The 144,179-nt window shown below is 34.8% G+C and overlaps 1 protein-coding gene across 1 annotated transcript; it reads left to right on the forward strand.

Moving 5' to 3' along the window:
* Window positions 1-2,316: 2,316 nt before the first annotated feature.
* SI (sucrase-isomaltase) lies at window positions 2,317-116,355 on the forward strand. Its single transcript, XM_019967875.2, has 47 exons — window positions 2,317-2,434; window positions 3,652-3,746; window positions 5,577-5,694; window positions 5,990-6,099; window positions 7,030-7,181; window positions 8,677-8,848; window positions 10,467-10,566; window positions 11,644-11,756; window positions 13,886-14,011; window positions 16,202-16,333; window positions 16,420-16,539; window positions 18,371-18,484; window positions 25,197-25,281; window positions 28,779-28,896; window positions 30,888-31,059; window positions 34,593-34,709; window positions 36,618-36,772; window positions 37,731-37,815; window positions 38,708-38,764; window positions 39,464-39,588; window positions 41,432-41,520; window positions 44,704-44,753; window positions 46,048-46,218; window positions 54,185-54,340; window positions 64,546-64,749; window positions 66,348-66,502; window positions 67,933-68,101; window positions 69,685-69,781; window positions 69,889-70,001; window positions 70,091-70,216; window positions 71,685-71,813; window positions 73,506-73,616; window positions 76,053-76,115; window positions 78,060-78,176; window positions 79,583-79,670; window positions 80,601-80,739; window positions 85,441-85,574; window positions 86,491-86,525; window positions 86,613-86,729; window positions 89,898-90,046; window positions 93,001-93,085; window positions 93,168-93,224; window positions 93,825-93,949; window positions 97,099-97,187; window positions 112,611-112,660; window positions 113,119-113,286; window positions 116,105-116,355. The coding sequence occupies exons 1-47, from the start codon at window positions 2,317-2,319 to the stop codon at window positions 116,171-116,173; spliced, it is 5,439 nt and encodes a 1,812-aa protein (XP_019823434.2). The 3' UTR covers window positions 116,174-116,355.
* Window positions 116,356-144,179: the final 27,824 nt, after the last annotated feature.

Consider the following 144,179-nt stretch of genomic DNA (forward strand, 5'->3'; position numbering starts at 1 on the left):
CCCACCCTCTCCCTCTCCCACAGAGTCCATAAGACTGTTCTATACATCAGTGTTTCTTTTGCTGTCTCGTACACAGGGTTATTGTTACCATCTTTCTAAATTCCATATATATGCGTTAGTATACTGTATTGGTGTTTTTCCTTCTGGCTTACTTCACTCTGTATAATAGGCTCCAGTTTCATCCACCTCATTAGAACTGATTCAAATATATTCTTTTTAATGGCTGAGTAATATTCCATTGTGTATATGTACCACATCTTTCTTATCCATTCATCTGCTGATGGACATCTAGGTTGCTTCCATGTCCTGGCTATTATAAACAGTGCTGCGATGAACATTGGGGTACACGTGTCTCTTTCCCTTCTGGTTTCCTCAGTGTGTATGCCCAGCAATGGGATTGACCTGACTTCAGGCTCTACTACAAAGCCACAGTTATCAAGACAGTATGGTACTGGCACAAAGACAGAAAAACTGATTTTAAAACCAGCAATTTATAAGAGCACTTACTCCAAAATAACTGCAGATGGTGACTGCAGCCATGAAATTAAAAGACACTTACTCCTTGGAAGGAAAGTTATGACCAACCTAGATAGCATATTCAAAAGCAGAAACATTACTTTGCCAATAAAGGTTCATCTAGTCAAGGCTATGGTTTTTCCTGTGGTCATGTATGGATGTGAGAGTTGGACTGTGAAGAAAGCTGAGCGCTGAAAAATTGATGCTTTTGAACTGTGGTGTTGGAGAAGACTCTTGAGAGTCCCTTGGACTGCAAGGAGATCCAATCAGTCCATTCTGAAGGAGATCAGCCCTGGTATTTCTTTGGAAGGAATGATGCTAAAGCTGAAACTCCAGTACTTTGGCCACCTCATGCGAAGAGTAGACTCATTGGAAAAGACTCTGATGCTGGGGGGGATTGGGGGCAGGAAGAGAAGGGGACGACAGAGGATGAGATGGCTGGATGGCATCACTGACTCAATGGATGTGAGTCTGGGTGAACTCTGGGAGTTGGTGATGGACAGGGAGGCCTGGTGTGCTGCAATTCATGGGGTCGCAATGAGTCAGACACGACTGAGCGACTGAACTGAACTGTGAAAATTCTCAATTTCTACCTAGGTATATTCCATTGAATTAAACCATATAGCAACATAAAATATAGAAAAATCATAAAAGCTTAAAGACAAGGAGAGATAGATTATGATCAAAACTAAGTTAAACAAATAGGCTTTAAGATAATTACTAGAGAAGAGCTCTTCCCTCGTAGAAGGCAATGGCACCCCACTCTAGTACTCTTGCCTGGAAAATCCCATGGACGGAGGAGCCTGGTAGGCTGCAGTCCATGGGGTCGCTAAGAGTCAGGCACGACTGAGCGACTTCACTTTCACTTTTCACTTTCATACATTGGAGAAGGAAATGGCAACCCACTCCAGTGTTCTTGCCTGGAGAATCCCAGGGAGGGGGGAGCCTGATGGGCTGCCGTCTTTGGGGTCGCACAGAGTCGGACACTACTGAAGCGACTTAGCAGCAACAGCAGCACAGCTCTTCCCTACCTACATTTAGGCAACTCTGGACAATAACTCAAATACATAATATTATCTGAAATAAATACATTTTTGATTTGAGTGTCTGGTATATTTTGCTATTTGAGAGCAGAATTTGGCGATCATGTAGTTTAAATGCTTTTCTAAAGCAACAACTCCTAAATGTATAGCATATATATGTATCTGTGTGTGTATGTGTCCTGTATATATGTATTTTCTACAACATTTTATATTTGTATTCTTTTATATGTTTATATTTAGTTTATTTGCCCCATATTTATATTTATATACTTTTCCATAATATCCTTATAAGAAAGCAGTGCTGGAATTGCAGAGCAATAGTTATAGTAGGAAGAACTGGTTTTTTTTTACTTTGAAAAAATAATATTTTCTCTAAGCCTGAAGTTCATAAAATAACAGTGTCTTCTTCATACAGTTGTTGTGGAATTAAGGATCACAATACAAATATAAGCTTTCCTTGACTTAAAAATTGCTCTAAAATGAGAAAGCAACTAATCACTCTCAGAAATTTTTTTCCTTTTATATTTTCATTTCAGTGTACTACTATAATGTTCATCACTAAGTCTGTCTTTTACTTGAAATTGCATGTGTTGTTAACCCTTTTGCAAATGTGCATTATTTTAGATTATAAACTGTTAGAGCTGTCTGCAGCTCTGCTTGCATTATGCTTAGTAGAAAAAATATATAATTTTATGATAATTATGGTCATTTATTATATATTCTACATTTCAAATGTATATTCTTTTTCTTTCTTTAGATGGCAAAGCAGAAATTTTCTGGATTAGAAATTACTCTGATTGTCCTCTTTGCTATAGTTACAATAATAGCTATTGCCCTAATTGTTGTTTTAGCAACTAAGACACCTGCTGTTGAAGGTAAATAATATTGAAAATACTTATACATTATAGTGAGGTTGAGATAAAGTTTACTCTATAATAATTATGGATCTTGAAAAGTAGTTTATAATCTGTATGAGATCTATATGAGATGAAATACTTAAAGAAAGATCTCAGGTAAGTTACAGTTACTCCAACTTTTTCTAGCCATTATATTACAGATATTTCAATGAAGTGTCATTGCAATTAAGAAATTCATATGCTTTGATATTAATGGCCTTGCTTTAGAACTAGAAAATAGGCAAAAGAAACAAAATATTAATAAACAGCACAGTAATCTTCTGTAGTTACCAGTGAGGTTCTTCTAACTAGTGGGAAATCTCATTAGTCGGGTTTTACTCTAGCTTTCAGCACTTGCAAGCGGGGTTAGGAAATTTAAGGGGATAACATCTTTGTCATAGACTTTTTTTTTTTTAAGGAGTGAGGTCATATGAGAGAAACAGAGAGTAGGTGAAACAGGCTTGAAGTGTTTACCATTTTTTCCTGAATATTTATATCCTAATTTAGAGTTAACACATGCTACTTTCATCCACCTGATCTACTTGTTCTTTCTTCGTCATTCTCGCCTAATTAAATCAGAAGTGGAAAATGTACTGCAAATTATTTTCTAGTCTAACAGTAGTTAGTGTTTTCTGCTGCCTCTTGTTTCATATTCTTCTAGTAAACTGAAAGCTTGCTCTATTATGAAGCAATCAAATTTATCTTCCTCATCTCTGGTTGTTAGAAAGTCCCTCTTTATTATATAGAGTTGAGGTTTTGCTTTTCTTTGCTATTCTCTTCTTTCTCTTCTGTTTAAGTATCTTCTTCCTCCTAAACTTTTTTTCTTCTCTAATTCTTGTCTCCTTCTCTGCATCCTCTCTCCATATATATTTCCCATACATATTTCTCCATCTTCTTTCTTCATCTCTAAAACACAGTTTATGAGTATGGTGCAGAAAACATTTTGTTTCCTTTTGAGTCTGTCTTTTAAGACCTTCTGTGAATATACTTTGATTCTCTTAAGGAACAGTCAAAGGGCTTTTGGATCATTTCCTTTCGGTAATTAGGAATTCAATTTGTAGGTTTTTTTTTAAGTTAAGTTTAATTTTCATTATATATATATATATTTGTATTTACTTTAAATGTATTTGTTACTTGAAAATTTGAAAAGTAAATTTAAAACCATGTTTTGTTTTATTGACCTGTTTCTGTCTCAGAAATCAGTGATTCAACCCGAGGCACATGCCCAAGTGTACTGAACGATCCTATCAACCACAGAATAAACTGCATTCCAGAACGATCTCCCACACAGGTCTGCAGCCAAAGTATTTTATATATCTATGAATAGATATATAGTATGATAATTATATTAAGACAATTATTCAATATTGGATATATTCATATTTTAAAAGTATAGCCATTTATTAGGCCACATTTATTTTTATTTATGTATGCACAGATGAGAGATAATGGAAATTACTGAGCCTGCTTTTCTGTACTTCAATTCAAAATAGCCAGTTAATATTTTACATACTTAAAAATCTATTGTTAAATTTATAATTCTTTATGAAATTCTGTCCTCTCAAACTACTGCTTAAAAGTGTGACCTTTGATAAATATATAACTTTTAAGAAAGAATATCTACACTCTATTAAATTGTTTGTGATAATGACATTAACAAGAAGAATCTGTGGAAAATAAAGTAATATTGATTCTTGTAACTATTTTTCTTAATTTTAAAAACCATTTATTTTTTTATTATTTGGGGAGAAGGAATTCAACTGGAGCAAATTAAGTGTAAATAAATGGATTCACTTAACCCTAAATGACTCTTCCTTAGTCATTATAACTTGTATGGGATTAAAAGGTCAATGAGTGAAGGTGTATATGTGTGTATTCCCATTTTGTGATGTTTATATCAAAAGTCACACATACTTCAGATTCTGTTAGGTAATGACACTCCAAAATGCTCAGTTCCTGTTGAACTATCATTTTTATAACATATATGCATGTGTATGGGTGTGTACACGTATGTATGTGTGTATGTATGTGTGCTCTGTAGCTCAGTCATGTCTGAGTCTTTGCGACTCCATGGACTGTAGCCTGCTAGGCTCCTCTACCCATGGGATTCTCCAGGCAAGAATATGGAGTGGGCTGCCATTTCCTCCTCTAGGGGATCTTCCCAACCCAAGATTGAACCTGCATCACCTGTGGTTCCTGCATTTACAGGCAGATTCTTTACCATTGAGCCACCTGGGAAGCCCCTGTGTATATGTGTACCTGATGCCACTTTGATGTTAAAAATGGGAGAGAATTTAACATGTGTACCGTTAACTGGTAAACATGGAGATTTTAAAAAATTTTTTTCAAGGCAAATAGCCAAGAAAAATGTCTCACAAGTATTCAAATTACGAAAATATGTTACACTATTAAACTTAAATATTAAATAGATTTTTTATTATACCAATGTTAACACACATCATCACCATGTAACTCAAATTTTACTATAAACATATATAATTTTTCTTTCCCTTCATGTAATCTTTCCATATAGATCATAATATTAAGGAGAATTTATTATTTTACTTTATACATTAGATGTAATGGCAGCTACTAGTTGCAACAGCTGGCATATGAACTAGTTTAAATAGTATAAATCATATCAAACTAATAATTATCTGGAAATAAAGACCTTAAACATTTTGCCTAGGCTTAAATTTGGGACCATCTCTTCTTTATAGCCTCACTTGCAACTTGATACGTAATTGGTGCACAATAAATATTTTAGTTCTTCTGCACTGGCTACGTGGCAACATAACAGACTATAATTAATTATCTGGAGGGCAGGAATCTTGAAAATAACATGACCTTATGATAATGTGTATTCATATGGAAAATTGATAAATCACAACTCAGAGCATCGATCACTGATGTAATTCAATTTATCAAATATTTACATTTCTTCAAAGTGAAAAGAACAAAAGAATAAATGATATTTTAGTACATTACATATTTGAAGAAATAAGCGTTTTTAAATATTCATTCAAACAATTATTGTAATGAGTGAATGTTTAAAAAATAGAGACCAACATATATAATAACAGTACTAATCCTATGATTCCTTTAATAAATGTTTTATCAGACACTTTGTGCAGCTCGAGGTTGCTGCTGGAGGCCATGGAATGATTCTGTTATTCCTTGGTGCTTCTTCGTAAATAACCACGGCTATAATGCTGAGAAAGTAACATCAACAAATGCTGGTGAGAAGTGTTCTACCATGGTGATCCAACATATTTTAAGTTGAATAAAAAAAGTATATTTAAATTTTTTCTTTGGAAAAATATCTTAAATAAAATCAAATAGGAACATATACACAAGAATGTTCAAATTTGGTATGTTAAGAACTTTTTTTTTTCATGATTCTATCTTTCAAATTAAAAAAAGAAAAGGTTATTTGTGAGACCTACAATAAAATTGGAAACAATATGAAAATATTTAGTGATTACTAATCATTATAAATAAAACCATAATTCATACAACTTTTTTTTCTTCAAGGAGTTGAAGCCAAATTAAAAAGGAAAGCTTCACCTACACTCTTTGGAAATGACATTAACAGCGTTCTCCTCACAACTCAAAGTCAGACACGCAATCGTGTGCGGTTCAAGGTTTGGTTTTTGAGTTTCCTAAAGAAAAGTTAATACTAAATAGCATGTTATGAGTATACCCTCTAACCCACCAAGACATTTTCCCTCTTAATAAATGTCTATTCCAAAGAAAAGAACTTATTGGACTAGTTACTCCACTTCTCTGAGCCTTCTCCTCAGATAGAACATACGAACTAGCTCCTCTGGCAGTAGTTTTTAAAGAATTTAATAATATAGTCAGCGTAAAATATTTGATACAGTGTCCTGAGAAGAACTAACACTCAAAAAACTGTAGTAATTTTTTTTTTATTGAACTACAGACTGTGATAAAAGATTAGTTTAGAATTTAATTTAAGGAAGCTGTTAATTGTTCCATGTAAGTGTGACACACTCACTAGTTCTTTTTACTGGTATCACTTCTAGTCATGATTTTAAAGAAACTAATTTCTGCTTTCTTTACCAAATTGTTTGCCAGTATGGTCTTTTGGATTGGCAGAAAAAACAATATATCCTTTGTACAATAACTTGTAGCAACAATTTCACAAAAATTGTTTTTTTAAAACAAAATTCAAATTACTTTCAGGACTTGTTAGTGAGTGATCATCAAAATACTGCATGGATAATTAATAATTAAATTCACAAAAATCTACTATTTAAGAATCAATATTTAATAATAGTCTCATGATTTTTTATATTGGTCAATAAAAATTATATTTGATATAGTACCTTTATAATTAACTGATTCTATTAATTCCTTAACAGTATTACAATTTATTCTTTGCATAGCCATTCAACAATGTAAGTTGTTTATGACTAGATTAATAACTCTTCTATAAAATCATTAGATTTATTGTTTTGTATTTGGAACTTGCATTTAATACCTAATTCAGAACTGAAAAATTCAGTAACAGTTTTGAATCAAATAATGCTAATTTTAAAATATCTTTGCAGATCACTGATCCAAATAATAGAAGATATGAAGTTCCTCATCAGTTTGTAAAAGAATTTAGTGGAACTGCAGCTTCTGATCCACTGTATAATGTGGAGGTTATACATGATCCATTTAGCATTAAAATTTCTAGAAGAAGCAATAGTAAAATTTTGTAAGTAATTATATTTATGTAAGTTTAAATAATTGGTCAGTTTTATTGTATTATCATAGAACCACAAAAGTCTCATTTTTAGGGCATTTTCAGAAAGAATAAATTTCCTTCCAAAAGAGGGTGGGTGTACATGTTTTTAAATATTATAATATCAAAGAAGCTTTAATTTCTTATGGATGAAATGTACCAGAATATGAAGTATAGAATGGGCCAACCAAAGTTGAAATGAAGAGAGCCACTGATACAATTTTAGCCTTGCATATAGTTTGCATATCTAAAAAACCTTATATGTCTTTTCCTTGTTATCTATCATATTCTCTTTCAACTGGTAGGATCAAATAGTTACTATTCAGAGAGGGACAAATTTCCATAGTATTGGAGGATTTTTCATTATGTGTATGAAATTAATTGAATAAATTTACACATAATAAATTTAAATAGCCATATATAATAATTTAAATATTATCTGAATGCCTTCATTATAAATTTATTTTGAGGGACATTTCTGGCAAAAAAGTTAGTAATTTTCAATATTGCTGCTCTTGAGTTTCCAAGAAAGGTTAATTGGATGATTATCAGGACTTAATCTCAGCAATTAATTTTCATAAATGTATTTTGATAACTTGAAGTTGATTTTATGTTAAATCACAAAAGAAATGTTATTCGACACTTTGCATAGTTTATATCTGATATATATAAAACATGAAACCTTTCTTTTTCAGGAAAAATGATTTTCAACTTAATTTTAATACATGTATAGAGGTATAGAAACCAGTATAGTACTACATTTTAAAACTCTGTCTCTCACTGATGTATGGAACAGTCTTATGGACTCTGTGGGAGAGGAGAGGGTGGGAAGATTTGGGAGAATGGCATTGAAACGTGTAAAATATCATGTATGAAATGAGATGCCAGTCCAGGTTCGATGCACGTACTGGATGCTTGGGGCTAGTGCACTGGGACGACCCAGAGGGATGGTATGGGGAGGGAGGAGGGAGGAGGGTTCAGGATGGGGAGCACATGTATACCTGTGGCGGATTCATTTTGATATTTGGCAAAGCTAATACAATAATGTAAAGTTTAAAAATAAAATAAAATAAATAATAAAAAAAATAAAACTCTGTCTCTGTAGAAAGTCAAAACTGGGTTTGAAATTTGGTTGTGCTTCCTACCAGTTTGTCACCTTGAAAACATGAGTAAATTTGTCCAAATTGTAACATTTGTGAAATGAATTTATAATAGTGGTTGTGCTTCAGTATTGTAGTAAAGATAAAAGGAGAGAGATGCACGTGAAGAATCATATTGTTGATGATGAGGCAAACTGTGTTAATAAAATTAACAAGTTCTGGTTATGGTACAATTCATGTGTTCATAAGAAGTAATCACAGCTAAAGACTGACCTATTTAAAATGAAATATTCTGGATGATAACATAGATCCATATTTAGTAGAGCATTTTATATATTTTTAGCTCTTTTATTTATTTCATGCTCTAGGTTTGACACCAGCATTGGTCCCCTGGTATACTCTGACCAGTATTTACAGATCTCAGCCAGACTTCCCAATGAATACATTTATGGTCTCGGGGAACATATTCATAAGAGATTTCGCCATGATTTATATTGGAAAACATGGCCAATTTTTACTCGGGATCAACTTCCTGGTGATGTAAGGAACTATATTTCTTGTTATAAATAAAATAATTATATTTGAAAGGAGATAATTCTAGCCTTTTTGTAACCATCATTTTTTGTTGTCAGTGATATATATTCCAGGAGCTTCTTTACTTTAGAGGTGAAGATTCATATCAAAGTCCTAAATTAACTAAATAAGTGAACAGATTTTATGAATATTTTAAAAGGTATTTCCAATTTATGAATGTTTTCCTTTGACTTTTCACTTTTATATTTTATCAACCACTTTTCAGTTACTCTTGTACTTACACTATCTAGGACTAGTCATTACATAAGAACACTTCCAAACACTTACCATGTTCGACATGGCTTTGTATATGTGCTGTCTGTCTATCTAGTGGACATCATGTCCTGCATCTATATCTACTTTTCCCTCATCTATAACATAATAATCTTTCTTAGGTTCACATATTTTCATAAGAAGTTAGTTTTTTATTATTTATACACACCATTGATAGCTCATTTGATCTCACCTCATAAGAAAATTTCCCAAACTCCTCCATGCAGAATTAATCTTTATTTTCTAATAGTTTATTTATATTTTGTTATGATGTCATCAGTTATTATTTGTGTACATATATTTCTGAATTTCAAAAGTATGCAGTTTTTTATGAGAAATACAATAGCATTAAAAAGCTTTTAAAAATTGACTGGAGCCTATTATACAGAGTGAAGTAAGCCAGAAGGAAAAACACCAATACAGTATACTAATGCATATATATGGAATTTAGAAAGATGGTAACGATAACCCTGTATACGAGACAGCAAAAGAGACACTGATGTATAGAACAGTCTTATGGACTCTGTGGGAGAGGGAGAGGGTGGGAAGATTTGGGAGAATGGCATTGAAACATGTGAAACGTCATGTATGAAACGAGATGCCAGTCCAGGTTCGATGCACGATGCTGGATGCTTGGGGCTGGTGCACTGGGACGACCCAGAGGGATGGTGTGGGGAGGGAGGAGGGAGGAGGGTTCAGGATGGGGAACACATGTATACTAATTAAATAATTAAAAAAAAAAATTGACTCATGATTGCTTTGAGTCAAATGTTACTAATTTTTAAATTTCCAGTGCTACTGAAATGAGTAAGTCAGTTGTTTTAAAGATCCTCATTTGGTACAAAAATATTAATAAATTTTGCTACTCATCAGCTCTCAACAACTATACTGAAAAAGTTATATGAAGTGGAATTCATCTTAGAATTCCTGGCAATACCTTGGGGCGAACATGAGACATGATATATAAACATTCCATTACCCTATCACAGATAGTTTATTTTTTCATTGAAATATACTTGATGAATGGCTTATTAAAACTCATTTAATCATCATAAAACATAAAAGAAAGTTAAATAATCTATTAATAGCATAATATATAGTTATATACCTGTATCTTAATGTATTAATAAGTAAAATGACTTATCAATGACTTTTGTGCTACAATGTTTCATATGGTATATAGTAGAAAAAATTATTATAGAATATGAGGAGTAAATTACAGAAAAATATAGAAATACATAAAAGCCATTCAAGTATACTTTTTAATTTTAAACGTATTTTAAGTTTTAATTTTCAAATTTATGCCTTATAGAATAATAATAATTTATATGGCCATCAAACATTCTTCATGTGCATTGAGGATACTTCTGGAAAGTCATTTGGTGTTTTCTTAATGAACAGCAATGCAATGGGTAAGAGTAATTTATCTGATAATATGTTCAAATGAGACTTGAAATGTTTTAACTGCTTTATTTATTCCAATCATAGATATATTATAACAGAGTAAACTTTGTTGTTAGTGATTTAGAATGTGAAAGTATTATAAGCAGGTTTTATAGTTAGCGAGGGTTTCCTTTGTGTCTCAGGTAAAGAATCTGCCTGCAATGCAAGAGACCTGAGTGATCCCTGGGTTGGGAAGATACCCTGGAGAAGGGAATGGCTACCCACTCCAGTATCCTTTCCTGAAGAATTCCATGGACAGAGGAGCCTGAGATATGGATATTTGTGTGTCTGTTTTGGGGGAAGTATGCTATATCATGATATATAGACACTTCCTTTTCCCTCCAGAGCAACATCGAATATATCCATGTAAATGACTATTCCCATTCCCATAGCCTTGATTGTTAAGTTCATATGCCCAGCAGATTAAAAAAACAAAGGTCTCTATGGGGATAAAAAGAGAGAAGAATCACATTTCAGTTTACCATAACTCAAATAATGTAGAACCTTTTATTTTCTAGTGTTGTGAATAATGTGATACCTATATTTGATAGATGAATTAGTGATAATTAAAAAAAACTACAAAAATAATAATATTCCAGCAAGAGCAGTGCATATGGTTATCCAGACAATTACTATGTTTAACATATAGAAAAATTAAAACTTTCATAGTTTTATTTTATAGAAATCAACATGTGATATGATCTTTCACTGAATCTTCAAATAAAATAACTAATTGGGATGCAACTTCAAAAAGAAATATTTTTTATTGTAAAAGGACTGATCCTCTATTCTCTGCTAAGCAGTTTCGAGGGGAGCTTTTGCCAACATCTGTAAAAGGAATATCTGGAATAACATACCATAAACTTCATATATGGTGGCATTCCACTTTTCTCCTGTATTCTTATCTTAAATATCATATTTTATCTTAATAAAAAACTCTAAAATTATGTGATTAATGTGAAGTACTTTAAGTAGGCATTGCAATTATTTTCTCATTATGTACATTTTTACTATATACATATGCTTTTCCAATTTTTGTTTTGTAGAGATTTTCATCCAACCTACTCCAATAGTAACTTACCGAGTTATAGGTGGAATTCTGGACTTTTATATCTTTCTGGGAGACACACCAGAACAAGTAGTTCAACAGTATCAAGAGGTGTGTTGCAGGTCTATTTTAAAAATTTTTTCTACCATACTTTTCTTTCATCTAACGTATTGAAATGATTTTAGCTAAGCTACTGGAGGCCTCTTAGCTGAATATATTTTTATACCTTACCATTTTTCAGATATGAGAAGATACTTTTTATTTTTGTTTTTCTTGTACAATGACACCTAGGTATATTTAGAAGTTTATATTTCTGATAACAAATCAGTTCTTGCTTCCAGGCAGCTGAGTTCAGTATTTGGATTTCTTTGAGATGTTACATATTAAACTACGACCTTATTTGATGGGATAAAACAAAATGGGGTATCTTGTCTTCATTTGATAAGAATTCTGGAGGCAACTAAGTTTTAAAAAAGGGTTACTGACACTTGGTGTTAATCTACAGTAGGTAAATCCCAGTAAAATTGGCTCTGACAATCAGATTTAGAAAGGCAGATTTTGAAAACATAGTCTGAAGTCTTACACCTTAAACATACTATCTAACAACTTTCATTTACCTATTAAATAACATGCTATTGTACATGAGCCCAAGAAGGACTTTAGAAAGGTGAAGAACTCAGGACTTATTTTGAGCCTGATTCTGAATGTTTCTCCCATGTAAATTGTTATTCTGTGACTATTAGCATATATGAATCTTGGTGTTATCATGAAAAATAAATCATTTTTATAGACATACAATTTAAGAATTATGCCTATTTTTTAAATCTTGTTTTACTGATAAATCTTTGACATATAACTCCCATTTCCTAGAATAATATCAAAAGAGAAGTAATTACTATCAAAAAGTTTAGTTATGATCTAAAAACCTGAACTAACAGTAGCTAGAGTTTTACCCAATTGAATAATTTACAAAGTCTTGCAATTCCTAAATTGCTGTTCATAAATGTGAATTTCAGAAATGTACACAAAATTTACAGTCTCTCTAATATGAAATCATAGTTATTGTGTATGGTTGTCACACCATCAAAACAGGGGACAGCACATTTTTGAAAGAGTTTAAGATTTGATTTGTGAAATATTAGTTGGGATAGTTGTCTATTACATGCTGAGTAAAGTCTGTGGTCAGCACTACCTGAACATGAGTCATGTTTGACATGCCAATGCAGCATTCATGCATTAATAATACAGTTATCCACTTGCATACATCATTTTATAGGTAAGCTTGCAAAATCTTGAATTTAAATTAAAAAAGACGTGTGGAATATAGCACTATTAATTTCAATGGGGGAACAAATTAGATAGAGAATAGACAAAAGTAACTATTTCTTATCTGAAGAAGAACAAGCTATCCTTTCTGTACAAATTAACTCATTAGTGGTGCCAGGATGTCAAAATTGAAAACTTTAATGCGTTTGAATGACCAGACCATTTTATACGTTTTAAAGATGATATATACATATAAAGTATAAGATGAAAAGTACATAAATTAACATAATACATAGCAACACCTATTTTATATACTTTTATGAAAATAAATTATGTGATATGTATAACATACACACACAGAAATTTCAATCACATGTCTAAATCTTTAAAATTTTATGGAACATAATATGTTTATGAATAGTGTAAACATATTGAGTTTTGGCAGAGTTTTATTTGATACCAAGTTTTAAAAGATAAATTTAGTGCTTAAATTGAAGAAAATACAATGACTTAACATTGTCACTCATTTTTGTCATACATTTTATCAACATTGTCATACATTTACATCAATTGTAAATTCCTTTTCTTACATGTTATCATTCATTCATTTTGTTGCTACAGGAAGTGGGAATGCAGTGGGACAGTTTTCTTGTTCTCTAATATCTTTAGTGCTATCGTTTTATTCTTTTCTTTAATTTTCCATGCACAGCAAAATACACTTTTATAAATGCTACCTTTAAAGTGCTACCTTTCTGATGTTTTAACACAAAATAAAAGATGAGTGACTGAACATAAACTTGCTAAGTGTTTCATAACACAATTCTAAGAGAATATCCATTTTAGAATGTAGATACCACAAAATCATTTAATATATGTAGTTAAATTCAAATCAATACTAGAGATACAGCAATTAATATTAATATTAGTTTCTAATGTTCGTCATTGAAAGTAATTAAATATCCATTTACTTCAAGCTCATTGGACGACCAGCAATGCCAGCTTATTGGAATCTTGGATTTCAGCTGAGTCGCTGGAATTACAAGACACTTGATGTAGTGAAAGCAGTGGTACAAAGAAATCGAGATGCTGGCATACCATTTGTAAGTAGGATGAAGGGTTTGTGGGAATATATATAAAGTTAAATATTTTCACATAAAAATAAATGCAGGGCATTTTCAGGATTACCATGTTTGCCAAATATAAGTTCAGTTCAGTTCAGTCACTCAGTCGTGACCAACTCCTTGTGACCCCATGGACAGCAGCACGCCAAGCCTCCCTGTCCATCACCAACACCTGGGGTTTATTTAAATTCATGTCCATTGAGTCGGTTATACCATCCAACCATGTCATCCTCTATTGTCTCCTCCTGCCTTCCATCTTTCGTAGCATCAGGGTCTTTTCAAATGAGTCAGTTCTTTGCATCAGGTGGCCAAAGTATTGGGGTTTCAGCATCAGGCTTTCCAGTGAATATTCAGGACTGATTTCATTTAGGATGGACTGGTTGGATCTCCTTGCAGTACAAGGGACTTTCAAGAGTCTTCTCCAATACCACAGTTCAAAAGCATCTATTCTTTGGCACTCAGATTTCTTTACAGTCCAACTTTCACATCTGCACATACTACTGGAAAAACCATAGCCTTGACTAGACAGACCTTTGTTGGCAAAGTAATGTCTCTGCTTTTTAATAAGCTGTCTCAGTTGGTCATAACTTTTCTTCCAAGGAGCATGTATCTTTTAATTTCATGGCTGCAGTCACCATCTGCAGTGATTTTGGAGCCCCCCCAAAAATAATGTCTGTCACTGTTTCAACTGTTTCCCCATCTATTTGTCATTAAGTAATGGGACCAGACGCTATGATCTTAGTTTTTTGAATACTGAGTTTTAAGCCAACTTGTTCACTCTCCTCTTTCACTTTCATCAAGAGGTCTTTAGTTCTTCTTTGCTTTTATGACATAAGGGTGATATCATTTGCATATGTGAAGTTATTGATATTTCTCCCAGCAATCTTGATTCCAGCTTGTGCTTCAGCCAGTCCAGCATTTCTCATGATGTACTCTGCATATAAGTTAAATAAGTAGGGTGACAATATATAGCCTTGACGTACTCCTTTTCCTATTTGGAACCAGTCTATTGTTCCATGTCCAGTTCTAACTGTTGCTTCCTGACCTGCATACACATTTCTTAAAAGGCAGATCAGGTGGTCTGGTATTCCCATCTCTTTCAGAATTTTCCACAGTTTATTGTGATCCACACAGTTAAAGGCTTTGGCATAGTCAATAAAGCAGAAATAGATGTTTTTCTGGAACTTTCTTGCCTTTTCCATGATCCAGTGGATGTTGGCAATTTGATCTCTGGTTCCTCTGCCTTTTCTAAAACCAGCTTGAACAGATATAGGTTATTAAGCTGCTTATTAATGATGAAGTACACTTTATGTCGATACACAATGCCCAGGTGTACCTGAATTTTGAGACTGATTATGAGTTATACCAGAATAGAGCACATGTTGAAGTATGAACAAAATTATGTTGTTTTTTATATATACTTTTAAAGTTTGTATACTTTTAATGTAATATAATTTTATGTATTTTATTTAATGTGAAGATTTTTGTTTTTTATACGAGCCCATATATGTACACATGCATGTGTTTATAACATAATACATACTGAGTGATCATCACTTAAACAAATGTGAATAATGATTAGAAAAACTAGCTTTATAAGCCATATCATTGTGTCTTTAGTGAAATAAAAGAGATCTAAGTTCAGTTCAGTTCAGTTCAGTTCAGTCACTCAGTCATGTCCAACTCTTTGTGACCCCATGAATCGTAGCACGCCAGGCCTCCTTGTCCATCACCATCTCCCAGAGTTCACTCAAACTCACGTCCATCTAGGTGGTGATGCCATCCAGCCATCTCATCCTCTGTCATCCCCTTTTCCTCCTGCCCCCTTTTCCTCCTGCCCCCAATCCCTCCCAGCATGAGTCTTTTCCAATGAGTCAACTCTTTGCGTGAGGTGGCCAAAGTACTGGAGTTTCAGCTTTAGCATCATTCCTTCCAAAGAACACCCAGGGCTGATCTCTTTTAGAATGGACTGGTTGGATCTTCTTGCAGTCCAAGGGACTCTCAAGAGTCTTCTCCAACACCACAGTTCAAAAGCATCAATTCTTCAGTACTCAGCTTTCTTCCTTTTAATCATTAAATTTATAATAGAAATTCTTTGGACTTTAGGGTTGATGTGATTAAAGGATTCTTTCAGTACTGTTTATTGAAATATACTCTGATAATTTTTAGGATACACAAATCACTGATATTGACTATATGGAAGACAAGAAAATCTTTACTTATGATCAAGTTACCTTTAACGGCCTCCCAGAATTTGTTCAAGATTTGCATGCTCATGGGCAGAAATACGTCATCATCTTGGTAATAACTGAACATATATATTAATTTTTAGTATTTACACATTTGAAAATTAATTGATTTTCTAGTTTCTTCTCTCTATTAATTAGGATCCTGCAGTTTCCATAGAGAAACGTGCGAATGGGGCAGCATATGAATCCTATGATAGGGGAACTGCCCAAAAGGTGTGGGTAAATGAGTCAGATGGGACTACAGCAATTATTGGAGAGGTAAATTATGATATTCATTAAATTTGTGTTGCTTGGATTTTCTATTGTACAACAAGTGTTTCTGAGTGTGTGTTGTGTATGTATGTGCATGTCTCAGAGAATTTGCTTGCTTTCAAATCTGGATTTGCTATTTTAATTGCATAGAGAAGTTTTAGGGTAAATATTCCAATTATCTCTAAAACAGTTCTTGTAAGAAGGCAGATAATGTTTAATGATAAGCAATGAAATTATTTATACAAATATGATAAATACCTTGATTACAGCAATTCTCATATTTGATGTAAAATAATTGCATGTATAAATTTAGTACTTACATGTTGGATAATAAGATTTATGGTGTACATTTATGGTATAATGATTTTACAATAAAATCATTAGATATCTATAATTAAAGTTATTTTTAATACTTTACATTTGAAAAAAAGCCAATATGAGATGGCTTTAATGTTTAAATTTCCTTTTCCAATTTTAACTTTCCTCATATCATGGAACTAATAAAGAGCAGTGTGAAGAAAATGCCCAATTCCCAAAGGCATAATTTTTAATCAAGATAAATATTCTTCTAGAGACAGCTTTATAAGACATATCAAAACCCATAATGTGTAGATTGTTGACCTGATAATTCCAATGCTGTAATTTAGTCAAGGGAAATGAAACAGCAGAAAATATCAACTTATAGAAACATATTTATTATAGCTTTATTTACAACAATAAAGACTATACTAACCATCACTTTTTATTTAATCACATTCACCAAAGTTAAAATTTCTGATAAAAATGTTCTTAATTATGAGCTCCATCAGGGAAAAAAAAAAACCAATATTCCTCTCCTAATATCATTAATATCTTAAAAAATACATTTTGTTAAGACCTATACCAGGGCTTCCCTGGTAGCTAAGTTGGTAAAGAATCTGCCTGCAAAACAGGAGTCCCAGGTTCAATCCCTGGGTCAGGAAGATCCTCTGGAGAAGGAAATGGTAACCCACTCCAGTATTCTTGCCTGGAGCATCCCATGGACAGAGGAACCTGGTAGGCTACAGTCCATGGGGTTACAAGAGTCAGACACAACTTAGCATCTAAACCACTACCAAGACCTGTTCTATTGAATATGGACAGATCTGATCGCTAATATGCATAATTTGAATATAAAACAATATTATTTGTCTCAATACATCTGAAATTGAATTTATCTTACTAAATGTCGTTATTTTACATGGTAAGTAAAATAATATGAAGGAGCATAAATCATAAAGAGGCATCTAGTGTTTAACAGCATGGAATTGGATATGAGACTGCTTGGATATGTGATTGGATATAAGGTTCCTTCTGTACTACTTATTAGCAAGTGATTTTGAAAAGCTCCTCTGTTTATCACTTCTTTCATCAGCAAAATGGGTTTAATTATACTACTTACCTCATCTGTAAAGTGATGATAAAAATAGTACCTAGTTCCTAAAGTTCTAGTGAAGATTTAATGAAGTAATAATTAAAAGCAGTTGGAGTAGTCCTAAGAACATCATAATTGAGTGACTAAGCACACACACACAAAAATAAATAAACACACAAAGAACCTTTTAGCTTAAATTTCTTGGGAACATATGCCTTTGGAAATGCACTAATATAATTCCTCTTATCACACAGTGAATATGTCTGTGCTTTCAAGCAGACCTAAGATTATTGTAAATGTAGGTGGTCCAGGGATCACATATACCTAAAGAAGTACAATGTCATAACTTTAAGAATTTTTACTCTTCCTCTTCACTCAGTCTGAATTTCCATTATTTATGTTTTCTTTTACATTTGTATATATGGGAATAATCTGTTTTTCTAGGTATGGCCAGGATTAACAGTATACCCTGATTTCACAAATCCAAGCTGCATAGAATGGTGGACAAATGAATGCTACCTTTTTCATCAACAAGTAAATTATGATGGACTTTGGATTGTAAGTAGTTATTTTAGACTTGTGATTTTGGACAATGAACATAGGATTATTTTTCCATAAATTAAATATAAGTTCAATGAGATGTACTTTATAATGTATTAAGCATAAAATAATGTTATATTTTTTATAAAATATATAAATATCATACCTGACATGTTCATGGGTCAGAACTAAAACTAAGAACTATTAATTGAGATTTTTATCATCTAATAATATTCTTTATAGAATAAAGTTTATTTCTGTAACTAATGGGGTTATATTTTTATGACTAATAATTTAAGTTGAAAACATTTAACAAAATTTGTAGTGCAACTTCAAAAACTTTTACTAATAGCTACAGTAGTTAAGCAATTGCAGCAACATGGGCTTGAACAAGCTCTTATCCTTTAGAAACTTTCTTTTAATAAGTTATGAGTAGAACAAATCAATGTTGGCAATAAGTTAAGTGTTTTATCTCAAGACAGAGGACAACAATAAATAGACAAAATTGTATGTTTACTGGTAAAGTTATTAAAGGGAAACAGTAATGTTTAAAAGTTTCTTTGGATAAAATTTTTATATCTGTAGCTATTGATGCCTACTGGTAGGTTTATGATTTAAAATAATAGTGATTATAGTCAATGATTTAGTGTCTTTTGTTTAAGATACTTGGCTTCCATGTTGGCTCAGTGGTAAAGAAACTGCCTGTAATGCAGGAGACACAGGTCTGATTCCTGGGTTGGGAAAATTACCTGGAGAAGGAAATGGCAACCCACTCCAGTATTCTTGCCTGAATGGACAGAGGAGCCTGTCCATTTGGGGAATTAAATTACTTGGTGATCTCAGAACTCTGTATTTCAGGAAAAAAAAATCTAATAGTTTGGTACAGAACATCAGCCATGTTTTACAAAGTTATTACAGCTGTACAAAATTTTGGAAGGAAAAATAATAGATATCTGGGTATAGCTAAATTTTTTGACCTTTGAGGTCACAGCATCTCCACTTTCCTGAAATTTTCACTATTAATTCAGTCATTATTAAATTATTCATCTAATCATTTATTTATCCAATCAGTTACAAGTGTTTATTTTTCACCATCATGAAAACATGGAGTTGATAAAAGATTAGCATAACCTTCAGAATCCTTATGATGATAACAGAATGAAGATGGAGAGGCATTTAGTTATTTGACAGAAAATTAGTGAGATTGCAATGATAATATCTAGCTGCTGGCATTTTATTTTCATGATTTACTTTCTATCTTTTTAATAACATTGCAAATTATCAGATGCTCCACACAACACAGTTATTGGTGAGATAACTACAATTTCACCCCAAAACTCATAAGACATACTGTCATCAAGCAATCCTCTCTTTTGTCTTTTTACCAGTTAAATTTCCATTTATCCTCAGTGAATACTCCATTTTACTAACAGCTCTTATCTACAGAGAGGACCTCTCTTTCTCCTTTATCGAGATAATGGAAGACTATGACATGAACTGTCTCCACTTCCCACCCCAACCCATAAAAGCCAGAATCCCTCCTCTTTTTCTTCATCTTCAATTGATGAAGTGGCTCTTACTCCAGTCAGAATCAGTCCTCCCATGTGGATTTTTCTTTCTCTTCTGTGCAGTTTGCCTTCTATATTTTTAAATCTCTTTTGCTAATGATTTATTTCACTTAATTCTATTTAAGTTTTCCTTAAGGTGAAGAAAAAAGCCGGGTAGGGAATCCTTGACCATACTTGTCACCATCAATCCTACCTTATTTCTTTATTTCCTTTTTTAGCCACAATTCTTGATAGAATCCACAACACTCAGTGCTGGTAGAAATGACAAAATAATAATAATAATAAAATTAAGCAAACTTCTCTTGAGTTTTGTTTTCAATTCTAGCTCCAATTTCAATTGCTTTATTTAAATTAGAAGTGCCTTTTTGCCTTCTTTCCTTTCTTTGTTTCCTTTTTCCCTCCTTCTTTCCCTTCCTTCTTTTCTTCCTTCCTTTCTTTCTTTTTATTGCATAGGAAACAATTTGAGTCCATTGCATCAGAGTTACAAGTATAAATGGCATTTAGCCATAGTGCAAGAGAATTTGACTGAGCTATGAAGAGAAAATACTCCATTTTCCAAGTCTATTGAAGAATGAAACACTTGATTCATATCCAAAGAGAGGGAGGGATGGGAAGAAGAGCATCTGAGCAAGTCAGAGTAATTATGACACTAACACAGAAGCATTTTGACTAATTCAAAAAGGAAAAAAAAAAAAACAAAAAACACAGAATGATGACCAGTATGATTTCAAAGCTCATTCAGTTCAGTCTCTCAGTCGTGTCCAACTCTTTGCAACCCCATCAATCGCAGCACTCCAGGCCTCCCTGTCCATCACCAACTCCCGGAGTTCACTCAAACTCAACTTCCATTGAGTCGGTGATGCCATCCAGCCATCTCATCCTCTGTCATCCCCTTCTCCTCCTGCCCCCAATCCCTCCCAGCATCAGTGTTTTCGAATGAGTCAGTTCTTCTCATGAGGTGGGCAAGATACTGGAGTTTCAGCTTTAGCATCATTCCTTCCAAAGATCACCATATTCATATATACTCTGTTCTTGTGTATGTTGAGTTGCTTCAGTCTTGTACAACTCTTTGCAACCCTGTGGACTGTACTCTTCCAAGCTCCTCCATCCATGGACTTCTCCAGGCAAGACTAATGGAGTGGGTTGCCAAACCCTCCTCCAGGGCATCCTCCCAACCCAGAGATCAAACCCAGATTTCTTAAGTCTCCTGCATTGACAGGCAGGTTCTTTACTCTTAGCGCCACCATACATTTGGTTTATGTAGTAGATATTCTGTTTCCAGCTCTTTCCTAAATAACTGCCAAATTCTAGTGCTAGTTGTTTCTCTACTTTTTTCATTTTATTCAAATTATTTTTTCTGACAATGAATATACAGTAAAGGAGTATTATTTAACTCATGAAAAATTATTTTCATGTCAAATTTTAAAATATTTGTATAATTTTATAATTTGGTAGATTTTTAATTTAGATTCAATGCTAATGCTTTTTAATTTTAAGTGTTAAAATCACTTCAGAAAATATCATGAGCTTAATTGAAACAGAAAAATAGATTTTTTGCGTATAAGCATATATTACAGTTGAATTATCTTTTTTGTGTCATTCCTAAGGTAATCTAATATTTTAGAAATAAGAGCCAACTGCATTTGGTACAATTAAGACTAAAAATGTGATTTTAAAATAAAAGTATCAGTCAATATTTTTAAAATTCAAAGAACATTTCCATTTTTTTCTGAAAAAATAGGCATATTTTTGTAATCACATTGTTATTATGGTTTTATTCTTTAAAATCTGAACATTTGAGTTTTCCCATTAAGAAGTCTAATAATTTAATATATAGTGTTGGGAAACTTAAAATTCATCAAGAAAATATATACAAACATGCTCAAAGTATCCCAAATAACTGAAGGCTTAATTGAATATGTTCTCTTGACATTTCATAAGATTCTTAGAAAAAGTTTATTATTTGAATTTCTTTGAAAATAAGGGCATTTTCATTTAGACTTCTGGAGAAGGAAATGGCAACCACTCCCATACTCTTGCCTGGAAAATCCCATGGACAGGGAAGCCTCATAGGCTAAAGTCCATAGGGTCGCAAAAAGTCAGACACGTCTGAGCAATTTTACTTCACTTCACTTAGATTTAGTTTAAATGTGAAGTTATGTAATATCACCAGATTATTATACAATTTTCAATGGACTTTATAAAGTACCCCTAAAAACGCCATTGCCAATTTCTACAAATAGTCATTACTAGACTTGAGATGATTTTAATAATACCTGAAAATCTGTAGGAATACATCCTACTATCAATTCACTGAGTTCTTTGCCTCAAAACTTACAAAACTTTCAATCTGATTCTAATGTTGAAATGCTAATCAAAATCACTTCTTACATGACATTATATAAATGTAACATCACTTAAATGATTTGAATATGTTAGAGAAAAGTATTTTCAGAATTCTGAAAGAACAAAAATACAAAACACATTAAAAGAAATACAAATCAATTCCTTCAAATTATGAGTAGTAAGTTTAGCTTATTAATAATATAATCTTTCCAAATAGATAAGACATTTTAATTAAAAATAATAAAATATTAAATGCTATCCATTTGCTATAGAATATAGTTAAAATCACACAAATGATCAAATTTCATTTTAAGTTATTTTATTATAATACTATATTAAATTATTTTATTTACTCTTAAATTGAATAAGATAAAGTATATTTTGAGTGAATGCTGCAATTTTATTGCAAGTTACAAATACACAGTTCAAGTAGAATAACATTAATATCAGAGTTAAATGTTTGCTCTTGCATTTCTTCAGTGATATTATATACAAGAGTTAATAAAATATTTTAGAAAAAGACAAAATTTAAAATAATACAACTCAGTTCCATTTATGAATTTCAGTACTTGATGCTATGTTTAAATTTAATTCAATTTGTGCAATCAAGAAGAAAAAAATATTTATGTTTATCTAAAATTATTGCTTGTTCAACTATAGTATCTCCTTGTATTAATTCTACTGGACATATGACAGCAAAATTGAATATATTAGGTAATTTTAGTAAAATAACCCCAATGTATACTTTAGAATAACTACTTAATTGTTTTTCTTTGTGGCTCTTAAGAAAACAAAAATGTGTATCAAGATGAGAAATTATATCTTCTTCCTGAATGGCCTTAATTTCTTACATTAATTCCATCTGAGCATCATGTGGATTGAAGAAGGGAAGAGTAATGAAGAGAATATGCGTCCTCTGAGGAAAACCAAATTAACAAAGGAATTGATTGAGTTTGATACCTTTGTGAGAGCAGAAACAACATACTGTAGAGATGTGGGAAATAAGACTCAAAAATATGTAGAAGTCTGGTATATTAACAGAGAAGGAGAAAGACACACATTTCTTGAGCATGTTATAAATGATTTTATATGAATTATCTTTTTTAGTTCAAAGATTTTACTCAACTGTTTGTGGACATAGAACTAGTAAGCAGGAAGATAATATTGAGGCCTCAGTTTACAAAGAACTGGTTCTTATAATGTGGTCCAGCAGCCCTAGGGTTCCCTGAAACTCTTCCAGGGATTCAATAAGGTCATAGCCATTTTTATTAGATTACTAAAATGCTATTCACCTTTTTTATATTCTCACTGTCTCATGAAAGTGTAGGAGTTGTGTTAGTCACTCAGTTGTGTCTGACTCTTTGCAACCCCATAGACTGTAGCCCCGGAGAAGGCAATGGCACCCCACTCCAGTACTCTTGCTTGGAAAATCCCATGGACGGAGGAGCCTGGTAGGCTGCAGTCCATGGGGTGGTGAAGAGTCGGACACGACTGAGCAACTTCACTTTCACTTTTCACTTTCATGCATTGGAGAAGGAAATGGCAACCCACTCCAGTGTTCTTGCCTGGAGAATTCCAGGGACGGGGGAGCCTGGTGGGCTTCCATCTATGGGGTCGCACAGAGTCGGATACCACTGAAGTGACTTAGCAGCAGCAGCAGCAGGACTGTAGCCCACCAGGCTTCTCTGTCCATGGGATTTTCCAGGCAAGAATACAGAAGTGGGTTGCCATTCCCTTCTCCAGGGGATTTTCCCAACCCAGGGATTGAACCAAGGTCTCCTGAAATGTAGGTAGATTGTTTACCGTCTGAGCCACCAGGGAAGCCCAGGCAAAAAGTGCTGTGTCTAGCTGCTAGCAAGGCACACAATAGAAACTAGATAAATGCCAGCTGAAATTAATAAACTATGCTAAATAAATGAATGTGCTGGAAATATGTACAATGATAAGTTCAGTGAGTAGATCAATACAGTTATTTTAAAAGACCATTGCTTAATACATTTAATCTAATATGATTAATGCTTTATATATATTTTAAACAAGGTAAATCAAGTATATTTTTGTTGTATATAATCCTTTGCTGCTGCTGCTGCTAAGTCGCTTCAGTCGTGTCCGACTCTGTGCAACCCCATAGAAGGCAGCCCACCAGGCTCCCCCGTCCCTGAGATTCTCCAGGCAAGTACACTGGAGTGGGTTGCCATTTCCTTCTCCAATGCATGAAAGTGAAAAGTGAAAGTGAAGTCATTCAGTCATGTCCGACTCTCAGCAACCCCATGGACTGCAGCCCACCAGGCTCCTCGGTCCATGGGATTTTCCAGGCAAGAGTAGTGGAGTCGGGTGCCATTGCCTTCTCCGTATAATCTTTTAAACCCATCCAGATACCTCTGTTATCTGGTATATATATTTATGCAAACATAAGTAATATTTTTTCTCACTATGATAATTTGTTCATACTAGAAGTAGAATCAAGTAGTGAGAATAGTTAAACAAGTTGTTTGTAGGTTGGTAGGACACAACTGAGCGACTTCACTTTCAGTTTTCACTTTCATGCATTGGAGAGGGAAATGACAACCCACTCCAGTGTTCTTGCCTGGAGAATTCCAGGGACGGGGGAGCCTGGTGGCCTGCCATCCATGGGGTCGCACAGAGTTGGACACGACTGAAGCGGCTTAGCAGCAGCAGCAGCAGGTTATATTTGCCTTCTGGAGAAGAATGTCATGGTTGTGCTTGATAAAATATTTACAAATAAATAGAGACCTTCTACAGATATGATTTACAACTATATAAAATATGTTGTTTTTTATTTTATATCCATTCAGGACATGAATGAAGTTTCCAGCTTTGTTCAAGGTTCAAAGAAAGGATGCAGTGCAAACAACCTGAATTACCCACCTTTTACTCCTGGTAAATTTCATTTATCTTCTACAGTTAATTGAGAAAAACTATATTTATTTACTGGTATATTCAAGCATATCTTTCTAAATTACAGATGTTGATATAATTTTGAGACCCTGAAATAACTGTGGTGTTTATTTTTGTTCAAAATATTTATGCTTAAGGAAAGGAGCACATTTTTAAATTTTGGTGTAGAATATTTGTCTTTACCACTGATGAATTGCCCATGATTAAATGATAAATGAAAGAAACAAAATTTGTTTGAAATCATAATGTAAATGATAATTTTTTTTTTCCTTGAGCACTATGCTGTAATTCTGTGTCATTATGCAGTTAAGTTCAGTCACTCAGTCACGTCCTACTCCTTGCGATTGCTTGGATTACAGCACACCAGGCCTCCCTGTCCATCACCAACTCCTGGAGTTTACTCAAACTCGTATCCACTGAATCAGTGATTCCATCCAACCATCTCATCCTCTGTTGTCCCCTTCTCCTCCTGCATTCAATCTTTCCCACTGAAGCATATGGGTTTTTTCAAATGAGTCAGTTCTTTGCATCAGGTGGCCAAAATATTGGAGTTTCAGCTTCAGCATCAGTCCTTCCAATGAATATTCAGGACTGATTTCATTTAGGATGGACAGGTTGGATCTCCTTGTAGTCCAAGGGACTCTCAAGAGTCTTCTCCAACACCACAGTTCAAAAGCATCAATTTTTTGGTGTTCAGCTTTCTTTATAGTCCAACTCTCACACCCATGCATGACTACTGGAAAAACCATAACTTTGACTAGACAGACCTTTGTTGGCAAAGTAATGTCTCTGCTTTTTAATAAGCTGTCTCGGTTGGTCATAACTTTTCTTCCAAGGAGCATGCATCTTTTAATTTCATGGCTGCAGTCACCATCTGCAGTGATTGTGGAACCCCCCAGAAATAATGTCTGTGACTGTTTCAACTGTTTCCCCATCTATTTGTCATTAAGTAATGGGACCAGATGCCATGATCTTCCCTGGTGGCTCAGAAGTTAAAGTGTCTGCCTGCAATGCGGGAGACCTGGGTTTGATCCCTGGGCCAGGAAGATCCCCTGGTGAAGGAAAAGGAAACCCACTCCAGTATTCTTGCCTGAAGAATCACATGGATGGAGGAGCCTGGTGGGCTAAGTCCATGGGGCCACGAAGAGTTGGACATGACAGAGCGAGTTCACTTTCAAATTTCACTTTAATGGGACCCGATGCCATGATCTTTGTTTTTTGAATATTGAGTTTTAAGTCAACTTTTTCACTCTCTTCTTTCACTTTCATCAAAAGTTCTTTCATCTTTAGTTCACTTTCATCTTATTTCTTCCTTGCTTTCTGCCATAAGTGTGATGTCATCTGCATATGTGAATTTATTGATATTTCTCCCAGCAATCTTGATTCCAGCTTGTGCTTCATCCAGTCCAGCATTTCTCATGATGTACTCTGCATATAAGTTAAATAAGCAGAGTGACAATATACAGCCTTGATGTACTCTTTTTCCTATTTGGAACCAATCTGTTGTTCCATGTCTAGTTCTAACTGTTGCTTCTTGACCTGCATACAGATTTCTCAGGAGGCAGGACAGGTGGTCTGGTATTCCCATCTCTTGAAGAATTTTCCACAGTATGTTGTAATCCACACAGTCAAAGGCTTTGTCATAGTCAATAAAGCAGAAGTAGATATTTTTCTGGAACCATCTTGCTTTTTCAATGATCCAACGGATGTTGGCAATCTGATCTCTGGTTCCTCTGCCTTTTCTAAAACCAGCTTGAACATCTGGAAGTTCATAGTTAAGGTACTGTTGAAGCCTGGCTTGGAGAATTTTGAGCATTACTTTACCACTGTGTGAGATAAATGCAATTGTGTGGTAGTTTGAGCATTCTTTGGCATTATCTTTCTTTGAGATTGGAATGAAAACTGACCTTTTCCAGTCCTGTAGCCACTGCTGAGTTTTCCAAATTTGTTGGCATATTGAATGTAGCACTTTCACAGCATCATCTTTTAAGATTTGAAATAGCTTAACTGGAATTCTATCACTTCCAATAGCTTTGTTTGTAGCGATGCTTCCTAAGGCCCACTTGACTTCGCATTCCTGGATGTCTGGCTCTAGATGAGTGATCACATCATCATGATTATCTGGGCCATGAAGATCTTTTTTGTATAGTTCTTCTGTGTATTCTTGCCAACTCTTCCTAATATCTTCTGCTTCTGTTGCTGCTGCTGCTAAGTCGCTTCAGTCGTGTCCGACTCTGTGCGACCCCATAGACGGCAGCCCACCAGGCCCCGCCGTCCCTGGGATTCTCCAGGCAAGAACACTGGAGTGGGTTGCCATTTCCTCCTCCAATGCATGAAAGTGAAAAGTGAAAGTGAAGTCGCTCAGTCGTGTCTGACTCTTAGCGACCCCATGGACTGCAGCCTAACAGGCTTCTCCGTCCATGGGATTTTCCAGGCAAGAGTACTGGAGAGGGGTGCCATCGCCTTCTCTTCTGTTAGGTCCATACAATTTCTGTCCCATCTTTGCATGAAATATTCCTTTGGTATCTCTGATTTTCTTAAAGAGATCTCTAGTTTCTACCATTCTAATGCTTTCCTCTATTTCTTTGCGCTGATCACTGAGGAAGGCTTTCTTATCTCTCCTTGCTATTCTTTGGAACACTGCATTCAAAGGGGAATATCTTTCCTTTCCTCCTTTGCCATTATTAGATGTAGCTAATATGAATAGTTGGGCTTCCCTTGGGAATTGGTGGTAAATCATCCGCCTGTAAATACTGGAGGCAGAGATTCAGTTCCTGCATTGGAAAGATCCCCTGGAGAAGGAAATAGCAATTCCAGTGAACAGAGAATCCTTGTAGGCTACACTCCATGGAGTCTCAAAAGAGTTGGACATGACTTAATGACTAAACAACAGCAATAACAAATGTGAATAACTTCTCACCTATTTTAAAAAGCATGTTTTCATCATTAAAACTGGTAAAAATTTAACGTAAAGGCAAATAAGTGATCTTAGGGAAATACATTGTAATAAGGACATCTGAAGAAAGCAATAATTATTACAATGCTACATAAGCCTGCAAATTAAAACACAATAAAAACTGAAAAGCAGAGATTTAAATGATTTTCTGTTGTGTAACAAGTCTACATGTGTGGAATTAGGTTATATTTTTAAAAAGTTACACAATTTTCAAATAGGACTATAATTATATGATTTACAATACAGATGTATATATTTCTATATACATGTTAAAGTCTAATATTTCCACGAATTTATTCATTACTGAAGCTAAGAAACATAGTATGTATTACTTTAAGTGCAAATGTAATGGTCAGTTAATGAGAATAAAGGGTAGAGACCCAACTGGAACTTAGCATAAAGTGATGTCTCTCATTATATTTTCATTACATATAGTATTACATAGCACATCACTTAAGAATTATGAAGCTTAAAATGGCAAAATATTTCTTACCTAATTATTTCTTTCTTTTTTTTTTCTAAGATATTCTTGACAAACTCATGTATTCCAAAACAATTTGCATGGATGCTATGCAATACTGGGGAAAACAGTATGATGTACATAGCCTCTATGGATATAGTATGTCTATAGCTACAGAGAAGTAAGTGCAGTTTCATTCAGAATACTCTCTAATATTTATTGTCTAGAAATGTAATTGGTAATTTACATAGAGTGGATAATAACAACTGTAGGAAAGGAAAGAAAGATACTATTTTCATTGTGAAAAATTAGGACATAAAAGCATCACCTCTTTTATTAAATATTCACATATTTAAAACTTAATTATTAAGAATTACATGATATATGTACTTAACTGTGATCCTTTTTTAATTCATGAACTGAAATTATCCTTCTAAATTTTGATTCAGCTTGGTGTGTCTGAACATGTATTCTAAACATGAATCTCATAACTGGCTTAAGACAATGGTGCTATTTGGACAAGTCACTATTTTTTTTTAAAGAGTATTTCATTTAAAATGTGGTTTTCTATGTAGTATTTCACAAGTAATTCTCTATAAAATGTGTTTGCTTGTGTGTAAAAAAGTAGCATGATACAAAGCAGAGAAAGGAGATAATCATATATGGATTGCTTACTTTTTCAAGCATTGTATAAGGACCTATAATTCAATAGTAAGTCAAAAAAAATTCTGGATCAATAAATTTTAAATTTTATCATAATTAAACAACTGTGATCAAGTTTTAATTCTACAGCATATTTGGTCCCAAAGCATACCAGGATATCAAAATTGTATATGCTATCTTCATAGTGTTCACTTCTCTCTATATATAATAGAGTATATGTAAATAAATTCTAGAAAGAACATTATAGTTCATATAAAGGTAATTTTAAAAAAGCACCTCAGTATACTACTATATTTTTATTAATGTAATCTACCAAATTAAAATTTTATTACCTTTTTTCTGATTATTTTCCAATTATGGAAAAATTTGTCAACAATATTCAAGTACTAATAGAGGTGAGATGAATAATGCTAGTATTGTGGACGATGAAATTCTAAAACAAAATAAAATGCTTTGCAAGCATATAAGTTTTACATCAACATTGCTAGATAATATTTGAAAATATAGACATTAATGTATGATCAGCCAAAATCACTGCAGATGGTGATTGCAGCCATGAAATTAAAACACTTACTCCTTGGAAGGAAAGTTATGACCAACCTAGAAAGCATATTCAAAAGCAGAGACATTACTTTGCCAACAAAGGTCTGTCTAGTCAAGGCTATGGTTTTTCCAGTAGTCATGCATGGATGTGACAGTTGGACTGTGAAGAAAGCTGAGTGCTGAAAAATTGATGCTTTTGAACTGTGGTGTTGAAGAAGACTCTTGAGAGTCCCTTGGACTGCAAAGAGATCCAACCAGTCCATCCTAAAGGAGATCAGTCCTGGGTGTTCTTTGGAAAGAATGATGCTAAAGCTGAAACTCCAGTACTTTGGCCACCTCATGCCAAGAGGTGACTAATTGGAAAAGACTCTGATGCTGGGAGGGATTGGGGGCAGGAGGAGAAGGGGACGACAGAGGATGAGATGGCTGGATGGCATCACTGACTTGTTGGACATGAATTTGAGTGAATTCCAGGAGTTGGTGAGGGACAGGGAGGCCTGGCGTGCTGCAATTCATGGGGTCATGAAGAGTCGGACACAACTGAGCAACTGAATGAACTAAACTGAACTGAGCATCACTGAATCACAAAAAATGTGTTTTGGGTTCAAGTTTGGACTACTGTACTTTATATTATAAAGAGATTTTTCAATGGATTTAAATCATATATTTCAAAAACAAATATTGATTTGTTTTCTGGGTACAGAAAATCCATGTTTAATTTGGTAAAGAAAATTATTCAAAGTCTAAATCATTTCTAGAATATTTCTTTTCCATGTTTGATCTGAATGTATTTTACTAAGTAAATATTAATATGTAAATGCAAAATTAATATAAAATACTAATAGTTGTAACTATTATAGCTTGGTTCTAAAAACTAATATATGCCTTGAATTTAATATTTTAGAATTTATCATATCAATATTATTTTAAAATAGATGTTATTTATTAATTTGATTTTGTTTTTAGAGCTATAGAAAAAGTTCTTCCTAATAAAAGAAGCTTTATTCTTACCCGATCAACTTTTGCTGGATCTGGAAGCCATTCTGCACATTGGTTAGGAGACAATACTGCTTCTTGGGAACAAATGGAATGGTCTATTACAGGAATGCTGGAGTTTGGTTTGTTTGGAATACCTTTGGTAAGTAGTTTTTACAATATTATTTATAAACACTGTAATTACAAATTTTGTAATATTGTCATCTTAATGATTTTCAGTTAAATGATTAAAGGCATATGACAGAAAATTTCAATTTCTATTCCTAGAGACTTTATGAGAAAAATAAGATTGTGAATGGTGTCTATAACATTAGAGTGTAAAGCGAGAATGAACAAACTTTGGTCAAATCATACTAATTCCTAAAACAAGAGTCAATATAAACAAAGCACAGAAAAATCTTACATAATAAATACAAAAGCACCAGAGAAAACCGTAAGGAAAAATCCAAATTGGCATTGTAAAGAAAGTAAATATCAATTGTCTAGATATATTCAAAATTCTCTAGATTATCAATTTATGTTAAAAAGATAATAAAGTTGTTTCTTCTATTTAAAAGAGAAAAGATGACAGAAATGTTTCAAATTTTTAAAGCAGAGAAAATTATATAAGCTATTCCAAATGTAAGAAATCAGGTAAGTCTCTATATCAAGCAAATAAAGAACTATACATGTTGATTTTCAACAGTAAGGAGTATCATTACATAACAAAATAAATATGAAATATTTATAAGATTATAGTGATTTATTCTTTCATATGTATCAAACAAAATGAAAACCAGAAACAAACCAAAACAAAACAAAAAAGCTACCACATACACACGTACACACACACACACACCCCATCTTGAATTTGGAAAATAAAGTAAACACATTACCAATTGATTCACCAAAATAAACTGAATGGAAATGAGGGAGAGAAACCATAGAATTGAATGCAAACAATTGTACTTCATATCAGAAATTTGGGACATCAGACAAATTGGTATTTAGAAGAAAATTTTTAGCCTTAAATGCTTAGATTATAAACAAAGAAGTTTTGAACATTAATTAGTGAAGTATGTGAATTAAGAAAAAGAAAACAATGAAATGTAATGAAAATAAGAGATGAATGCCATGAAAGCAATGTCTCTAGAGAAACAAATGTCAAAATAAAAAGGTGACTCTGAAATTTTGAATAAAATAGATCAATATATGGCAAGTTTTGTACAAAAAAAAAGAAAAAATAAGCAATGTTACAACGTATTCCAAGATAGGATGTTATGTATGGTATAGCAACTAACTAATAAGCAATAACCAGGAGTAAGTATTCAAGCTAAGTGTGGGACTTTTTGAGAGAAATTGTAGTAACTTAGTAAGTTAAAGATACACCATATTCATAGATAAGGAGTCTCATAGAAATAGGCTTTCTCCCAAAACTGTTATCTAATTCAGTGACATTCTATTTTAAACTATAAAGAGAATTTGAAGAACATGTAAAGTTACTCTAAACTTCATGTGGAAGACAATACACTTCAAAGACATAGAAAAGAGCACATGGATTTTGCCCTATCAGCTAAAATAATAATATAATGCAATGATACTTAACTGTGAATGATCAGATAAATTAATATTTCAAAATAGGATAGGGTCCATACATTAATAGAAATTTGTTTAATGGTAGTACTATCACTGCAGCTCAGTAAATAAAGTATCAACCATTCATATGGACAATTGATCATCCATTTAAAATATAAAATAAAATTACTCTCTGTCTCAAATAATACACAACCTATGTGTGAAAAGTAAACTTTAAGCATCATAGAAGAAAATATAAGTGAGTAACTTTATGATGTAAGGTTAGGAGTTGAATTTCTTAAACAGAGCACAGAGGCACAACTAATAAAGAAACAAATTTGGTTACAAAATGAAAATTTCTGTTCATCTAATGTCTATTTTAAAAATTAAAATAAAATGTTTCCTACTACTGGAAAATTATATATTCAATTCATATAAGTAATAAATGAGTAATATTTAATTTAAATAACCTACTATAAATCTGTAAAAGGTAAGAGAGTAGAAAAATCAGCAAAGGACATGTCAAGCAATTCTATAGAAAGAGAAATACATATGGACTAAAAAAAACGTGAAAAAATTCTCAACTTTCCTAGTAATAAGAGCCATGCAAGTAAAAACTTTGATGAAATGCATTAATATATAAGGTGATAAAAATTAAAAACCTGAAAATATCAGAAATCAGCAAGAAAATGAAGCAAGTGGGAACATTCCTGTATTGTGACTGTACTCACTATAAGTAGTTATTGTTGGGGTCCTTTAATGGACTCAGAACCTGGTGGTCCAGAGTCGACGATAAAGTGAAAGAGAGAAAGAGAGAGGAAGAAAGAAAGAAAGAAAGAAAGAAAGACAGGGACCTGAGCTCTGATGGAGCAAGAGTGCTTTATTAGCAGAAATGCAAGCTTATGTGATTACTCAGCTATTACACAAGATGAAATTTTATCAATAGCCCCGGTATGGATAGTCTAATACATACAAGGTTGCTGACACTGAAACGAGTCACTGTATGTCTCATCCTATGACCTCAGTCCTGAGAATGGTGTGCAGCTCTACTCATTCTTGGAATAGGAACTGATAAGGAACAAAGAATCCTCGAGAAATAGAAAACAGCATGCAGAAATCCTCCTGTTAAATGTTACCTGACAAGTTACAACTAGTTTTGATTTAAAAAATATACTTTTCCAATAAGTCAGGAACGTAGTCTTATATACATATATATTCACAAAGATGCTTATATACACACTTCATACAATCATATTTTGTAGTGATGGGATCCCATACAATAGAGAACTGCAGCCATATTAACCTAATTGCATCTCACAAAAATAATTCTTTGAGAAGTGAGATGCCGTATAACACATACATGGCATTTATGTAAAGCTAATAAGAATGCAAAATAGTATTATATATTATTTATAGATACATATTGGAGAAGGCGATGGCACCCCACTCCAGTACTCTTGCCTGGAAAATCCCATGGACGGAGGAGGCTGGTGGGCTGCAGTCCATGGGGTCGCTAGGAGTCGGACAGACTGAGCGACTTCACTTTTACTTTTCACTTTCTCACATTGGAGAAGGAAATGGCAACCCACTCCAGTGTTCTTGCCTGGAGAATCCCAGGGACGGGGGAGCCTGGTGGGCTGCCGTCTATGGGGTCGCACAGAGTCGGACATGACTGAAGTGACTTAACAGCAGCAGCATAGATACATATATATCACTTACAAAAACAGAGAAATGCCTGTAAACATTAAATACTGAATAGTTAAGTAGTCATTTTTTCTGAAGAGTTCTTGAGGGACAAAAAGTGCAATTATATGTGATCATACATCTGGCAATATTTTTACTCTTTTACTCCTACAGCAATATAAATAGGGAAAGTCAAATCACAGATGGTGAGTTTTGGATTAAGAAGCCACACATTTTAATAACTAAGTTTCAGCTTTATACATTGAATTAGAGGCAAGTGTGTGGCAAAAATCCAAAATCAATTAGACCAAGGAGGAGTAGTAAGACAGTAAAACAAAGACTATAAATTGGTACAGATTAATCAGTTGTATAAATGTGATGCCCTGGGAAAATTTGAGAATTTTTACAATATAAATAATAGATATATATGTTATTTAGGTTGGAGCAGATATCTGTGGGTTTGTGGCTGAGACCACAGAAGAGCTTTGCAGAAGGTGGATGCAACTTGGAGCTTTTTATCCGTATGCCAGAAACCATAACGCTGATGGATATGAGGTAAATGCCTCTTGTTCTCCATGTTTCGAAATAAAACATAATCCTATTTTTAGCAATGTACTTAAATGTATATGTATAGAGATCTGGTCTGAAAGTTTGTGGTATAATTCACAAAGACGAGTTGGAACTCCTCATCTCAAGGTCTGTATTTTATATATAAAACTATGATCAAATAAGGAAATCATGACAGTATTGCAGAAATATTTTAAGCCTAACACATGTACACATGTGTGAAATTATAATATTTTAAGTTAATGACAAAGCTTTTTGAGTCTGAATTCTTACATTCTAATAATAAGTTCCAGGTAACTTTTCTTTCATAAATAGAATATATTCTTAAGGATTTATCATTTTTCTTTTATTAAAGATACCCAAGAAATTAAAGACACTTGCAAAGTAGTTTGGGTCCATAATTTTTCTTTAATAAGTAAAACTGTAATGACAGGTGGGGAAAAAAATAAAACTAACACTTTGTAAACATGCATCTGAACTGGTGGGAGGTTAATCTACCAACCCTGAGCTATGGGCTCTCATAGGCATATTTCTTAGAGGGAATGAGAAAATTAGGTGAAAGCATTAAGTCAATTAAGTGCATACTGGTTAAGAAATTATTCACCGTACACACAATGGGGCTTAATTCTCTTTGAGAAGAAGGACAGCCACTCAGAGCTCCGCCTGGAAGGAAGCATGACAATACAGAAGTAAAAGGTATAAACTGGATAGTCGTTATTTCCTAATCCACCTAAGTGATGCTTCAAGAAATTTGTGTTCTTGGGAGATCCTCATGTGAATTAAATTATACTTGTGTTCATTTATGTCCTCCAAAAAACAGACACCAAGACAGAGTTAGAAACGTTAGCAATTTATTGCTGAAATACTTGTGGTGGATAAAGAAGAGGAAGAAGGAGAAAGTGGAGAGAGCTTCAGATCACAATTCAGGCCTAAATCTGAAAGCAGATGAAGGCAAAGAAGGAGGTTTGATAAAGAGTTATATCCTACAGCCCAGTTCAACGGAAATTTTGACTCATCCGATAGGGAGTCCGCAAGGCAAAGTTGACCACTGGGAAAGACCTGTATCTCCTTGGCATGGGTCTTATATATCCCACCAAGCTCATTGATTTCCAGGAAGCAGCCAAAGGAAACTGTGGCTTTGGCGTAAACATTATGGTGTATCCAGGCAGGCAGTAGCTGGTTTGAGGAAACCTAAGCAGGTTTGCTTACATCATTACAGCTTGGCTGAAAGAGTCAACTGAGCTAGCTTAGGCTCAGCAAGAAGGCTGTCCTTCTTGCTGGTTGCAAGCCTACAAGGCTGACCAGATGGCTCTGTTCGTTGTGTCCCTTGGTTTGCAGACTGTTTGAGCTTATTGTTCTAATAGCAGTGACAAGGTGCAAGGCAGCAAATTCTTTGGCAATCCAAGCACGTTTCAAGCCCTTACTTGACGGTGTCCCGTGTCCTAACACTACATTGGTCAGAGTATATCATGTAGCTGAGCACAAAGTCAAATAGTGGGGAAATGCATTCCACTGTTAGAGGTAGATACTAATAAGAGTTATATAACAGAAATTGTGGGTACAAGGAGGCATGAAAATTGGGACCAATAGTCCAATCTACCACAAATAATAGAAATGAAGAATACTTTGTTAAAATATGTTTTATCTTCTCCAAGAATGTGTATTCAAAAGGGAAATGTCCACTTTAAAATAAAGTTTAATTAGTATATATATCAAAATGAAAACATAAAAACTAGAAATTCATATACTTCAGTAATGAAATAGGGGTCATCTCAACTTTTTATAAGCATGCCACAAAGTACACATTTTGGTTTTCAAAAATAGATTAAACGCTTATGTTTCAATTTGTATTCATATTCTAACTTTCTTATTTCAATTTCTCTGTTTATCCCACAGCATCAGGATCCAGCATTTTTTGGAAAGGATTCTCTTTTGGTTAAATCATCAAAACACTATTTGAATATTCGCTATGCCTTGTTACCTTTCCTTTATACTCTATTTTATAAAGCCCATATGTTTGGAGAAACAGTAGCAAGGCCTTTTCTTCATGAGTGAGTACTATGTTCAAGAATTTCAGTCTTTCAAATTATATTCAGACAAATAATAAAAAATTAAGAGTAGATCAAGATGTAATGTGGCTTTCTGATGCTTTTCTTGACATTTATGTAAATTATTTGGTGAAATGTGAAATGATAGTAAATATAATTAATTTGGTGAAATGGATAAGTTCAATCTATAAATGTGATATTGTATAGAACTTAAAAGGAAAGAAATATGTAGAATATATTAAAGTATACCAGTAAGTAATATTAAATATATAATATTAAACATATATTAAATATCATTTAATATTATTTACCAAATAAAACATTAAATATCAGTAAATAAACAAGAAAATATTAAAAATATAATCACGCATATTGTGAAAATTATCTAAATAGAAATCACATATAGTATAGTTATAAAGCAATGAATTGTGCCTGTCTTTGTATCTCTTGATGAAAACAAGGTCGTTCCTCAAGAAATGACTAAAGATCCCTTCAAGTCCAAGTCAAATTGAAGTTTATAAGGAAAAAGTATAAAAAGGAGGAAAGTAGAATATGAAGGATTTCTGATAGTTCATGAACCTATTTTATGGGAAAAAATGAAGTAAACAGAAGAGTAGTTTATTATACTTTTTATTTTTATAGTTGTTTATTTATCATATATGATAGACTATTTTTTTGAGTCCCAAATGAAGTAATTTCCTCTTTCCCACCTTTTTTCACTTTCTACTTTCCTTTCTATGTTCCTTTTTCTTGAGTGTCAGGTGTACCATAAGGATGCATTAATAATTATAGATTCAAAATTACATATTAAGTCAGTTTTGACGTTATAAAGTCAATTTTACATATCAAGCAAAATTAAAGACAATGATTATTCCCAGGGAATAACTTAAAAGATAATAAATTGACATGTTTGGATTAACATTTTTTATCTTTATGTTGTAAACACTGTCATTGTTCTTAGGTTTTATGAGGATACTAATAGCTGGATTGAAGATACTCAGTTCTTATGGGGCCCCTCATTACTTATAACCCCTGTATTGAGACAGGTAGGATACAATTTTAATAAATTTTAAAGGGAATTTTGTGTAATCAAATCCACACTAAATTACAAAACATCTGGGTAACAAATGTTACTCAGTAGAATGCTTCAAACTGATAAGTGTTTAATTAAATTCTAAAACATAGAAGAAATTTTGAAAAGTTATAAGTATATTAAGTAGATTTATGCTTTTCAAGTATATAATATGTACTGGGGAGAAGAAATTGTATAAAATTAGTATTCTTCCACAAAAGAAAGCTTTATTTATGAAACATATCAAATCTTATAATAGTAACAAATAACTGTCATTCATGTAGTCATAGACATTGAAATTGTGCTATACTGTAAATAAAGGAGAACTTGAAAGCCAATAGATCATATGAAAATGTTGAAAAAATAGTGGAATGAAATATTTGGATTTTGCCTGTTACTTAAAAGTTGGTATGTCATAGAAATATATAGAAATGAATGTGTTCACACTCACGCTTACCATGCAGATGATAATGATACAAATATATGCATCCATTTTTTTAGTTGCCACTAAAATTTATTTCATCTTTGCTTTTGGAATATTGTATATTATGAAAGTATCTAAAACTATTAAAATAGCCTTTTGTTATATATAGAAAATATTGTAGTGTAACATACAAAGGAAGCTTTTCACTTCACTATGAAAATCTGACATTTGATGTGACTCTTTTCTGTTACATATAGAAGTAAAATATATATATCTACATATAAATTGTTGTTGTTTAATTGCTAAGTTGTGCCTGACTCTTTGCAACCCCATGGAATCTATAGCCCACCAGGTTTCTCTGTCCATGGGATTTTCCAGGCAAGAATATTGGAATGGGTTGCCATCTCCTTCTCCACATATACATTATTTTGCTTTATTTTAGGGTGCAGAAACAGTGAGTGCATACATCCCTGATGCCACTTGGTATGACTTTGAAACTGTAAGTAAACCTAATATAATAATAGTTCAAAAGTATATATTGTCCAACATTTATACATGGGAAATTAACAATATTTCTGTTATTATTCTAAAAAATAACAACTTCAGATTTTAATAATGCATAAAAGTCTGCACAGGTATATATTTTTTTACATGTGAGCAGGTATATGTTCCATTGCACATGATTAATATGAAGTATATTCTTCAGTGTAGTTATCCATCTTAAACTGTGGAAGTAAAAGGTCAAGAGTAACTTTAAGAAGAATTGGTAACTTATTTTAATACTTTTCCTATTTTACATATTCTTCCAGAAAAATTGTGTATTTTAAAGGGAAGTATTTTGCAGTGCACTTATATTTGCTAAGCAGAACCTTTATTTTTTATAAGAAAGATTTTTTTTAATCCTTTCAAGAGACCTGGTTAACTTTAACCGAAAACAAAGAATAAAAATAGGACTAATTAAGAATATTATTAATTATTGTGGAAAGGAAATGGATTTCTCTATGGTGATTCTTTTTGTTAAACTGAATTTATTTTTAGCCAAATTTATTCAGTAAACTGAAGAAGTTTCTTTAAAAGTTAGGAAACAACATGTTACTATTCACTAAAATGACATGAATGGCTCATAATAAGAATTATTTCTCTGTGTAAATTTTATGTGTAATTCTTGTGAAATTACTTTTTATTTTCCAAATATTAGGGTGTAAAAAAGCCATGGAGAAAACAACGTGTTGATATGCAGCTTCCAGCAGACAAAATAGGATTACATCTTAGAGGCGGTTACATTATCCCCTTTCAACAACCTGCTGTAACTACAACAGCAAGGTAAAATTCAGTTCAGTTCGGTTCAGTTCAGTTGCTCAGTCCTGTCCAACTCTGCAAAAGGCATTAATTGAAATCTGAACTATAATTTAATATTTAATGTTTCACATATTTATTAAAAAATCAATGATTGATATTTAGCTTTTTAACCAGAAGATATTTAATGCAAGGGATTCTTACATATAACTTTCATAGTTATAAAAAGAATAAAGAATCAAATTATGTATTAATATATTACAACAACCTTTTAATTAAAAAAATGAGCATAATTAGATTAGAACTTTATCTCCTGTGTCAAAACTGTACTGACTTATTTCTGTAAAGAATATATATAATTAAAATTAGTTGCTGATTATTACTAAATAGTGAAATATTAAATGTTATATAATTGATTAAAGTGTCAGTTGTTACCTGTTTGTATCATCAATATATAAATGTCAAAATGATTGTTTTCCAGGTAAAATGTTTAAAGTCAATAAACAAGGTAGATATTTCTGTATAGGTAAAGAATGATATAGAAATTAAGTTGTTCAGTAAGAATACATTTTAGAACTACTTAGAAAAAAGGAGAAACTTGAAAATTCTGGTACTTCATCTTGCAAAATTCATTCTGGGTATATGGACAGAATGTGTCATATTGCATCTACACATTTCCCCATGTTCTACAACACCTCAACAGATAGTCACTCTATGTTCCTTACCCTGCTGTATTTTATTCATAGCATTAAGAATATATGTAATTATATTTTTACTTGTTCTTATATGTAGTATGTCTGTTCTCCTCAACTATATACTCCATGAAGGCAGGGACGCAACTTTTCACACTTCAGTTCACATACCAATAGTGTCACCCTATTATGGAATGAAAGTGAAAGAAAGTGAAAGTGAAAGTCCCTCAGTCGTGTCCGACTCTTTGTGACCCCATGGACTATACAGTCCATGGAATTTTCTAGGCCAGAATACTGGAGTGGGTAGCCTTGGGGGATCTTCCCGACCCAGGAATCGAACCGGGGTCTCCTGCAATGCAAGCAGATTCTTTACCAACTGAGCTATCAGGGAAGCCCTACTATGGGATAAGCTCCTGGTTTTCCCTAGATATTTGTTGAAGGAACAAATTTATGAGTGAATGAATTAAACTAGTTAGTCATGTAATTAGGTTTGTTTCCTAGAATTATTTTCATATTCTCAATGTTTCATGATTATGTTCTCAAAATCATTAGTTATACTCTAGAGATGTATCAAATGAGAGAAACATACGCTCTGATAAGTGTATGCTAGAAAGAATATATTCTGTATAGAGCAGTTACCTGGACTATACAGCCTCATTTTAAGTTTAGAAACCAATAGTAATATACAACTAAAAAAATATTAACCACATTTCATTTCACATGGTATAATTACCTTCATTTTTATGATTATTAGAGATTCTACTTGGCATTTAAAAGTTTATTTTATAGTTTTTTTCATTGTTTTGTAACCTTGATGCATTGCAATTCAGGGTTAATATATTTGTGACAAATACATATGGTACTTCATAAGATATATTTAATTTTGTTGTTTGAATTGAAATATTATTTTACTGTTTCAATTTTGATGGTGGTGTCTTAGCCTCCAAGAAGTTCCATACTATATTTATTGTATTTATTTCTTTCATTTATTTTCCAAATATATAAATTACTTTTCTCATTGATAAATTATTAATAAAAATAGACATGAATTTTACTGATATCAATGTTTTTTGTGCAGAAATCCTACAAATCCTCATGTTGAAATGGATTTATTTATAGGATATTTTACTATTATAAATTTATATTTACTCATAAATACACCCAAACTTACTTAACAGCCGAAAGAACCCTCTAGGACTTATAATTGCATTAAATGATAATAACACAGCAAAAGGAGACTTTTTCTGGGATGATGGAGAAACTAAAGGTAAGTTTCAAAGTGATATGCTTAAAAATGTTTATTTTGATGATGGGAAGTTTTGCTTTTATTATGAAATTACATTCATTTAAAAATGTCACAAGTTTTAATTTTTTTTTAAATTTCTAATTTCTGTTTTATTATCTATCTTAAGAGTTTAGGTAACTTTATATAATTTAGCATTGCTATTTAAATTATGTATATTTAATTACAACATTTAGTTTTCTCTCTTGGTTTATTGTAAACATCTTTGACAAGTGTAGATACTTTTATTTATTAGATTATTGAATAAAAATTAAAGTAGTTAATAAGTTCACAGATGTGTAAATTGCATCCTATTTTCAACTATCTTAGATGATTATAGTGGTTAAAACTAAAATTTTATTACTGTAAAAGAAAACCAACATTAAAGTTTACTCAATGTAGAAAGGAGGAATAAATTGGTAATTTGAGATTAACAAATACACAATACCATATATAAAATATATAAACAACCAGGACCTAGTATATAGCACAGCAAACTATATTCAGTATCTTTTAATGAACTGTAATGGAAAAGAATCCAAAAAAGAAATATACATATGTGTATATATATAAATATGTTTAACTGAATAACTTTACCTGAAGTGTTGTAAATCAACTATACTTCAATAAAAATATTTAATGTCAAATTATTTGAGATAAGGATTTTACCATATAAATGTCATTATTTATTTGAATTATTAAATGTCTTCTAATTAATTAGCCCAAAAGTTGAGAATTCAGTACATCAAGGGAATAAAAATAGAATCATTCTTTCTAATATTAAATTATGCTATAGAAAATTAATCTGTTTGGATTTACTTAGTCAATTATAAACACTCATAAATTTAAGGTTTTTTAATCTCATTTTTTAATAGAGGACTCTTAGATACATGTTTTATACATGTGTGTATAAAAATTATAGTTTACCTTCTATTATAGCTCACTACTTCTCAGATGTTTTATAGTATATGGCCTGCCTGGGTGCTCAGTCATGTCTGACTCTTTTGCAACCCCATGGACTGTAGCCCGTGAGGCTCCTCTGCCCACTGGATTTTTGAGGCAAGAATACTGAGGTGCCATTTCTTCCTCCAAGGGATTTTCCCAACCCAGGGATGGAACCTTCATCTCTTGTGTCTCCTGCATTAGCAGGCAGCTTCTTTACCACTGAGCCACCTGGGTAGCCTATTATAGTATATGAAGCATCCAATATCTCTAACTAAGCTCCAAGAAATAGTCTATTTATTGGTGTGTTCTCTTACAATTTGAAAAATATGGAATCTTTGAAAAAATTCTGTTCTTTTTGAAGTCTTACCTGCCTGTGAATATGTAAATTACCACAGTATATCTGCTCCATTAAATGCATTGTCTTCCACTTGTCAGTTGATGGTAACTTCATCTCTACAAGATGCCAACAACTTTACGGTTCACTCTTATCTAGGAATCTCTTTTGGTTCCATCTTGATCTAGGAATCTTATCAACTCGACCATTGTTATCATCACTACTTTTCATTCTAATTACTGCAATAGCTCCCTAATCAGTCTATAGGTTGATGGCTCTTGTCAGCCACCTCTTTTTACATTCTCTTTACCAACTGGCAGATAGAGTAAGCCCTTTAGAAGATGATTCAAATTATCTCTTTCTGCTCACCTCTTTGCTCAAAACCCTCTAAAAATTCACCATTATATTCAGGAGCCACAGTCTTTACCAACATCCAGAGTACTCACCATGTCCTGTAGATTTTACATACACACACATGCACACATGCACTCTCACACAAATCTTTCCTTACTGTTCTCCATTTTTCATTCTACTTCAGCACACCAGACTTCTCTTTCTCACTCAATATGTTAGAGTCTAAGCATACTAAGGTTAGCTCTGACCTGAGTATAAATTCCAAACACTTATTACATAGAAACTCAGTAAGAGTGGATTTCAGCAGAAACATTAATAAACTGTTCATAATCATCAGGTAAAGAATTTTGTTGAGACAATACCTCTATTGGTAGCATGTGAGACTTGACTTTAAGGTTATTCTTATTTCTCAAATTATTTGTTTCCAAGTTCATTAATTTTTCCTACTTGCAAAAATTTACCTATGGCTGATTCATGTTGAGGTTTGACAGAAAACAGCAAAATTCTGTAAAGCAATTATCCCTCAATAAAAAATAAATAAATTATTAAAAACTATATTGATAATTTACTTCATATGCTATGCTATGCTAAGTCACTTCAGTCGTGTCCGACTCTGTGCGACCCCATAGACGGCAGCCCACCAGGCTCCCCCATCCCTGGGATTCTCCAGGCAAGAACACTGGAGTGGGCTGCCATTTCCTTCTCTTACTTCATATAAGATGGTTAAAATATGGAGTTATGATTTAATCAGTCATCTAATATGATGACTATATACTTAAGTGTGTTAAAAAGTTAAAATCAGAATTTTCTGAATAATCAAATACATAAACAGCAAAATAACCTTCAATTCAGATTCTGATTTTAATTTTATTCCCTAGGATTAAAATTTTAAGTTAATTAATGTTACTCAAAGTAGTCTATATAAATCCTAGGATTCTCTTTATATTTTCCACTCTATTTTCTCCCAAATATTTTAGTTATAATCTATAGTTTCCTGTTAAAGAAACATGTTGATAAAAATGCTATGTTTCATATATGATGCAGAAAATAATTATTTTCTTCCATTTTTTCTCATTAAAGTGTACATGAATCTTTAATATGTCTCCACATTCAGTCCTTTAGATAATGAAAAAAAAATTGAAAGATGCAAAACAATATTGCGGTGTCCCATGTCTTCCCAAGATAAACTTCTTGTTACACAGTTTATTAGAGAGAGATAAAATATTATTCAAAACAATAGTTATAATTGTATATATTTTCTACAAGTTTGCATTCTCTGAATTTCTAGAACGATTTTACTGGTCTGAAAAATCAAACTGGGCAAAGATGCATTTATTACCTTTACTTCCTGGGAAAATAAACTACCAAAGTTATTTTATTTAAAGATAATTAAGAAGTTTAATGAAAAGAATTTATTTAATTTGCTTAATAAATAATACTTATTTTAAAAAATGTTCCTGTGTTGTCTAACTGTAATAATAAAATAAAAATTTGACATTATTTTGATCTGATAACTTATTTTTCCCCCATTACAGATACCATCCAAAAGGGCAACTACATTTTATATACATTTTCAGTTTCTAATGTAAGCATTCTCCTTGAACACATAGTTAAATATAATAGCTTGTTAATGTCTAGATTGTGCCTTTTCTTGGAAAAGTGCATTTCTCTCCAAAGATCAATGGAAAGAAATGGAAAAAATCATTTAATTTAAATTATTAAATTGTATATGAATTACCTTAGATTTTTATGTTTCAATATAATAGTATACTTCAATATGATAGATGAGTTTCTGATGATGAAGTTTGTACACAAAATCATTAGAGTTCTTGATGCACTATGTCTTGTTTAAGCAGATCTTAGGAAAATAATCTCAGTATATTTGACAATGTTTTAATATACCAATCATAGCAGTGACTGTCATGCATTTGGGGTGAAAATGAAAACGCTTTGCACAAGGTTAAATTTTGAATAATTAGTAGCAATGCTTCTTGTAGAAGTTAGATTTCTTCATATATTTTTTTTTTTGTTAAAGCTAAGTTATTCTTCACCAACATTAAGCCTAGAATGAGAAGGGATATACATGATTTGCATCATGCATAATTTATCTCTGAAAATAATTTTATGGCATATATACAAAAAAATTTTAATTTTTTACAATAAGTATAAACATATACTTATATATTTATAATTATTATATATACTTTTATATTTGTATAAATATTTATATAAATATAAATACTTATATATAATTAGTATATATAATTTATATAATATAATTTATATTACATATAAATAATATGTATATATAAATAATATATATAATATAAATTATTATGTAAATAATATATATATAAATACTATATATTATATATAAATAGTATATACATATAAATTATATATAAATAGTATATATATATATAAATTATATATAAATAGTATATATATAAAAATTATATATAAATAGTATATATATGTAATTTTTTTATAATAAGTATATTTATATAGGGTACTTGAACATGAAGGGCCATTGAGAATGTAGGGATAGATGATTGGTTATTTACTTATTATATATATATATATATATAAATACTAAATACTAAATTATTAATGATATCAGTGTAAATGAATTCTAAATTATGTGAGATTCAAAATATTTTCTTAGAATTTTATCTAATTCTTACACCCTTTGGGTTCAGAGTTTTTCACTTAGCAATTTTCATAAAAATGTGTGTTGGTTAATTGTCTTTATTTGGTAAACAGAATATAATTTATATATATTTATAACTATAAGATTTAATCCATTGTTATAAATACAATTGTATTTTTATTTCTGATTTGTATCCAGTGACCATCTATTTGATATATATATTTTCCAGAACAGGCTAGATATCACATGTATGCATTCATCGTACCCAGAAGGAACTGCTTTAGCATTTGAGACTATAAACGTCCTTGGGTTGATAAACACTGTTACAGAAGTTTCAGTGATAGAAGATAATCAACCATTGAGAGCTCATTACAATTTCAGTTATGATGCTTCCAACCAGGTAAATACAATCTCTTAAAATATTTTAGTGTCATATTCTGTCATTTTTAACATATAATCATTCAGGCTCATGGTTTTGTGATTTTTTTATTCATTACATTTCTAGTTTTATTTTCCTTTTGCTGGCTATATCCCATTTTAGGTCATTTCAATTTATATTGAGATATCAACCATAAGGTTAATTCATACTACTCCCTCTCTATTCAATTTTTTCTTAGACATCCCTTATCTCTGCCTTCCTAATATTTTTTTATTCCATTTCTCTAATTTACCTACTGCATACAATAAAAATAAAAAATGTAAATGTTTTAACTTCTCATTTAAGACTCATTAAGTTATTGATTGAATTCATTTCTTCAGTTTTTCCCACTTCTCCTTTCATAAGTTCTTTTTGTCCTCAACATATCTTGTATCAATATTCTTTTTCAAATTTTTGTTAACACTCTTCCCTTATAGTGGGCCCTTTCTTATCCTCATTCTTTCCTCCTTTGACAAATGTACTAGAGAGGGTAAAGAAGTACCAGAACTGGGTTCAATTCTAGACCTGCAGTTTGTGCATTTAAATAATAGATTAATATCTCAGCTTCCTCATAAGTAAAATGAAATATTTAGTCATAATGTTGCTTAACTATGTTAGATAAAATAATTTAAAACATAGAAGTGATTTTTATTGGCATTTACTTTCCTACCATTTCTATAATCCTAATTATTAGTAATGTTAGCATAAATTCTAAATTAACATATATAACATGATTTTGCAGTGTTTTTGTCTAGCTCCTAAGCCCTCTAGCCCAGAGTTTTCCATGTAGGAATTTCCATAAAATATGTACTGGTTAATTGTTTTTTTATTTAGTAAATATACTATAAAATATATATTCCTGTGACTATAAGAACTCACCAATATAAATTAAACAACTTAGGCTTATTGAGAATTTTATGAGTCTAGTAAAGATTATATGGGGGCACAATACAAAATCATTTTATTATATGTTTTTTATAATTCCAGTTCATATTGATTTCTAGCTTTATGCTAATGTAGAGATTTATGAGGACTTGGTGACTCAGCAGTAAAGAATACTCCTGCCAGTGCAGGGAACAAGGGTTTGATTCTTGGGTTGGGACGTTTCCCTTTGGAAGGAAATGGTAACCCACTGTAGTATTCTTGCCTGGAAATCCCACAGACAGAGGAGCCTGGCAGACTATAGCCCATGAAGTCACAAAAGAGTTGGATATTATTTAGCAATTAAACAACAACAAAGATTTACAAAGACACTTGGAAGTACATCTTTCTAATTCCTCTAAGCTTCTAATCTTTATATGACTTTTTATTTCTAAATTAGAGCTATGAAGGATAAAAAAAAAAAAAAAAAAAAAACTGTACAGATGAAATTGTGGTAAATTTTGTCACTGTCATAAACGGTAACCAAACAAAAATTTGTAATATTGTAACAATGAAAAAACATTCATGGGATTCTCAAGGCAAGATTTGGTTTGCCATTCCCTTCTCCAGTGCACCATATTTTGTCAGAACATTGTACAGGAGGCAGTGATCAAAACCATCCCCAATAAAAAGAAATTCAAAAAGGTAAAATGGTTGTCTGAGGAGGTCTTACAAAACGCTGAAAGAAGTGAAAGGCAAAGGAGAAAAGCATTTCATGCAAAGATGGGCACAATAAAGACGGAAATAATATGGAGCTAACAGAGCAGAAGAGATTAAGAAGAGGTGGCAAGAATACACAGAAGAACAATACAAAAAAGTTCTTAATGATCTAGATAAGATCAATGGTGTGTTCATCCATCTGGAGCCAAACATTGTGGAGTGATAAGTCAAATGGGTCTTAGAAAGCACCACTAGGAACAAAGCTAGTGGAGGTGATGAAATTCCAGCTGAGCTATTTCAAATCTTAAAAGATAATGCTGTGAAAGTGCTGCACTCAATATGCCAGAAAATTTGGAAAACTCAGCAGTGGCCACAGGATTGGAACAGGTCAGTTTTCATTCCAATCCGGAAGAAGGGTAATGACAAAGAACGTTCAAACTACAATTCTCCATGCTGCACTTCAACAGCACATGACCAGAGAATTACCATATGTATAGACTGGATTAAGAAAAGGCAGAGTAATCAGAGATCAAATTGCCAACATCCATTGGATCAAGGAAAAAGCAAGAGAGTTTTAGAAAAACATCTAATTTGCTTCATTCACTACAGTAAAGCCTTTGTGTGGATCACAAGCTGTGGGAAATTCTTAAAGAGATGGGAATATCAGACCATCTTACCTGCGTCCTGAGAAATCTGTATGCAGGTCAAGAAGCAGCTGTTAGAATCAAACTGGAACAACAGACTGATTCAAAATGTGGAAAGGAGTGCATCAAGGTTGTATATTGTCACCCTGCTTATTTACCTTACATGAAGAGTACATCACGTGAAATGCCAAGTTGGATGAATAACAAGCTGGAATCAAGATTGAAAAAAGAAATATCAATAAATCCAGATATGCAGATGACACCCCACTTATGGCAAAAAGTGCAGAAGAACTAAAGAGCTTCTTAATGAAGATGAAGGAGGAGCGTGAAAAAGTTGGCTTAAAACTCAACATTCAAAAAACTAAGATCATGACATCTGGTCCTGTCACTTTAAGGCATATAAATGGAGAAACAATGGAAACAGTGACAGACTTTATTTTCTTGGTTCTAAAATCATGCTGACAGTGACTACAGCTATGACATCAAAGGATGCTTGCTCCTTGGAAGAAAAGCTATGACAAACCTAGACAGCATATTAAGAAGCAGAGACATTACTTTGCCAACAAAAGTCTATGTAGTCAAAGCTATTATTTTTCCAGTAGTCATGTACAGATGTGAGAGTTGGGTCTTAAAGAAAACTGAGTGTTGAAGAATTGATGTTTTTGAATTGTGGTATTGAAGAAGACTCTTGAGAGTCTCTTGGATTGCAAGGAGATCCAAGCAGTCAATCCTAAAGGAAATCAACCATGAATATTCACTGGAAGGACTGGTACAGAAGCTGAATTTCCTGGCTACCTGATGCAAAGAGCTGACTCATTGGAAAGACCTTATGCTGGGAAAGATAAAAGGCAGGAGGAGAAGGGGATGACAAAGAATGAGATAGTTGGATGGCATTACAGATTCAAAGGACATGAGTGTGAACAAGCTCCAGGAGATGGTGAAGGACAGGGAAGTCTGGTGTGCTGTAGTCCTTGGGTCCCTAAGACTGCGACATGAGTAAACGCCTAAACAGCAACAACAACAATGAAAATTATAGTGTATGGAATAAATAGTATACACTCCAATATACTATTATATATATATGTGTGCTGCTAAGTCACTTCAGTCATGTCCGACTCTGTGAGACCCCATAGATGGCAGCCCACCAGGCTCCTGCCCCTGGGATTCTCCATGCAAGAACACTGGAGTAGATTGCCATTTCCTTCTCCAATGCGTGAAAGTGAAAAGTGAAAGTGAAGTCACTCAGTTGTGTCCGACTCTTAGCAACCCCATGACTGCAGCCTACCAGGCTCCTCCGCCCATCAGATTTTCCAGGCAAGAGTACTGGAGTGGGTTGCAATTGCCTTCTCTGATATATATATATATATATATACACACACATATATATATATATACACACACTACAATATACTATTATATTTGTAAACTAAGCCATGCCGTGTGGGGCAACCCAAGATGGGCAGGTCATGGTGGAGAGGTCTGAGAGAATGTGGTCCACTGGAGAAGGGAATGGCAAACCACTTCAGTACTCTTGCCTTGAGAACCCCATGAACAGTATGAAAAGGCAAAATGATAGGATACTGAAAGGGGAACTCCCTGGGTAGGTAGGTGCCCAATATACTACTGGAGATCAATGGAGAAATAACTCCAGAAAGAATGAAGGGATGGAGTCAAAGCAAAAACAATACCCAGCTGTGGATGTGACTGGTGATAGAAGCAAGGTCCAATGCTGTAAAGAGCAATATTGCATAGGAACCAGGAATGTCAGGTCCATGAATCAAGGCAAATTGGTAGTGGTCAAACAAGAGACGGCAAGAGTGAACGTTGACATTCTAGGAATCAGCGAACTAAAATGGACTGAAATGGATGAATTTAACTCAGATGATGATTATATCTACTACTGTGGGCAGGAATCCCTTAGACGAAATGGAGTAGTCATTATGGTCAACAAAAGAGTCCAAAATGCAGTACTTGGATGCAATCTCAAAAATGACAGAAGGATCTCTGTTCGTTTCCAAGGCAAACCAGTCAATACCACGGTAATCCAAATCTATGCCCCAACCAGTAACACTGAAGAAGCTGAAGTTGAATGGTTCTATGAAGACCTACAAGACCTTTTAGAGCTAACATGCAAAAAAGATGTCCTTTTCATTATAGGGGACTGGAATGCAAAAGTTGGAAGTCAAGAAACACCTGGGGTAACAGGCAAATTTGGCCCTGGAATATGGAATGAAGCAGGGCAAAGGCTAATAGAGTTTTGCCAAGAAAACGAACTGGTCATAGCAAACACTCTCTTCCAACAACACAAGAGAAGACTCTACACATGGACATCACCAGATGGTCAACATCGAAATAAAATTGATTATGTTCTTTGCAGCCAAAGATGGAGAAGCTCTATACAGTCAGCAAAAACGAGACCAGGAGCTGACTATGGCTCATATCATGAAATCCTTTTGCCAAATTCAGACTTATATTGAAGAAAGTAGGGAAAACCACTAGACCATTCAGGTAAGACCTAAATCAAATCCCTTATGATTATACAGTGGAAGTGAGAAATAGATTTAAGGGCCTAGATCTGATAGATAGAGTGCCTGATGAGCTATGGAATGAGGTTTGTGACATTGTGCAGGAGACAGGGATCAAGACCATCCCCATGGAAAAGAAGTGCAAAAAAGCAAAATGCCTGTCTGAGGAGGCCTTACAAATAACTGTGAAGAGAAGAGAAGCAAAAAGCAAAGGAGAAAAGGAAAGATATAAGCATCTGAATGCAGAGTTCCAAAGAATAGCAAGGAGAGATAGGAAAGTCTTCCTCAGCAATCAGTGCAAAGAAATAGAGGAAAACAACAGAATGGGAAAGACTAGAGACCTCTTCAAGAAAATTAGAGATACCAAGGGAACATTTCATGCAAAGATGAGCTCGATAAAGGACATAAATGGTATGGACCTAACAGAAGCAGATGATATTAAGAAGATGTGGCAAGAATACACAAAAGAAGTGTACAAAAAAGTGTACAAGACCAAGATAATCACGATGGTGTGAACACTGACCTAGAGCCAGACATCCTGGAATGTGAAGTCAAGTGGGCCTTAGAAAGCTTCACTATGAACAAAGCTAGTGGAGGTGATGGAATTCCAATTGAGCTCTTTCAAAACCTGAAAGATGATGCTGTGAAAGTGTTGCACTCAACATGCCAGCAAATTTGGAAAACTCAGCAGTGGCCACAGGACTGGGAAAGGTCAGTTTTCTTTCCAATCCCAAAGAAAGGCAATGTCAAAGAATGCTCAAGCTACTGCATGATTGCACTCATCTCACACACTAGTAAAATAATGCTCAAAATTCTCCAAGCCAGGCTTCAGCAGTACGTGAACTGTGAACTTCCAGATGTTCAAGCTGATATTACATAAGGCAGAGGAAGCAGAAATCAAATTGCCAACATCTTCTGGATCATCAAAAAAGCAAACAAGTTCCAGAAAAACATTTATATCTGCTTTATTGACTATGCCAAAGTCTTTGACTGTGTGGACCACAATAAACTGTGGAAAATTCTTCAAGAAATGGGAATAGCAGACCACCTGACCTGCCTCTTGAGAAACTTATATGCAGGTCAGGAAGCAACAGTATACAACAGACTTGTTCCAAATAGGAAAAGGAGTATGTCAAGGCTGTATATTGTCACCCTGCTTATTTAACTTATATCCAGAGTACATCATGAGAAACGCTGGGCTGGAAGAAGCACAAGCTGGAATCAAGATTGCCGGGAGAAATATCAGTAACCTCAGATATGCAGATGACGCCACCCTTACTTATGGCAGGAATCGAAGAGGAACTAAAAAGCCTCTTGATAAAAGTGAAAGAGGAGAGTGAAAAAGTTGGCTTAAAACTCAACATTCAAAAAACTAAGATCATGGCATCCCATCACTTCATGGCAGATAGACGTGGAAACAGTGTCAGACTTTATCTTTTTGGGCTCCAAAATCACTGCAGATGGTGATTGCAGCCATGAAATTAAAAGACGCTTACTCCTTGGAAGGAAAGTTATGACCAACCTAGATAGCATATTGAAAAGCAGAGATATTACTTTGCTAACAAAGGTCCGTCTAGTCAAGGCTATGGTTTTTCCAGTAGTCATGTATGGATGTGAGATAGTTGGGCTGTGAAGAAAGCTGAGTGCTGAAGAATTAATGCTTTTGAACTGTGGTGTTGGAGAAGACTCTTGAGAGTCCCTTGGACTGCAAGGAGATCCAACCAGTCCATCCTCAAGAAGATCTGTCCTGGGTGTTCTTTGGAAGGACTGATGCTGAAGCTGAAACTCCAGTACTTTGGCCACCTGATGCAAAGAGTTGACTCATTGGAATAGACCCTGATACTGGAAGGGATTAGGGGAAGGAGGTGAAGGGGACCACAGAGGATGAGATGGCTGGATCGCATCACTGACTCGATGGATATGAGTTTGAGTGAACTCCAGAAGTTGGTGATGGACAGGGAGGCCTGATGTGCTGTGATTCATGGGGTCGCAAAGAGTCGGACACGACTGAGCGACTGAACTGAACTGAACTGATATATTCTGTATACATATGTATATGTTGCGTGTGCTTAGTTGATCAGTTATGTCCAACTCTTTGCTACAAAATGGACCATAGCCCATCAGGTTCCTCTGTCTATGGGGATTCTCCAGGTAAGAATACTGGAATGGGTTGCCATGCCCTCCTCCATGGGATATTCCCAACTGAAAGATCAACTCCCAAGTCTCCTGCATTGCAGGTGGATTCTTAGCCAGCAGAGAAGCCCATACATATATTGTGGATATGCATATATGTGTGTGTATGCCTACTATGTCGCTTCAGTCATGTCCAACTCTTTGAGACCCTATAGACTGTAACCCTCCAGGCTCCTCTCTCCATGGGATTCTCCAGGCAAGAATACTGGAGTGTGTTTCTTTTTCCTGCTTCAGGGGATCTTCCCTACCCAGGGGTCAAACCCACATCTCTTATGTCTCCTGAATTGGCAGGCAGGTTCTTAATCAGAAGCACACCTAGAAAGCTCATATGTCTATCTATCTATCTGTCTATACATACACACACACACACACACACATATATATGTGTGTGTATGCACTTCAATACACTATATATATATATATATACACACATAAAACACTATCCTCTCATTTTTTTATTTTTGTGTATTGCCATATCATTTCCTAATTTGTACCTCAAATATTGTTAGCAGTGGATTTGACTCAGGAAGCCTCCACATCAACCAGTGTCAACATTGTCTTCATTGAAGAAATTAATATTTATTTCATACCTGATATTCTAAGCCTTGTGCCCCAAGCATTGTGTGTGTTTTAAATTTCACATATTATTTATCTGTTAATCTAATTTTACAGAGGCAGGAAATTGAAGCTAAAACAAGATAGGTGTTTCCTTAGACTCATGAGCATTTATTGGCAGAACTGAGAAGTAAACTCATGTCTGGATTTAAAGATGTTTTTCATCAGTATTCTGTAATTTCTCATAGTTTTCCTGTCTTGAGGTTCTAGCTTTTCCAGTGGGATGACATGTTTTCTCCTATCTATTCTTTTTTTTTTTAGTGTTGCATTAAAATTATTAAGATTCGATTTTAAAAATTGCTAATGGGTTGCTGCATTTTATAAATGCTAACTATTTTTGAATTATCCAATGGTCAGAAATACTTTTCACTGTTTTCTTTGTCCCCAAAGATTCTACTAATTCACAATCTGACATTTAACCTTGGAGGAAACTTTACTGTTCAATGGGATCAAACTTTCTTGGAAGTTGAAAAGTTTACTTGTTATCCAGATTCAAACACTGCAACTAAAGAACGCTGCGAAGAACGTGGCTGCTTATGGCAAACGGTAATAAGATTTTTAATTATTCATGAATGGATTTCACATAAGCATTTCAATGTAAACTGTACATATTACAATTTTAAGTCTACAGCATACAAACTAAATTCATCTAGAGAAGCATTTGAAATTTGAAATTAAACTTCTAATAGGTAATTTATCTTAATTACTTCTCCAAAGACATGGTTTAGTACATGCTATGCTAAATGTAAAGCTCAGTTTTCATTCCAATCCCAAAGAAAGGCAATGCCAAAGAATGCTCAAACTACTGCACAATTGCACTCATCTCACACGCTAATAAAGTAATGCTCAAAATTCTCCAAGCCAGGCTTCAGCAATATGTGAACCGTGAACTTCCTGATGTTCAAGCTGGTTTTAGAAAAGCCAGAGGAACCAGAGATCAAATTGCCAACATCTGCTGAATCATGGAAAAAGCAAGAGAGTTCCAGAAAAACATCTATTTATGCTTTATTGACTATGCCAAAGCCTTTGACTGTGTGGATCACAATAAACTGTGGAAAATTCTTCAAGAGATGGGAATACAAGACCACCTGACCTGCCTCTTGAGAAATTTGTATGCAGATCAGGAAGCAACAGTTAGAACTGGACATGGAACAACAGACTGGTTCCATATAAGAAAAGGAGTACTTCAAGGCTGTATATTGTCACCCTGTTTATTTAACTTATATGCAGAGTACATCATGACAAATGCTGGACTGGAAGAAGCACAAACTGGAGTCAAGACTGCCGGGAGAAATATCAATAACCTCAGATATGCAGATGACACCACCCTTATGGCAGACAGTGAAGAGAAACTCAAAAGCCTCTTGATGAAAGTGAAAGTGGAGAGTGAAAAAGTTGGCTTAAAGCTCAACATTCAGAAAACGAAGATCATGGCATCTGGTCCCACCACTTCATGGGAAATAGATGGGGAAACAGTGGAAAGGGTGTCAGACTTTATTTTTCTGGGCTCCGAAATCACTACAGATGGTGACTGCAGCCATTAAATTAAAGACGCTTACTCCTTGAAAGGAAAGTTATGACCAACCTAGATAGCATATTCAAAAGCAGAGACATTACTTTGCCAACAAAGGTTCGTCTAGTCAAGGCTATGGTTTTTCCTGTGGTCATGTATGGATGTGAATGTTGGACTGTGAAGAAAGCTGAGCACCGAAGAATTGATGCTTTTGAACTGTGGTGTTGGAGAAGACTCTTGAGCGTCCCTTGGACTGCAAGGAGATCCAACCAGTCCATTCTAACGGAGATCAGTCCTGGGATTTCTTTGGAAGGAATGATGCTAAAGCTGAAACTCCAGTACTTTGGCCACCTCACGGGAAGAGTTGACTCATTGGAAAAGACTCTTATGCTGGGAGGAATTGGGGGCAGGAGGAGAAGGGGACGACAGAGGATGAGATGGCTGGATGGCATCACTGACTCAATGGACATGAGTCTGAGTGAACTCCGGGAGTTGGTGATGGACAGGGAGGCCTGACGTGCTACGATTCATGGGGTTGCAAAGAGTCGGACATGACTGAGCGACTGATCTGATCTGATCTGATGCTAAATGTATGTGTAAATTGCTCTCCAGGTACTTTAGAAATAGTGTAACTTTATTTAATAAAATAGCATTCTATTTGTTGCAATCTGTTAAATGTTGGTTGTGACTGACTAGCTTAGTTCAGTAAGGTATTTTGCCAGTAGGGAATAGTCTTTCAAAAGCATCGTCTCAAGTTATCAAAACTTCTGAAATTGATTGATGGGTTGTAACTGGTCCACTAAGAGGTGACAATTTCTGCCAGTAATTCTGGTCAAAACTTCAAGAACAATTAAAAGCAGAGGTTTTTACAGAAGGGTATATGAGAAGAGTACCCTTATGTGCTTATTTTATTTTATAAATTCTCGGCTTTTTGTTACATCATTGGGATTTGTTGGGGGAAAAAACAAAACAAAACAAAAGCACATATATTTCGTGTTTAGTTCAGTTGCTCAGTCGTATCTGACTCTTTGGGACCCCATGAACCGCAGCACTCCAGGCCTCCCTGTCCATTACCAACTCCTGGAGTTTACCCAAACTCATGTCCATTGAGTCGGTGATGCCATCTAACCATCTCATCCTCTGTCATCCCCTTTTCCTCCTGCCATCAATCTTTCCCAACATCAGGGTCTTTTCAAATGAGTCAGCTCTTATCATGTGGCCAAATATTGGAGTTTCAGCTTCAACATCAGTCCTTCCAATGAACACCCAGGACTGATTTCCTTTAGGATGGACTGGTTGGATCTCCTTGCAGTCCAAAAGACTCTCAAGAGTCTTTTCCAACACCACAGTTCAAAAACATCAATTCTTTGGCGGTCAGCTTTCTTCACAGTCCAACTCCCATATCCATACATGACTCCTAGGAAAACCATAGCCTTGACTAGACAGAGCTTTGTTGACAATGTTTCTGCTTTTGAATATGCTATCTAGGTTGGTCATAACTTTCCTTCCAAGGAGTAAGTGTCTTTTAATTTCATGGCTGCAGTCACCATCTGCAGTGATTTTGGAGCCCAGAAAAATAAAGTCAGCCACTGTTTCCACTGTTTCCCCATATATTTGCCATGAAGTGATGGGACCGGATGCCATGATCTTAGTTTTTTGAATGTTGAGTTTTAAGCCAATTTTTCCACTCTCCTCTTTCACTTTCATCAAAAGACTCTTTAGTTCTTCACTTTCTGCCATAAGGGTGGTGTCATCTGCATATCTGAGGTTATTGATATTTCTCCCAGCAATCTTCATTCCAGCTTGTGCTTCTTCCAGCCCAGTATTTCTCATGATGTACTCTGGATATAAGTTAAATAAGCAGGGTGACAATAAACAGCCTTGATGTACTCCTTTCCCTGTTTGTAACCAGTCTATTGTTCCATGTCCAGTTCTAACTGTTGCTTCTTGACCTACATACAGGTTTCTCAAGAGTCAGGTCAGGTGGTCTTGTATTCCCATCTCTTGACGAATTTTTCACAGTTTATTGTGATCCACACAGTCAAAGGCTTTGGCACCGTTAATAAAGCAGAAATAGATGTTTTTCTGGAACTCTCTTGCTTTTTCGATGATCCAGCAGATATTGGTAATTTGATCTCTGGTTCCTATGCCTTTTCTAAAACTAGCTTGAACATCTGGAAGTTCACAGTTCACGTATTGCTGAAGTGTGGCTTGGAGAATTTTGAGCATTACTTTACTAGCGTGTGAGTTGAGTGCAATTGTGTGGTAATTTGAGCATTCTTTGGCATTGCCTTTCTTTGTGATTGGAATGAAACCTGACCTTTTCCAGTCCTGTGGCCACTGCTGAGTTTTCCAAATTTCATGTTACCAACAAATTAAATGCATGTCTTATTACACTTAGAAGAGTCTAGACACATCTGCCAGCAACTTCCTAGAAATATCTGCACTTATATGAGGAATACATAGAATACCTGCCCCAAAAGAAATGGCCCTCATTCCTCTTCATTGCTTGGTAAAATTGCATAATCTTTACCATTAGGAAAGTTTATGAAAGAGCTGAAGAAAACAAGTGAGAAGGAGAAAAGATTCTGAAATCAATAAAAACAAATACTGAAGTATCATTACAGTTTGCCTACAGTATCTTCTTTTTAAATTGCAACTCTTCATTCAAATCCATACCCATCCTCCATTGAGTTCAGTGCACGGTCACTTCTGTTATCAAAATGAATCTAAAGGATGGTACTAAAGCTCCAATAACTTCTAATAAGAAAGTGTGAAAAATATACTCTTCTCATTACTATTAGTCTTCATATTCAACACCTTATAGATTTTTAATTCAAATAAGTGGAGCTTTAACATTAGAAATTTATCAAAAAAAGTCTTAAATCACAAAAAAAAAAAAAAAAAGAATGATAATTTTAAAATATTAAATAGTTTATGTTGTTTTCCCCAAAAAAAAAAAAAAGAAATTTATCAAATATAATTTAGAAAATTAATGTTTCTTTAGACCATACTGTTTATTCATTGATTCATTTAACAAATACTTGAGCACTACTATGTTCTAGGCACTGTTCTAAGGAGAACAAAATAAATGAAACTCTCCTGTCTGTTAGGGATTATATTTCAGTGTGGGAAAACAAACAGGTAACTTAAAAAGTTGTTTTAGGGACTTTCCTGGTGGTCCAGTGGTTAAGACATTTTCTGCCAGTGCAGGGGCTGTGGGTTCAATTTCTCTTCAGGGAGTTAAGATCTCACATGCCCTGCAGCCAAAAAACAAAGCATAAAACAGAAATAATATTGTAACAAATTCAATAGACTTTAAAAATGGTCCACATCAAAAAATATTTTAAAAACTTAAAAAATAAAAATTGTGTTCTATGTTAGATAATTATTACAGAGATCAAAAAGCAGAAAAGGAAAAGGGAGGATGTGGGATGTCGTTGGTATAACTATAATTAGTATCCATAAAAGGTTTCTTTGAGAAGGTGGCATTTGTTAAAAGAGACAAAGGGAAGAAAGGAAGGAATAATATTCGAGAAAGAAAATAAATCAGCCTGAATTGAACCTGAAGTTAAAATGTACCTGGTAGAGTCTACAAACAGCAAGGAGGCCATCGTGTCTGAAACAGAATGAGTGGAAGGAAGAATAGCCAGAGATAAAATTACAGACATGAAAACAGATAATATAATTCCATTACTTTGACCACATTTAGGAATAAAATTTCTACTCCGAGATAGAATTCTACTAGAGAGTTTTGAATAGACAAATAAGTAGATTAAATTTCCATGTTAATGGAACTATAATGGTTTCTGTGTTGAGAACAGAATGTGAGAAGACTAAGACAGGGAGACCAGGAAAGAGGTTACTCCAGTAAACAAAGTAAAATATTGGTAGATTGAGCCAAAGTGGTAAAGGTAGAATTAGTAATAAGTGTTTGACTTTGTGGGGAGCTTCCCAGGTGTCTTATTGGTAAAGAATCCATTTGCCAGTGCAAGAGACCCAGGAGACTCAGGTTCAATCACTGAGTCAGGAAGATATCCTGGAGGAGGAAATGGCAGCCCACTCCAGTATACTGGCTTAGTAAATCCCATGGAAATAGGAACCTGGTGGGCTACAGTCCATGGGATCACAAAGAGTCAGACACAACTTAGTGAGTACACACACACACGATTGATTTTTGTCCATATTTTTAACATAAAGCTAGAAAATGTTGTTCTTTGATTGGATATGGGATATGAGAGAAAAGACTAAAATGACTTCAAGTTTTTGGTGTAAACAGCTGAGAAAAAGAGAAAGTATTTAGTAACACACTGTCAAAACTATGGGGAAACAAGCAAGGAGAGGAAGAGTTTTGTTTTGGACAAATTAAAATTGAGACACTCAATACAAATCAAAGTGAAGCTTTCCAATTGTGAGATAATCTTCATGACCTGGATAACTGTGATGGTGTGATCACTCACCTGGAGCCAGACATGCTGGAATGTGAAGTCAAATGGGCTTTAGGAAGCATCACTATGAACAGAGCTAATGGAGGTGATGGAATTCCAGTTGAGCTATTTCAAATCCTAAAAGATGATGCTGTGAAAGTGCTGGACTCAATATGCCAGCAAATTTGGAAAACTCAGCACTGGGCACAGGACTGGCAAAGGTCGGTTTTCATTCCAGTCTCAAAGAAAGGCAATGCCAAAGAACATTCAAACTACTGCACGATTGCCCTCATCTAACATGCTAACAAAGTAATTCTCAAAACTCTCTAAGACGGGCTTCAACAGTACATGAACTGTGAACTTCCATGTATTCAAGCTGGATTTAGAGAAGGCAGAGGAACCAGAGATCAATTTGCCAACATCCTTTGGATCATAGAAAAAGTAAGAGAGTTCCAGAAAAACATCTGCTGCTGCTGCTGCTGCTAAGTCACTTCAGTGGTGTCCAACTCTGTGCAACCCCTTAGACGGCAGCCTACCAGGATCCCCCATCCCTGGGATTCTCCAGGCAAGAACAATGGAGTGGGTTGCCATTTCCTTCTCTAATGCATGAAAGTGAAAAGTGAAAGTGAAGTCGCTCAGTTGTTTCCAACTCTTAGCAACCCCATGGACTGCAGCCCACCAGGCTCCTCTGTCCATGGGACTCTCCAAGCAAGAGTACTGGAGTGGGGTGCCGTTGCCTTCTCCAAGAAAAACATCTATTTCTGCTTTATTGATTACGTCAAAGTCTTTGACTGTGTGGATCACAACAAACTATATCTGCCTCCTTAGAAATCTGTTTGCAGGTCAGGAAGCAACAGTTAGAACAAGACATGGAATAAAAGACTGATTTTAAACTGGGAAAGGAGTACATCAAGGCTGTATATTGTCACTCTGCTTATTTAACTTATATGCAGAGTACATCATGTGAAATGCTAGCCTGGATGAAGCACAAGCTGGAAACAAGATTGCCCAGAGAAATATCACTAACCTCAGATATGCAGATGACACCACCCTTATGGAAGAAAGCGAAGAGGAACTAAAGAGCCTTCTGATGAAAGTGAAAGAGGAGACTGAAAATGCTGGCTTGAAGCTCAACATTCAAAAAACTAAGATCATGGCATCCAGTCCCATCACTACATGGCAAATAGATGGGGAAACCATGGAAACAGTGGCAGACTTTATTTTCTTGACTCCAAAATCACTACAGATGCCTAGTGCAGCCATGAAATTAAAAGATGCTTGTTCCTTAAAAGAAAAGCTATGACCAACCTAGACAGTATATTAAAAAGCAGACACATTTCCTTGCTGACAAAGGTCCATCTAGTCAAGGCTATGGTTTTCCAGTAGTCATGTATGGATGTGAGAGTCAGACTGTAAAGAAAGCTGAGCCCCAAAGAATTGATGCTATTGAACTGTGGTGTTGGAGAAGACTCTTGAGAGTCCCTTGGACTGCAAGGAGATCCAACCAGTCCATCCTAAGGGAAATCAGTCCTAAATATTCATTGGAAGGACTGATGCGGAAACTGAAACTCCAATACTTTGGTTACCTGATGTGAAGAACTGACTAAATGGAAAAGACCCTGATTTGGGCAAAGATTGAAGGCAGGAGGAGAAGGGGACAACAGAGGATGAGATGGTTGTATGGTATCACCAACTCAGTGGACATGAGTTTGAGCATGCTCTGGAAGTTGGTGACAGACAGGAAAGCCTGGGGTACTGCAGTCCATGGGGTTGCAAAGAGTCGTACACGAATGAGTGACTGAACTGAACTGAAACTAATGAAACTGAAAATTTTACATCATTGGTAATATATAAAATGTAGAGTCAGTATATATATATATATATTTTTTTAAGTTATATGATGCAGTGACATCATCAAAGGAAGGAGCTTGAGAAGGGGAAAGTTCAAAAACTAAACTTCTGAATCATCCAAAGCTTTGACTCAGTGAAATGATAATCAGTTAAAAGACCGAAAATAAATCGTAAATGAATTAGATTGAAAACAATCTAGTTGTTGTTCTTGTCAGCCAAGCGAACAAGGCATTTCAAGACAGTGAAAATTACCAATTGTACAAATTATGTTTAAAAATTAGTAAGATAAGAACTGAAAAGTGGCATGGATTTGGCATCATGGAAGTCTTTGGTAACTATTACAACAGAAATACTGATAGAGTTATGGGAATAAAAGCCTCATCAGAGTGAGAATGAGATTCCATTAACGCGGAAGTCACAACTTAGATATAGAGAATATGGTGAGCTTTTTGTATTTGGCCATAAGAAAAGCATAAAAAATAGAGCAGTAATTGGAGAAATTAACGAGGTGACAGTTTCTTTAAGATGAGTACATGCTAAGTCACCTCAGTCATATCTGACTCTTTGCAGCCCCATGGACTGTAGCCTGGCAGGCTCCTCAGTCCATGAGATTCTCTAGGCAAAAGTACTGGAGTGGGTTGCCATTTCCTTCTCTAGGGGATCTTCCCAACCCAGGGATCTAACCTACATCTCTTGAATCTCCTGCCTTGGCAGGTGCAATGTTTACAACTAGCACCACAAGATGGGAAAAATCAAATCAGTTTATGCCATTGGGAATAACCTGTAATGAGTGGAATATTAGTGATACAGGACAGAAAGTTAAGAATTGTAGGAGAATGTCTTTGCTGGCAAAGAGGCATGGGACTGGGTGCACAAATGAAATGGTTCTCCTTATATAGAATCACAGGCGGAACATATTTTGTAACAGGAAGTAAAGAGATGGTTGGGTAGTTGTCCTGTTTCATTCTGATATTTCTTCTGATTGCTTTCCTTTTAATACTGAAGTAATAAGGAAGATCATTAGGAGATGATGAGAATAGGGAGGATTTTTCATGAAGACAAAAGGAAAATGTTATCCAGGGCAGTGTGATAGTGAATGAACGAGGCAAATATACCATGATTGTGTCTTTTGGACCCACTCTAACTTTCATGATTATGTAAAGGGAGAGCAATCTGCATGATTTCCAGCATTTTTCAAGCCACATTCAGCCAAACAACTTAGGCACTGAGATTTAAAAAGAAAGTGAATGTGTTAGTCACTCCGTTGTGCCAGGCTCCTCTGTCCCTGGAGTTCTCCAAGCAAGAATACTGGGGTGGGTAGCCAATCCCTTCTCCAGGGGATCTTCCTGACCCAAGGATCTCCTCAGTTCAATTCAGTTCAGTCTCTCACTTGTGTCTGACTCTATACCACCCCATGGACTGCAGCATGCCCGACTTCCCTGTCCATCACCAACTCTTGGAGCTTATTCAAACTCATGTCCAACAAGTCGGTGATGCCATCCAAGTATTTCATCATCTGTTGTTCGCTTCTCCAGCCTTCAAACTTTCCCAAAATCAGGGTCTTTTCCAATTAGTCACTTCTTTGCATCAGGTGGCCAAAGTATTAGAATTTCAGCTTCAGCATCAGTCCTTCCAATGAATATTTAGGATGGACTGGTTGGATCTCCTTGCAGCCCAAGGGACTCTCAAGAGTCTTCTCCAACACCACAGTTCAATAGCACCAATTCTTGAGCACTCAGTTTTCTTTATAATCCAACTCTCACATTCATACATGACTACTGGAAAAACCATAGTCTTGACTAGACAGACCTTTGTTGGCAAAGTAATGTCTCTGCTTTTTAATATGCTGTCTAGGTTGGTCACAGATTTTCTTCCAAGGAGCAAGCATTTTTTAATTTCATGGCTGCAGTCACCATCTGCAGTGATTTTGGAACCCAAGAAAATAAAGCCTGCCACTGTTTCCATGGTTTCCCCATCTATTTGCCATGAAGTGATGGGACTGGATGTCATGATCTTAGTTTTTTGAATGTTGAGCTTTAAGCCAGCTTTTTTACTTTCCTCTTTCACTTTCATCAAGAGGCTCTTTAGTTCTTCTTCGCTTTCTTCCATAAGGGTGGTGTCATCTGCATATTTGAGGTTATTGATATTACTCCCGGCAATCTTCATTCCAGCTGGTGCTTCATCCAGCCTGGCATTTCGCATGATGTACTCTGCATATAGGTAAAATAAGCAGGGTGACAATATACAGCCTTGATGTACTCCTTTCCTGATTTGGAACCAGTCATGTCTGGTTCTAACTGTTGCTTCTTGACCTGCATACAGATTTCTCAGAAGACAGGTAGGTGGTCTGGTATTCCCATCTCTTTAAGTATTTTCCACAGTTTGTGTACAGTCCAAGGCTTTGGCGTAGTCAATAAAGCAGAAGTAGATGTTTTTCTTGAACTCTGGTGCTTTTTCGATGATCCAATGGATGTTGGCAATTAGATCTCTGTTTCCTCCTAAATTGTGAAATTTATGAGTCTTGTCTTTTATAATCGAAGATTACTGGCAAGGTTTGTGGTAGAATGTCCATCAGTGTGGGTCTAGTTGATGTCTTCTGAGGATGGTGGCTCAGATGGAAAAGAGTCTGCCTGCAGTGCAGAATAGCTGGGTTCAATCCCTGGGTTGGGAAGGTCCCACTGGAGAGGGAATGGCTACTCTGATAGATAATGTTTCCTGATAGATATTTTGTGTTATGATTGTACTTTCATTTTAGTATTAAATAATTTGTAAATTATTTAATATATTTTATTGCACTACATAATATAAATTTGTAATTAATATTTAATGTAAGTTATTTATAGATTTTAATGTAAACATTTTATAAATCATACATGTGGTTAACATGTCTACTCTGGTTTTCTTTAGCTAAAAATTACAATTCTTACAATTTCTAAAATGAACATGTATTGTGTTTTTAGGTTCATTTAGGATCCAAAGCACCTGAGTGTTACTTTCCTAAAGAAGACAACTCTTATTTAGTCCACTCAACTCAGTACTCATCAGTGGGTATAACAGCTGACCTCCAGCTGAATACTGCAAATCGAATAAAGCTACCTTCTGATTCCATTTCGTCTCTTCGTGTGGAGGTGAAATATCACAAAGATGATATGTTGCAGTTTAAGGTATGTTTATTATAAACTATCACAATGCATGATTCATCTCTCAAGAAAAATTTTAAATAGATTAGGTGCTTGAGTTTTTCATGTAATATTAAGGATTGTTAATTGGATTGATGATCTTTTGATTCTATAAAGCTTTTATTGTCTTCCTACAGAGCTCATAGCTAGATGCACAATAAGTAAAACTTTCTGTTTTTGCTAGCTTTTTGAATAAGTAAGCATATAGTGGTGATTTTTAATTATTTAAATTCTTGATAAATTGATAAATCGTTTAGTTGGACTCTGTTGGTTGTTCCATTCAAGTAAACAAAATAGGACAAAACAAACACAATAAGATCCTTATTGTTTCCATTCTTTTTAAACAGTGATCTGAAGTTTATGGCCAATACAGTAAGAAATACGAAAGAGATCATTTCTTTCAATAGTTATACTTAGCAGTTATTTTTTACTTAAGAGCACTGAAGAACTCCATTAAGAAAATTATTAGAAATGGTACTGACTTATATATGACAAATGGAAAGCAATTTCAACTCATACATATGCAGACATTTAACTGAAGAAATACAATCTGGAATAAAATATTAAAATACTTAACACCCTTTATTTTTTTAATATAAATTTATTTATTTTAATTGGAGGCTAATAAAAATGAAAGAAATTAAAGACAAATACAAAAAATGAGAAAACTAAGTGTTTATCCTCATCAGCAAGGAAATAAATGGCAATTAAAAAAAAAAGTGTTTTCTTGTTTAACAAAGAATAGTATTAGAGTACATATTTTAATAAGAATGTTCATTAATACACCAATTCTGGAAAACAGTTTACCAATAGATATCAAGGATCCTACAAATTGTAATATATTCTGACCTAATATTATCACTTGTAAGTAATATACTAAGTAAAGATGTGAATGAAGATAAATTAGCATTAATATTCATTGTAAAATCATACATAAGGCAAAAATATTGAGGCAACTGTGTCTAACCATGAGTGGTAAATAATTTTGTGTATCCATATAAGTGAATATCTAGCTCTGAAACTTCTCTTCTTTAAGAGGTCTTACTGTATGAAAAAATAAATTACAAAACATTAAAACAGGTAAAATACAGTACATAATTCATTATACATCTATATATGTTTATGGAATTTGAAATAGATATATGGGCCATGGATACAAAATTAAGAATTATGTAAATAAGAATTTAAATGTTCTTGTTTGAGGCATTATTTAAATTATTTAATGATATGTACCTAAATATATTGGGCTTCCCTGATAATTCAGCTGCTAAAGAATCCGACCTGCAATGCAGCAGACAACAGTTTGATTCCTGGGTCATGAAGTTCCCCTGGAGACAGGATAGGCTACCACTCCAGTATTCCCTGGTTTCCCTGGTGGCTCAGATGGTAAATAATCTGCCTACAATGTGGGAGACCTGGGTTCCTGGGTTGGAAAGATCATGGCAGCCCACTCCAGTATTCTTGCTTGGAGAATCCCCATGGACAGAGGAGCCTGGCAGGCTATAGTCCATGGGGTCGCAAAGAATCTAATATGTCACTATTAAGAACTAAACATATCTCTTTTCATTATTTCTCTATAATAGATTTATGATGCCCAAAATAAGAGATATGAAGTTCCAGTACCATTGAACATTCCAAATACACCAACAAGTACTTATGAAACTAGACTTTATGATGTTGAAATCAAGGAAAATCCTTTTGGCATTCAGATTCGAAGAAGAAGCACAAGAAGAGTTATGTAAGTAATTGAATTACTTGATATGAAGGACATTTTCATTTTAGCTTAGGCGGCAAAGTTGGATGATTATTTTCACAGCCTTCACTGTGCTACTTACTGTGTCATCAAATCAAAAGTGGCTTTAAAGGTATTAAATAATTGGCTTATTTTAACATTCAAAAACAAAAGTTAGTGAGCTGTCAACAATTGGTCTAAGATTTTATTGACACTTTGGATGTGATGAATTTGATTATTAAATATCAGACCCATTCTTCTATTCAAGCTGAGAGCAAAAATAAAGACTCATGTTGAAAAGCCTGAGGAGTGTTGTCAAAATAAGTATTTATAAATGTGTTTAGAAATATGTCAATATTTTACTAGAACGATTGAAATTGGAGTTTTTTAGTTCTGGATTTTGACGAAGTTAATACTATCTCTGTCAGGAATCAATGAAAGGAAGTTTAGATTCATGCATATAGATATGATTTTTATGTTCAATGAATAAATTTAATTTTTAAAATATTTCCTTTATTTTAGTGAAAAGTTCTACAAAGTACACTCTTATGTATTTTCTATTACAAAATACTTCTATGTAATTTAAGCTTTCCCTGCTATTCTTTACATGATATTGTCAGGATGTTTTCAGGTATTGTCAGTATGGATACAAATAATGAAGAAAAACATGTTATATTGTTTCAAAATGTTGAAGAGTTTCATTCTAAATGTTAAAAAGCTAAATGACTTTGTGGAAAATCCCTGGTTCAGATACATTATTTATTGTTATTCAGGAAGCATTATTCTTTAGCAAATACTTTTCCAAAATCGTTAATATAAAAATATGAATATGTTCCAAATTTTTTGTAATAATATGTTTTCTTCCTCTGCCAACTTTCTTTTCGTCTTCTTTTATCTTCGTATTGTAAATGACATTCTCTGTAACACATTTCTTCTGGATTTCTTTGTAAACACGTTTTTACAAATATAAATTAAAAGATGAAGAAAATGATAGGATATAGTAATAGAGTTTGAAATTAAAATATACATATGTGTTATTTATTTTGATATTGATTTCTTTTTATTCTATATGTAGTAAAAGTTTGCTGATTCTCTCAAGAGAACAGGAAAATGAAGGACTTTCAATTCTTAGGACATTTATTACTTCTAGGTCATATATTATTTATATATTTATATTGATTTTATTTTAAAAACTGATATGTATCTGAAGACACATATAGTCATAATAAGATTATGAATTTGTAAAACATATTTTGATATTTGTTATGTTAGCCACAAAAGTATTGGAATAATCTATTTCCATCTATCTCTGGGTATGGTAAACCCTATATAGGGAAAAATACTACTGATTTTAACATCACCTAAGAAAGAATTACCATTATTATTTTGATCCTATTTGTATGCATATACAGGAATAAAATTGTTTTCGTTTTCAGTTGGGATTCTCGCCTTCCTGGTTTTGCTTTTAACAACCAGTTCATTCAGATATCTACCCGTCTGCCTTCAGAATATGTGTATGGTTTTGGGGAAATGGAACACACAACATTTAAGCGTGACCTGAACTGGCATACTTGGGGAATGTTCACAAGAGACCAACCCCCTGGTGTGAGTACCAGTATTTGACTACCATAAGTGGCAACTAAGATACAGCCATCTCTTTGTTGGCCTGTATTTCAATATTGAAACAATAAAAGGGACTAGAAATCATGACAGTTGCTGGAGTGTTTTTCTGAAAAACAAAAAGTCACAATAAAGTACAGGTGAAAGTAAATGACTAATCAGATAACATCATTGACTACAGTGAGAAGTGAGGTCGTGACCCAATTGCTTACTCTCTCAACTGCATAGAAAGAACATTCAGATTCAATATTCCCTGCCAAATCCATGTTTACTTTCAGCTTTTAAAAAATAACTGGCTAAGGTTCTCCTTGAAATTTTCTTTTTTTTAACCCCTTAGATAAAGATTGGATTCTCACTTTTTCCTTTGTTACCCTAAGCTGCAGTTGTGCATTTTTATGAGGTTATGCTGTTAGTTACAAGTTTAGGAAATATTTTTATATGCTCATGACACTTTCCCCAAAGTTTTGTCTTATTAATGGTGTATATTTCATGAATATTTAATATATTTCTCACAATTAATATTAACTATAATTACTCTAAATATATCAAAGTACATTTTAATAAAAATACTAGTTCATTTACATTTTTCATATGTCATGTGTACTTAAAGGATATATTCAGCATGAGATTATAAATGTGTATACTATCGTAACCACTTTTTATTTTAAGGTGCTCATACAACTTTTATTTGTATCACAATAGTTCAAACTTATGAATGCTGTTTTTCATTTATTCCAGTTTGAAAGACCATGTCTTACCAAAGTTTACCTCTTTAAAACCCTTCAGGAACTTCCCTTGTGGTGCAGTGGTTAAAACTCCATGCTGCCCCTGCAGGAAGCACAAGTTTGATCCTTGGTTGGGGAATCAAAAAAAACACAAAAAAACAAAAACCCTTCAACATTAAGTATTGGCACTATTAGGTTCATATAACCTTGGTCCTAAATATATAAATTTTCTGTCACAAGCTACTCAGTTACTAGGATTCATTGTGGGTCAATGACACTAATTTGATTAGGGATCATCAACTTATAAGTTTTGTAATCTTGACATTGCATGACTCTGCATATAGATTTTCCGTTCTGAAAAATTAAAAGATGATGCTGAAAATGAAATTAAATGCTCAGTAGGAGAAAAAAAAATTATTATAGAAACTTAGATATCCCATTAAGTACTTAAGGAGATTGAGTACTTATCACTTTAATCATTAATAAAACATTCTATTATTGAAAAAGAAGTACCAATTCATAAATAAATTAATATACATAATCTATGGAAAGAAACCCAACTATTCTAAAACCAGTGGTTTCTTTATGTAAGTTAATTTGGCAGTATTTGTGAGTGTTACACATTTGTATATTCATTCTCATACTCTAATGCACTAATGGTTTGAATAATAAATAAATTAAAAAAAAAGGGTTTGTTTTAATTCAGTCATAGTTTGGCTGTGCAATGAAGGAATATTTAAATTCCTAGGCTCAGTCTTATAGTGAATTTAAATATTACATTGACAAAAATTCACATGCTATTATTATTTAAATATACATTATGTTTATTTTTTTCAATTTTAGTACAAACTTAATTCCTATGGATTTCATCCCTATTACATGGCTCTGGAAGATGAGAACAATGCTCATGGAGTTCTCTTACTTAACAGCAATGCAATGGGTAAAACAATTTTTTAAAAATTTAAATTAAAAAATCATATTTTATGTGACTCAAATAAAATAATAACTTATATATAGACAAAATTTAATCATATTTTGGATTTCCAGATGTTACATTTCAGCCAATGCCTGCTCTGACATATCGCATGATTGGAGGAATCTTGGACTTTTATATGTTTTTGGGCCCATCTCCAGAAGTCACAACAAAGCAATACCATGAAGTATGATTGTGGATTTTAAAAAGAGATAAAGTTTTCTTTATAATATAAAGTATTTATCTTAGTTCACCAGGATTTTTTTTTTTTCAAAGGTAATCGGCCAACCAGTCATGCCACCTTATTGGGCTTTGGGATTCCAGTTATGTCGTTATGGATACAGAAATACTTCACAAGTTGAAGAAGTATATAATGACATGGTGGCTGCCCAGATCCCCTATGTATGTATATCAATTTTTAAAACAGTGTTAAATATGTCATCTACAAAAGCAGAATAAAATAAACATACACTTTAAAATTATTTAAACATTTGACAAAAAGCAATGTGTAGTTTGTTAGTAGCACCAAATGAATTGGATATCAGATTATACTGATTGTCTTTAGCAGAGGGATAAAGAAAGGGCTAATACCATTATTTTTCCTTCTTTCTCATCAGTCTTATGACTGTAAGTTGTGCTAAACAAGTCACTATGCACTTGCTTTTCTCTGAGAAACTGTGTGTCTCATAGGTAGTCAAACACATTTATTGTCTTCTTTTAAATGAGAGTACGAATCCAGTGAACTTATTTCATCAACTGATATAACAAATTAAAGAAAAACAATTTGAGGTGAAAAAATGATTTTTGTCATGGAATTGATGACAGCTGTCATAGAGAATCAGTGGGCTTGCAGAATATCCTCTTCCCTCAATGTGTGGGAAACTAAAGAGTTTTAAGTATCCAGAAATAATCAGTTCCTGTGATTTTTATTTTTTAGCAACATTAAGAAATCTCAGGTATCCTCCCAGTAATATTTAAATATTAAAATCTAGAATGCTTTGTATATAAGAACTCACTCTAAGAAGAATAAGTAGAGTCTCATTTATAAGACATCAAGACATAGTAGAATCCAACATATGGTTCCTGAATACATTATTATAGGGAAATTAATTGTATAGGTTAATGATGTAGTGATATGAAAGTGAAAAAAAATTTTGAAGAAGATTTTTTCATTATTAGTCCTATGTTATCCATATTTTTTGTAATATCTAGAAAAAGAAATTGTCTTTAACAGAAAATAATTTTTTAAAGTACTTTAGGCCTAAATTAAAGATTTAATAATATAATGCAAGCATTTTTTCATGTAAATATATTTGTAAATATCTACTGGTAAATAATATTTTGCTTATTTAAGCTTAGGCTATTATTTTGAAAATGACTTTGGTGGATGATATAAGAATAACAAAATAATTGATGATTTATTAATAATTTTTTCTCCTTTTATAATTTTAGAATTATTGAAATTATCCCATATTTGCCTTTTGTTTCCAGAAATAGAGCAATACTTTTTTTCTGTATACTGTACAAAATTCCAAGTTATCATTTAGTATAATTTCATGACCTCATAAGTCCTTTACTCTTATGTCTTATTTCTTTTGGGAATTATAAAACAAAAGATACTTATTTGAAAGGATTTTTACTTCTAAATCAGAATTACTATTTAATGAACTTTTAACAAAACATAGCATTTATATGAACTTGTTCTTAGAATATTTTGCATCTATACATGCTATTTTTATTTCTTGAATATCACATTACTCAATTCTCAAGCACTGAAACTTTCATACTACTATTACTTTTATAAACATGATAGAATGTGATGAACTCACTCTGCTGATTCTTACCACACTACAATTCTCATATTTTTCAGGATGTTCAGTACACAGATATTGATTACATGGAAAGGCAACTAGACTTTACAATTGATGATGAATTTCATGACCTTCCTCAGTTTGTTGACAAAATAAGAAGTGAGGGAATGAGATACATTATTATCCTGGTCAGTACTTATATTTTATCTTCTTTTTTTTAATTTAATTGTATTTAATTTAATTGGAGGTATTTCATCGTCTATCTGAGCCTTATTATATTAGTTTTGTTCAGATTTCTCTTCTTAATGAGGGAGGAAAAGGTGTTTCAAAATATGAAACATGTAAGTTTGAATTCTACTCCCAAATCTAAACCTTTCTTCCTTTAACACTTCATTTACATGGGCAGCCACAAGGCTACCTTCATTCTTGGGTTTATCCATAGAGACCTAAGATTAAATAAAGCTGGGAGTCAAAGACAGGCTGTTTCTTAATAATCACCCAAGCTACAAACTGACCTCAGTTTATAGACACTATCACAAAGTGATGATGGATTTTTCTATTCCTTTAAGATTCTCATATCTTACTCTGGGACTGCATCTTACGCTTGTCATGTTTAAAAATTTGCCTTCAAATTAGTGATTCTATGGGGAGAATATTTCATCAATACATTACAAAAAGCAAGCTAGGCAGTTAGAAATCCCACTGGGGAAATAAAAGCAAAACAAAAATACTAGTAATCTTGCTTATAATCATAGCTAACACATTTTCAAAAGTTCTTAAATTTTCCTTCTAAAAATTTAAAAAACAATCAAGCTAGAACACAAAAATTTATACCATCACATGAAAAGATGCTCAAGATCACTCATTATCAGAGAAATGCAAATCAAAACCACTATGAGGTACCATTTCATGCCAGTCAGAATGGCTGCGATCCAAAAGTCTACAAGCAATAAATGCTGAAGAGGGTGTGGGGAAAAGGGAACTCTCTTACACTGTTGGTGGGAATGCAATCTAGTGCAGCCACTATGGAAAACAGTGTGGAGATTCCTTAAAAAACTGGAAATAGAACTGCCTTATGATCCAGCAATCCCACTGCTGGGCATAGACACTGAGGAAACCAGAATTGAAAGAGACACATGTACCCCAGTGTTCATCGCAGCACTGTTTATAATAACCAGGACATGGAAGCAACCTAGATGTCCATCAACAGATGAATGGATAGGAAAGCTGTGGTACATATACACAATGGAGTATTACTCAGCCATTAAAAAGAATACACTTGAATCAGTTCTAATGAGGTGGATGAAACTGGAGCCCATTATACAGAGTGAAGTAAGCCAGAAAGAAAAACACCAGTACAGTATACTAATGCATATATATGGAATTTAAAAAGATGGTAACAATAACTCTGTGTATGAGACAGCAAAAGAGACACTGATGTATAGAACAGTCTTTTGGACTCTGTGGGAGAGGGAGAGGGTGGGATGATTTGGGAGAATGGCATTGAAATACGTATAATATCATATATGAAACGAGCCACCAGTCCAGGTTCGATGCACGATACTGGATGCTTGGGGCTGGTGCACTGGGATGACCCAGAGGGATGGTATGGGGAGGGAGGAGGGAGGAGGGTTCAGGATGGGGAACACATGTATGCCTGTGGGGGATTCATTTCGATATTTGGCCAAACCAATACAATATTGTAAAGTTTAAAAATAAAATAAAATAAAAATTATACCATCAGTCCATCTGTCAGTCTATGTGATAATACAATACAATGATAATTTAAAAATGGAAAATTGTAATATTTCATAACAGCTACCCAGGGGGCTATACTTCCATATCATAGACACCTGTTTTGTATTTCATTTTCATTTTAGGATCCAGCAATTTCAGGAAATGAAACGAAGCCTTACCCTGCCTTTGAAAGAGGACAGGAGAAAGATGTCTTTGTCAAATGGCCTAACACAAGTGATATTTGTTGGGCAAAGGTATTGAATTGATAGCTTGAAATAAAATAAGTGTAAAAATGCTATTTCGTTGAAAGTTTCTACTTAATTAAGCTACTGTTAAGGCATATTCAGAAGAAGAGATACAATGATTTAATAGCTAATAAATAAAATAATAGATACTCCATGAGTTCAGTCCAAACTGTTAGAAAGAATTCATACATCATATGTCCAAATACTATTCGTTTCATCTTTCATTTGTTTTTTTATATTTCTTGGTACCTTTGTGTTTTATTATAAAATTACTACTAATAAGATGGTTATTCATTATTCTATACTACAAAAGTCATTTAATATTTGTCAGTCAGTTCAGTTGCTCAGTCTTGTCCGACTATTTGCAACCCCATGAATTGCAGCACCCCGGGCCTCCCTGTCCATCACCGTCACCCAGAGTTCACTCAAACTCTCGTCCATCGAGTCAGTGATGCCATCCAGCCATCTCATCCTCTGTCGTCCCCTTTTCCTCCTGCCCCCAATCCCTCCCAGCATCAGAGTCTTTTCCAACGAGTCAACTCTTTGAATAGAGGTAGCCAAAGTACTGGAGTTTCAGCTTTAGCATCAGTCCTTCCAAAGAAATACCAGGGCTGATCTCCTTCAGAATGGACTGGTTGGATCTCCTTGCAGTCCAAGGGACTCTCAAGAGTCTTCTCCAACACCACAGTTCAAAAGCATCAATTCTTCGGTGCTCAGCTTTCTTCACAGTCCAACTCTCACATTGTAATTCTCTTTAAAACATCTTGTATAATTGTAAACGGAGAAGGTAATGGCACCCCACTCCAGTACTTTTGCCTGGAAAATCCCATGGATGGAGGAGCCTGGTAGGCTGCAATCCATGGGGTTGCTAAGAGTCGGACACGACAGAGAGACTTCACTTTCACTTTTCACTTTCATGCATTGGAGAAGGAAATGGCAACCCACTCCAGTACTCTTGCCTGGAGAATCCCAGGGACGGGGGAGCCTGGTGGCTGCCGTCTATGGGGTCACACAGAGTCGGACACGACTGAAGTGTCTTAGCATAGCATAGCATTATTGTAAAAGCTATACCTATATTCCTTACTTGAACAGGGAACATAATTCATTGTATTTCATTTAGACAATAATATTCAGATCTGATTATATTAATACACTGTAGAAAACATCCTCCTTTGGCTTATACATAGAGTAAAGATGCCCAATACTCTATAAAAACCTAAATGGGAAAAGAATTTCAGAAACAATAGATGCATGTATATGTATATGAACTAACACAATATTATTAATCAACTATACTCCAATATAGAATACATTTTTTTTAAAGAGTAAAGAAAAAAATCCACTAGTCACAATTGAAATGAAAATAATTTCCATAGTGGGAGATGTAATTAAATGCAATGTGCAAGTCTATTTGGATCTTAGACCAAAAATATTAACATCAGTGATAAAAGTGGTGACATTTGAACATGGCCTATAGATTAGCTAGTAATATTGTATTAATGTTAACTTCTTGGTTTTGATAATTGTACAGTGGTTATAAATATATTACTATTAAGAGAAGCACGGTGAAGGGTATAGAAAAATACCAGGTATATTGTTTGTGACTTTTCTATAAGTCTGAGACTATTTCAAAATAAAAAGATAAAGGTAAAATAGAAAAAATTCTGTGGTAAAGGTGAAAAATCACAATGTTTAAGAAACGTGCAAGTATAGAATATTGATTATTAAAAGGGATTATTTCCCTCCTACTTTCTTCTAATTCTATATTTTTGTACATTTTTTCATTTTACTACCTTTTAAGCACTAGTCTCTATCAGCAACTAATCTCTTATATGTAATTACCCTTCTGTGGATTCTACTTTCTACAACATAGATTTAAATCCCAGAGCTTTTGGCATGATTGAATCTGAGTCCTGTTTTGTGTTTGTGATTGGAGTAGAAGAAACATTGGTAGACTAAGAAGCAGTGACTGGAGTAGGAATATGGTGGTGAGAGGATTTTAGTACTACTGTGAAAACCAAGAGGATTATTTGCCTCAGTATGGCATCATTCAACTCAGATATTCAATTCCTTTCATATAAAACTATATATATTTTTGTTTTTCAAGTGTTATCCTGGAGCAAGTGTAGAAATAATTTTAATATATCACATTAAATTAAATTTGGTGTACGTGTTTCAAATTAATTGTTGACTAGACAATTTGGTTACACGCATTGTTTTCAAAATCACTACCTACACCAAGGTTGGATTTTTTTTATTTGTCATATTAAAAAGATTAATATGGAAAATGGAAACAGTTTCCAAATGATACATATGCCAAAACACAAACTAAGCAAATAATTGAAGGAATTATTTTTTATTATTTGCTTATAAAACTTTATTTACAAAAGTCATACCACACTGAATTTATTTTGAACTGGTTTCTCATTTCTTCTCTTTTTGTAGGTTTGGCCAGATTTGCCTAATGTGACAATAGATCAAAGTCTTACTGAAGATGAAGCTGCTAATGTAAGTTTCATATTGATTAATTGTAGAACTAAAAGAAATTCAGCACTTAGATTTAATAATTAGAGATTTCACTGTTCTGCATGTGAATATCCAGTTTCTCCAGCACCATTAGCTAAAGAGACTCTACTTTCCTCATTGCATATTCTTGCACTCTTATCAAAGATCAGTTAACTATACATGTGTGGATCAATTTCTGGGCTCTTTAACTCTGCGGTTGGCCTATATGTTTATTTTTATGCCAAGACCATGCTTTTCACTACTGTAGCTTTGGAATATATCTTGAAATCAGGAAACCTAATGCCTTCAGCTTTGTTCTACTTACTCAAGATTATTATGATTAAGGAACTATTCAAGGCCTTTTGTGGTTCCAAATAAGTTGGAAGCTTGTTTTTTCTGTTTCTGTAAAATATGTCATTGGGATTTTGATGGGGGTTACATTGAATCTATGGATTACTTTCAGTACTGTGGATATTTTAACAGTATTATTTCAGTCCATGAACTTTGGTTTCCTTTCTATTTGTCTGTTTCTTCTTAGATATCTTTCAGTAATGTTTTATATTTTTTAGTGTACAAATCTTTTATTTCCTTAGTCGTTTATTTCTAAGTACTTTACTATTACTTATTGCTATTATATATTGGATTACTTTCCTAATTTTCCTTTCAAATAGTTTATTGTTAGTGTACAGGTGTGTAACTGATTTTTGCATGTAGATTTTGTATTCTGCCAACTTTATTGAACCTATTTATTAATTCTAATAGTTTTGTGTGTGTGTGTTCTTTAGGGATTTCTAAGATTACATCATCTACAACAGAGACACTTTCAGTTCTTTTTTCTGATTAGCATGCTTCTTTCCCCCTTATTTATGTCTAGTTATTCTGGCTAGGACTATGTTAAATAGAAGTGGTGAGAGTGAGAAGCCTTATCTTGTTTCTTATTTGAACTAGAAAACTGAAAGTGTTTTCCTAAAGAGTATGATATTAGTTTTGGGCATTTAATATATAGTCTTCATCATGTTAAGGTAATTTCTTTCTATTCCTAATTTGTTGGGAGTTTTTTGTTTTTATCATGAAAAAGTGTTGAATTTTATCAAATATATTTTCTGCATTGTTTATTGATATGCTTATGCTTAGTCATTCAGTCATGTCTGACTCTGGGACCCTTTGGACTATAGCCCACCACGCTCCTCTGTCCTTGGGATTTTTCAGGCAAGAATACTGGAGTGGGTTGTCAATTCCTTCTCCAGGAGATCTTCCTGACCCAGGGATCAAACCTGCATCTCCTGTGGCTCCTGCATTGCAGGGGGATACTTTACCCACTGAGCCACTGGGGAAGCACTGTTATTGATATGACCATGTGATTTTTACCATATATTCTGTTGATATGCTGTATCACAGTAATTGATTTTTGTGTGTTATATAATCCTTGCCTCACAGGGAAAAATCCCACTTATTCATGGTGTATGATCCTTTTGATGTGCTGTTGAATGTGTTTTGCTAATAGTTTGGTTGAGGATGCTCGTATATCTATTCATCAGATATTGTTAGTTTGTGTGAAACTAGGAATGTGTCCATTTCTTCTAGGCTATCTAGTCTGTTGTATAATTATTTATCGTGGCCTCTTACCATCCTTTCTATTTCTGTGACATCAGTTGTAATTCTCATCTTCCATATCTGATTTTATTTAACTTTCTCTTTTTTCTTAGTCTAGCTAACAGTTTGTAAGTTATATATATGTTGTCTATGAGAAACTCAGTTTAGATTTAAGGACACACATGGACTTGGTTGTTGGAGGATGATCATGGATATTCATTCATTAGGGTTGAGATCAAGCTGCCTTTACTATCACTTGTTCACAATTTGTGAATCTGATAGACAAATGTCTTACTGAAATATAAGATTTCTTTTATGACTTTCTACATGTTGGTCTAATTTTTGTTTTTACAGGCTACCAAAGCTCATGCAGCTTTTCCAGATTTCTTCAGGAATTCCACAGCAGAGTGGTGGGCAAGGGAAATTATAGATTTTTATAATAACCAGATGAAGTTTGATGGATTGTGGATTGTAAGTAAACTTTGAGAAATTTATATTTTAAGTTATTTATTGTGTACTGATTATGCAAAAATTTTACTAAGTTCTAATAATCTTAACAAAGTATTCTTTATGAAATTATCTCACTCATTTTTTTCTGTAGAATTTTCTTATGCAAAGAACTGATAAAATGCAGTTTTAACAATTCAAGTATTTGGCTGTTTTTTGCTGAATATTAAAATTGAATTTCAACTTTACCAAGAAACCAAAGTAGTCTCTTTAATGATTTATAAGTGCTTATAAATATTTATTTTATTTTCATTTAATGTAGGAATAAATCTTACACTCAACTGTCAGTCTTTGGTTTAAGAAGTCATAGTCTCTTACAGATGTAGCAAAATCATCCTTTAAATAATTTTCTAATTTTATGTGTAACTTTAAAGTGTTGATATAAGAGTTTTAGTAATAACATTTTGAGATAACATAAGATGAATTTACTATATCACAAGTAAACATTTAATACAGGATATTTTACATAATACTTCTCTAGATTTTTGTAGGTGAACTTATCTGTTGATTTTTCAGCATGTCTGCATTAATTTACTTGCTTTTTGAATTAAAAAAAATTATAGAGGTGATATTAAGTACAAGCCTTGAGGATATAAAAGTATGTATTTTTTAAATTAATGGAAATACAATTTTATTTTATGTATAAAGTTGTGCACTATAAGGGATTTTATTAAATAATCCCTAAGAATTATATCTTGTTCCAGAAAAAATAACCTTTTTATGCTAAAGGAATCACCTTTAAATGTGTGTGTTATTTTCTTCTGTTGCGTCCAAATCTTTGCGACCCCATGGACTATAGCCCACCATGCATCTCTGTCCATGGGATTCTCCAGGCAAGAATACTGGAGTGGGTTGCCATTTCCTCCTCACCTTTAACTGGCAACTAATTTATATATTTATATGATGGTCCCTTTATGTGTGGCTACTAAGATGTGTATTCAATAGAGACTTTTTGAAGTTTTCTGTATTTGTAAACTATATCTTGAAGTTTTAAAAACCACAAGCCATTTTTCAAAAATAAAAATTATACAAAGTTCCAGGGCAGAAGTGGAGGGAAAAAAATATACACTATTATAATTTAGTTTTATGTCTAGAAACACAGAAAACAATTTACTTTTACATGTAGGTTTTATCTACAGAGGAAAATAGGACATTTTATATTTTAAAAAAGGAGACATGAACTGTAAAATGTTAAGAAATATTGAGCTAAACAAAATTCTTTGGTATTGTTGAGATTGTCTTATATTTTTGCTTTTTAAAAGTGTTGTTATTTGGATATGCTATTTCAATTTATTGAGTTCCTGAATTAGTTCTTTTAAGAAGATAAGCCCTAAATTTGTTTTTTGTTTACTTTTCTTTCTCTCTTTAAGGATATGAATGAACCATCAAGTTTTGTAAATGGAACAACTACTAATCAATGCAGAAATGCAGAGCTGAATTATCCACCTTATTTCCCAGGTACAATATTGCCGTTATACCTTTGATGTTATCATGTTATTATCATTTATTTATCAGGTTTATATACTTTATGATTTAGAGAACAGGATTCACATTCCCAATTCTCACTACCCATTTGCACACTGGACTACACCTCAGCTCATTACCAATATCATCTAGATCATCTAACATTACTTTGAGGGAAAAAAAAGTCAAGAAATATGCTTTACCTATATGAATACATTTCTAAATTTGATTATTTTGATTTTCTTATGAATCTTCTCAGATTTGAGAATCCTTAGTATTGTTTGAATAAAAATCTTTAAATCTTTCATAAAGTTTTTTTTTTTTTTTTTTAAGTTTTTCTTCACTAGGGAAAAAGTGAAAGAATGCTAACAACACTTCCTTGGTTGTCCCTGACCTAGGAGAGAAAAGTACAGTCTTTTGGCATTCATCCATATACTCCTACATAGTCAGTAAACTGCATAAAAGCTCTGAAAATTTTAATCTGAAACTGAGAAAAAATTGGATCAAGAGATAGTGCTATTGTAGCATTTGCCTGGCTCTTTATCCCAGGGCTTTATGTTAGCAAATGGAGTCTTTTTTAAAAAAATCTACTTAATCAGTATTTCTCATCTAAATGCGTAAAATATAGTAGATTTTAAGAAGTACATTTTTCATGGTTTTATGAATTCATATTATTAACATTTTTGTTACTAAATAAAGTAAAATTTTGCACATATTTTCCAGTCACAATTGTAATTGCAGCCACTTACAATTGCAGACCAGTTTTTAATTTAAAATTAGCATAAACAAAGTGCACAATTGGTTAAAAAGTACTCTTTCAAACAGTGATTAATGTTTTACCAAAATAGCTTATGACTACAGGTTCCACATTTCAATATAGATGACTTTATAACATATTAATGTTTTTTCATTGATTCTCCCTAGAACTCACAAAAAGAACTGATGGATTACATTTCAGAACCGTGTGTATGGAAACAGAGCAGATTCTTAGTGATGGATCATCTGTTTTGCATTATGATGTTCACAATCTATATGGATGGTCACAGCTGAAACCAACTTATGAGTAAGCAATTTTCATAATCATCCTTTCTATTATTTGTTAGATATTAATGTTCCTACTTTGAGTCCTTCCCTGATGACCTTACCTTACTTGGCCATTCAAAGCACTTAGAATAGTTTCTCTCTCTCTCTGTATATTTATTTTAAATTTTCATCCTATTCCCAAAGGACCCTGAATCATTTTATTTTGTTCCCAAGCATGTACTCAGCTCATAGTATTACAATGCCTCAGGAATAGTAAGTGCTCAAAGAATAATTTTTAATGAATATTTGAGTAAAAAATATATAGTTTGATGTCATTAATTAAAGCACAAATGCTAGGCTAAATCTGCTATTTAAATCTATTATTAGCAAATAAGAAACTATGTAATTGACTTTGAGCTTCTCAAACTTTAATAATCATACTTGTGCTCAGTCATGTTTGACTCTTTGCGACCCCATGGACTGTAGCCTGCCTGGCTCTTCTGTCCATGGAATTTTCCAGGCAAGAATACTGGAGTGGGTTGCATTTCCTATTCCAGGGCATCTTCTCAACCCAGGGATTGAACCCATGTCTCTTGAATTGGCAGATGGATTTTTTATCACTACAACATCTGGGAAGCCCACTAATAGCTCTATTAAACAAATTCTTATATGAGGCTAATAATGATGAAACATAGTCAATTCTTTAAATATCAAGTCTCTATTAACACTGTGCAATGGATTTTTCTGCAATGATACAAATGTTCTATAATTCTGGATTGTTCAATATGGTAGCTACCAGCCATATAAGATTGTTGAACAATATGGCTAGTGTAACTCAGGAAAATAATTTTACATTTTATTTAATTTTCATAAATTTAAATTAAACAGTACCATGTGGCTTATGGTCACCAAATTACACAGTGCAACTCTAGATTATTGGTTCTTAACTACACATTGTAATCAACTGGATATTTTTTAAATTTTATTTTATATTGGAGCATATAACACAACATATTAACAATGTTGTGCTATTTGTAGGTGTATGGCAAAGTGGTTCAGTTTCTTTTCCCATTTAGGTTAATAGAATATAAGTAGAGTTCCCTGTTCTATACAGTAGACCTTTGTTGGTCATCTATTTTAAATATAGTACCAAATTGGAGATTCTTGTACTGTATAAATTCTGATTTTAATTAATCTGAACTGTAGCCCAAGAATCTGAATTTTTTATTTTTTTTTAATTTTTTTTAGTTTAATTTTATTTTTAAACTTTACAATATTGTATTAGTTTTGCCAAATATCGAAATGAATCCGCCACAGGTATACCCGCGTTCCCCATCCTGAACCCTCCTCCCTCCTCCCTCCCCTACCCTCCCTCTGGGTCGTTCCAGTGCACCAGCCCCAAGCATCCAGTACTGTGCATCGAACCTGGACTGGCAACTCGTTTCATACATGATATTATACATGTTTCAATGCCATTCTCCCAAATCTTCCCACCCTCTCCCTCTCCCACAGAGTCCAAAAGACTGTTCTATACATCAGTGTCTCTTTTGCTGTCTCGTACACAGGGTTATTGTTACCATCTTTTTAAATTCCATATATAAGCGTTAGTATACTGTATTGGTGTTTTTCTTTCTGGCTTACTTCACTCTGTATAATAGGCTCCAGTTTCATCCACCTCATTAGAACTGATTCAAATGTATTCTTTTTAATGGCTGAGTAATACTCCATTGTGTATATGTACCACTGCTTTCTTATCCATTCATCTGCTAATGGACATCTAAGTTGCTTCCATGTCCTGGCTATTATAAACAGTGCTGTGATGAACATTGGGGTACACGTGTCTCTTTCCCTTCTGGTTTCCTCAGTGTGTATGCCCAACAGTGGGATTGCTAGATCATAAGACAGTTCTCTAGGGGGTTGTAATGAGCATCCAGGATTGAAAACCGGTAATCTAGTAGATGGCTAAAGTTGGTAAAAGAATGAAAAGCATTTTGCAGTAAAGGGTATGGGTAATATTTCCTCATTTAGCGAAACACACATCTTATTTCCAGGACCAAACTCTTTTCAACCTAGAATAGGTGAATTGTTTAAGATATTATTACATGAATGACTGACTATAGATTTGTTCACTAAATCCCAATGTAAGGGCATTCAGAAAAACTAGTAGATGTATTTCTTAAGAGTAATACTTTTTTATTGAGACAAATGCTTCTTCAGTTAACCCTATTGGAACATAATATGGAGCACAATTATCCTTCCCTAACCTCACTTTACCATAAAACTATAGATATTAAAAATAACAGAAATATTGAGAGGTGACTGGTGAACCCATTAGCAAAACTTATATAACTTGAGATGAATGTATGTACTTTAAGGGAAATGAAAAAAAATTTTTTTTTCCACAGAGCAAAATAAATTGAATTTCTGGAGCACATTACAGAATCTAGCATGGTTCCTGACACTCTGTGCAATGTTTAGTACATCTAAGTGAACCAGTTTTATCTTACCACAGCTATTAAAATTGTATAAATAAATTCAGGGAAAAATTAGGTAAATCTCCAGATAGTTGGTATGTTGTTATATGATACATTATAAGTTATTTGGGGAAGTTAAAATCCATTTTCAGCTCTCAAATAGCATTATGAGGAAGATATCGGTACAGTTTTCCAAAGAACATCCATTTAATGTTAATTTTGTTCTTGTACATAAAATCTTTCAGTAAAAGTTTAACCATATTTGTTGTTTAAATTAAAAGATTAATAGATTTTAAATGTTGAGTTAAATAGCTCAATTTATGCATAGCCATAGACTTTTTATATCTTTTAAGTACTTTCTTATTATTTAACTTTTTCAGTTAAATGAGAATAAAATTGTTGAACTCTCAGCTATTATAGAGATTAAATATAGTCATTATACATTTAAAGATCTTGCAAATGTAAAAGGATGCTATAAATAAATTACATTTAAACAAATGATGGAGAGTAAGACTTTTTAACATTAGAAAAAACTGAAAGAATGAAAAGCATAATATTTTTCTTCAAGTTATTCAGACTACCATTTTCAGTTTCATTATTTCAGTTTCAATAATTCTGTTTCCTGTAAGTTTGAGATATTAATTCAAAAATTAATTATATGCCAAGCACTATATTAGGTATAAGGAGTACAAAGAAGATTAAGGCATTCCTTAAACCTCCAGAGTCTCAAGGTCTCATTGAAGAATTTTTATGTATAAAGAAATCAGTACACACTGTGATCCATCTTTAACAAGGAAATGATTACATACAGTTGATAACATGCCTGTAGGTTACAAATATGCCTAAGAATTTGAAATATTTTTCCAATATAGTTCTATAGTCCCTATTCATATACTATTTATTTTGAATAATAAAATAAAAGCAATTATTTTTATAACTAATACAATAGTGTTTTTTTTTTATTTTTGGTACATTTATAATTATAATAGAGAGATACAGATAATATATTGTATTATTCTTAACACTAGCATATATTTTAAATAAATAATAAAGTCAATAAACTTGTTCTTCAAAGGCTGAAAAGAGAGGAAAAGAAAAATATATGATCTAATTTTTAAAACCATTCTTTTGAGATCTGGCTTTGGAGAGATTCTATGCTTAAAATAGAATAACTATTTTTAATTTTTTTTTTAATTTTTAAGACCTAGAGAAGCCTTTCTGTCTTTAAACTACCCTCTAAAACAGGGAGTATTATAGCAAAGATTCTCTGCAGAGTGATATGGAGATTAATTGTTGACAAATTATAAATAAGAGTTGAAGCATTAATAGGGCCTAAACTTTATTAAGAGAACCTGTTTAAGTAGAATGAAATGAGTTAATTCCAAAGCTCACAATATAATTAATTGAGTTGATAATATCAATAGTTGGCTTGTATTCACTGGTCAAATAGCAAAAGGGCCACTTAGGCATGTTGTTCTGCTAAATGTTGGAAGGGAAAAAAGATGTCTTCCATGTTTGTGAGGATTTTATAGTATAAGAGAGAAGACTCACTTGTAAAGAGCTAGCTATAGCAAGAGACAGCATCAGTTCAGTTCAGTTCAGTTGCTCAGTCGTGTCTGACTCTTTGCGACCCCATGAATTGCAGCACACCAGGCCTCCCTGTCCATCACCAACTCTTGGAGTTAGATGGCAAATAGATGGGGAAACAGTGGAAACAGTGTCAGACTTTATTTTTGGGGTTTCCAAAATCACTGCAGATGGTGACTGCAGCCATGAAATTAAAAGATGCTTACTCCTTGGAAGGAAAGTTATGACCAACCTAGATAGCATATTTAAAAGCAGAGACATTACTTTGCCAACAAAGGTCTATCTGGTCAAGGCTATGATTTTTCCAGTAGTCATGTATGGATGTGAGAGTTGGACTGTGAAACAGCTGAGCGCCGAAGAATTGATGCTTTTGAACTGTGGTGTTGGAGAAGACTCTTGAGAGTCCCTTGGACTGCAAGGAGATCCAACCAGTCCATTCTGAAGGAGATCAGCCCTGGGATTTCTTTGGAGGGAATGATGCTAAAGGTGGAACTCCAGTACTTTGGCCACCTCATGCGAAGAGTTGACTCATTGGAAGACTTTGATGCTGGGAGGGATTGGGGGCATAGACACCATAAATAAAATACTTTTTTGTTTAAGGAAGTAGTCTTATGTAGAAATATATGAAGAAAATATCTCATATATTATAAGAACTCATAGTTCCTCTCCATCTATATTAGTGCATTGCAAAAGGCAACTGGCAAAAGAGGAATTATTATTTCTCGTTCCACATATCCCTCTGCTGGACGATGGTCAGGACACTGGCTTGGAGACAACTATGCAACATGGGACAATTTGGAAAAATCTATCATTGGTATGTGAGAGTCACCATCTTTCTCATTATTCTTTTGAAGTTTGTATTAGCTATTCACTGTTGCTAGTTCATATACTTTATAAGTCCTTTGAATATGCTTTTGGCACCATGTTCTCTGACAAATAGCATAATGAAAAAGCAGTGGGCCAGAAAGCAGGATTTAGCTTATTTTGAGAAAATAATTTTGTCTCTTTTGGTCTCAGTTTCCTTTTGTGAAAGGGCAGAAATGGAAAGATAACATATAGAACTAAGAAAAGAAATGGATAGAAATTCTAGAGTCTAGGGAATAAGAATATCTTGTAGATGCTAAAGTATGAAACATCTCAAACAAACTTTTAAAGTTTTCTGACTATCTTTGAATAAAAAGTAAATAAAATATTATTTTGTTAAAGGCATTATTTTTCAGTTTCAGATACAGACTTAAATATTCTTTATATTTATATTAGGATTCAAGGAAAACATTTAATCAATGTTTAGAAATATTCCTTTAAAAGAAGAGCTGGAAATTCACATACATTCTATTTCATGAAAATGATCACTCCTCAGGGGATTTTGTCTAATAAGGATAATTCAGTTTGTTTCAGATGATAAGATCTATGGCAAAATAATTACAGAAACAGCCTTTTATTTTAATAATAAAACCAAAGAAGCCATTAACATATTCTTATACTATAATTTGTTCATAACAGTTTTGTGATCTAAATGTGTCATCTTGAAAGAATCAGAGTCTTATTTTTATAAATGTCATTAACACTATAAAGTAAAAAAATGCATACATTTTATAGGAAGAAAAAATAAAAAGTGTATTAATCTGAAAAGCTGTTTTATTGAATTAGAGGTCAGTTTTAGAAAAAATAAATAGAAAAAAGCAAATATCAAAATATTGATTTCTACAATTTTCTTTTCTAATTTTTAGGTATGATGGAATTTAGTCTCTTTGGAATGTCATATGTAAGTAGCTCCATTCCTCTTATCTTCATCACTTGTGAATATTAAAAAACATACTATTAACATTCATTAAATATAACTGTATTTTAGACTGGAGCAGATATCTGTGGTTTCTTCAACAATTCAGAATATCAGCTTTGTGCCCGCTGGATGCAACTTGGAGCATTTTATCCATATGCAAGAAATCACAACAGTGCATTTACTAGAGTATGTAATTACTGCATTTACTCTCATTCCTTTGTCCCACTAACCTTAAGCATCTTTGACAAGAATTCACCCTTCCTGGCTGATTTCCAGCTTTGAATCTCTTTACATTTACTGAGGGCATCTAAGCCCATCAGTTTAAGAATTTTCTGATTTGGGTTTTCTTTATACTTTGGGGTTTAAGACTTGGTTGGCTGGCATATGTACTGCTGCTCTATATAATTTTGTGGAAGCCAGGGCAAAAACTGCTTCTGGAAATCCTTACAAACCTGGATAGAACAATAAAAAAAAATTGACTTCAACCTAAATAATTAGAAAAAGTCATTTAAAATATTAGTATCAATGCGTGAAATTGGCAAGTTTAAACAGCAAACATTTTAAAAATGAGTTGAGAAGAAATAAAAGGAAAAGGGAATCATGAGAACTAATTTATATGTGGTAGCACTATATACTTTATATATACTTTACTAAACTGGAAGAACTTTTTGAGTGAGGTGGTTGGTGGCGTTAGTGGTAAAGAACTTGCCAGCCAGTTCAGGAGACATAAGAAAAGTGGGTTCAGTCCTTGGGCTGGAAGATCCCCTGGAGGAGGTTGGCAACCCACTCCAGTATTCTTGCCTGAAGAATCCCATGGACAGAGGAACCTGGAGGGCTATGTTCCATAGGGTTGCAAAGAGTTGGGCACGATTGAAGCGACTTAGCACACAGCTCATGGAAAAGTATAAACAATTGAAGATAGTATCTAACTAAGTGCTAAATTTTGTGATATTCACTTTTGGTGAAAAAATATAGAAAAAAAGATAAATTATCAAAATGCACCTCATGGAAAAATTGTAGATGGAGTTGGTCTTTTAAGGATGCACTCTAGCCATAATAACTGAATGGTAGAGTTCATCATGTGTTGTGAATTCTTCATGTCACCTCTGGGAAATTTTAGTCAGAATAGAAGGAAAAATTTATATTACAAAATGAAAATATATACAAGGTTAAAGGCAGTATGAGTCTACATTTTGGGAGAATTTGTAATTCTTTGTAATAATTTATACTAAGTTGGGCAATAGAGAAGTTGATAAGATAGGAATATTTTAACAGGAGAACATTATGTCAATAATGCAATTCAGAATGCTGTATTATTGGGAGACTGAGGCTTGAATGAATAAAATCCTAAACAGGGGTTCTTTAATAATTCCTTAATTCTTCTTTTATTCCAGAGGAATTCATTGAAAATCTATTATTTAATAATTTACAAAGTCCTTGTGCTATATGATTTATATAATGCAGGAAGGATAGAGATGATAGACAATTTTATATACATATATATTATATATACAGAGAAGGCAATGGCACCCCACTCCAGTACTCTTGCCTGGAAAATCCCATGGATGGAGGAGCCTGGAAGGCTGCAGTCCGTGGGGTCGATGAGGGTCGGACACGACTGAGCGACTTCACTTTCACTTTTCACTTTCATGCATTGGAGAAGGAAATGTCAACCCACTCCAGTGTTCTTGCCTGGAGAATCCCAGGGACAGGGGAGCCTGGTGGGCTTCCGTCTCTAGGGTCACACAGAATCAGACATGACTGAAGTGACTTAGTAGTTGTAGTATATTATATATAATATATTATAGGAGAGCAAGTCCAAATAAGTCATATGAGGGAAAGCTTGAGTAAGCTAAAATGATAAAGATTTATGAGGGTTCTGTTTTAGAGGGGGTGCTCAGGGAAGTCCTCTTGGATAAAGTGACATTAGCATTAGAGCAGAGACTTGAGCTGGGGAAAGAAACAAATTTAAACATATGGGGATGAATTTCAAGTCAGGGGAACAAGTGAAAGACCACAAGGTGGGAATGTGCCCGGAGTTTTTAAGACTATGAAGTTGGAAAGGGTGAAGTATTTCTGAATGAAAATGTGAAGAACAGAAGTCTCAAGTTTAGGAGGTAGTATAATTGAATTTAGGGATGTATGGTTTAGGATTAAATGCTTATTTTCAGCATTTAAAAACTGAAATAATGTCAACAAAGTTAGTATGCAACAGATATGGTCTTTGCTTCTTTCTTCTAACTTGACTTGGAAACTGCTAACAGTAGGAGAAGACAGAGCTTAATAGTTATTGGATCATTGTACTTTCAAGGTTGCCTATTCCAATTCTACATGTACCAATGTAACAGTTGGTCACCATTCAAACATTTTTACTACTGGAATCTAGAAAAGTTGGAATCTTCATAGATAGGATACCACTCTTAAAAACTCTGTTCCTGTTGATAACCACAAAAAACATTGAAAGTTTTGTCCCCTGCAGTCATGTGGCAGTCTTGTTTGTTCCCTTGATATAAAGTAGAATGTAAGATAGTAATCAATTATTATTTTTTAACCAGTAAGTGCAATAACATTGTTTGGGTGCGTGCATGGGTTGTACAACCCCATGGACTATAGCCCACCAGGCAATTTCCCAATCAAGAATACTCAAGCGGGTTGCCATTTCCTCCTCCAGTGAATCCTCCTGACCCAGAGATTGAACCAGCATCTCTTGAGTCTTCTGCATTGGCAGGCAGAGTCTTTACCACTGAGCCACCAGGGAAGCCCATAATAACATTGTTGAGAAGTTTTTAACTTTCAAGTATCAATTTTAGGCTTTTTACCTGGAGAGTGATTCCAGAGCAGATTTGGTGGGCATGTTCTTTTTTGTTATGCAATAGTAATTTGATCCTCTCCTTTTCCTATACTATTAATTCTTCAGTACCATAGTTTATTCATTTCTCATGAAATCACAGTGTGCAGGGTTATTGTGATGGACTTTGCATGTCTCTATTTCAATCCACTTTTGTATAGCATTCTGTTTCTCCCCTAGATTTTTCATCATATAGTGAGTATCACCACAGTTGACAAGGGTAATTGTCACCTATTCAAATATAAACTACTCTTTAAGTAGGTTCACCTACATGAAATCATGTATGGGCTTAATTTGCATTTTCTTATTAGAGTGTTAATATTATGCTCTGTCTTTCCATCATAAGAGATAGAAATATTACTCCAGAAGAATTTTGTGAAGAACATATATAGCATATGATGGTGATTCAAATTATTCCATACTTTTTATCCTTCAAATATGTATTTGAAAATTATGATTTAACCAAGGACTGGAGCTTATGACTATTTCATTTTGCTTTGTTTCAGAGACAAGATCCTGCTTCCTGGAATAAAACTTTTTCTGCAATGTCAAGGGATATTCTAAATATTAGATACACTTTATTGCCCTACTTCTATACACAGATGTATGAAATTCATGCTCATGGTGGCACTGTTATCCGACCCCTTTTGCATGAGTAAGTTCACATTATTTTTTTCCTACCACAAAGAGAATAGCTTTTCTTTGTTTTATTCAATAATCAATATAAAATGGGCTTTCCCTGATGACTCAGGTGGTAAAGAACCTGCCTGCAATGTGGGAGACCTGGATTTAAACCCTGGGTTGGGAAGATCCCCTGGAGAAGGGAATGGCTATCGACTTCAGTATTCTGGACTGGGGGATTCCATGGACTCCCCATGGAATAGCAAAGAGTAGTCTATGGGATAGCAAAGAGTCAGCATGACTGAGCGACCTTGACTTTCACTTTCCAATCTACTTTCACTTCAATATAAAATATTTTAAACTAAAACATTTTTTGTTGTTTTAGTGTACGTTTTGGATTAATAAGTATTTACATGAGGAAATCTACTAAAAAGCAGTCCAATATGTGCCATTAAAAATGAAATACATTAACCAGTTTTTAAAAAGTAATAATTTTTAGAAATAACTACTATACACCAAGTATTGTTTTAGATTACTTACAGACCTTATTACATTGTGTATTTTTGAGAATTCTTGGAAATAAGTAATATTATCTCTATATTATAATTTATTTAACTGAAGTTTACTGCAATCCAGTAAATGTACCACATACAAATGCCTGACTGAAGAAGACCATCCTATTTCTCCCATTATCTATAGAAAATTGTTTTGGATTTACTCTTTAAATTGCAAACTATATATGACCAAATCTTGAAATTCAATTCTATGAATATAGTTGCAAAAACATTAACATGTTCTGTTTTTAGTGCAAATACATTTCTTATGGATGTTACACAAAGTAAAAAACAAACACATATACAAACGAAAAAAAAAATGGAAATAATCATGATATACTTATCTTCTTGTGTGCCCTATATTATCAGAGTAATTGAATGAGGTAATTTGTTAGATTTCACTATTCATAAACCAGTAAAAAATATGCAGAGGATATTTACTCAAATTAAGCAGTTCAGTTCAGGCCAGTTCAGTCGCTCAGACATGTCCGACTCTTTACGACATCATGAATCACAGCACACCAGACCTCCCTGTCCATCACCAACTCCTGGAGTTCACTCAAACTCATGTCCTTCGAGTAGGTGATGCCATCCAGCCATCTCATCCTCTGTCATCCCCTTCTCCTCCTGTCCCCAATCCCTCCCAGCATGAGTCTTTTCCAATGAGTCAACTCTTCGCATGAGGTGGCCAAAGTACTGGAGTTTCAGCTTTAGCATCATTCCTTTCAAAGAAATCCCAGGACTGATCTCCTTTAGAATGGACTGGTTGGATCTCTTTGCAGTCCAAGGGACTTTCAAGAGTCTTCTCCAACACCACAGTTCAAAAGCATCAATTCTTTGGCCCTCAGCTTTCCTCACAGTCCAACTCTCACATCCATACATGACCACTGGAAAAAGCATAGCCTTGGCTAGATGGACCTTTGTTGGCAAAGTAATGTCTCTGCTTTTGAATATGCTATCTAGGTTGGTCATAACTTTCCTTCCAAGGAGTAAGCGTCTTTTAATTTCATGGTTGCAATCACCATCTGCAGTGATTTTGGAGCCCCCCAAAATAAAGTCTGACACTGTTTCCACTGTTTCCCCATCTATTTCCCAGGAAGTGATGGGACCAGATGCCATGATCTTAGTCTTCTGAATGTTGAGTTTTAAGCCAACTTTTTCACTCTCCTCTTTCACTTTCATCAAGAGGCTTTTTAGCTCCTCTTCACTTTCTGCCTTAAGGGTGGTATCATCTGCATATCTGAGGTTATTGATATTTCTCCTGACAGTCTTGATTCCAGCTTGTGTTTTGTCCAGCCCAGCGTTTCTCATGATATACTCTGCATAAAAGTTAAATAAGCAGGGTGACAATATACAGCCTTGACGTACTCCTTTTCCTATTTGGAACCAGTCTGTTTTTCCATGTCCATTTCTAACTGTTGCTTCCTGACCTGCATATAGGTTTCTCAAGAGGCAGGTTAGGTGGTCTTGTATTCCCATCTCTTTCAGAATTTTCCACAGTTTATTGTGATCCACACAGTGCAAGGCTTTGGGATAGTCAATAAAGCAGAAATAGATATTTTCTGGAACTCTCTTGCTTTTTCCATGATCCAGCAGATGTTGGCAATTTGATCTCTGGTTCCTCTGCCTTTTCTAAAACCAGCTTGAATATCTGGAAGCTCATAGGTCATGTATTGCTGAAGCCTGGCTTGGATAATTTTGAGCATTACTTTGCTAGCATGTGAGATGAGTGCAACTGTGCGGTAGTTTGAACATTCTTTGACATTGCCTTTCTTTGGGATTGGAATGATACTGACCTTTTCCAGTCCTGTGGCCACTGCTGAGTTTTCCAAATTTGCTGTCATATTGAGTGCAGCACTTTCACAGCCTCACACTTTTCTTCCAGAGTGTTTGTATCTTTGCTTCCTGTGTTTTTGATCTTCTACTTGGCAAAGTTAATATTTGAACCTATGTAAGTTCACTTCAAAGGAGATTTCTCACTCAGTTGGTCTTACATGTCCATTGCAACTCTGCATTTTGTCAGAAGGTTTAGTCATACTCAGATTTACTCATTAAATATTGTACCACTGCATATTGAATTCCAGGACTTCCTTGGTGGCTCAGCTGGTGAAGAATCTGCCTGCAATGCCGGAGACCTGGGTTCAATCCCTGGGTTGGGAAGATCCCCTGGAAAAGGGAATAGCTACCCACTCCAGTATTCTGGCCTGGAGAATTCCATGGACTGTATAGTCCATAAGGTCACAAAGAGTTGGACATGACTGAATGACTTTCACATATTGAATTCCAAGTGATGAAATTGTTTTTGATCTTTTATAGTTTGATTTGCATTTCAATCCACAAAAGTCCATAGTTCAAAATATGATTTTAATAATTATTTTATTGTATTTAGAAGAGCTAAATGTCTTTGATTTAACTTTGTATATATTTTATCCAGGTTTTTAAATGAAAAACCAACCTGGGATATATTCAAACAGTTTCTGTGGGGTCCAGCATTTATGGTTACTCCTGTATTGGAACCTGTAAGTCCCATCACATATTTTTGTTCACAAAATAATATTCTTTGGTATATATGTTTTTAATGACTATATTTTTAAATTCCAGTATGTTGACACTGTAGAAGGCTATGTCCCTAATGCTCGGTGGTTTGATTACCATACAGTAAGTAATTAAAGAATTCTGGGGGACTGACAAAATATAAATGAGTAACATCTTGATTATAGCCTTTTTAATAATGACATATTTATTTTCCTTTCCATTTAAAAAGAGTAAGATGTTTCTTACTAATTATATCTGAATCAAATTAACAAACAGTGAGAGAGTTAATTTTTTGTGCCATAGATTGTTATATATCATGGATTTATTTTACTAAATAAATTTCAAAATTGTACATTGTGCACAAAAAGGTCATTGCCTTTTATTAAGTATGCAAGAAGATTGTTAACAGTAATGCATTCCTTCCAAGAATAATATATGTGACAAGTCAAGAATAGCTTTTGTGACCCATCAAACACCCATGTATTTTCTGCATGTGCATACTACAAAAAATAGTAGTAAGTTAATTTCAAAGCTATAAATAAACTAAGGAATAAAGTGGTTTATCCTTTAACCAACATAACTTCCTGAATAAATGTGTGTGGTTTTATTTTTTTAATTAAAAAGTATATTATTTGATTATATAAATGTGCCCCCTCAAGTACCAGTATTGCTGATGATTCTTTTATTGCTTCTGTTCTTTTCTTGCAACTGTCCCATTTCCAGGGCAAAGATATTGGTGTCAGAGAAACATTTCATACATTTGCAGCTCCTTTATATGAAATAAACCTACATGTCCGTGGTGGTTACATCCTACCATGTCAAGAGCCTGCTAACAATACATTTTACAGGTAAGTGAAGTGTAAGTCTTGAGAGTCCCTTGAACTGCAAGTTGATCAAACCAGTTAATTCTAAAGGAAATCGAGCCCGAATATTCATTGGACGGACTGTTGCTGAAGCCCCTTTTTGGCCCTGTATGTGAAGAACCAGCTTATTAGAAAAGACCCTGATGCTGGGAAAGATTGAAGACAAATGGAGAAGGGGGCAGTAGAGGATGAGATGATTAGAGAGTATCACCGACTTAATGGATCATGAAATTGAGCAACACCAGGGAGATAGTGGAGGACAGAGGAGCCTGGCAGCTACAGTTGTAAAGAGTTGGACACGATTTAGCAACTGATCAACAGCAACAAAAACAAAGTGTTTACTGAACTCAGATTAGATTTTCAGATACATAATGCTAGAATTGTCAAGAACCAGGAAAGGTCTGAGATTTTATCCTACTTCCAAGTTTACAGGTTAGCCTGCCAGTTTCATGACTACTGTGTCTGAGACAAAGGTCTTACTCATGGCATAGCAAGAAATATGAGCTTCATGTTTCCTTCAGTTTTCATTTGACCTCCAAGTCCCATATAGGTGAGTGATATCAAGTGACCTAGGTGGATACTGTCCATGCAGGAGGTTTGTGTCACAATGAAGAAATGCCAAGTTTTGGGAAACTCAACCTTTTATAATAGACTTTGAGTAAATTATCCACTATTTGCTTTGAAGGGAGAAAAACTGTCAGTACTTAAATATGCAGAAACTTGACTCATGTAAAATTGACTTCCAACATGATAGGAATGTTTTCCAGACCAAAAAAACAACTGAAATTTAATGTCTTCTGTATAAACATGCAAAGGTATTGATAACATGCAAAGGTCTTGTATTTTAAATGGCTGCCTCACCTAAGACTTATTATTTTTTCTGAGTCTGATATGTGGAAAGAAGTATTATTTTATTCATTAAAGTATATTTTTAAAATGAGCTTTTCTATGAACTTTAAGCAAACAATGCTCAGAAGACCTCCCTTTCCTTCTGTCTTTTCCAGTCCCCCTTTTCTTCCTCCATCAGTACTATGACACATTCCCTGATTCACTTTAGTTTATCAAAGTAGATATCCATTGACAATATCACTACTCCTTCAAACTGCTAAGTCTTCTGTTGTCCATAGAAGAACCAGACCTGTTTTTATCAATCTTGTCCCATTTTACAATGAAAGGTAATTCAGATTTTCTATCCATTACCATTTATAACTGAACATCTTCTAAGACCACTTATGTGACATTATCTCCCTCTTGTTCAATGATGTGTCATATCTACCAGGGGTTGTGGGTCCATTCTGTCTCCTATGACTGATGTAAGAATGAATCTCTGATACCAATCACAGGATCTATTTCCACTGTTCAACTCCTGGCTTAGCTATTCAGATTCTAGAGGACTCAGTTCTGTTCCTCTTCTCATGTCCTGTTGTACCTCGTCTCACATGTGCTGACAGCCCCAGCTGGCATGAATAGGTTATTTCTATCTCCTAAAGCCATCCAGATCCATTTCTATCAACACCTTATCTTGTGTTGTGGATAGTTGCTCAGTTGTGTCTGACTCTTTGCAACCTCATGAACTGTAGCTGGCTAGGCTCCTCTGTCCATGGGGATTCTCAGGCAAGAATACTGGAGTGGGTTGCCATGCTCTGCTCCAGTACTCCTCCAATACTTTATATTGATATCAATTAAAGAGGAGAAAAATAATTGCACCTGAGAAGTGAGAGTCTCGTGAAGGATACCAGTTATAAGTTGTGCCTTGAAGAATCCTTGTTATTAAAGAGGACTAGAGAGGCCATTCTGTGTGTGTGTGTGTGTGTGTGTGTGTGTGTGTGTGTGTGTGGGTATGCATGTGTAAATGGGTAAAGTAAATAAGATATTTAGGTATACAGTTAACCTTTGAACAACATGGGTTTAAATTACATGAGTCCACTTATATGTGGATATTTTTCAATAGTAAATAGTACAGTACCACTCAGTCCATGCTTGGCTGAATCTGTGGATGCAGAGGAACTGTGCTTACTTGGATATATGTTGTTCAAGGGTAAACTCTATATACAGGGTAGAATGAAAGTTGTGAAGCTTCTCTTAATCTCATTTAAGTATGTTGGGAAATTATGTTAAACCATACTTTCATGTTGCTAATAAGATCTACTTATATTTTAATTCAGTGACAGTGAACTGAAATACATATATACATACTTGCTAAGACATGCTAAAATCTTTACACGGAAAGTATAAAGTTGCTATGGAGATTTGAACTTTAGATATTTTGGATATTTTAGGAGACTTCCATAGTAGTACAGCCTTTAACATTTGTGTTCAGAAAAGGCAGATAGCTAAACATAATTAATCCTTCCATGGCAGTATAAGGCTGTTAAACCAAGTGATTTGTATACTGAACATGGAAGCAGATACTTAATTCAGAAATAAGCATATTGTAGGCAGAAGATGGTAAGTATTGCTCAATCCAAGGAGAAGATTTGCAATTTTCTACTAGCTACTTTTTACATTCTTATTAACAACTGCCAATGATAATTAAATTATTTATATATGGAAATATGAAGATAACTTAAGTCATAAGGATTAAAACATGCTACTGAAATAGCTTTATGTTTAATGGTCAATCACAGAATTATCATGGAAAGTATAAATAAATACATTAATAACCTTAACATAGTTTTAATTATAAATGAGGTCACTTCTGATTTTCTATAGTAGGTGAATCCTTGATATCAAAGATATGCATGATATTTTCTATTAAATATGAAGGATTTGTGGTTTATATACTTTCCATTCTTGTTAGTCACTCAGTTGTATCTGACTCTCTGTGATCCCATGGACTATATCCCACCAGGCTCCTCTCTCCAGGGAATGCTTCAGGCAAGGATACTGGAATAGGTAGCCATTCCCTTTTCCAGAGGATCTTTCCAGGCCAGGGATTGAACCTAGATCTTCTGCATTACAGGCAGATTCTTCACTCTCTGAGCCAGCAGGGAAGCCAGGAAAATCCTCTTATTTTATTTTCCTAAAACAATTTGTATTCTCCTTAATTGATATTCTTATTTGTGTTCTTTGGACACATACAATAAAACACTTGATACTCTTTAAATGTTGATAAAATTATATTCTTTTTACAGCCGACAGAATTACATGAAGCTCATTGTTGCTGCAGATGATAATCAGATGGCACAAGGATCTCTGTTTTGGGATGATGGAGAGACTATTGGTAAGTCTTCCATTTAGGAGTGTTGGGGGAGTGTGTAATTTCCTCAGTTCTGTCTCACCACAGCAAAAATTTGAAGCAATGGACAGACCAGTGTTACAGCCTGGTGATATAGCTCAGTTTCATTTGGCAAGCAAAGGAAAATACATCCTTGAATCGTGAGGGTGGGCCGACCGAAAAGAAGTGAAGAGAAGAGAAAAGAAGCCAGAGGCTCCTCTTTTTATACTTTTTTTTTTCTCCTCCCCATGAGCCTGCCCTATGTAAATTGGGCTAGCCAGTAGAGCTGTTTGCTTCACCTGAGGTTCTTACTCTGGTCCTCAGACCTTCCTTTGTTCTATTTTTGCAGGCTTTTTCTTTGTCTTTTAGCCACTGCTATTTTTTGGACTCCTTTTTCCTATTCTAAGTACCTAAAATTCCCCCCTCAAGAGATGGGAAGTGCAAATTCTTTGGGAATAGAGGCCTCCATCGAGGTCTGTCTGGCTACTTCCTACTGAGCTGGGATGGTGAGGGGTATTGGGCTTCCTCCTCTTGCTAATCTCAAGCCTCAGAGTCTTTATAGTGGTGTCTATCTAAGGGTGAGTGATATTCCCCATGGTCGGGTGTAGTTTTATATATCCTTATTGAACTGGCACTGCATGTTGTAGCTTATTGACCTGGGCAGAGACAAACTGCGTTACACAATTGATAATACATGGATCAATCACAAGCAGCATCAATATTGTGATAACAGGGATTAGTAGGGGCATTCAGTTCAGTTCAGTCACTCAGTCATGTCTGACTCTGCAATCCCATGAATCTCAGCACACCAGGCCTCCCTGTCCATCACCAGCTCCCAGAGTTCACTCAAACTTAGGTCCATCAAGTCAGCGTTGCCATCCAGCCATCTCATCCTCTGTCGCCCCCTTTTCCTCCTGCCCCCAATCCCTCCCAGCATCAGAGTCTTTTCCAATGAGTCAACTCTTCGCATGAGGTGGCCAAAGTACTGGAGTTTCAGCTTTAACATCATCCTTCCAAAGAATACCCAGGGCTGATCTCCTTTAGAATGGACTGGTTGGATCTCCTTGCAGTCCAAGGGACTTTCAAGAGTCTTCTCCAACACCACAGTTCAAAAGCAGCAATTATTCAGTGCTCAGCTTTCTGCATTAGCCAGCTCCAAATCCTCCATCACCAGAAGAAGGATCCACAAAGAGAGATTGTAGCCACCCCAAGAACTCTCCAGCTCATTCTTTGAGCTCCTGTAGGATCTGAATGTTTTGTTTTTCTTGAGGACTGTGAGACTTTCTTAAACTTTAGCTGGAGGTATTTACCCAGAAAAAACATATCTCATCCAAGATGGCTCAAGTCCCTCCTTGTTCAGGGATCAGGAGATCTATCTCTTGTCTATTTTGGAGTACAACCCTTACCAAGCTGTGCTGGCTCTTTAGAGCTATCCTGAGAAATTTTATCCCCAGAAACTTAATTTTTGGCTGTTCATTAGAATGGTACTCATTTGTAGTTCTAAATAGGTATCTGAGATCTCCCAGGGGCTCACAGGTATACTGATTGTCCTCTTCAGTTTTCTTCCATGGCTTGATTTGTGAGTAGTGAATCCAGGAGTCGTATCCTGTTAACTTGACTGCTGTAGGGGTAGAAAGTATTACAGGGAAGGGGCCCTTCCATGTGAGCTGGAGTTGAGCCTTTGGGGACCCATCTTTCCAGATTTTAATTAGGACTTGAGTCCCTGGAGCACATAGTGGTGGTTCTTTAGAATCTTTTGGGTCCTGGTTGACACCCCACAAGTGTATATCTTGTTGGAATTGCCCAGTGGCCATGGTATGAGACCGGAGGGTCTGAGCCTCTGGATCTAGGAAGAGGTCATTGACATAAACAAATGGTCTCCCATATAGCATCTCATAAGGACTAAGACCAACCTGTTCCTTAGGGGCAATATGGATGTGGAGGAGAGCTATTGGTAAAGCCTCCTTCCATCCCAGGGAGGTCACCTGGGTTATCTTTTTAATCGCTGATTTTAATAATTGATTGGCTCTTTCTACTTTTCCTGAAGACCGAGTCCTCCAGGCACAATGGAGATAATAAGTAATGCCCAATGCTTTAGAGACCCCTTGGATGACCTTAGAAGAAAATGATGTCCCATTGTCACTTTGTAATGATCTTGGCAGACCAAATCTCAGAATGATTTCATAGAGCAGTTTTTTTTTACCACCTCCTCAGCCTTCTCAGTCTGGGTGGGAAAGCCTTCAGTCCATCCTGTGAATGTATTTGTCATGACTTATAGGTATTTATACCCTTGAGAAACTGGCATCTGGGTGAAGTCCTTCTCCCAGTCCTCTCCTGGGTAGGTACCACATTGTTGGGCAGGCTGGGCCAGCTGGTGTCTTTGGGCTCCTTGTGCGTTGTTTAACTGACAAGTGGGACAAAAGGAGAATACTTGCCTTCTAGTTGTCTGGAGGCTTGTTCCTCTAGTAATCTTTGGAGGGCCTTTTCCCCTAAATGAGTGGTGGCATATAAGGAGTTAACCAACTTCCATTGAAGGTTCCCAGGCAGAAAAAGGAACCCCTCCTTTTGGAACCACCCTCATATGATCTTTGTGAAAGCCCTCACTCTTAGCTTTAAGAGTCTCTCCTTCAGTTTATGAAGGAGTTTCTGGCAAATTAGTCTGTGGATCTAAGGTGGCAACCCCTATTAGGTCATTGTTCTGTAATGCTGCTCTCTTAGCTGCCTGATCGGCTGCTTGTTTCCCTTGTACCACTTCTGTGCTCCCTTTAGAGTGGGAGAATGAAACCTCAATGAGCAGATGGACTGCCTTCAAGAGCCTAAGGATTTGATCACCATATTTCATTGGGAACCCTCAGGTGGTCAAGTGTTCTCTTTCTTTGCAAATAGCAGTGTGTATGTAGCACCACAAAGGCATACTTGGAGTCAGTGTAAATGGCTACTCTTTTTCCTTTTCTCAGCCCTAAAGCTCAAGTCAGGGTTATGAGCTCAGCTAATTGGGCCAAAGTAACTGGTGGCAAATGTTTAGCACCTGTGATCTCAAAATTGGAGGCTACTGCATATCCAGTTCTTCTTTTTCCATCCAAGACAAAGCTGCTTCCGTCAGTATACATGATTTCCTCAGGATTGGTCAGAAGATTTTCTGACAATCCCTCTTGGGTTTTGTCCAGTGGTCCAAGGTTTCTAGGCAAGAGTGAAAGAGAAGAGAGACCTCAGAGGTAGGCAGGAGGGTAGTTGGGTTAAGAACCTCACAAGGGGATATAGTCAGGCCTGGATTTTCCATTAGCACTACTTGATATCTGAGGATCCTTTGATCAGACATCCATAAATGGCCTCTCCCATTCAGGAGTTGTTTCACTTGGTGACTGGTAAAAATAGTTTGACCTCAAAAGAGTGTTTTAAAGCATCTTCTATTAGGACTGCAATAGCTGCAAGATTTCAAAGGCAGGGAAAGATGTCTTTCCAATAAGGGAATAGGACACTCAGGGACCACCAGAAACTGGTGGGAAAATATTTGTCCATCCTAGCAACAAAGAAGTGCTCAGGTGAATCTTTTTGTAATTGCTTTTCCTGTAGCACTCAAAATGGTAAAAGTTTGGGAGGAGAAGGCTCCAGAGTAGGAGGTCAGGACAGACTAGGTAGCCCCTGTGTCAACCAAGGAATTCTCGGACCTACCTGCCATATCCCATTGCACCCTTGGCTCCAGCCCTGTGATGGTTATCTGTGACATGTGGGCTGGCTGAAGTGGGCTGCTTCAGTCCTGTTGAACCATCATAAGGGAAGGCTTGGTGCTTGACTTTGAGGCTCTTGTGTCCCAAGGACAGAGTGCCACCTAATGCCCCAACTGATGGCATTTGTAGCAAGCCATTTTAGGAAACTTGTCATGGTTTGGACACTTTGGCCCAATGTCCCACTTGTCTATAATTGAGGTATTTGCCCCCTGCCTTGTCCTTTAAGGGCTGGGTGTTTGCCATAGGGCTTCCCTGGAGGGCAGTCAGCACCTGGGCATGCCTTGTCTCTTTCCTTTTCTCCCTTTCCTGGGCCTTGGCTCCTCCCTTTCCTGTTCTCTGTTATAAAAGGTATGGTGGCTGTCTGGACCTTCTCATCTAAAGAGGTAGCAGGGTCCTGCTGTTGTAGCTGTTATAACTTTATCCTGATGTCTAATGCACATTGGGACAGGAATTTGTCCTTTAAAATCACCTGTCCCTCTTAAGAATCTAAGTCCAGATTGGTAAACTTTGGAAGGCCTCTTTTAGCCTTTCCAGAAAGGCAATGGTGTTCTTATTGGGCTCTTGAGTAATCAGGCATAGCTGATTACTTTTTCCTGGGCTGCTTTTAGTCCTGCCTTTACACAGATCAGAAAATAATCCCTTTCTCAGATGTTCTTAGGGTTATTATAATTCCCATATTATATATTATTATAATTCCAATTAGGACCTGATGAGGGGACCGCAGTTTCCCCCACTGGGTATTTATCGCTTGACCTGTGAAGCCCCCTAGCATACCTTCATGCTTCCTTTAATATCCCAGCATACTCAGGGTCAGAAAAAGTTTGACTAAATATGACCATGATGTCCTTTCACGTTAAATCAAAGGCTAAGGTAATGTGTTGCAATGTATCTGTATATTTGCCTGGGTCATCTGTATAGCTTCCCAGGCCTGGTTTGATCTATCTTAGTTCTCAGAGGGAGAAGGGCTTATGGACCCAGGTTGGTCTGAATTCTCCTCCAGTTTCAACTAAGTGACGTACTCAAGTTGGTTTTTGTGGAGGGGGTGATCCTGGATATGGGGGCACTTTTGAATACAAGGAAGGAGCACCAGGCAACTCGGGAGCCATGGGAAGTAAGCCTTCATGGGGGCGGCAGGCAGGGGGGGAGGGGCGGGGTTCCTTCTCTTGGTTGTCTGTGCCTAACACCATTTGCCTAGTCAGCTCACTTTCAGGTATACAATCCCATACTTAAGACAGAGTTCCTTCATATCACTTAGTCAGGAGAAAATTTGGACAGGGTATCTATGTCCATTTCTCTTGTCTTTTGCAGAATAAGTCTAGCTGCAGGATCGTATTATAATTTAAACTTCCATACTCAGGCAAGAGTTCCTTATCCCTGAGGATACCATGGCCAGGCAATGGCACAAAGAATTTTAAGCAACTTCTCCTTAAGGTTAGAGGATTGAACAGCTTCTGGTTATCTCAAGGGTGCATCTCAAGGGTGTCTGTTAGGAAGTGGATTGGTTATTTCCTACCTGAAAAAAGATAGTGATGACAGGGAGGGGAAAAAAAAAAAAGAGTAGGCCTCCTTCTATTTTTACGGGTGGACTTCCTTAGGGGTGAATCTTTCTGAAATGTATCCTACCAAGTTCTGTTGCAACCTGAGAGCCAGGCTTCTCCAGGTCAGGGTGCAGATCCCCAGACCGGCTGAGACATGACAGCCTCCTGAAGATCAAATCCCCAGGCAGGTCGAGGCATGTCAGCCTCCCAAAAATTGGGTCCCTGGGCAGGTCGAGATATGTCAACCTCCTGGAACCCCTGGATTGGCAGATCTCTGAGCAGATTGAGGTGTGACAACCTCCCAGGGACCAGATCCCTAGGCAGGTTGAGGCAGATCAACCTCCTGGGATCCCAGGCTGGAGTTGGGCGTCTCCAAGGTATCCAGCATGACTACTGCTGCTTAGGATTAAGGGGTTGTAATCTTAAATCATTGCCGGTTTCTCCACCACAGATGGGAATAGATACCATGATGTAAAGCAATACAAAGCTATGGCCTGAAACTGGGAACCTGGGGAAACAGCCATAAGCCTTATCCTATTATTGCTCTGAGGGAATGTAAGGCACTGATTTCTTCCTCTAGTCCTCCATAAGAGCAGTTTAGGATGTTTCCAGTGGTAAATATTTCATTGTCATAGACCCACTTTAGGTAATAATAAGTAATGACAAAGGATTGGGTTATCTGGTCCTGTTAGGGGCATTAAGAATATTTTAATCATAAGCAGGGTGGAGCAATGCCTACAAGAGAACAGAGTTCTGGTTGTAGGAGTTAGTAAGTGGCTTAAGAACAAATTGGTAAGAAGCAACAGAACAGATGTTCCATAAAAGTGGAGAGGAGATTTGATCTGAGGGTACGTTTATAAATTTAAGAGAAGGATGATAAGGGTTTGGGCCCAAATGGCCTGCAGGGCTAACTCACCAAGTGGCAAACACTATCCATGGAAGCCCAATTGCCCTTAAAGGGATGCCACCAACAGACAGACTTCTAGCAGGCATTGTGTGCCTGTCACCAGCCCTAGTGAGTTCACTGAGAATACCGTTGTTGCACATGTTGTACAAAACATGGAAGATGAAGGCTGGAATATCTAGAGAGATTGGATATTATACAGTATTTCCCTCCCAAGGGCAAGCTATTTTCTGGTTTTCCCTCCAGGAGATTATAGAGGCAACACTGTGGGCCCTGATAGGGCTTAGGAAAAGAGCATGAAACAGGAGCTAAGGGAGCAGGGCACAACCTTTCAAAGAATGACATAGCCCAAGGTCTAACATAAACTGATTAAAATCAAATGGGCCCAAGATGACACACAAGTCAAATTTATCAAATTTAACTAAAACTTGCCTCTTAATCTGAAAGCTAAATGACACACACAGAGGCATCATGACTGTTCCAAGGCATTCCCCAATTGTTGGAATGATCCTCCTACTCATTAGCATATGAAATCACCCAGCTCACAAAAACTAACCACACCACATTCCATGGCCACAGCACTGGAACTTGCCCTCTGTGGCCTGTACTCCTCTCTAAATCCAAACAAATACACCTCTTACCTATCACTCTGTCTCTCACTGACGTTTTTGCAATGACATCAAGAGCCTGAGCTTCATTAGGTCCTAAGACCAGGCACTGTACATTTTGGCTAGGGTCAAGTCCCAGTCAGATGCGACTGACTGACTAAGCATAGCACAGTCCCTGCCACGTAGATTTGAGTCCCAATCTTAGGTAATCAGTTTCAAACACAACCTTCAGTAATTGAAAAATGATGACCTGTCCAATATTTTGTAAACAGTTACATAGATGGAGAGAGGAGATGAACACAAGGAGGAAAAAAGAGTGGGAAAATCGTGCCAAGGAATCGCCTTCATAACCTGCTGGAAAATCTGCTAAATACCTGACCTGTGCTCACAGTTTTAATTGGCCTGATCCTTGGCACAAAGCAGGTTAAGGACAAAGAACCCCCGCTTGCTTGGGCAACAGCTACTAAGTAGCCCCTGCCAGAGTCCCTCAATTGCACACACTGCTGCTCGCCTGTTTGCAAGGGGTTCAAAGAAACAAGAAATGAGAGATTATAAAGGAATTAAGTGTGGTGACCCAAGGACAAAAGAGCATATAAAACCAAGGAGGATCTTGGAATGCAGGAATGGAAAAACCAGACCCTTATCATCCTTCCTTTCCCCATGTTGTAACTATTAACAAATTTCAGGTCCTCCTAAGCATTATAACCTGTCTCCCTTCCTACCCCATTCAGTTCAGTCGCTCAATCATGTCCGACTATTTGCGACCCCATGAATCGCAGCACGAAGGGCCTCCGTGTTCATCACCAACTCCCGGAATTCACTCAAACTCATGTACATTGAGTTGGTGGTGCCATCCAACCATCTCATCCTCTGTCGTCCCCTTCTCCTCCTGTCCCCAATCCCTCCAAGCATTAGGGTCTTTTCCAATGAGTCAACTCTTCACATGAGGTGGCCAAAGTATTGGAATTTCAGCTTTAGCATCAGTCCTTCCAATGAACACCCAGGACTGATCTCCTTTAAGATGGACTGGTTGGATCTCCTTGCAGTCCAAGGGACTCTCAAGAGTCTTCTCCAACACCACAGTTCAAGCATCACTTCTTTGGTGCTCAGCTTTCTTCACAGTCCAACTCTTACATCGATACATGACCACTGGAAAAACCATAGCCTTGACTAGACGGACCTTTGTTGGCAAAGTAATATCTCTGCTTTTCAATATGCTATCTAGATTGGTCATAACTTTCCTTCCAAGAAGTAAGCGTCTTTTAATTTCATGCCTGCAGTCACCATCTGCAGTGATTTTGAAGCCCCAAAAAATAAAGTCTGACACTGTTTCCACTGTTTCCCCATCTATTTCCCATGAAGTGACAGAATCAGATGCCATGATCTTCGTTTTCTCAATGTTGAGCTTTAAGCCAACTTTTTCATTCTCCTCTCTCACTTTCATCAACAGGCTGTTTAGGTCCTCTTCACTTTCTGCCATAAGGGTGCTGTCATCTGCATATCTGAGGTTATTGATATTTCTCCCGGCAATCTTGATTCCAGCTTGTGCTTCATCCAGCCCAGCACTTCTCATGATGTACTCTGCATATAAGTTAAATAAGCGGTGTGACAATATACAGCCTTGAAGTACTCCTTTTCCTATTTGGAACCAGTCTGTTGTTCCATGTCCAGTTCTACCTGTTGCTTCCTGACCTGCATATAGGTTTCTCAAGAGGCAGGTCAAGTAGTCTGATATTTCCATCTCTTTAAGAATTTTCTACAGTTTATGGTGATCCACATGGTCAAAGGCTTTGGCATAGTCAGTAAAGTAGAAATAGATGTTTTTCTGGAACTCTTTTGCTTTTTCAATGATCCAGCGGATGTTGGCAATTTGATCTCTGGTTCCTCTGCCTTTTCTAAAACCAGCTTGAACATCTCGAAGTTCACGGTTCACATTATTGCTGAAGCCTGCTTGGAGAATTTTGAGCATTACTTTACTAGCATTTTAGATGAGTGCAATGAGTGCAGTAGTTTAAGCATTTTTGTCATTGCCTTTCTTTGGGATTGGTATGAAAACTGACCTTTTCCAGTCCTGTGGCCACTGCTGAGTTTTCCAAATTTGCTGGCATATTGAGTGCAGCACTTTCACAGCATCATCTTTCAGAATTTGGAATAGCTCAACTGGAATTCCATCACCTCCACTAGCTTTATTTGTAATGATGCTTTCTAAGGCCCACTTGACTTCACATTCCAGGATGTCTGGCTCTAGGTCAGTGATCACACCATTGTGATTATCTGGGTCATGAAGCTCTTTTTTGTACAGTTTTTCTGTGTATTCTTGCCACCTCTTCTTAATATCTTCTGCTTCTGTTAGGTCCATACCATTTCTGTCCTTTATCAAGCCCATCTTTGCATGAAATATTCCCTTGGTATCTCTAATTTTCTTGAAGGGATCTCTAGTCTTTCCCATTCTGTTGTTTTCCTCTATTTCTTTGCATTGATCACTGAGGAAGGCTTTCTTATCTCTCCTTGTTATTCTATGGAACTCTGCATTTAGATGCTTATATCTTTCCTTTTCTCCTTTGCTTTTCACTTCTCTTCTTTTCAGAGCTCTTTGTAAGGCCTCCTCAGACAGCCATTTTGCTTTTTTGCATTTCTTTTCCATGGGGATGGTCTTAATCCCTGTCTCCTGTACAATGTCACGAACGTCCATCCATAGTTCATCAGGCACTCTGTCTATCAGATCTAGTCCCTTAAATATATTTCTAACTTCCACTGTATAATAATAAGGGATTTGATTTAGGTCATACCTGAATGGTCTAGTGGTTTTCCCTACTTTCTTCAATTTAAGTCTGAATTTGGCAGTAAGAGGTTCATGGTCTGAGCCACAGTCAGCTCCTAGTCTTGTTTTTGCTGACTGTATAGAGCTTCTCCATCTTTTGCTGCAAAGAATATAATCAGTCTGATTTTGGTGTTGATCATCCGGTGATGTCCATGTGTAGAGTCTTCTCTTGTGTTGTTGGAAGAGGGTTTTGCTTTGACCAGTGCATTCTCTTGGCAAAACGCTATTAGCCTTTGCCCTGCTTCATTCTGTATTCCAAGACCAAATTTGCCTGTTACTCCAGGTGTTTCTTGACTTCCTACTTTTGCATTCCAGTCCCCTATAATGAAAAGGACATCTTTTTTGGGATGTTAGTTCTAAAAGGTCTTGTAGGTCTTCATAGAACCATTCAACTTCAGCTTTTTCAGTGTTACTGGTTGAGGCATAGGCTTGGATTACTGTGATATTTAATGGTTTGCCTTGGAAACGAACAGAGATCATTCTGTCATTTTTGAGATTGCATCCAAATACTGCATTTTGGACTCTTTTATTGACCATGATGGCTACTCCACTACCACATAGGGAGAAGATATTTGCCTTACTCTTCCCTACCCCCACCCAGTATATGTGCCTCATCCAATCAGCAAATTACCCACAAAACCCCTATCCAACTCTTTGTACCATGGATATAAAAGTGGACTAAGGACCCCTGTTCAATGTTGATTCTCCCTTGTGCTGGCCCACTCTTCTAATAGTGTCTTCCACTGTAATAAACTTTATTTGCCTCTCATTCTGCCTCATGTCTGGAAATTCTTTTCCAACCCACACCCAGGCCACAACATTAAGATTTTGTTAGCCATATGTCACCCCAGCCATAGGATCGAGGACATCCTACCTTAACCCCTTAACAGGGTCTTTTGAAATCTGAGACTGAGCCATGTGAGCTTTCTACCAAGTTTGTTTTTGCTGTCCTGGTTTCCAGCTCACTGGGCATCCTGTCAGTTCCACTGTGCTGGGTTTTCTTTGCATTCAGCTTCCACCATGGGAGCTTTCACCAAGTTGGGCTTCTGCTGTGCTTGGTCTCTGCCTCATGAGGGCCAGGCTGACGTTGTTTCATCCAGGTTAAATCCAAGAAACAGCACCAGATATGTCAGGGGAGTGTGTAATTTCCTTTGTTCTGACTTACCGCAGCAACAATTTGAAGCGACGGATGGACCAGTGTTACAGCTCAGTATTATGTCAGTTACAGCTCAGTTTTATTTGGCAAGCAAAGGAAAATACATCCTCAAAGTGTGAGGCAGGATGTGAGGACAGGCTGACCCAAAAGAAGTGAAGAGAAGAGAAGCCAGAGGCTCAATTTTGGCTCCTCTTTTTATGTTTTTTTTTTTTTTTTTTTCTCCTACCCCTGAGCCTACCCTATGTAAATTGTGCTAACCAGGAGGGCTGTTTGCTTTACCTGACGTTCTCACTCCAGTCCTCAGACCTTCCTTTGACCTATTTTTGTGGGCTTTTTCCTTTTTTTGTCTTTTAGCCATTGCTATTTTGGACTCCTTTTTCCTACTCTAACTACTTAGTGAGTGAAGTCGCTCAGTCGTGTCTGTCTCCTCCGGACGGAGGAGCCTGGTGGGCTGCAGTCCATGGGGTTGCTAAGAGTCAGACACGACTGAGCGACTTCACTCACTAAGTAGTTAGAGTAGGAAAAAGGAGTCCAAAATAGCAATGACTACTCAACAGGAGATTAAATATAACTGATAACATACATATTATCTCACATTATTTTTTGGTTACCTATTATTGTGCTTTGGAAGCTGAGTACAAAAAAAGCCAATAATGTGGTTGAGAGCTAAAATAGTTTAATAAATATTTGAGTCAACTTAAAAATAGACTTACAAATATTTAAAGATGTTCTTCTTATCCTAAATATATGTAATCCCTATGGTCAACCTCTAGATAACAAAGAGATTTTTGTGGACAGGGATGGTATACTGATCATCTTTGTATTCCCAGAATTAGCCAGTTCTGTTTGCATAATAGACATTCAGTATGTGTGCAGTCAGCTGAGTTGAAAAGCCACTTTCCCATGTGCACATATTGATGCATAACGATGCCTTTAAAACATGAGATAGTTCAGAAACAAATTTAAACTTAGTCTGTATGCTTTATGGCTATAGCTTTTGCTTTTTTGTTTTTCTTTTTTAATATTTTACAGTTTTTTACATGAAAAGTTTGAGGATTTAAATTTAAATCTTTGTTTACTCCATGGCTATTCCTCAAAATCAGACTTAACTGTTAAACTTTTAGCAGTGTGTGCTCTGCTTCCTGAGAAGTTTGTAAAGAATGGATATTCTAAGGCCATCCAAATTCCATTAAGTTAAGGAAAGGCCCAGAAATCTGCCTTTGAGTCAGTGCCCCCAGGTTATTATTTCACTGTTAAATAAACACTGTTAGAGGATTAGCAATGTCAGCTCCCTAAGATGGGGATCTAAGTATTCTCTTGACATGGCTCTTAGTCATAGCAACTAACATCTGTGTGGAGCTGTAGGACAGTTTACTACAATTTAAATACATTATCCATAGATGAGAGATTTTTCATTAATAGCAAAGACATCTTTCTTTCGTCTTTTCAGGTTAATCATAGTTAATATTCTACAACCATAAGAAATAGGAATCTATTAGTAAGTAATCTATATCAGAAAGTGATATAAGAATCATATGGTAATAAGCAAGCCTCAAAATAAATAAATAAATAAATAAATAAATAAGCTCTTCCTAGTATTTTGTGAATTAGAAAGTGACTGAACTGCTATTAGTTAAATAAAATCTTGTTTTCAGAGCCCTGAACTTCATTAACACATTAACTGAGGGTCTACAAAGTTTATAGCCTTTCTTCTTCACTAGGAGGCACTTTGAATTTGCCTACAATTCTCCAGGGGTGTAAAGTTGAGTTATGCATAATTTGCATGCTTGTCTTGGGATATTTGAATCTCACTCTCTAGCAAATTTAGATAATTCATTTTAACAGTAGGGAGACAAGGCTTCTCTTCGTTTTTTTTTTTTTTTTTAATACAGCTATTTCTATCAAGCTAAGATATAGATGAAAGAACTTGGTAAAACCTTTACTCTGTTGAAGTTTCATGGCAGATTTTTCTTTTGTTTTATCACTGAAAAGTGAGCAGAATTCATATATTTCTCTATGTTCTCTTTATACAAACATACAAAGTTGTTCTGACCCATTCTATCTACTAGTTTGGTTATATTTCACAATCTCAGTATATTTGTTATAAGTAATTATAAAGGTTTCAGCAAATCCTCTGAAATTTCTTAAATGAATAGCAACAACAATACATAGCAAATGCTTGGAATCTTTGGATTTATTAGATCAGAATCTCTGAAGAAACTTTCTCTTACAACAAGCTTGCCAACCTATCCAATAAACTAGATATCTAAATAAAATTTTCTTTTAAGTATATTTAAATTTTAAGGAATACTATTGAAACTGTAAAAATTGTTTTGGGAGGCTCCAATTCTTTATGTTTCAGGGCAGAAAGAATTAAGCAAGAGGATTCTCAATAAGATGCAAGAATTGGGCTCTTGTGAGGTTTATAAGCAGGTGGGCAAGAGGATGTTGCACTGAGAACTTAGTGGGCTACTGTTTTATAATCAAAGGAGAGGTGAGGAGGGAGAAAAGACCACCTTCTTCCTCATTCTTGAGTAGACATCAAGCTTCCAACATCAGCTCCTCCTCCACATCAGGCAAGGGAGGGAGTTTTCTTGTTCCTACATGGTCAAATGGGGACTGTCATGGCACAGTGGAAATGAGCAAAAAGGGGGTAACATACTAAAATATAGTAAATTGTCTCAGGTTTCAGTGTAATGTCATCTTTTCCTTATATTTTTGTTTTTAGTGTGTGCATAAGAGCTGGTCCCAGGATTCCTTAACTTACTGATCTTACTGAGCAGGGTGTGGGTTTCACTCCACTATTGTTTTATTCTTTTGGACCATGTCTCATGCTTGCATTGTATGGTTTTGTTGCTAAGCAAGCCTGCTTGATTTTGTAGTTAAGCAAATCTATTTTCCTGAGTGATCATTAGGTTACAGGATTTTCTTTCTTCTTCTTCTTTTTTTTTTTTTTTTTAACTTAAAATTCCCTAGTGGAATTAACTATTTAATCATCTATCTGGTCCCTTTCCTCTGTCCCAATCACTTTTATTTGTAGACATGTATATTTCTCAAAAAACAAAAATAAGATAGAGCAAAATAAACTTATTTTGAAATGTGGGTATATTAAGTAAATTTTGACTGTTCTAGCTAATAAGGTTGTAGTTTAGTAAAATATTAATTTGTCCTACTCATCTTAGTGAAATAGACATATGTCTACCTTGAAGTAAGATCATACGTGGTATCTTTCTCTTATTCATTAAAAACAAAAAAAACTGTTCATATGCTCTTAATAGCTGTCACTTTTGCTTTCTTTCATCTCATAGATCTGTACTTAAAAATTGCTCTTAAAAACTTGTTATACTTATGTATTTTAAAATTAGTCTAATTTTTTGGCCTCAAATGTGTTATTAAATCATATATGAATTAATCTATTTATAGAGAAAAAGTTTACAGAGAATATAATTTAATTTTTTATAAACAAAATTATTATCCAATTAAGCATTTTATTCTTCAGAGAATTAATGAATACAATGCTGGCATGGTAATAGAAGAAGGAATTAAAATTTGTTACTTTTTCAATGTTATCCTAATAATTGTTTTCATCATGCCTTTGACTCTACTTTTGATTTTCTGTCTTACACGTTTGTGTGGTTTTACATATGAACACAATCATAGAAATCAGAGAAAACCGGAGATAAGTTCAGACTTGATATTAATTAGTTTCATTTTGAGCTATTTATTTAATTTCTCTGGGACTCATTTCTCTCTTCTATACAGTAGGAAAAATAATAATACATTTCTTACAGCATAGTGATAAAGTAGTTAGAATTTGACAGATACTAAATAAATTTTAGCTCTAAGATTACATTTTTAATTGATTTTCAGTATGGCAAGATTTGGAGAAGGCAATGGCACCCTACTCCAGCACTCTTGCCTGGAAAATCCCATGGACAGAGGAGCCTGGTAGGCTGCAGTCCATGGGGTCGCTAGGAGTGGGACACGACTGAGCGACTTCCCTTTCACTTTCCACTTTCATGCATTGGAGAAGGAGGTGGCAACCCACTCCAGTATTCTTGCCTGGAGGATCCCAGAGATCACGGAGCCTGGTGGGCTGCCGTCTATGGGGTCGCACAGAGTCGGACACGACTGAAGCGACTTAGCATGGCAAGATTATACCTAATTTAAAGTGATGATTATAAAGCCTATGTTTTATCCATTTGATTTCAATTTTCCTGTTAATAATCTCTAACAATGAATATTTTTCTCAAATGACACTAAGATAAGTTGCCATCATATTCTTTTTCCTTTATATTGTTATTCTCAGCCATCAAGATGGCCAGGAAGTGTCGCTGATTATCACACCTATTCTGTTTATTCTTATACTTCTTCCACCCTCCTAGAGAAGTGTTTAGATCTGTGTCTCCCCTAGAGTTACTCTCCCACACACAAACACACACACATCAATCTGCCTATCCATGTAGGACTCTGTCTACATGGATACATGACTTATTCTTCATATTTCAGTGCTCCTCAGAATGTGTTTGAATGATACATAAACTTAGACAGAATAAGATATACATTGATGGTATTTGGTATCCTTTGTACTGTGAAAGAAAAGAAAAATATGCTAGTATTTACTACAGATTATTTTTTGGAAATATAAATACATCACTCTTTTTTTCCCTATAGACACCTATGAAAGAGACCTATATTCCTTGGTACAATTTAATTTAAATAAGGTATGTATTCATTACGGATCATTTATATGCAATTGTGTTAAATAATATTTGAAGTTTTATGCCATGTTTTGTATTTACATACTATATATGTTATATAATATACCTCTTTTAAATATATGAATAAACAATCTGTATACTATGAAATATTGATATAGTTTGGTTAACAAATATATGCTTTTTAAATATTTAATGGGACTTCCCTGGTGGCTCAGTGGTAAAGAATCCACCTGCCAATGGTTCAATACCTGGGTTGGGAAGATTCCCCTGGAGGAGGGCATGGCAACCCACTCCAGTATTCTTGCCTGGGAAATCACATGGACAGAGGAGCTTGGCAGGCTAAAGTCCATAAGGTCGCAAAGAGTTGGACATGACTTACCAACTAAACAACAACAACAAAAGATTTAATTGCTCTTGCTAGATGAAAGGTTCAAATGATTTCTTTTTCTTTGTCTTCATAGACCATCTTGACGAGCACTATACTGAAAAATGGTTACATAAACAGAAATGAAATGAGGCTTGGATATATACACATATGGGGGAAAGAAAAGATGCGTGTTAGTGAGGTTACTCTCACACACAACGGAAATAAAGAGTCTGTTAATTTTACTGAAGACCCAAACCTGGAGGTAATTGACAGAAGAAAATGTTTCTTTTTAAAAGGAACTATTCAAAATACCTGTGTGAACCTCTTACATTTCTTAGATCTAAACAAACAAACAAACAAACAAACAAAAAAACACAACCTATTACTGTCCTTATTTATTTATTTTCATTAAACTTTCATACATATTTCTGTACTATCATCCTTGGTAACTTGTCATAGAAATCAACCTAGTGGAATCTATTTTATAATTGTTCTGACATAATCAAAGCAAAATTAACATTAAGCCTCTAAATTATTTTCATCCCTTTACGATAAAGTGCCTCAAAACCTAATAGTTTTCTAAAACAAAATGCTCACATTTGAACATTTAATATGTCTTGGATAAATTATACTTGAAAGCCCTTTCAAAATGAATAGAATTATCAATTAACATCTATGAATAATATGGCATACAGTACAAGGATATGAATCAAACATTAAATAAGGACTCAGGATTCTTATGTTAAAGTCCCTTTGCTGCTAGTAATGAGCTTTTTATTTTGATTAAATAATTTTAGTGCTTCTTTTTCTTTCCTATTAAATAAGAATATGCAAGTAAACAATCTCTTAAACTCTTTCTCATCCTAAATTCTACAAAAATAGATTTTAAAGAACATATATTTTAGAATCCATGAACTGTTTTGTTTGATCCAAGTTCAAGGCTACATCTAAACTGCTAAAACGTTAAGTGTGTGTACACATACCTGTTTTGTGTTTAAAGCTGAATGAAAACAACTGGCTTTTTAATCAACTGACCACTTCAGTGAACATAATTTACAAAACAGCTAGTTGTTTGGCTGACTACAACTGAAAAAGAAAATATTTGTGTCTTGGACACAATTTTAGGTTTTCATAATTTTACAAGTTGTGAGAGTTGAACAGCACCTGAAAAGTCATTTCATTCTGTTGAAATTTAGCATCTATCCTATTATTACTGCTATTCTATAGGCAATCAGAATTTCCCCTTTCATATATATCTGAGTCTTAATTACTACCTTGACATTAAATTTCTTTAAACTCTATAGAGTTTGAGAAATTAGAGTTTTATGTATTTTGTGTCCCTCTATGGTAGAATAGAAGTTGATAACTTAGCACCTCACCCTCATTTTTTTCTTCTTAAATTTTTACTGATTTATAAAATTCTATAGTATGGGAATCAGTGGTTTAGTCCAGCAGTCTTATATGACAGTCTAGGAAACTGGGCTTGAAAGGGAAAATTAATTCCCCAAGAATAAACAGTCAATAATTATCCATCATAGTCAGAAATCAGCTTTTCTTTTAATAACCCAGTTTTCAATGAGATTAAAGAATGATGGTTTCCCTTATTTATTTTCTTGTTCTTTCTTGTTCTTGTTCATTGTTCTACAATGGTGAAAAATAAAGCTCACAACTTTTACTGTAAAACTAAATACAGTCAGTTAAGCAATGTCAAATAAGGTATTTTAACATATGAAGTATTATTTCAAGTTAATTTTGACCAAATACTTGGCATTAAAAAAAAATCACTATTTATAAAGAAAAGTTCATTCCACTGCTTTCAAATATTCACAAAGAATTTTAAATATTAAGAATATTTTTTTAATATTTTATAATCTCAATGATTCTAAAAGAAGATGTTAAGTTTACCAAAAAATGGAGCAATCCCTTCTAAGTACATTTAAATAAAACAAATATTTATGAACACCTTCTGTTTTATAAGGTTTTATAGATATATGGGAAAAGGAAGGAGTGATCAATTTCTTTCTCTATCTTGGTGACCCTTGCCCATGGGTGTAGGAATAACATACAAAAGATGATTTAATTGCTGTATCAGTGCAATTTTAAAAATATTTACCTAGCAACGATTACGCCTAGTTGCCATCTATGCAGCTATTAAGAGCTATGAGATGCATGGGTTTGTTCTTCATGTTTGAAATAAAAGAATTTTCTTAGGTTTTTGTATAAGATGGATCAGTTTCAAATCTAGCTGTTAGATACTAAGAACATTATTTACCTGTTATGTTTTAAACTCTTCTACTATAATGTGTGGGAAATTCTAAGGTGCTCTAATAAAGAATAAATTGTATAATGTCCCTACGTGCATACTTGGTATTTGGTTAGCAGTAAAGGAATGCTCATAATCTTCTTCTTCTCTTACATATTTGATGATTGAATCCAACTTTCTGAGCTAAAGGCACTGAGAGTCATGTGAGTGTATCAGAGCAATGGAAAAGTCTAGTGAATTCATTATATTACAGATGATTATTTAAGTACAGCTGCTTCATTAGTCACCTCCCTACTTAGTCCCTATATGGTCTGATAGAGATTCTCTCCAGTGAAAGAAAGTAACATACATGCAATGAAATCACTGGCAATAAATTCAGCATAAAGCCCTTTGAGACCGATGCAAAAGGAAGCATATTACTAAAATCTAAATTCTGTGTGTAGATGACTGGATAATATTTGAGGGCAGAAAGCATAAAGGTATATGTAATGCAATTATAATTGAGTATTTATGAGTCATAGAGAAAGAGAAAAGTTGTAGAAATAACCGGTAAATAGTTTCTGATTGTGTTTTGACAGCTATTCGCCCTCTTTGAGACTTATTTTCATCATCTGTATAATGGGTGGTTGGGCTGGAAGTACTACTGAAATGGTTGCAAACTCTCTGAAGTAAAAATTCATCAAAATAGGAAAGAAAAACAAGCTATAATGTGTTTACTTATAAAGTATTTATTTATGGAATTAGTTTTTGTTGGAAAAAACCCACAGTTCTGATTAAACAATTAATTACCATTTTTGTTTTTTTTTTCTTTTTTAAGATATTAGACATTGATCTAACAGGGAATAATGTTACGCTAGATGAACCAATAGAAATCAACTGGTCATGAAGATCACCATCAGTTCGAGTTGTCAAAGAGAAATTAACACCTGGATTTAAGCTTCATCACCATACTTATAGTTTACCCTCTTCACTTGTTTCTTATATTGTGTAAAATATGATTTTAATAACATCTATCTAAAGTTATTGCAGAGTGTTCATCAATATTAATATTAATTATATACTATTAACATGGCCTAGATTCAATTTTTAAATATATTTAGTAGAATTTAATGGTTCTAGTTGCTTTTACTAAGTATCAGCTGAAACTGTAATCTAATTACTAAATACATGTGTGTGTAACTAAGATATAGTTAAAACAGGTGATTTTTAAATTAAGCAAAAATTTTGTAATTTTATATGACATTTTCTTCAATGTTTAGTAGATTTAAGTTACGCACCACCAATTGTCATCAGATTTAATTATTTCTTATTCTGTACATTTAATTAGAAAACAAAAAATAAAATGTATTTAAATATAAATAATGTACATTTTTCTTTATTTTCCAAAAGGAAATTGTCTTAGTTTGGGTTGCTGTAAGAATTTACCATAGATTGTGTGGCTTAAACAATAAAAATGTATTTCCCACAGTTCTGGGAAGTTTGAGATCAAGGCACCAGCAGATCTGGTGTCTGGTGAGGGCCCTCTTTCTGCTTTGCAGACAGTCAGTTTCTCCTTGTGTCCCCACATAGCAGAAAGCAAAGAGAAAAGATCTGAGCTCTCTGACATCTCTTCTTATAGGACACTATTTCCATTCATGAGGGCTCCACCCATATGACTGTATATGTCCCAAAGTTGTCATCTCTAGATACCAATTTGTCAGAAATTAGGGGTTCAACATATGAATTTGGGGAAGGGGGACACAAGCTTCAGGCCAGGGCAGAAATCCAGATTTCTTCCTCTAGCTTTCCTTTATGGATAGGACAAAAAAACATTACTATCTATTTATTTAATTAGCTGAATAAATTACCTTAGCTCATTCATTCTGGTTGAATGACTAAGTCATGATTTAAAATAATATTCATTGGTATTTTTTTTTCCTTTCTTTTTTTAAATTTTTTTAAAATTTTATTTTATTTTTAAACTTTACAATATTGTACTGGTTTTGCCAAATATCGAAATGAATCCGCCACAGGTATACATGTGTTCCCCATCCTGAACCCTCCTCCCTCCTCCCTCCACATACCATCCCTCTGGGCCACTATGGAGAACAGTGTGGAGATTCCTTAAAAAACTGGAAATAGAACTGCCTTATGATCCAGCAATCCCACTGCTGGGCATACACACTGAGGAAACCAGAAGGGAAAGAGACACGTGTACCCCAATGTTCATCGCAGCACTGTTTATAATAGCCAGGACATGGAAGCAACCTAGATGTCCATCAGCAGATGAATGGATAAGAAAGCTATGGTACATATACACAATGGAGTATTACTCAGCCATTAAAAAGAATTCATGTGAATCAGTTCTAATGAGATGGATGAAACTGGAGCCTGTTATACAGAGTGAAGTAAGCCAGAAAGAAAAACACCAATACAGTATACTAACACATATATATGGAATTTAGAAAGATGGTAACAATAACCCTGTATACGAGACAGCAAAAGAGACACTGATGTATAGAAGTCTTATGGACTCTGTGGGAGAGGGAGAGGGTGGGAAGATTTGGGAGAATGGCATTGAAACATATATACTATCATGTATGAAACGAGTTGCCAGTCCAGGTTCGATGCACGATACTGGATGCTTGGGGCTGGTACACTGGGACAATCATTGGTATTTTTTAACATTTAAGTTTCTTTGAATCTACTCAACCAACTAATATCTGGAATAATATATAATTTTTCCTAATTAAAAAAATTTGAATGTTGTTATAATTGAAATATTCAAGAGAATTCATAACTCAGAAGAGCTCAGTCACATTCTCAGTTGTGCTAACTCTTTGCAACCCCATGGATGGTGGCCCACCAGGCTCCTCTGTCCATGGAATTTTTCAGTCAGTACTAGAGTGGGTTGCCATTTCCTACTCCAGGAGATCTTCCCGACCCAGGAATTGAATCCACATCTCTTGTGTCTCCTGCATTGGCAGGTGGATTCTTTACCACTGAGCCACTAAGGAAGCCCCCATGTTACACTTGATCTTAGCCAAAAGGCTCAGAATACAAGGATGCCATAATGATAATGATGGCTATAATCCAAAACACAAGAAATATGTGTTGGAGAGGATGTTTATAAAAGGAAACTTTGATAGACTGTTGGTTGGTGGGTGATAAATTAGAAAAAAGTACATACATATGATTTTGAATAAATGTAAAGAAAGTGGCTTTTTTATCACATAGATTTGGGAAAGTCATTCTAGGTGAGAAGAAATACAAGATTAAGGGAGGAGCAAGCTAACTGGCACCAAGATCTCTGCAGGGAACAAAATATACTTATATACTTAGTCTAACTGAAGTTAATATTTTTATTAACTTACATCAAAGGTGTGAGAGCAACTGCACATTACATACAGAGGACGCTCCCTGGGAGATCTTCTGGTTCAACTAGGTAGGAAATGTTGAGACATTTTTTGAGCAGTTGAAAGACTGCAGAGGAGATTGTGGTGTTTTTATCTTTTGTCATTACAAATTTTCGTCAATACAAGTTTCAAAATTGATACAGTTTGCATAAATTAAGGGAAATGAAATATTATGTTACTACCCTATATATGTTTTACTTTTCCAGATAGTAACTCTTAGACTCCAGAGCTTGAATGTAGTCACAAACTTATCGAAAAATAAATCTCACAGTGTCTCTTGAGAGCATGTATTGTATCTTATGGTTACTGAGTACTACAGATTGCGGTTGTCCAAAAGACATATTTTTCTCTTCTCAAAATTTAAATATTTCTCTTCTTATAATTTATTTAATTGAAATTGTTGGAGAAATTATTTGAAGTTTATTCTTTCGTAAAATTCGTTTTCTTCTGCTTCTTGTCTATTTGTATAGCTCCTTGTTATATTTTTATGTATTCTGGACATTATCTGAATAGTTGGATGTAAATTTGTTTCTTTTTAAACTTGACATATCATATAGGCCATGAAATTATCAGTCATTTCATCAAATAATTATTTTCTTTATTACCCAGGTCTTCCACATTTTGTTCCTGATGTATGTTACTACCATATCTGACTAAGCTTTTTCTATTTTAATATATATATTTCATTTCTTAATGTCATTTTAGTAAACATTTTAAAGATCTTTGATATAATTTTGTGTTTACTATTGACATGAAAATTGCTTCACTTTTTAAATGAATACTAATAATATGTAGTGACCACATGTAATTTTATTTTAAAATGAGATTACATGAAATAGGTTAATTGGAAAAAAAACAAATCTATTACTTTATTTTAGTCCTTTTATCACTGTGGACTTTATAACATCACCAACTAGTATTTCATTTCTCAACACTGAGTTTGGGAAAAAATTATAGCTCATGTAGGTGAAATCCTTACTTGAAATATCTGATACATTATGATATAATATTCAAAGAAGTCACAGTGTATGAATTGAGAAAAATAATTATCTAGAAGTACAATAAGATTAAATAGCATTGAATCAAAACATTTACTCTTAAATTTCATCTGATGTGATAGTTTAAATGTGAAAGCTATTATCAATACACAGATGTTATAGTAAGATAAATTTTAAGAATTTGGAAGTAAGATGTCTCCAAAATCAACATGCAATGGTTCAGAGCAGAAATATGTAAATTAACTTTAGAGGCATTCCATATCCCTCAAAGGCTCCCTACATCCTTTGCCCTTCACAGGTATTTACTCCTCTACCTCCTACTCATTCTCTGGGCCATTTCAGCTTCACAGTCAGTAAATGACCAGATCCTTCCACTGTTCAGAATATTCCCTCAGCACATTTTGCTATCCTTAGTGAAAGCTTGACTTCCCCCTTGGCACTGCTTCTGTAGCGCTTTATTGCTTCAACCTTCAGCAATCTGAGCCTCTAGGCCAGATCTCCATGTGGGCTTCACACCTGTGTATGCAACTCTTTTCAGTAGTTTTTTGGACATCTCACAAGCCCCGCAAACGTGAACTTTTCATATCTGAATTCACGATCTTCCCCAAATTTGCAACTCCACTTTAATTGCCAAACTAGCTCTTCATCCATTCCTTTTCACTTCAGAAAATGGCCCCACCATTCACCCAGTATTTCATACCAAAATTAGGAGGTCATCTTTGACAGTGATTTCTTCTTTGTACCCCAGGAATAATATGTCCCCAAATTCTGTAGATTCTAGGTCCTAAATTTTTCTTTCAACTCTTTATCTCTCTAGCTCCTGACATAGTACAAGTCATTTTTATGGCTCATCTGGAATGCCAGAATAGGCCATTAATTACTGTATCTTCCTCAGTTTCCTCAATTATTGCCCCCCCCCCCATTCTCTTTACAAAAGCCAACATGTTTAATAAAAACAACTACAATTACATTGCCTTCATGCTTACTCATCAATGGCTTCCCTTTTCTCTTAGGGTGAAAATAAAGCCATCACATGAGCCTTCCTGATATGGTATAGTTCTGGTTCTCCATATTCACCTGGTGTCACACTGTCCTTCACTTTCCCTACTTCAGTTATACTTATCTTCTTTGTGTTTCTAGAAATGCTATGCTTCTTCCAACTTGAGTCATTTGAACCTACTCTTCTATGGGACACTCCCCCCACCTCCCCCCACACGCACACCATGGGGCATGGCATGCAGTATCTCCATGGAGTAAGAAATGACAACCCACTCGAGTATTCATACCACTAAAAATTCCATGGACTGAGGAGTCTGGCACGCTATAGTCTATGGGGACACAAAGAGTCGGACATGACTGAGGGACAACATGGGTGGGCATGCAATATTTCAGTTCCCTGGCCAGGGAACAAACCCAAGCCCCCTACAGTAGAGTCTTAACCACTGGACCACCAAGGAAGTCCTTCTATGGACACTTATTGTTCTCTATGTGTAATAGCACATCTGATTCCCTCACTTCCTTTAGGTGCTTGAAAGTGGTTGCCTTCTCAATGAGGTCATCCCTGACCAGACTGCTGTACTTCCTACCCCCCTTCAATGGTTCATCTTTAGCACTTTTTACCATAAAAGACACTATAATGTTTATTCTTGTATTTGTCTACCTGCTTGTCTACCTGCCCCCAGAATGTGAGCTCTTTGATGCCCAACTCTTAGAAAAGCACCTGCCAATGAATAGATAATAAATATTTTTGGAGAAATTAATTCACCTTCTTTAACTCTCCTGACAACACAACATTTGTATAATTGTCTCTATTTTTTTTTTTAATGAGAAATCTGATTGTTAAGGTCAGCCAGCATGAAAGTAGCAGAACAGTGATTTGAATCTCAGCTATTTTAGCTGCAAGGTGTTCTGGTTTGATACTCTTGCATGCATTTGCTTGAATCAGGAGTGGCAGATAAAAAGGTGTTTCCTCCAAAAGAATGTTTACTATTTTCCATAGATTCATTATTTCTATGTTAAATGATGCCTATTAGGAGGAAACAGAAATCAGTATTATTTACCTTGGCACTAATGGATTTCTGCATATAATTAGACATATCTGTGGTAAAATTTAGCTGACCCAAGGAGCATTCTCACCCTCTGAAACATCAAAACACAGAAAACATTTGCATTTGCATGCTGAAAATATGGATATTTCCTTTTTCAGTTCAACACATTCTAATAGGTGTAAATTGGTTTAAAACAGAATTCAGAAATGTGTTTTATCTCTTCAAATACTGTTAATTTTTAAAATAGACATTTTCATAATATAAACACAAATTTCCTTGATAGGAACAATGTTATGAAATGAAAAATTTGGAAACTGCCTTTATATACAATATTTACAATATCGAAGTTCCCACAAAATACTGCCACAGCTATCATCACAACAATTACCATAGCAAATACATTTTTGGGGGGTGGGGGGGGGGGAAACTTGGCATATTTGCTCAAAGAAGACCATAGTAATCAGATAGAGGAAAACAATAGAATGAGAAAGACTAGAGATCTCTTCAAGAAAATTAGAGATACCAAGGGAACATCCATTCAACTGCTGCTACTATTGCTAAGTCGTTTCAGTCGTGTCTGACCCTGTGTGACCCCATAGATGGCAGCCCACCAGGCTGCCCCATCCCTGGGATTCTCCAGGCAAGAACACTGCAGTGGGTTGCCATTTCCTTCTCCAGTGCATGAAAGTGAAAGGTGAAAGTGAAGTCACTCAGTCGTGTCCAACTTAGCGGCCTCATGGACTGCAGCCTACCAGGCTCCTCCATCCATGGGATTTAGGACAGAAATGGTATGGACCTAAAAGAAGCAGAAGATATTAAGAAGAGGTGGCAAGAATACGCAGAAGAACTGTAAAAAAAAGATCTTCCTGACCCAGATAATAATGATGGTGTGATTACTTACACTCACCTAGAGGCAGACATCCTGGATTGTGGAGTCAAGTGGACCTTAAAAAGCATCACTACGAACAAAGCTAGTGGAGGTGATGGAATACCATCTGAGCTATTTCAAATCCTGAAAGATGATGCTGTGAAAGTGCTGCACTCAATATGCTAGCAAATTTGGAAAACTCAGCAGTGTCCACAGGACTGGAAAAGGTCAGTTTTCATTCCAATCCCAAAGAAAGGCAATGCCAAAGAATGCTCAAACTACTGCACAACTGTACTCACCTCACATGCTAATAAAGTGTTGCTCAAAATTCTATAAGCCAGGGTTTAGCAACATGTGAACCATGAACTTCCACATGTTCAAGCTTGTTTTAGAAAAGGCAGAAGAACCAGAAATCAAATTGCCAACATCCTCTGGATCACTGAAAAAGCAAAAGAGTTCCAGAAAAACATCTATTTCTGCTTTATTGACTATGCCAGAGCCTTTGACTGTGTGGATCAACACAAACTGTGGAAAATTCTTAAAGAGATGGGAATACCAGACCGCCTGACCTGCCTCTTGAGAAACCTGTATGCAGGTCAAGAAGCAGCAGTTAGAACTAGACATGAAACAACAGACTGGTTCCAAATAGGAAAAGGAGTATGTCAAGGCTATATATTGTCACCCTGCTTATTTAACTTATATGCAGAGTACATCATGAGAAATGCTGGGCTGGATGAAGCACAAGCTGGAATCAAGATTGCTGGGAGAAATATCAATAACTTCACATATGCAGATGACATCACCTTTATGGCAGAAAGTGAAGAAGAAGTAAAGAGCCTCATGATGAATGTGAAAAAGGAGAGTGAAAAAGTTGGCTTAAAGCTCAATATTCAGAAAATGAAGAACATGGCATCCGGTCCCATCACTTCATGGCAAATAGATGGGGAAACAGTGGCTGACTTTATTTTTTGGCCTCCAAAATCACTGCAGGTGGTGATTGCAGCCATGAAATTAAAATATGCTTACTCCTTGGAAGGAAAGTTATGACCAATGTAAGACAGCATATTAAAAAACAGAGATATTACTTTGTCAACAAAGGTCCATCTCTTCAAGGCTATGGTTTTTCCAGTAGTCATGTATGGATGTGAGAGTTGGACTATAAAGAAAGCTGAGTGCAGAAGAATTGATGCTTTTGAACTGTGGTGTTGGAGAAGACTCTTGAGAGACCCTTGGATGGCAAGGAGATCCAACCAGTCCATTCTAATGGAGATCAGCCCTGGGTGTTCATTGGAAAGACTTATTTTGAAGCTGAAACTCCAATACTTTGGCCACCTGATGCTAAGAGCTGACTCATTTGAAAAGACCCTGATGCTGGGAAAGATTGAGGGCATGAGGCGAAGGGGACGACAGTGGATGAGGTGGTTGGATAGTATCACCAACTCAATGAACATGAGTTTGGGTTAACTCTGGGTGTTGGTAATGGACAGGGAGGCCTGGTGTGCTGTGGTTCATGGGGTTCCAAAAAGGCAGACACAGCTGAGCAACTGAACTGAACCAAGCTGAATCAAATAGTCATCCAGTTAAAGGTTAGTGATCTAAAATCTTTATCTTTGGTCTATTTTTTTATAGCCAATTGTGATAGGCAGAATAATACCCACCCCAAAGATATCCATGTCCTTATCCTCCGAACCTTAGAATATATTAGGTTACACAGCAAAGGAAAGTTGCAGAAGAAATTAAAGTTTCTAGTCAACTAACCTTGATACTGAAAAATTATCCTGGGTTACTTGAATAGTTCCAGAATAACCACAAGGATCCTTATACGGGGAGGAGGGAGGCATCAGTGTCAGGGTGCTGTAACTGGCCATTTTTGGTTTGAAGATTAAAGGGAGCCCAAGAAATATATCACAGGAACTCTTGGGCAAGAAAGTCTGGGAAAGGTTTAGAGGCCTAATGGCCTTGTGGTAAGAGTTAAAAAGCTAGGTGGGATACTGAATATCAACAAGCATTACTGTGACTATTAAGTGCATGACTTTGGGTAAATTATGTAATTATTTTTATCTGTAAAAAGGGATAATGATAGTATCTACTTCGTATATTTATGTGGATTAAAAGAAATGATAATTGGAAAAAATTTAACGTATGACACACAGAAAGATCTTATATAGTTTAGAAATTATTTTAATTTCAGAAGAACGCATTAAAATAATATATGTAAAACTTAGGTGCTCATAGATTTAAATCTTGATTTTTATATCACTTACTAGTTTTACACATTTGCTGTTACTTCATTCTCTAACCCTTCTTTTCTTCAGCTGTAAAAAAAATAGACACATCCATCCATGAGTTAATGCATGACAAGCACAATTTGTGACCAGTATATTAAAGTCAATGTTATGATTAAAATTAATATAACAAATAATAAATTTGAATTAAATAAATATCTTCCAATTAGATAATTTGTTTCATATATCAATAAATGAGTTGTGGTTGTTCAGTGGCTTGCTTGTCTCTGACTCTTCACAACCTCATGTCCTGCAGTATACCAGGCTTCCCTGTCCTTCACTATCTCCTAGAGTTTGCTCAAACTCATGTCCGTTGAGTCAGTGATGCTATCCAATCCTCTCAACAAATGAGCTGAATACAAATACATAAAATGTGAAGTAGGACTCTTGATTACACAGTTTAGTTCAGTTCAGTTGCTCAGTCGTGTTCAACTCTTTGTGACCCCATGAACTGCAGCATGCCAGGCCTCCCTGTCCATCATCAACTCCCAGAGTTCACCCAAACCCATATCCATTGAGTCGGTAGTGCCATCCAACCATCTCATCCTCTGTTGTCCCCTTCTCCTCATGCCCTCAATCTTTCCCAGCATCAGGGTCTTTTCAAATGAGTCAGCTCTTTGCATCAGGTGGCCAAAGTACTGGAGTTTCAGCTTCAACATCAGTCCTACCAATGAACACCCAGGACTGATATCCTTTAGGATGGACTGGTTGGATCTTCTTGCAGTCGAAGGGACTCTCAAGAGTCTAATCCAACACCATAGCTCAAAAACATCAATTCTTCAGTGTTCAGTTTTCTTTATAGTCCAACTCTCACATCCATACATGACTACTGGAAAAACCAAAGCTTTGACTAGATGGACCTTTGTTGACAAAATAATGTCTCTGATTTTAATATGCTGTCTAGGTTGGTCATAACTTTCCTTCCAAGGAGTAAGCATCTTTTAAGTCTAGCTTTATCTTGAAAATGTATGTTAAAAGAGATTATTCATTAAGAACACTTTCTCCCTATTCTCACTCCAGCCAAAAATGATTGCATACTAAACTTAATTGACTTGAAACTTGGGTTTTCTATAAATTTAGTGAATGATAAAAGTTCACAATAAAACAAATCTTTAGAATGCCAATATAATATTTAAAAGTATTACAAAGGATTTTTATTTTCAATTGTCTATTATTTAAGAAAATATAGTGCATTATTTTTTTTAATTGAGCAAAGCAGAAAAATACTAAGAAATTTTAACCACCCAAAATCACACCACCCAGAAATAGCATTATTTATATTTGATGACCACTATTCTAGAGATCTCAATATTTATATTACAGAAAGACACCAAAAACTGTTTCTTACTGAATACTTCAATTTTGTTGTTAGTGTCAAAGCATAAAAACTTCATTAGCTTTTATATTCTTTCTGTCCTTTAGGATTTTATAAGTAGTACTATCTTAGAAAAATATATAGACTTGTAATTACAGTAGTTACCACACTACAGTTTTATTTGAAATTGTCATTTTAAAATGTTTTGCTCAGATTATCATTAAGAAAGTGTTAAAGAAGGTTAAGATTTTATTACTTTACTTCTAGGACAAGGGAACAAAAATCACTTTCCCTTTAATTTTGATTTTGCCCTTGTTAGGTTAAGTCGCTCAGTAGTGTCCGACTCTTGCAACCCTGTGGACTATAGCCTATGAGGCTTCTCTGTCCATGGGATTCTCCAGGCAAAAATACTGGAGTGGGTTACTGTTTGCTTCTCCAAGGGATCTTCCCGACCCAGGGATCGAACCCGGGTCTCCCTTATTGGAGGCAGACGCTTTAACCTGCCCTTGGATGAGCATAAAGCTCCAGCACAACAGGTTGTATGTGTATGTATGTGTGTTGTTTTCAGAGAGACATTTACTTAATTCTAATTTTTAGTACGAAATAAAAATCTCTAAGCCCATCTCCCTCAGAATTCAAATCTTCAAAATTTATACATACAAATTGATAATGAAAAGTTGAAGTAACAACCTTCAGCCCCCTATTGTTTATTTGAGAGCAGACACAAGTGGAAAAGAGGGAAACTGCATTGAATTCTTGATACTGTGTAGTAAACCAGGCTCAGTTCCCAGATGAATGTCTCTTTTCCACATTTAAGACTTCCAGCAGGTGTATGACTGGAATTTGTTTCAGCAAAGTTGCAAATTACCATGCCATAGACTTTCCAAGTCATTCATGAATTGTTCAAACCAAGAATGCAAATGAAAGTATTTACAGCATCCCATTTCGGATATTTATATTTGAACTTCTGGCTTGAATTTCAAGAGGTTGTTTTGAATTATTTAAAGAAAGCTATAACTTTCACTTTTCAGACTGCTTGAGAAAAATAAATCCATTCTTGGTAATGTGACAAAAACCATTCTCCTGAGTTTGCAAAACTGTCCAGCAAGTTCTGATACATGGCGAGTTCAGTTGAGGGAGACTAACTTGCACCTCCACTTACTGATTTCTCCGAATCACTGTGGGCATGGGGACCAAATTTCTTCTTATTAGAGATCTCAAAAATGTGCATTTAAATTTTAGAATTGAAAACTATGATATAAATGTATTGTTGTGCTTGACAATGGAATCTGCTAGCTCTGAGACTAATATCTTGCTGTTTTAAATTTTTATAAACCATTTTGACATAGTTGCTCTATGTTTCACTTTGCAGAAATGAGAATTTCAGTGCTGTTAAGAATTGCAGCACAAGGTGATTAATTGCCAGGAATACAGCATCAAAGGAATAGCAGAAATGGAGAAGAGCTGGCTTAAATGAGGCCCATGTGATTTTCTTGTGTGGCTTAATAACAGGAAGATGGTGGTACCATCATCTGAGGTACTGAGATAGTAGAGAAAGGGGAGGGAAATTCCACAAGATGGAAGGGGGACTGATGGAAGGACATGTTAACAAACATTTGTAAACTAAACAATGTGTTTTTAAGAGGAGCTGTATAGCCACCTTCACATTAATCATTGGTAAAATTATCTTAGTGCCATCAACACTCTTTTCATGCCTATATTCATCATCTAGTTACAGTCTTTAATTACATTGTTTGTTATGTTGGAGATATGATCAGGATCTGTGGCTTTTAGTAGCTTCCATAAATCATAGAAGATAATGTCATAAATAAACAACATGCTAATTGCTAATCTGTTTCTTGATTATTATTATCTAGATGTTTTATATCTGTAATACTATTCAGCTATTAAAATATATTTTGAGGACCTACTATGTTTAGCATTGTACTAAAGCTTGGAATGGTGAAGTATGACTTCTCCTTTTCATAGAAATAATGAGGTAGGACACAATACTGAACTGTTAGTGCAAATGAATAGATGTACAAATGACAAGAGTTGCTCTTTCCACTCAAGGTATCCCCCATTATCCCAAGTAACTATTTAAAATTACCCAGAACTCCATCTTAGTGCAGTAATTTGCATCCATTCATCCATTCTACTTTAAAAAAATTCCTGGTAGGCAAGAATTAATGGATTTTAATTTTCCAAATTGAAAAATTTATTTTCCAGAGTGAAAAAGCTGGCTTAAAACTCAAAATTCAAAAATCTAAGATCATGGCATCCAGTCCCATCACTTCATGGCAAATAGATGGGGAAAAATGGAAACAGTGACAGACTTTATTTTCTTGGCTCCAAAATCACTGCAGATAGTGACTGCAGCCATGAAATTAAAAGACGCTTACTCTTTGGAAGGAAAACTATGATCAACCTAGACTGCATATTAAAAAGCAGAGACATTACTTTGCTGACAAAGGTCCGTCTATTCAAAGCTACGGTTTGTCCAGTAGTCATGCATAGATGTGAGAGTTGGACTATAAAGAAAGTTGAGTGCCGAAAAATCGATGCTTTTTAATTGTGGTTTTGGAAAAGACTCTTGAGAGTCCCTTGGACTGCAAGGAGATCCAACCAGTCCATCCTAAAGGAAATCAATCCTGAATATTCTTTGGAAGGACTGATGTGAAACTGAAGCTCCAATACTTTGGCCACCTGATGCAAAGAAGTGACTCATTGGAAAAATTCCTGATGCTGGGAAAGATTGAAGGCAGGAGAAGGGGATGATAGGGGATGAGATAGTTGGATGGCATCACCAAATTGATGGACATGAATTTTAGCAAACTTTGGGAGCTGGTGATGGAAAGGGAGGCCTGGCATGCTGCAGTCCAATGTGTCTCAGAGAGTCAGATATGACTGAGTGACTGAATTGACTGAATTTTCCAGAATGTAGATCAACAAGATACATTTTCTGACTTGGACCCCATATATGTCTTCTATCATTTGTAAGATAATTTTCCCGTAGTTTTGGTTGTCATTTCTTTTGTTGAGCAAAAAGCAGTAAAATTTTATGCCACTTTTGGTTCTGGGAGTCTGGCTGGCAGTGGATAATGATGAAATCTCAGTCTCTGTGCAACAGTACCAAGTCAGATCTCAGTCAGAGTTTTGCATGAAGTAGAGAAGAATGGTTTTATTGCTTTGCCAGGAAAAGGGGGTTACAGCAGGTTCTTGCCCTTAAAACTGTGTGTCCTGACCCAAGCAGTTTTGGTGAGGAGTTTTATAAGCAATGGTTCAAGAACGGGGTTGTGGATAAGGCAGAAGACCTGAACTCCTTTAATCTGGCCTCAGGTGGACTCCTGATGAGCTTCAAGTTTATCAAATTTATCAATATTATATACATATATATATTCTTTCTCATATATATTTCCATTGTGGTTTGTGATAAGATGTTGAATGTAGTTCCCTGTGCTATACAATAAGACCTTGTTGGTTAGCTACAAATTTATGTCAATATATTCCTTAGGATTTCTTTTTTTCATTAACTGGTAAGGGGTGAAAGAATATGAAGAAAGGGAAGACTTACATATCTTCAAAGAGCTAAAAACAGTTGTGTCATAAGACTAAGATGATTTTACTCCATTTACATATAAAGTGTTAGTGAAAATATATAGTGGTAGTTATGTACAATTTCCTTACATATATCATAAATGCAGTATTCTAATACTGCAATGTTACTTAAAAATATTTAACAGATCATTAATTGCTTCTCTCTAAATTTTAAGTGTTAATATTTAGCACAGCTTCTAAAGCCCCTCTCAGTTTGGGTAGCACTTCTCTCTTCTTTATTGTCACTTTCTGTTATTTCTTTACACACAAATCCATATTATATTCTCTAGCCATATTTTTAAACAGTATCAGTTAAACTATCTTTTGCATGACTCATATTGCTCTAGGTTTGCCTATGAATTAAGGCAAAAAGTTTGCAGGATAAGCTGAATTTAGTCTAAGTTCCTTGAACTTTTCCTTCGTTTTGATTGTGCAATATTTTCTTGTGGTTATACATTGTGGTATTTTTAATTTAATAAGTTCATAAATGAAAATTAGGTGGTGGTAGTTTAGTCACTAAGTCGTGTCTGACTCTTGAGACCACGTGGACTGTAGCCTGACAGGCTCCTCTACTCATGGGATTCTCCAGGCAAGAATACTGGAGTGGGTTGTCATTTCCTTTCCCAGAGGATCTTCCTGACCCAGGTATTGAACCTGGGTCTCATTCAATAAATGAAAATTAGAGAAGCAGTCATATGATTTACTCTTATAAATGCAAAACGGTAAAGACTGAGATATGCAATCACTTAGCTATTGAACACCATAGCTTAACATTAGTTTTTGTGTCTCTTTACTACTTCCAGATTTTGAAGATGAAAAAATATATTATATACACTTTTATTTCAGTAATTTATAGAGTCTGTTCATTATTGTTGAGGACATGCAAAAATATCCTTGACAACAGAAAGGAATTAGAAAGACAGCAGTGTATCTGGTAAGAAAGGGTACAGAATGACATATGCCATCTACATGTGCTTGTGGTTAAAAAAAGACAAGGTCACAGCAGTGAAAACAAAAACCAAAATGAAATTCTTTTAGAAAACAGTAAAACATAGCTTTTGCAGATAGTACTTATTATCCACAGCATTTAATGACAGAGAACAGATAACATTTAAAGAAGATAAGTAGTAGAATGCGCTGATAAAAAAATGGAACACACACACACACACACAAGCTGAAAGTATTTAATTATTGCTTAAAAGGTTAGATAAAAAGGATCAGGAATGTGAGTCATAGATTTAGGCCTGGTTCACCAATTCACTGCTTGGTTTGAGTCAATTTCACATAATTAACTTTTTGGAAAAATAAGCTGGGAAAATGGAATAATATGGGTACTGAAGGCCCACATATAGAAATAATTTTGTGGTGAAATCTAGCCTGTCAGTAAAAAAGCAATCTGATATGAGCAAAGCTGATAATCGTAAATGAAGCTAAAACTTAACCATTAAAAGGAGGGGGATACTAAATATCAACATCTAATAATGAAGAGTCATTTCTGGGGATCTAAAAATACATTACATGAATTTTAATGTATTAATTATCTGTTATTCAAGCATAAAAATAGGATGATTGCTGACCATTCAAAATGTATTTTGTATAAAAGGAACACAGCTCTATTAAGGATTAGGGGTTTTCCATTCAGTCATTGAAAAAAAATATGAAAAATATTGCAAAAATACAAAGGTAAGTGTTTCTAGAACTCTTTAGAATAACACTAACATCTTTTGGAAGCTTGTAATCAATTAATATTTATAAAGTAGATATAAGTAGCTTTGGACTTTGTATATGTGAGTTATTTATAGCTTATTTCTACTTCCACCAAAGCTTTCCTAAAAACTATCCTATTTCTCTGTACCATGTAGGGCTTCCCTTGTAACTCAGCTGGTAAAGAATCCACCTGCAATGCAAGACCCTGGTTCCATTCCTGGGCTGGGAATGTACCCACATGTACTATATGATACTTGAAATTCGTTTCAGTTTTTCTAAAAAAATGTTCATTCAGCCTACATCAATAATAGCTTACAAGGTTATTGGAGACATTCCAGATTTTCTTTTAAATTTTTGTGAGAAATAATCCAGAAGAAGTAGTAAAATAGCAAGTTGTATGTAATAAATAATGAGTATGTAATAAGGAACTTAATGCTTCCTTCACTGTTCATCCTAGCTTTGGTAACATTTAATACTTACTAAAATTGTCAGGTTAAGAAAAAGCATATATAGGAAACTTTGAACCTGGTAGGCTACAGTGCATGGGGTCGCAAAGAGTCAGACACGACTGAGCGACTTCACTCACTCACTCGCTTCTTCACGGACCATTTTGTCGCTTAGTGGTAAGGAACCTGCCTGCCAATGCAGGAGACATAAGAGACATGGGTTCGATCCCAGGTCCAGAAGATCCCCTGAAGGAGGAAATGGCAACCCACTCAGGTTATCTTTGCCTGAAGAATTCCATGGACAGGGGAGACTTGCAGATGACAGTCCATGGGATCACAAAGAGTCAGACATGACTGAAGTGATTTAGCAAACAAGCAACTAGAAATATTAGTAACATAGTTACTTTAATAGGGAATTGACTTTAAAGAATTACCAATATGCATTTACTACTCCTCTGTAAGAATTTCAATGGGAAAAAATCACTTCTCCAAATTGTCAAAAACGTTTTTATATATTCTAGATAAAATAACATTTTTCTAAGGTGAGTTTTTGCTGGCACTCACTTAAAACAGTGGTATATATTTGAGAAAAAAAATTTAATGATGATATTGATGATGATAATTTTTAATCCCATGTGACAAAAGTTTTTGTCTTGAGTGAGATTATAAAAAAATAACCTAAATTCAATTGCCATAGATAATTATAATATTCTTATTAATACCAGCATTGTATTTGCATATTTATTGAGTAATAAACTTTTACAATGTCATCTCAAGACAGAGCACATATGGAAAAGGAAACGTTCTGTGAGATATGATTTTAACTAATTTAATTTGGATGAATAAATACAAAAATTTTGAAGTGAAATACTAATTAAATGTCTTTATCTGAGCTTAAGAAAATTTTTTTCTGATCTCAATGTTTTTGTCCTTCAAAAGTCAGTAATATGCTTGAACTTAAGACAATTTACTTACTAACTATGGGGAACCTAGAAAATAGTGTTTATTATCCCAAATCATAAATATACATCATATATATATATATATATATATATATATATATATATATATAAACTGCAATGTAGAGTATTAAATACAATTAACTTTTATTGAGAGCTAACTATTGACCAGGTACTCTTCTAGATCAGATAATACTCTAAACTCATGCTTATTCCATTTAATTTTCAATCCACCTGCAGTGCAGGAGACCAGGGCTTGATCCCTAGGTTGGGAAGATCCCTTGGAGAAGGGAATGGCCATCCATTCCAATATTCTTGCCTGGAGAATTCAGAGGAGCCAGAAGAGTCTGGCAGGCTACAATCCATGGGGTTGCACAGAAGTCAGACAGAACTGAGTGACTAACACTTTCACTTTTGATAGTTGCTGAAGTGAAAGAAAACAGATTTTCCTGTAAGAAAAGCCTGTCTTTGCCCAAGCTTATTGGACCACTCCTGATATCTTCGAACTGGACACTTGAGTTCCACTTGAGCCATTGGAATTATTTAACTATGCATGATGTGAAGAAATGGTAACTAGAAATTTGAAAAGAGGCATTTATTTGGTTTTGCTTGGTAACTAAGTACAGTATGGAGTGTTTGTTTTACTTTTAAAAAGCAATTTTCCTCAGAGCAAGTAAGACATCTGAATTTAAATAAAGATATCTTAGAGAAGATAGTGCTTTTTAGGGAGATTATACACTCTATAGCCACCACCAAGAGAGAATAATAATGAACTGCATAAATAAATGGTAAACCAAGCAATATAAACTCCTAAAATGTCAGTGAGTTATTATTTAATCATGCATATTCATCCATGGTTATATGTTACTCTGGTATCGACGACAGACTAAATGTCATTTCAGCATTCCTCAAAGTAGTATATTGGGAAATAATAGAAAAAAAATCCAAACAAAACAAACCAATGCAGCTTACATACATACATACACAGACACTGATCTGTTGTAATGAAAAAGCATTCTATATTTCAACAAGTAAAGGAAACATTGGTACAAACAACTGAATAAATAATTTTACAGATGGATTTCTCAGATGCTTTCATCTATGTATTTATTATTTTTAAAAATCATTGATTTTTAGCCTTTAAACTGTTTTAATTTTGCTTTTTTAGCTGCATTTTGTGGCTTGTGAGATACTATTTCTTTGACCAGGGATCAAACCTGTGCCACCTGCACTGGATACGTGGAGTCTTAACTACTGAATCACCAGAGAAGCCCCCTTGGATGTTTTAATTTATAGTGCTACTATGACAATGTGCACTGAGGATCTCCAAGAAATAGGCACCTGAGTATCTTCACAAACATGTATATTCAGGGAATGCTGCTTCAGGTCACTCCTTTGAACATCTCTCAGAAGAGGATTACTGAGTTGCATCAACGTATTAACTATATGTGGTTTTAGAAATTGATGTACATTAAAGATGTATGGCTAAGTATACTATAGAGCAAAATTCAGTAATAGCTAGTCTAATTTGTGGCAATGTAGCTGGATGATTATTTGCAAAGCTTTTAAGCCAATAAGAATCTGTTCTTTTGCTATTAAGGGATAGGATTTGTAACTAACTGAACAATCAATATTGAATATTAACAACAAAGGGAAAGACAGAGAATATATTGTGATATGGAAGTTATACTAGAGGAGAAAAGATGAAGTTTGTCATCAATTTTTTAAAACATTTTATGCTAAGATACTTGAAAAAACAGGTTAGAAGCTAAAATTTAAGAGTGATAAAAGTTAAATGGTAGAATTAGTGTGCTCTGGTATATTTTCCCCTCTCAATAAGAAATATAAATTATGCAAAGTAATACAAACTACATAAATAATTTTTCTGCTCAGTCCTAGTGAATGATAACTTTAATAATAAGCTTACACATTCTTTTTAAAAGTACAATAAAAGCATGATCTGTGAATAAAGACTAGATGTGGAGAGAAATTTTAAAATCTCCAGAAGATACAGAAAGGTTTACTTTAGCAAGAAAATTTAATGGTCATAATTTTCACTAATTATTGCACACCCATACTTTCCTTTATCTTAAGTTTTATTTTGAAACACATACCTGGACTGAAGACATTCAGTTCTTATGGGGCTTGACGTCCTTTTGTTTCTCTTCTGAAACAAATAAGTACAGTCAGCCCTTCGTATCCGGAGGTTCCAGATTGAAAGATTTAACCAACAGCAAATGGCAAATATATTTTTTTAAATTCCAGATATTTTCAAAACACAAAACTTGAATTTGCCCTGCTTGCAACTATTACAAAAGAATTACATTGTATTGACATTAGGTCATTATAAAATAAGAGACTTGAGCATCCATGAATTTTGGTATGAAGGAGGGTCATGGAACCAATCCCCTACCATAGCTATATGAGTTTTGGAATATTTGTGTATGTCTCCATATAAAATTTCTTAAATACAGATAATAGCTGATAGGTTTTCAATAACAATTGTTACTGAATTATCTTAATTTTATCTGTATCAGTTTACTAGAATATACAATATTACAGGCCAATGTTATGGCTTATTCTATGTTCCTCTTCTCTACCTTGAATTCTGTAATTCTTATTTTATTCTTTGTATTTCTTAAAGTAGTCGTGAGAAATGATATTCAAAAACTACTATCTGGAAGATAGTGTGCTTGTTATTCATGGAATTGGTCACTCTTCCCATACCTATTGTAATGAACAGAACTAGAAAATATGCATAATTTAAAAAAGGAAGTATTTTGGGAATTATATTGATATTTCTAGTTTAAATGTAGAATTGTGTGGTTTTATTAAATCCTTAATATATTGTAACAGGAGGTAAAGGGGGAGGGTACAATTTTTGAAAGAATGACCTAACCAAAAGACACAACATAAACTGATTAGAATCAAATGGGATCAAGTTGGCAGATAAGACTAGACCTTGATACTCAATCAGCAAGTGAAATGACACACCCAGAGGTGCCATGACAGTTCCAAGGCACTGCTAAACTACCAAGGAATGGGTGGTGATTCAAATCCTAGAAATCTCTACCCCTTCCCCCAAATAATCTTCCCACTCATTAGCATATGAAATTCCCACCCTATAGAAATTAACCGTGCCAAATTTCGGGGCCACACTTGCTCTCTGTGATGCCCCACACTCTGTCTATGGAGTGTGCTGCTCTCTGAATCTGAATAAATCCACTTCTTACCTATCACTTTGTCTCTCACTGAATTCTTTTAGTGATGAGACATCAAGAATCTGAGCTTCAGATTAGGGTTAGGGTTGGGGCTAGGGTTAGGGTTAGGGTTAGGGTTAGGGTCCTAAAATCAGACACCTTGGGTTTTGGATTGGTTTGTGTCCCAGCTACATGAGTTCAAGTCCCCAGCAGGGTTTTGGCTGGATTCGAGTCCCAATCTGTGGTAAATGGTTTCAATATCATCTATTTTCTCTTACACTTAAAATATTAGTTCCCTAAACATTACTAAAACTATTTGCGATGCTTATTTCACATAGGTATTGACTCTAACAGTATCACTAAAAGCTGTTTAAGATTTTTTTTTCCTTTTTTCTCCCAATTATTTTTATTTACAATCAAATTTTATATTTTAAGCTCAGTTAAAATATTTCCTCTCTGCATGGTAGAGCTATCTGCTCAACTTTAATTACTCTGTTTTGTTCACAGATTATAGGTGTTGCTTTTTTTCTCCTTTGATTTAATTTTGTTTTATAATTATGCAAAACTTTTACATGCTTCTAATGCCAAATCTACAAAAGAGTATATTCAGAGAACTGTAGCTTCTGTTTCCTTCTTGTTTCTGTCCTCCATATCGTCAACTTAAGCACTTAATGAATTATTTTTCCAGTTTAAAAAGGTAAGCAAATATGTATAATTTAAAATTTTATTTCTAATATACCTGTTGCCATAAATAATGTTTTAATAATTTGCATACTTAAATTTATTTTATTATAACATCAGAGTCTCATGAAACTCAAAATTACACTAAATGACAATAACTCAGCAAAAGGAGACTTCTGGGATGGTGGATGTAAAGGTAGACATATTATATGTAACACAGCCTTTGGTTGAAGGAAATAAAAGTTATTAAGTACTCAAAAGGTATAGTAAAACTTGTAGCTAAGCAAAATAATTTGTTTTGTTTAAACTTCAAGATGACAAAATATAGCTAAGATCGGTTTTCATATGTGGTTTATGGGTCAAGATAGAATGTCATGATAGTCAAATGTTATAGAGAAAATTAATCATGTTTTCATATATACATATGCAGAGAAAGATAAAATTATTAAATAATAAATAGAAATAGAAACTAAGATAATTTAGTGTGTACACACATACACACACAGATAAAGATCGAGAGAGAGGAAGAGATAAGGAAAGAATAGAAAGCAAGAGATACATAATTAGAAACCAAAAAAAGATTTATATTAAAAAGCATATGCTTCATAAGTCTGTAATATTTATTTAATGCAGATTAAATATTTGACTTTGGTACTCTTTTTCTATTATTGCTTGAAGTATAATTGATATACCATATTATATTAGTTTCAAGTGTACAACATAGTAATTCAATAGTTTTATAGATTATGCACTACACAGTTTTTTTTATAACATATTTAGTTATAAACATTTTGCACTTTATCAAAGGAATATAGTTTATATAATTCAATATTACTATGCCCACTAAAGAATCCTTAAAGGCCTAGCAGAACAGAGAGTATATAGAAATGTTCCAATATTATATTATTATTTCGTCAATGGTGGTGCCAGTGGTAAAGAATCCACCTGCCAATGCAGAAAGAGCAAGAGATGTGGGTTCAATCTTAGGGGATCTCTCAGGAAGATCCCCTGGAGAGAGAAATGGCAACCCACTCTCACATTCTTGCCTGAAAAAATCCCATGGACAGAGGAGGCTAGCAGCCTAGCAGGCTACAGTCCATGGGGGTCACAAAGGGTTAGACATAAGTGAACACAAACATACATATTTTACCAATGAAGCATCCAAATTTCAAAGATAACAAAGATGTTCATAAATATAACAAATTAAAGATTAAAAATCAGAGGAAAGCCTATATCTTTTAATTCTATTTTTATTGTACCATGCCATCTCTGACAAATAGGTACTAGAAGAATCTGACTCATTTAAGATAATTATATGTGATATAATAGCTTGTATTACTCCTGTGTGGTATCAAAATAAATGAGAGCTAAGAAGTCTCATAATTTCAAAATCAGTCAAATTATTTTTCATGCATTGTCTCATTTAATACATACAGAAGCTTTGAGATACAACATTATTTACCCCATTTGTTACATTAGAATCAGAGTGAACATGTGGCTTCTCTAAACTCTCATAATAAGAGAGTATATGGGTTAAGAAGGGATTCATATTTTGGAATTTTGATTCCAAATAAAGCATTCTTTCTACTAATATATAATTTTAAATGTTATAACCACTTAATCTATTGGTTGAGTCATTTATGCAATAAACATTTATTGAACAGAAGTTGGTATGAATTATTTGACATATTATCAATTATTATCTGAAAAACAAAAATTGCAATAAGATTTAACTTCTGTTCAACAAGAACTCACAATATACACAGGAAATAAAGTGAAAGTAGACCAAAGTTAGTGCTCCAAGTATTCTAGTAATCAATTCTTTTGTTGTTATAAACTTTTTGTTTCATAAGTGGTGTCAAATGGTAACTTCCCAAAATTTGCACTACTCTAGAATACTGTATCTTTAATTTGCTTTAAGATGCATAAATGAATGATATCATTAATAATATCGTTAAGTACAATGACTGACATAAGAACCATTATTAGTTATAATTGCAGCAAGAATTGTTAATAACTATTGTAATAAAGCTAAGAAATGTTCATAATTTTTATTCATGCTGTTAAAATAAAAATTCACTTTGGTTAAATAATGTATGCTAAGTTGAAATTTTTCACAAAAGAGTTATCTCCTCTCTCTTTAAATAATCCTACTGACAAGAGGTCAAATAATAACCACTGTGAAACTGAAATATATCAAAAGAATTATTGGAATCATTCATCATTTACATATTGTATTACTAAAGTGCAAGACTTTTTTGGACTTTAATGAATTCCATGCTTATCTTTGAAATTTTGACTTCCCAGTCATGATATATTCAGTGTCTGAATTGGAATTTCTTTTTCCATATGTAAAATAGATAACAATGGGAATTTGCTGTATGGCTCAGGAAACACAAACAGGGGCTAGGTATCAATCTAGAGGGGTGGAGTGTGTCGGGAGGTGGGAGGAAGATTCAAAAGGGAAGAGATATATGTATACCTATGACTGATTTATTTTGAAGCTTGACAGATAAAAACAAAATTCTGTAAAGCAATTATCCTTCAATAAAAAAATAAATAATCTTTTTCAGTAAAATGTAAAACACATTTAAATAAACATTAGGAAAAGTGGTCACTTGCATAGGATATGAGAAATTCCTTTTGTTTTGATTTTCTTTTTTTCCAGTTTAATTTGGTCCCCACCTTCATTTACAATGCTTTGGGACCTTTCCTATTTTTTCCCCCATAATTAAATGATTCTAGATATCCCTTTTGAAATCAGATTCAGTTGCAATTTGGAAACTGATTCAAACTAACTATGTGTCTATGGGGAAGTCATAACTTTTATATGATTTACTTCCTTCTCCTGTAAGATGATGATTTTTTTTAAAAAGCCTCAGTTACAACAACAAAAAAAATCATTAAGTGTATGCAGTATATATGCTCCAATTTATAACATTTTCTATGGTCCTTTTTAAAGTAAGAGTTAAACTGAGAGACGTGAAGGTATTTTAAGTAAAATTAAACAACAAAATAATCCTGTGTTTAAATGCATAGTTATAGCTGCAGGGAGAGAGTCCTCCTCCTCCCTACATACAATAGTGTTTTTCTTCTGAACCAAAGGAAAAATTCAAGAATCCTGCGTTTATTAAGAATGTACCTTTCGTTTTGGACAAACCTATCCATTTAGTAAACTTTATCTGGCTTCTTTCAGTTAACTTACCTACTTAAGAAATAATATCTTAATAAACAAAAATTGTTTTTTTGTTTTTTTACTCTAGAAGTTCACTAGCCCTACTTTGGAATAATTTTTTTCCATGAAATTGAATAATTTTATTGCTCATTACTTTTATAAATGACTTATTTTTAATGAAAATGTGAATTTTTATAGCATTGTAAAAACAAATACATGTATAGTAATGTACAGTTTACGATTTCTTGGTGGTGCAGTGGTCAAGACTCTGACTGCCAAAGCAGGAGACACAAGAGACATAGGTTCAATCTAAGGACTGGAAAAAGCCACCGGAGTATGGAAAATCCCATGGACAGAGAGCCTTGGTGGGCTATAGCCCATGAGGTTGTAAAGAGTTGGACATGACTGAGCACATACACACTTTCAAATAAACTGATGTGCTACAACTATTATATTATTCCTAAGCATTATTACTCCTCATAGTGTTAATTACTCACTTGTGTCTGATCTTTGCAACCTCATGGACTGATTGTAGCCCATAAGCTCCTCTGTCCATGGAATTCTCCAGGCAAGAATACTGGAAGATCCCCTTCTGCAGGGGATCTTCCTGACCCAGGGATAGAACCCAGGTCTCCTGCATTGCACGCAGATTGTTTACAATCTGAACCACCAGGGATACTCATGACTTCTCTTGGGCAGTTGTAAAACGAAGATGTATACTCAGTTATACTCTACTTTGAGGGAATATGTATTTAAGCATATTTAAGGATGTCAGAATGTGGCAGCAAAATTTCCTCAGGGGTTCTTATGCCTTTATGTTATATTCTCAATAGATAACCTAATAGTTAGTGTTTATTTTTTCTTTCAGATGTAGCATTGATTTAAAGCCAGTAACAATATCCACCGGAACAAATATGAGCCTTTCCAACTTTAAAGTTCTTAGAAAAGAGATCAGACCTACATCAAATGCAGTTAAACAAACAAAAAAAAAATCAAAAAAGGATACCTGTTTTTTCTTTTCACATAATGGTGTGAATAAAGTGAATAAAACCTATATATCCTTTGTCTATATTTTATATCTAGTTCTGGGTAATCTAGATTTGTTGCTTAAAAAGACATAAAGAATATTTTAATGATTTTTTCCTACAATTCTAATTTTTAACTATTAATTTAATTTTTAATTATTTTCTTTTATATGCAATTCAGTTATCATAGTAGCTTCTGTCTTTCAATAGCCTTGTTAATTATTAAATTTCTCTTAGACTGTATTAATAACTTCCTAAACAATTTGAACCTATACTCAGTCTTGATTAGTGAATATAATTCCTAAAATATTACATTCATAAAATCATTCACTTTATAATAAAAAACATGCTGTGTGGCCCAAATGTCTATTGGATGAAAATTCAAGTGAATTGTGCTGGAATTAAAAATCCCATTACCTATGTCCAAACAACAATTCTAAAGTGTTTGCTAACAGCAAATATTTAATGTCACAAATTTGTCTACTTAGTTGCCTATTTAGTAAGTCATGTGTAATATGATAGTATGAGCTATCATAGTTGTTGAAGTAATCATAATCAGTTCAGTTCAGTTCTGCTCAGTCACTCAGTCATGTCCGACTCTTTGCATGTCTGACCCCATGAACTGCAGCAGGCCAGGCCTCCCTGTCCATTACCAACTCCCGGAGTTTACCCAAACTAATGTCCATTGAGTTGGTGATGCCATCTAACCATCTAATACTCTATTCTCCCCTTCTCCTTCTGCCTTCAATCTTTCCCAACATCAGGGTCTTTTCAAATGAGCCAGCTCTTCACATCAGGTGGCCAAATATTGGAGTTTCAGCTTCAACATCAGTCCTTCCAATGATCACCCAGGACTGATCTCCTTTAAGATGGACTGGTAGGATCTCCTTGCAGTCCAAGGGACTCTCAAGAGTCTTTTCCAACAACTCAGTTCAAAAGCATCAATTCTTCAGTGCTCAGCTTTCTTTATAGTCAAACTCTTACATCCATACATGACTTCTGGAAAAACCATAGCCTTGACTAGATGGACCTTTGTTGACAAAGTAATGTCTCTGCTTTTAATATGTGTCTAGGTTGGTCATAGCTTCCCTTCCAAAGAGTAAGCATCTTTAATTTCATGGCTACAGTCACCATCTGCAATGATTTTGGAGCCCAGAAAAATAAAGTCAGCCACTGTTTACACTGTTTCCCCATCTATTTGCCATGAAGTGATGGGACTGGATGCCATGATCTTAGTTTTCTGAATGTTTAGCTTTAAGCCAACTTTCTCACTCTCTTCTTTCACTTCTATACTATCTGCCATAAGGGTGGTATCATCTGCATATCTGAGGTTATTGATATTTCTCCTGGCAATCTTGACTCCAGCTTGTGCTTCCTCAAGCCCAGTGTTTCTCATGATCTACATAGAAGTTAAATAAGCAGGGTGACAATATACAGCCTTGACGTACTCCTTTTCCTATTTGGAATCAGTCTGTTGTTCCATGTCCAGTTCTAACTGTTGCTTCCTGACTTGCATACAGGTTTCTCAAGAGGCATGTCAGGTGGTCTGGTATTCCCATGTCTTTCAGAATTTTCCACAGTTTATTGTGATCCACACAGTCAAAGGCTTTGGCATAGTCAATAAAGCAGAAATAGATGTTTTTCTGGAACTCTCTTGCTTTTTCAACAATCCAGTGGATGTTGGCAATTTGATCTCTGGTTCCTCTGCCTTTTCTAAAACTAGCTTGAACGTCTGGAATCTCACGATTCATGTATTGCTGAGGCCTGGCTTGGATAACTTTGAGCATTACTTTGCTAGCGTGTGAGATGAGTGCAATTGTGAAGTAGTCTGAGCATTCTTTGGCATTGCCTTTCTTTGGGATTGGAATGAAACTGACCTTTTCCAGTCCTGTGGCCACTGCTGAGTTTTCCAAATTTGCTTGCATATTGAGTGGAGCACTTTCATAGCATCATCTTTCAGGATTTGAAATAGCTCAAATGTAATTCCATCACCTTCACTAGCTTTGTTCTTCCTGTTGCTTCCTAAGCCCCACTTGACTTCACATTCCAGGATGTCTGACTCTAGGTGAGTGATTACACCATCGTGATTATCCGGGTCATGAAGATCTTTTTTGTATAGTTCTTCTTTTTATTCTTACCACCTCTTCTTAATATCTTCTGCATCTGTTAGGTCCATACCATTTCTGTCCTTTATCGAGCCCATCTTTGCATGAAAAAATCCCTTGGTATCTCTAATTTTCTTGAAGAGAACTCTAATTGTTCCTATTCTATTGTTTTCCTCTATTTCTTTGCATTGATCGTTGAGGGAGGCTTTCTTTTCTCTCCTTGCTATTCTTTGGAAACTCTACATTCAAATGGGTATATCTTTCTTTTTCCCCTTTGCTTTTCACTTCCCTTCTTTCCACAGCTATTTGTAAGGCCTCCCCAGACAGCCATTTTGCTTTTTTGCATTTCTTTTTCTTGGGGATGGTCTTGATCCCTGTCTCTTCTACAATGTCATGAACCTCTGTTCATAGTTCATCAGGTACTCTGTCTGATCTAGTCCCTTAAATCTATTTCTCACTTCCACTGTATAATAATAAGGATTTGATTTAGGTCTTACCTGAATGGTCTAGTGGTTTCCCCCACTTTCTTCAATTTAAGTCTTAATTTGGCAATAAGGAGTTCATGATCTGAGCTACAGTCAGATTCCTGTCTTGTTTTTGCTGACTGTATAGAGCTTCTCCATCTTTGGCTGCAAAGAATATAATCAATCTGATTTTGGTATTGACCATCTGGTGATGCCCATGTGTAGATTCTTCCCTGTGTTGCCATGACCAGTGCGTTCTCTTGGCAAAACTCTATTAGCCTTTGCCCTGCTTTATTCTGTACTCCAAGGCTAAATTTGCCTGTGACTCCATGTATTTCTTGACTTTGCACTTTTGCATTCCAGTCGCCTATAATGAAAATTGAATGAAATAGATTGTAGGATAATATATTCATTCAGTTTGTACTCTCTCCTGAGGGTCTCTTGGATTGCAAGGAGATCATGTTAGTTAATCCTAAGGGAAATCAGTCCTGAATGTTCATGTAAGGATAGATGCTGTGCTGAAGCTCCAATACTTTGGCCACCTGATGTGAATAACTGACACATTGGAAAAGACCTGATGCTTGGAAAGATTGAAGGCAGGAGGAGAAGGGAATGACAGAGCAT

This window comes from Bos indicus, chromosome 1, assembly GCF_029378745.1.
Source record: "Bos indicus isolate NIAB-ARS_2022 breed Sahiwal x Tharparkar chromosome 1, NIAB-ARS_B.indTharparkar_mat_pri_1.0, whole genome shotgun sequence".
Taxonomy (NCBI): Eukaryota; Metazoa; Chordata; class Mammalia; order Artiodactyla; family Bovidae; genus Bos; species Bos indicus.

What these genes read in the sequence shown, in the direction of transcription:
- SI (XM_019967875.2), top strand. Translation starts at nt 2,317, where the DNA reads ATGGCAAAGCAGAAATTTTCTGGATTAGAAATTACTCTGATTGTCCTC. An exon ending in AGAAATACGTCATCATCTTG is followed by an intron (nt 16,334 to 16,419) that starts GTAATAACTGAA and finishes TCTATTAATTAG; the next exon opens with GATCCTGCAGTTTCCATAGA. An exon ending in CTGAAGATGAAGCTGCTAAT is followed by an intron (nt 76,116 to 78,059) that starts GTAAGTTTCATA and finishes TTGTTTTTACAG; the next exon opens with GCTACCAAAGCTCATGCAGC.